Below are 137,675 nucleotides of genomic sequence, written 5' to 3' on the forward strand. Positions count from 1 at the left end.
GGTGAACCCGAGGCAGGACCCTTCTCCTCCTCCCTGGAACACACACCAGGGGCAGACTGTGCCAACAACCAGGAGACAGCTGCTTAGCCAAGGAGGCAGAGAAGTCGATTAGTCCTGGGCCTCCCTTACAAACGCTCCTTCACCACTAGGCCCTCTCCTGGGCCTCCCTTACAAACGCTCCTTCACCACTAGGCCCTCTCCTGGGCCTCCCTTACAAACGCTCCTTCACCACTAGGCCCTCTCCTGGGCCTCCCTTACAAACGCTCCTTCACCACTGTGCCCTCTCCTGGGCCTCCCTTACAAACGCTCCTTCACCACTGTGCCCTCTCCTGGGCCTCCCTTACAAACGCTCCTTCACCACTAGGCCCTCTCCTGGGACCTCCATGCCCAACGTGTTTTTTTGCACACATTGCGACGTGTAGCTCAGAGCTGCCCTTCACCATCCTGCAGAGTCTGTTCTGACTCTCTTTCCTCTTTTCACCTGAGCAATTTCACGTCAAACGTTTGGTTTAACAACTCCGTGTTCGGCACACTCGCCCCCATCCCGTCAGATTACATAAGGAAAGTGACTCACGTCTCAAAGACGAGCGTTCTTAGAAATGCCCACTTTGGCTTTACTGGGGAGTCAAGGTCGTTCACTCCGTGGGATATTCTGGGACTTTTTTGTCCCTAAGACAAAATGAGTCTCCCAGTGAATTACATAATTTCCCCGCAGTTGAAGCTCCTTTAAAAGCGGCCCGGGCCCTTCGCTAAACATCAGTACAATTGTTACTGTAATAATTACAAATTATTACAGCAAATTACCACACGGACATTCTGTAGCTACACAGCTGCAGTAAATCACACCGCACATTTTAATGTTAACATTACTCGTGGAAAGCTGTTTCTGGCTAGATCTGAAAAAGAAAGTGATTGTATTAGTGATGAATAGAGGCGCGCTAAAGCGAGAAACGGGCAGCTCGTCCCGCGGTAACGGAGCTCCGCGGCGGGATGAAACGAACGTGCTTTTCTCGGTCGGTGCCGACCATGTACGGGGGGTATTTGAGAAGCGATGAGATGAAGGCATTGTGGATCCGACAAGAGGCTTATCTCCCGGCCTCAGACCCTGCTTTGTGCTGGACTGGACTGTCAGGACGCACGCACGCTCTTCCTACCACTGCCACAGGCGACCTGATGATTTATTACAGCAGACTTTAAGCTCCAGGGTAGCTTTAGCCCAACGTGCATGACAATCACGTCACTTTTAATTGCAAAACACCCGTTTGTAATTTCATGAATAAAACGTAGTAGATAAACGAATACATTTGAATTAACAATTTTCAATTAATAACGTTTTTAAAATCTGCTTAGAAGAAACCAAATATGATAGCAAGTATGCTTCCGGTACCTCCAATCTGATATGAGAAAATACAAACACAAATATAAAACAAAATAGCCTTGCAATGTTTAGGCTAACACAAAATGTATTAAGTGATCTATCACTTATACAGACTTAGCCAAGTCTAATCCTAACCCTAGCCCTAGCGAACAAAGCACTTAAATATTCTGAGCTGAGATGACACATACTCAAGACAAAGCCCTGGACATTTTTATATGGATGTCTCGCGTTTACCGTCCTAAGATAACAGTTCTCCACTGTAGCAGGTGTCTCATCCTCCCGTCAACACTAAAAATGACTGTTGCTACGAGATGAAGATGGTGGTACTACGCCATCTAGCGTTTGTAGTACATAACTACCTATTTAAAAAATAAAATGGACATATTTGTCATTTATTTGGATAGTTGACTAAACCGATAATATAGTACATAGCAATAGCATACATGTACATACAATACAGTCAAGCCTTACTGATAAACTCCGTTTGTATGGCCATCAATTGCCTTCACTGGCCACATCAACGCAATCATCAAACAGGCTTCAAACAACGTACCGAAGGCTTAACGTCACAAAACGAGAGAAGGAAAAACTACTTTACACCACTACAGTACAAACATTCTGTCCTCTGGGATACAGGGGTGATAGTGGGAAAAATTCCTGAGCCTGAACTTTTTCTGAGCGGGGGGGGGATTCATTATTAGAATATTTAATAATTAATCTTTAAATTAATTAATAATAAATAAGTCAGGTAATCATTATAGTGAAATAAAAAACTATAAATAAAAAAGAAAATGCTGTAACCTAAAGAGGCTGTAACCTAAACAGGCATGATTAATTATTTATTCATTACTGTTAGTAAATTATAGGATACCAGACAACTCAAAGAAATTATGCAAATAAAGTTTAAATGAATTACAAGTATTATTATTATAGTTCGTTTTATATGTAGCCAGCATAGCCAAGGCGACGCTTTCTTTGTTTTGGTGCGCACATGAAGGATGACGTCCTAGAGTAGAGTAGCACCTGCATTGGGTGAGCCATTTACAGGTAGGCATATATAGGGACACCTGTGGGGTCCTAGAGGATAGCGTGGTGGCTAAAGCGCATGCAGGTGGCGGCGTCTAGAAGAAGCGTGTCTGTAACAGCGAGTCCGAAGGTAGGATTAAGTTGCATATTATACTTTTGCACAAGATGACTGATGAAGCAACTAAACATGGTTTGGTTTTAATTAGTGTGGGGACGCGAGGATAGGCGTGTTCAGGTGGAGTGGCCGCAGGTCATAGAGGTAGCAACAGCCGGTGTGTGTACAGAGTACAAGGTATGCGAGTTTGGTAATCATGCTCGAGCTTTAGTCGCACCCTTTCAGACATACGGAGTAAAGCTCCTTTGTTTATTTTAGTCTGTTGGTGACACGCCACATCCATTCTGTCTTCTACTGACTTACGAATGATCAGTTACCAGGTACAATTAGCCGCCGTGCATTCTCTAAAGCTTTATAAACACCTGAAAATGTTTAGTATGCCTAAACCAGAGGTTTCATATGGTTTTTTAATTACACTCTGTATATCCAGTGTTCTGTGACAAGCTGCTATCCTGTCCATGAGTGAAGTTGGTCAACCCTGATGAATGTGGTATGTTTCGTCTTTTTAAATCATATTCATAATGTTGAACGTAGTCAATGTTTTATTGACTGAATGTAATGTTTCTTTCTGTTTTGTGTATATGAAGGGCCACAGCTTCAGTGGGTGTCAGTTGCTGTTTTCTACCGTTTTGTTTTATTTTGTGTTCTTTTATCTAAAAGATCCTACCATAGCAAATCATAAAGTGGTCTTTTAATGATATGCTGCTCAGGGGTATTTAAGTGACCCGTTGTTTTAAAAAAACCCTTACTCTTGTGTGACTACCTGTGTGTCTAGTTATTGGTCGATGTACCTTTTTTTAACTTGAGTCTCTTGAGTATTCTGATCCAGTACTATTTAGATGTGGCTATGTTGAGACTGAGATAGAGGCAGCCATATCGGGTGCTGTGTTCACTTTAGAGTGTGATTTGGAAACATTTGCAGTGTGTGGCTGAATATTAGAGATTATTCACGAGTGGTATTGTCAATTGGCTGTCTTTACTCAGTCTCCAAACCACAAACAGGTAGTGTCAACACCTCTTAGATTGTTTTTGTTTTATTTAAATTAAACTGACAGAGTCTATTGTCTTCAATAAAGACTGTATTTTTGCATCACCGACGTTTGTCTACTTTCTTTAGAGTTCCCCTTACTCTAAGTAAAAAAGCACTAATTAAGGGGTGGCGTAGTTTGGCACTTACTAACTAGGGGGCGCTACAATCTGGCGTAGTCGGCAGGATAGAACATCAGTTAGCGCTTTTGACCTGTCAGTTTAATTTAATAAAGTGTAAGTAGATTCGAGCAGTATTAGTGATTTGTTGTGGTAGAAAACAGCAGCTGGCATTCCAACTTGTGTCAGCAAGGAGTCGTCATGGAGGGAGAGCTGCAGAGACTGCGGGAGCAAGTGGAACAGCTCCAAACTGCAAATGCGAGACTTTCTGGGGTGCAGAATGGAGGTACTGGGGGAAATGTTGGAGACGAAATCCCACCCGTACGGCGGGAACATGCTTTTTATTTGCCTAAAGAAAGAAAGTGCCCAAAGTTCTCTGGTTCGACAGCTGCAGGAGCCCTTTCGGTAGAGGAGTGGACTGAGGAGGCACAAAGTTGTATTAGATCCAGACATATGTCTGTTTTAGATAAAGCTATGTTTTTATATGATCATTTAGAGGGCGAGGCCCGTAATGAAATAAAGTATCGACCGGTAGCAAGCCGAGAAAACCCCGATGAAATTATTCGCATTTTAAAGGAAATGTATGGGTGTACTAAATCCTATGTGCATTGGCAGCAGCGTTTTTTTGATCGCAAACAACGGGAGAACGAGTCATTGTTCGAATTCTCTCATGCGCTAATGGAACTCATGGACAGAGTGAAGCAGAGTAAGGGTGATGCTATTTTTAATTCCGGGGATGTGTTAAGGGATCAGTTTTGTGAGAACGTTAGAGATCATACTTTACGTAGGGAGCTCAAAAGATTGGTACGGGACGACGAGGATCCGTCTATTTTAGATGTAAGGCGGGAGGCTATTAGGTGGTTGGAGGAGGGTCAGCCAGGTCGTGATCGGGGTCAGCGTGCTCTGCCACGTAGTCACGAAGTGCGTTTTGCGCCACAATGTGAGGCTACTATCGCTCAAACCTCCGAATTGGCAGAGTTAAAGGAGATGGTTTTGAGACAGCAAGCTCAGCTTGATATGTTAGTTAAACGCTTCTGTCAACCTAGTGGTAATGCCCCAGGTCCTTCCCATAGGAATGGTCGTTTTAGACGTACATCAGATGGCCAACCGATTTGCCTTAGGTGTGGCGAGCCAGGTCACATCGCTCGCTATTGTCGATCTGCTCCTCTTCCTTCAGCTACCAATAGTCAGGATCTCACTGTATCCCGTAGCAACTCGGTCAACCAGTCGGAAAACTAGGACTCCCCAGTGTGCAGAGCCACACGCTGGGATTGGGAAGTCCTGGCTCTAATGTTAACCGCCCTTTGTACAGTCAACTAGTTGGAAATTGTCCCGTATTAGGTGTGCATATGGGGGGGGTAACAGTCCCATGTCTAATTGATACCGGGTCAATGGTGACCACCATCACAGAGAGTTTTTTTGCTAAGCACTTTACCCATTTGCAAACGAGAGACTGTAAATGGTTGGGCCTCAAAGCAGCGAATGGGTTAGACATTCCTTATATAGGCTATCTCGAGCTTGACGTGGTAGTCCTGGGACAGTGCATTTTGGGTAGAGGGATTTTAATAGTTAAGGATCCTACAGATGTTGTGCTTCAGGGTCGTAAAGCAGAAACGCCAGGCATTTTGGGTATGAATGTGCTGGGTGATTGTTACAGAACCCTGTTCGGACAGCATGGTCCTCAACTCTTTTCCTCCCCCCCAGTGCAGTCGGCGGTCCCGGCGGTTCGGCATGCACTACGCCACTGTGAGAAGGTAGAGGCTGTTTTGAACGCTGCTAAACCCTTCAAGGTTCGCATTCATGGCCGACTTCCTGTTCGTATTGAGGCTGGTACGATGACCATGGTCCCCGCTACGTGCCCTCAGGTAGACTCAGTGGAGCTCTTGTTGGAGCCATTGGGCTGTGAAGACGGACCCCTTCCTGAAGGTTTGCTTTTATCCCCTACTCTGGTCTCTGCAAGAAAGGGTTTGCTGTATGTGCCCATAGTAAATGTCAGTAGCTCTGATGTGTGGCTCCCTCCTCGTCATGTGGTCGGCACGGTGCAAGCGGTTTCAGCCACGATAATGGGAAGTGAGTCAAAGGTCTCTGTAGAGTCTTCTTGGGAAGAGTGTTCAGTTTTTATATCCACGCACGACGTCACCTCGTCCAATAATTCTTCTGACCAGCTTGTGTTGGATCTTGAGGGGCTTACTGAACAACAGGCTGCTCAGGCTACTGCTCTTTTTTCCAAATATGGCAGTATATTTTCCAAAGGGGAGGGGGACTTGGGCTGTACATCCCTTATTACTCATGAGATTCCCTTGCTAGATGATGCTCCTGTGCGCCAGCCTTATCGTCGTATCATTCCTTCTCAATATGAAACAGTAAAAGCTCATATCCAACAGTTGCTAGATAACCAGGTCATCAGAGAAAGCAGTAGCCCTTACTCTTCCCCTATCGTGTTGGTGACCAAGAAAGACGGGACCCTCAGACTTTGTGTAGACTATAGGCAGTTGAATTCGAAGACCCGTCGTGATTCATACCCACTTCCTAGGATAGAGGAATCCCTAGATGCCTTGTCAGGAGCAAAATGGTTCTCTACACTCGATTTGGCCAGTGGGTATAACCAAGTCCCAGTAGCGGAAAAGGATAAATTTAAGACGGCTTTCTGCACTCCCTTTGGTTTATTTGAATTTAATCGAATGCCTTTTGGGTTATGCAATGCCCCTGGCACGTTCCAACGTCTCATGGAACGCATGTTTGGGGACTGTCGATATCAGTCTGTACTTCTTTATCTTGATGACGTCGTGGTCTTCTCTGCTACCGTGGAACAACATTTGGAAAGGCTGGAAGAAGTGTTCGCTCGGCTACAGAAACAGAAATTGAAAGTGAAACTGTCCAAGTGTAACTTTTTCCAACATCAGGTGAAGTACTTGGGCCATGTTGTCTCTGCTGAGGGGGTGGCGACCGACCCTGCTAAAATTGAGGTGGTCAAAGAATGGAAACGGCCACTACATCTCGCTGAACTTCGTTCGTTCCTGGGCTTCGCTAGTTATTACAGACGTTTTGTAGAAGACTTTTCTAAACTTGCAGCCCCCTTGCACCATCTTGTTGGGAAGCTTAGTGGACCCAGACGAAAAGGAAAGACTCCCAAAATCTCTCTAGCTACAGCTTGGGGTGAAGACTGCGAGCAGGCCTTCCAGTTATTAAAAGAGAAACTTACTTCTGCCCCAGTTCTGGCATATGCTGATTTTAAGAAACCATTTATTTTGGAAGTGGATGCTAGCCATGGAGGCCTTGGGGCGGTGCTATCACAGGAACAGAACGGGAAAGTGCGTCCAATTGCCTTTGCCAGTAGAGGGCTGAGGCCCACTGAGAGAAACATGAATAACTACAGTTCTATGAAGCTGGAATTGCTGGCCGTCAAGTGGGCTGTGACAGAGAAGTTCAGAGAGTACCTGCTGTGCAATCACTTCACCATTTTTTCTGACAATAACCCTTTGAGTCACTTGCAGACTGCCAAGTTGGGGGCCGTGGAGCAGCGCTGGGCTTCTCAATTGGCATCATTTAACTTTACTATCAAGTATCGTCCAGGGAAGAGCAATCAAAATGCCGATGCTTTGTCCCGACAGTACGTGGAGCGCTTTGCAGTTGGAACAAGCATGCCTCCACAAGTGGTGCTAGCCTCTTGGAACGAGCAGCCCAGTGGTTCTGGGGCCCTGTGTGGTGAAGTCGTTGCATTCCCTGGACGCTCATCTCACGATCTGGGCCTACTGCAGAAGGCTGATCCAGTTATTGAACCGGTATGGAGGTTCTATGATGAAAGACGACCTCCAACAGCAACAGAACGTGGAACTTTGTCCAGTGCCAGTAGAGCCCTCGTTCGCCAGCAAGAGCGACTGGTTGAGCGAGAGGGCGTACTATATCGAACAGTCCATCCCCCAGGTGGGGGACCAGAGTATTTCCAGCTGCTTGTTCCTCAGTGTCTACAAGAAGAGGTCTTACATAGTGTCCACAATGATCATGGGCACCAAGGGACAGAGCGAACGCTACAGTTGTTGCGGAGCAGGTGCTTTTGGCCTAATATGGCTCAGGATGTAGAGCAGTGGTGCAGTCGATGCCAAAGATGTGTGCTGGGGAAGGCAGTTCAGCCTAAAGTTCGACCCTATTGGGGTACGCTGCAAGCACCACGGCCAAATGAGATCCTGGCCTTGGACTTTACAGTCTTGGAACCGGCATCGGATGGTAGGCAAAACGTCCTGGTCTTGACCGACATCTTTACAAAATACACCCAGGCTGTTCCCACTAGAGATCAACAGGCAAGTACAGTAGCCCAGATGCTGGTACAACATTGGTTTCATCGGTTCGGTCCTCCAGCCCGTATACATTCCGACCAAGGCCGGAATTTCGAAAGCACTTTGATACAGCAGTTATGCAAGATTTATGGAGTGCAGAAGAGCAGAACCACCCCTTATCATCCCCAAGGAAACGGACAATGTGAACGTTTCAATCGCACTTTACATGACCTGCTTAGGACACTCCCTGTTGACCAAAAGAGGTATTGGCCACGGCACTTGCCCCAACTGACATTTGCATATAATACTACTCCTCATCAGACCACGGGTCGAACCCCCTATTTTCTCATGTTTGGTTGTCACCCCAGGCTACCAGTAGATTTCCTGTTGGGGTTGGAAGAACCCACGCAAAACTTGGGAACGTTGGATGAATGGATTCAGACACATCAGCAGAGTCTACGGCTTGTCCATGAACATGTAAGGCAGAGGACAGAGGAACAGGCCCTCAGGCGTAATCGAAACCATAACGACCAAATAAACGACTCTGGGTTCAAGGAAGGGCAGCTGGTTTATCTGAGGAATCACCCAGCAGGACGAAACAAGATCCAAGATCATTGGAACCCCTGTGTGTACAGAGTGGTTAGAAGTCCAGTGGGAACGGGGGTGGTTTACTCTGTGGCTCCGGTTGATGAAGAGGGGCCAATCCGACAGGTGCACCGGTCTGAGCTACGAGCTGCACTGAATGAAGAACAGGGCACAGAAGATATAGAAGATACTGTCCCCATGACAGGTGAGGAAAGTGGGCCCCACTCCCCAGTTCTGGAGGAAGATGAAGATGGGGATGTTATACTGTTAGTGGAAGAACTCCAGGAGAGACCTGGACCACATGACCCCGTTACCCCTGAAGAAGAGGGACCCTCACAAGAGCCAATGCTCTTACGCCGTTCGACAAGACTGAACGCCGGTCAACACTCTAACCCCCACCGACTCCCTCGGGCAGTTATAACTGAGAGGTATGAAGAGCTGCCTGAACAAGAAGAATGATGGGTTAACATTTTGGAGTGCCATCGTCGGGTCGCCGATGCATTTGGAGGGGGTGATTGTAGCCAGCATAGCCAAGGCGACGCTTTCTTTGTTTTGGTGCGCACATGAAGGATGACGTCCTAGAGTAGAGTAGCACCTGCATTGGGTGAGCCATTTACAGGTAGGCATATATAGGGACACCTGTGGGGTCCTAGAGGATAGCGTGGTGGCTAAAGCGCATGCAGGTGGCGGCGTCTAGAAGAAGCGTGTCTGTAACAGCGAGTCCGAAGGTAGGATTAAGTTGCATATTATACTTTTGCACAAGATGACTGATGAAGCAACTAAACATGGTTTGGTTTTAATTAGTGTGGGGACGCGAGGATAGGCGTGTTCAGGTGGAGTGGCCGCAGGTCATAGAGGTAGCAACAGCCGGTGTGTGTACAGAGTACAAGGTATGCGAGTTTGGTAATCATGCTCGAGCTTTAGTCGCACCCTTTCAGACATACGGAGTAAAGCTCCTTTGTTTATTTTAGTCTGTTGGTGACACGCCACATCCATTCTGTCTTCTACTGACTTACGAATGATCAGTTACCAGGTACAATTAGCCGCCGTGCATTCTCTAAAGCTTTATAAACACCTGAAAATGTTTAGTATGCCTAAACCAGAGGTTTCATATGGTTTTTTAATTACACTCTGTATATCCAGTGTTCTGTGACAAGCTGCTATCCTGTCCATGAGTGAAGTTGGTCAACCCTGATGAATGTGGTATGTTTCGTCTTTTTAAATCATATTCATAATGTTGAACGTAGTCAATGTTTTATTGACTGAATGTAATGTTTCTTTCTGTTTTGTGTATATGAAGGGCCACAGCTTCAGTGGGTGTCAGTTGCTGTTTTCTACCGTTTTGTTTTATTTTGTGTTCTTTTATCTAAAAGATCCTACCATAGCAAATCATAAAGTGGTCTTTTAATGATATGCTGCTCAGGGGTATTTAAGTGACCCGTTGTTTTAAAAAAACCCTTACTCTTGTGTGACTACCTGTGTGTCTAGTTATTGGTCGATGTACCTTTTTTTAACTTGAGTCTCTTGAGTATTCTGATCCAGTACTATTTAGATGTGGCTATGTTGAGACTGAGATAGAGGCAGCCATATCGGGTGCTGTGTTCACTTTAGAGTGTGATTTGGAAACATTTGCAGTGTGTGGCTGAATATTAGAGATTATTCACGAGTGGTATTGTCAATTGGCTGTCTTTACTCAGTCTCCAAACCACAAACAGGTAGTGTCAACACCTCTTAGATTGTTTTTGTTTTATTTAAATTAAACTGACAGAGTCTATTGTCTTCAATAAAGACTGTATTTTTGCATCACCGACGTTTGTCTACTTTCTTTAGAGTTCCCCTTACTCTAAGTAAAAAAGCACTAATTAAGGGGTGGCGTAGTTTGGCACTTACTAACTAGGGGGCGCTACATATATATAAAATTTAATGCATTTAATAAATATTTTGTGTTGGTTTATTAGGACATACATTTTGTGCTTTTGTTCATGTATTACACCTTACGCCGTAAGGCGGCCAGGATGAACCGGCTCAAAAGAAAACACTCTTATATTTCTGATAAAAATTTAACTTAATCAGAGTAAAGATAAAATACTGAATTTATCTTGTATCTACCTCTGAAGCTCTTCCGATGTCTGAAATACAGGTGGTCTACGGGTTACGTTGATCCGTCGTAAATCGATTTTCGGTGTAAATCGGAACATACGTACATACTGTACACAAATAACGTACTATACGCAGTTATCCTATCCTAAAGCTAGCCTTTTGGCCAATACCTTTATCCATAGCTGCGTTTAACTAATCCTGACGCCACACACACCAAACACCAAGTTCCGTTTACGACGCAGAACCACTTAGGTCCAAACGAGGCTTTATACAGTAAATGGGAGTTGTGTAGTAACCACGAAAAATCGTAACTTGGGAACCTCGTAAGGATCATAATCATATTTCGGCCTCAAAACAGATAGCATGCGCGCGCGTGTGGTTTATCATTATGATTTGACGGATTTTTCCCCCCTCAAATTTTTTTTTCTCGCGGACATGTCGGTACGCCGGAATTCTGGCGTGGCGCCTGAAATCTATCAGGCCTGGGGATATAAATGTAGTTTGACTCTTCAGAAACACCCAACAGCTACAGTTGATCCAGAACACTACTGTGCTTTAAGCAGGAACAGGTCACTAGTTCTACATCATCTACTAGACCTTAAAGCAGTTGACTGGACTCAGGACACATCTGACAGGCCTGGAGAACAGAACCCCTAGAGGGGACACGTGGACACAGGGCAAGTAGAGCCCAGAGCTCAATCATGGTAAAGGAGTGTTTAGTCTTTATGCTCCGCACAACTGGAAGCAGCTTCCAAAGTTTAGACAAGAAATGCTCATGAACTCCATTATTTCAACAGCACTCCATATTAGCTTCACAATGCTCTTAAGTAATTTGTCTTAAATTCAATTAGGTTAACAATCTCAACTGTCCTACACTTTCAAAAAGCACATTGAATAGTTGTATAAATGATGTATAAAGCTACCTTGCCTATGAATCCTATAATTTCTTCAAAGTAGACCTTGTTTGTTTATGTGTCAGAATATTTTATTCTTGTAAACGTTCAGAGCAGGTCAGTTACCTTTAGACCACCCCGCTCTGAAACCACCTTAGGGTTAAATGAGGAAGCCAGACAAAACGTTTACTTTTGTGTGAGTTTTATTAGAACTGAAAGGGCAGGATGAAAGCGGAGCCTCATTTCTTGGTCTCCTCCTCCCTGGACAGGGTCTTAATGATCTCCTCCTTCTTGGCCTGCAGACGCTCCTCACGGCGCTTGCGAGCCTCCCTGGTCTTGGAACGGCGGGCCTCTGCCTGATCACTGAGGGAGAAACACACATTTGTTAAGTGCTACGCTACGAGGACAACCAACCTGCCTGCTAGATACTTAACCCAAACATTCCAGATACTGATCCCCAACATCACACCTACCTGGGGTCACTTTCAACCATGAAAACTTGGCACAGTAGCTATGACGACTACAGTAAATCAGCTAGAAGCTCCTTTGCAACCCCTAGGCATAAAACCCCCTCCAAACATCCTGCCATGCAATTGTGAGCTCACTAACCAACACGTACAAAAAATAAATTATACATTTACGATTTATAAAATAGGCAGTCAGTAATGTCTGGGAGTGAGTACTTCACAAGAACAGGAGCCCAAATACTTCACAAAGACCCACAACAGCAGGATATCTGTTCAGAGTGGACGAGCATAGACTCAGGACAACACCAGAACCAGCTCGTCTAGGGGACTGGGCCGCTACCATGAAAATGGGGACGGAACTTACGAGAGGAGCTTCTTGCGAGCGCGGTCGGCCTTCAGCTTGTGGATGTGCTCCATCAGGATGCGCTTGTTCTTGAAGACGTTTCCCTTGGCCCGGAGGTACAGGCTGTGGTACCTGGAGAGGACCGGACTGCTGTCAGTACACAACCACGATCACGGTGCAGGCAGTGCCCGCCCCCTTAACAGCTCACCCTCTTATTTAATAGTAATAGTAAAACAAAGGCTTGTTTTTCCCGTGGCTGAGTGTCCAGCATCAGGTGAGGGGCGGGGCCTTACATGTGCCTGTCGATCTTCTTGGACTCCCTGTAGCGACGCAGCAAACGGCGCAGGATCCTCATGCGGCGCATCCAGCAGAGTTTCTGAGGCATACGGGCGTTGGCCGTACCCTTCCTCTTACCTGCAGCAGCACGGGGCGGGGCCATTAGCACAACACCACCATAAACACACCAGGACCACACACACACCAGGACACCACACACACTCTGTTACGACAAACGGGCTGACTGAGGAAACAAATCCCCACATTTAACTCTTCTTAAAAGGCACAAAGACTTTTCTCCAAGCATGTGCAGTCTCACAGGCTCTTGTGCGTCAAGCAGGGTTCAGGAACACACACACAGCTACAAATGTGAAGGGATTTAGCAACTAACTTCACAGATTCTATTTGCCCTTACAGCTTACTATGTTAAATGTGAACTCCACTGGGATCACCTTCTGGTTGCTAACTCTCACACAAACACAGACAGACAGATGCACGCACCGATGCCCATGTGACGACCCTTGCGGCGTGCCAATGTGTTCTTGCGACAGCGGGCACGAGAGTGCACAGTGACAGGCTTCTTGATGATCAGACCATCCTTCACCAGCTTGCGGATCTGTTGACCTGGAAAACATACCAGAATTTTGTAGATTAACTAAAATGATATACATACATACATATAGTGGTAACTGGTCAAATCTCATTTAATTTTGGTCAAACCACAAAAGATATCATGGTACGCGAAGATAACTTACGCGAGTTGGCGTTGGCGATTTCATTGGTTTCGTTGGGATCCAGCCAGACCTTCTTTTTGCCACAGCGCAGGACGCTGGACGCCAGGCGCTTCTGGAGCCTGAGCATGCTGACAAACGCACACGCACAAACATTTCACAGCCGCTAACCCGATAGCCGACGTGCTCGATGACTTCGAGCTGTGATCAACTCGTGGCAGTTACTGCACCGATATTAGTTACCCAATATCAACGCGTATGAAGCGGGCCTACGCAGTTCAGGTGTTCTACGGGTAGTTTTCTATTAATACTCTTAACGTTATCTGGCCAAATGTCAAAAACAGAAACTCGCCAACAGTAACACAGCTAGCTGGCTACATTTCAACAAACTTCAACAAAAAAACCGTATGGTACATAGGATAACAAAATATTAGACTGTAATGTATTGTGAACACACACAGTGCGGGTTATGGACCGTTAAGCAGGCGCGGTGAAGGCCCACAACGGGCCGCGCAGCACACTCCAGCCCCCGGCTCTGAGGCCTGCACGGCCCACGGTCATTTCAACTATTACTACATTTGAAGACAAAAGTGAGAACTGTTTTGGATGCTTTTCATTTGCCCCTACTTGTAGTTGTTATGTTGGTCAAAAAACCCATGAGTTATCGTCGCGTTTTATAGCGAGTTTTAGCTATTTCGACAGAAGCAAGGCTCACGTTCTTACCTCATGGCTGCGGATCTGAGAGAGAAAGGAAAGAGCGGAAAGGCTGGTGGACCCTACCACTTTAAGGGTTGTGCGCACTCCGTAGCGCAGACGCCTAAACACGGACTTAGAAATAAACGGTTGCAGACATTTCAAAAGTTTATAGCGATTTCATTTTTTATATATAATTTTCATATTATGAAACCTTCGCACGTTCTTATATTACATTAAATCACACTATCATTCAATTGAAAACGCCAGCAACATTAAACCCCCGCATTCAGTGAAATGGTACATTCCTAAAATAATTGCTCAAGAAATGCACCATGGGAATTACACTAATGACCATTAGAAGGCGCTGTACCACATACATACGACAATACACTGCTCCAGTGTCACTTTTCTTCAATGATCATTAAGGTGCTGTTCTTGATTCTCACAGACGTGAGTAATCAGATTTCAAGCGTAAATATCCTAATTTACCTGTTACTGCCATCACTCATCTGTACATCTGAGTTAACAAACCATAATGTCCATAAAAGCCCAAATTGTTTAACCCTCATCTAACCGCTGCATTCTATGTTTATTTTCAGAGGTCACAGTTGTGTTTCACCTGACACTAGGAAAGAAATACAAATCTAAACAAATAAGGTTATAAACGATTAGTTTATTACATCAGTATTCTGTTAACATTTACAACCCTCTCATATAAAACAGCTGAAATGAAACGATTTACAAAAAGTCCTCATGATTGCTGATGAGCTTTATTCAGCAACAAATACACATTATTGTTAAAACATTCTGACAAACCACAGGAACATTAAAAAGCAACAGAAAACGACACATTGAAATACAAGAGGAGGAAAAGTACAGGGAGATCCTCTCCCTCTGTAGTTCGGTCTGGAGTCCGTGACTGCTGTGGGTCTCTAAAAGCCCTGCCCGATGTGAGTCTGTTGATGTTTTTTAAAGTTGCTAGAGTGACTGAAGCGTTTGCCACACAGACTGCAGCCGTAGGGTCTCTCGCCCGTGTGGTACCTCTGATGGATCTTCAGGTAGCCGGACTGACTGAACCGCTTACCACACACTGTGCACAAATACGGCTTCTCTCCTGTGTGCACACGCTTGTGCTTCTTGAAGTCCCCGGCGTGGCTGAAGCCCCGGCCACAGAGAGCGCAGCAGAAGCGCTTCTCCACGCGGTGGTGGCGGGCGTGGAGCCGGGGCGGGACCATGCCGAACCCGCCTCGTCTGTAGGCCAGACCGTTGGGTAGCTCTTCGCACCCCGGGCCCCGCCCGTCCAGAGCTGCGCTGATGTGGTTCAAGTCCTCGGCTGTCAGCCTCTCCAGAGGCCCGTTCAGGTCGAACTGCAGGAGCCCACAGGCCGGCTCCGAGACCTGATCAGGTTGCTCGCCAGCGGGCCTAAACGCTCTGGAGCCATAAGCTAAACCCTGTGGTACACATAACCCGTACTCATCAGGTTCTGCTTCTGTTTTGATCTCGTTAACAGTCAAAGGGGTTTGATTCATGGTTAAGACATTAACAGCTTCTGATTCTGGATCAAAATTTGCAGTCATATGGTTGTCAGTCTGTTTGGGGGATATAGATTTCTGGGAAATGAAGTCTGATGGTTGGCAGTGTTCAGGTACCATGACATGGTGCTCTGTTTCAGCTTTGAAACCAGATGCCGACCGTTGAGCCTTTGGCTCTACGTGGCCTGGATGAGGCTGACAGAACAGAGGTGGGCTGTGGTCAGGAGGACCACAGGCCGTGGGGCTCGTACTTGGTTCACTCTCTTCATCCACAAGATTCACACACTCGACACTGAGGAATCTGTCCGCGGCCAGCACTGCGTCTCCCTTCTCATCCGTGATGTCTCTTTGAGACAAATATTCAGGTTCGGTTATATTCGTCAGGCTATGGCTTGTACCGACAGCTTGGTCTGCTCCTGTACATGATTTTAAAAAGGCAGAGTTAGCAATTTATATACCACAAGCTCTTTTTGTTGTTGTTGTTGCTGCTGCTGTGGCCATTTTCAAATGTACACGTTGAGGAGGTTTTAATCATGCCTGAATTTGCACTCGTGTAAACACACCGAGGGTGAAACGATAACTTACTTGTCTTGTTCTCGGCGTTTCTGCCGCACTGCTCCTGGAGCTCCCGGAGTCTCCGCCGCAGTCTCTCGTTCTCCCTCTGCGTCCGGGCGCTCTTCTCCTGGTACTCCGACACCGTCTCCCTCACCGCCTCCAGCACCTCCTGCACGGCCACCGTGAGGAGCTTCGTCACGCGGGCGTTCAGACGCTCCACTTTCGACATGGCGACCGATAGTTCACAAAAGAGACCGTTAACTGCCACCGGCTGTCCGCCCAACGAGCCACCCGTCCCGACGTCGTGCTCGACCGCGTACGTTAGAGTTTTCCGAACAAGGCGGCTGGCGGGTAGCGGCTAGCTAACGTCCTTCGGCTACATTCACATCAAGTTGGCTAAGCGTTGCGCTGGATGTGGTCGATGAAACCAGATAGTTGGCTTTTAGAAAACATTACGGTGCAGGCTGTTTGCTGTCCTCGATCTAAGGTTCTTTATCTTCTAACAGGTGTAGTTTTGGCCTGATTATCTAGCTACAAAGCTCGCTAGCAAGTCTGATGTGCGTAGCCGGAGTCGACGACACCATCGGGGATTTTCAGATAACTGGCGAAATCCTTCGGCTCACGCCAACACACGTAGCGCGCCGCCCAGGGTTGCCAGATACCACGAACGGAGTTCCCTCTTAGACCAGACCAACAAGAAAATCCATTAAGAGAAAGTTGTGTTTTGTTCCAGCTATTAAACAAACTTGTTTTGTATCATCAGCTGGGCGAATAGCCTCCAAGTGTAGTAACTATAATATTTGGTGTTTGTGCACTTCATAGACACGCTGGGCACAGCGCATCCTGGATTGCTTTGAACATCAGCAGAGCCCAAAAGTACCCGATACATCTTTGAGAACTCAAGAACTTGTAATTAAATCTAAACTTTTTGTCCAATATAATAAGCCTACTGTACTATGCCAATGTCTCACATGACAAGTCAAGCCCATGGCCCTGTTAGGTTATTAGGACCACCGCTGTCATTCAAAACATCAGGCTTTTGTTGTTACTGCACTGCAGATGAACGCTGGATTGCATTTGGTCTTGGTTTCTCTTAAGGTTTCTTTAAGTCCTAGGGAGTTCTTCCTTGCCACCTTTGGTTTGCTCACTGGGTAAATGGCCTCACACATCTGCTTTGTGACGAATGCACAGAGCTATATGAACATGGCCTTTAAATTTCACTGTTTTATTTTGACTAGTGCGTCAGGTCAGTGATCTACAATTTTTCAGTGACTCCTCCTTACTGTGACCAGCTTCTGGCTTGTGTAACACACGAAGCACTGAAACTGCTGTATGTTAATCATGAACATCCTTCAGCAGCAGATTAGCTTAATGTGAAGGCATAGACGTTCTTTGTGAAGTATTAGAGCAACAAATGATCAATGTGTGTAAAAATTAATTTCTTCCATAAAATCCCTTGGAAACATGGGATTCTTAGCCAATATGGCAACAACGAAGCCCAGGAAATGGGAGCATCCCTAATCCCCTAGTAATTCTAGTGACACCATTTCATCCCAACCAACCCCCTCCCCCCCACTAAAATAAATATACACACACACCAGCATAAAGGTGATTTTTAGTCCAACGATTGTACATATGTTCTATAAGACATGTAACAAACAGTTTAAAAACAACAACAGGGAATGTGTTCATTCACTCTCATATGGTGGACCATATGAGACCGCGAAACAAGGAAAGATTGTCCTGACAAGAAAAACCTCACAGCAAATTCTCTCCACCAAAACATGCTTCTAAAACCTAAAATAAAGGCACCAAAATATACAAATGGCACAGACAAAAAGCAGAAATGTTCATAACAAATTTCAACGTATATTTAAAGTAGACATTTTGCATTTGTCCTCCTGTCCTTACTCAGTCTTCTCTATAAAGTGATAAGTACACTCGCCTGGAGATCCTTCTCGTCTCTCATGGCTCGCTCTCCAACGTCTCATCAAACAGAGTGAGCAGGTTCTTTGGCTCAAAGCTGTTCTTCTGGACGGCCTCGGGCTCAGTCTGGACCCAGCTGCGGCCAGCGCTGCTGCTCCGGCTGGAGGCCGGAGAGTCTGACGGGACCGTTGGGACCAGGCAGCGGCCCGAGAGGTGGGGCTCGCGCCCAGAGCCAGTCGGGGAGCTGCAGGGAATGGGGCTCAGCCTGAGGCTGTGTGAGGGCGAGTGTGTGTGTGAGGGCGAGTGTGTGTGTGAGAGCTGGGTGGAGCGTTGGCCAGAGTAGGACCGCAAGAGGCTGTGGGGCAGTGTTTGTGTGGGGCTGTGGGGCAGTGTTTGTGTGGGGCTGGCGTTAGTCATGGCACTGGAGTTCGGCAAAGGAGTAGAGGTGGTTCCCACTGACAACCTGGCCTGGATTCTGTTTGGTAGGTACAGACATCATTTAGAGAACATGAAGAAGAAAAAAAATCAGGAAATGTCATTATATTCACATATCAAACATGATACAGACATACACATAGATATTCACACAACCTGTACAATACTGTTTGTATTTTTAAAAACTCATAAGAACAATCTAAAATGGTCAGTATTTTTGGAGTCCGCCACAGACACGAACACCCAGAGGTTGGGTGAGCGTGCGTGCTGTGTGTGTACCTCTGTGTGTACCTGTGTGTGTGTACCTGTGTGAGAAGGTGGGCGAGCGTTCGAGGCCCTGGACGTCCGGCAGTAGCAGGGCGTTGCCTGTGTGTGTGTACCTGTGTGTGTGTGTACCTGTGTGAGAAGGTGGGCGAGCGTTCGAGGCCCTGGACGTCAGGCAGTAGCAGGGCGTTGCCTGTGGGGCTGTCTGTTTCTGAGAGCACACTGCTGTGCTGCAGGGCGCTGAGGTCACCCTCTCTCTCCCAGCTCTCCCTGGGGGGCGTGCAGGGGGCAGGTGGGGGGCAGTGGGGCAGGAAGGGCAGCTTCAGGGACGACAGGAAGCTCCAGCCTGCGGCCAGGACACGCTGAGCGGACAGAGAAAGAGAACGCATCCTGAATATTACAAACACAGGCCACTACACCCCCACCCTCACCCCTACCTTCACCCCAACCTCTACAGTCCCCCACACCCTGGGCAGTGTTTACCTGGCCAAAGCCACGTATGGCGAGCCAGCTCTCGTGGAGCTGGAGTGAGAGGCGGCGTCTCCAGCGTCGTGTGCGCAGGGAGGGCAGTGCCAGCAGCTGCGCGGCTGTAGATCGGGCTGAGGGCTCTGGAGCCAGCATCAGTCTCAGCACACTCTGCAGCTCTGGGGACAAGGCTAACACACAGCAGACACACACACACACACATGTAAGGCTCCATACTCCTCCCACCGCCCCGTTCACACGTGGCAAGCCTCAACGTAGAGACAAAACATTTCATGCTTGTGTTGATGAGACAAATGTCCTCATAATAAGATGGCCGGTTATTATGTAGTGTCTGAATTTTAGCATTTAGATAGACATATTGACACTACATGGGAAGACACAGCTACCATGACTGAAACATGTGACTGAAACAGATCAGACACTTTACAGACATGGAAGCCCTCAGTGTTCCAGTCAAAACAAGAGCATGACAAGCAAGACCCAGACAGCGTGAGGAAGAAACCTTGAGAGGAGCCAAGACTCAAAGCCCGTCCTCTTCCGGATGACGAATACTGTAGATATATGATTACAGATGATTTGAGAGCAGCACTGTGATGGCCAAGTACCATTAGTGAACTCAGACGGCAGGTGACCCTGTCTGAGCTGCTGCCAGCCCTCTCCTCCTTTAGGCACTTCCATATTACACGCCAACTCCAGGATGGACACACCCAAGCTATGAGACATTGGACATTATTGGACACTACGACTCATTATGCAAATATATGACTGAATTAATTATGAGTTATTTGAGAAAGCCCCCATACAAATGGAGCTCCACCCACCTGAAGATGTCTGCAGCAGTGCCGTATTCCCCTCGGAGCAGTTCGGGAGCCATGTATCGTGGGTCGCCCTCCTGTGCCTCCTCCTTCTTTTGCCCCGCCCCTCCATCTTGCTCTGCTCCACCCGCTGCCTCGCCTCCAGGCAGCTCAAACAGCAGGCCAAAGTCGCCCAGTTTGAGGCGTCCAGAGTGTGTGAGGAAGACGTTTGCTGGTTTGAGGTCGAGATGGGCGAAGCCCTGAGAGTGGAGGTGGTGCAGAGCTGACAGCAGGTCACACAGGTAATCCCACGCACAAGGCTCACCTGAACAACGCCAAGAAGCACAACCCAATTACAGCAGCAGCAACTACACGAAAAAGAAAAACTCAATTCCAACAAAGAAATGCCAAATCTATTAAAAAAACCTGGATAAATCAGCAAGTCTTGTTAAAACAAATAAAATGCACATTGAGTAACTGCAGAAGTATTCAGGTTTACAGCCAGTATGTCCGATCCAGATTAGTGTCTTTAACTTCTAGAGGAATCTGTATGTACTGCGCGATACATGCTAGAAGTCATAACGGCGCCTACTGCAGTGTAATATTGCGCATTACAGTTCAGTGGCATATTTACTAAAGGCAAACAAAAAGAACAGCAATATTGTCAATACATTATCTGACCTGTGTTACAAGTACTGACCTACAAATATTCTGCACCTGTCTAGTAACAGTTGGGCAGGTCAGAGATCACACCTACCAAACAGGACAAAAGGGCCTAGCCTCCTTCTAGGTGGCAATTGTACCATCACACCCCTCAACTCAACCAGCACGCCCCTCAACTCAACCAGCATGCCCCTCAACTCAACCAGCACGCCCCTCAACTCAACCAGCACGCCCCTCAACTCAACCAGCACGCCCCTCAACTCAACCAGCACGCCCCTCAACTGCCACCATGCCTACTATGGGAGCAGAGAGAGCGTGTGTGTGCTTGTGTGTTCACCTCACCAGGGCTGCAGGACTGCGCCTCGGCGTGGAGCAGCAGGCTGGTACAGCAGAGCTCTGTCTGGATGTAGAGGCGCTCTCCCTCCTCCCAGGCCGCCGTAAAACCCAGGACGTGTGGGTGGGGCCGCAGGCGCTCATGGTTGCGGGCCTCCCTGATGCTCCGCCCTCGCTCCACCTCGCCACGGAAACGCTGCACCGAACACTTCACCGCATAGAGCCGGCCATCCAGCAGGCTCCGCACCTGACCAGAAACAAACAAACAAATGGGTGTTTACAGTTGTGTTTTACAGTTTCAACCAGCAGCTCACATTTTCCCTCCATCCCAGCTCCAGTCTATATCTGCACCAGGTAGTCAGGATTCCTAACTGGCTTGATTCAGGTCTGTTTGAAGCTGGTATGAAGCGAAATCATGGACCATCCAGCAAGCCCAGAGGGGCCCGTCCTTAATGAGCAGGCAAACCCCACCTTGTACACCTCCCCGAAGGACCCCCTGCCGATGAGGCCCAGGTTGACGAAGCACTGGCTGAAGAAGGACTGTGGGCGAGTAGGGTCGTAGAGGGAGCGTGTGGGCGGGGTCCGGAGCAGGCCTCGTGACAGCGGAGTCCAGGGGGCGCGGCGTGGCGGGAACACGCGGCTGAGAGGTGGGCAGCCCTTGGACGGCGGCCGCGGAGGCAGGGAGCGCGAGAGCGGCCGGGTCGGCGAGGCAGACGGTGACGATGCCGAGGAAGAGAAGGCCAGACGGCGCTTCTTCAGAGAGAAGGACTGTTCAGCGTGTGAGAAGTGCACCGGCAGGGGGCGGGGCGTGCTGAACACCCTGGTTTCCTGGGCGGACATGAAGGCGATGTTTAGCTCCTTAAGAAAATCTGATGCAAGATCTGAAAGAACAAAATAATATTTAGTTGGGGAGTGAAGACTATATGAAAGTTATCACATGTTTGTAGGTAGAAAACAAAAGAAAAATATGAATGACCGGCTCTGGAAGAGAAGATGACAGCTGCCGTCGAAAGGTTGGGGGCGGGGTCTACTCGAGGTCACCATGCCCAGACCTACAGTGTAAACAGGCCACATTCACCCGTCAATAGTATATTAGCCTCGTCAACACATTCAAACGTGTAATAAACTCTTGAGTTTCCAAGTCCAAAGTCTACTGGAGGTAATATTCTTCGCTAACTTCAGGCAACCGATCCGAAAACAGTCGCAGGAGTGGAACATTTCGCTAGACTATAACAGCCAAGTCTCTAAAGGCAGGTCAGAACCAAACGTGTCCCGCTGGACCAACCCGAGTCAGAGCAGACGTGGAGGTGGCTCGTTAGCACGGCTGCTAACAGCCTCTCTGGAGACCAGTTAGCGAACATACATAAACACTCACGACTCAAACTCTACCTGCGGACTTTAAAACGTGCACAATCCGTGTATCCGGTGAGTTACTGGCGGGCGTTACGTGGACGTCGGGTCGGTTTGACAGCCATTAAAGCAGCACGCGCCTTCCACACGCTCGCGCCGCGAAACGTTTCAAAAAGGCTCCGCCACGCGCCAATACGGACGGCGACGCGTCGACCAGTGGCCCGGTGCATTGTGGGAGTGCGGCGGTGAATGGCGCGGCGGAGCTTCAGACATGGTAACGTTCATCCGTAGCGCGTGCGCTTACATGGCTGGACGTAGTCGCTCCAGTACGGTCGGACTGTTTTCGCGCTTGAACGTGTAATTTACACTATTACTGTTTCCCCACAAGTTGTTAGTCCGTACGGTTAAATGTATAGAACGGAAACCGGTTTACTGATCACTGAATAGAGTCAGCTAGCTAGTTAGCATAGCCGGCTAGCTACTAATTAGCGATGTGGCTACCTGGCTATGCTGAGGGCTGGGTTGGGTTGGGTTAGCCAGCTAGCTAACGTATCTGATACCGGTTCTGTTCTGACACCGTACAGGTTGAGCTCGCCGTCCTGGTCCGTATGTAGTGATGTTTTATGTAGGAGTTAGACCCCAGCGCTGCTGGACTAAAGCTAGTGCCAGAGGCGGAGAGCTAACATGGGGTCTGTTTACTGGAAGTTGCCTCTTCACACTGACCTGAGGTCAGTTTCTATTTCGGGTAGAATAAATCAATCAGTCGGTCCTGTTGTGCAGTATAGCAGTGTGTTAGATCTAATAACACCACGAAATCCTTTACCGGCAGGAGTAGCTGCCTGTTCTCAGGATGGGCGGTGATGTTTTGTGTAATCTCGTTATTAACTGCTCTGAAAAGTCGTTTTGTGGGTGTTGTATCTGGCCTGAGCTGATGAAAATAGCTTGTCCAGGACTCTGCTGACCTTTCCTGCTACAGCCGCACAGTTCTGTTGGTCATGCCAACGGATCAAAGAATAACTTAGAATTTGAGCCTTGAAGCAAAAGTAAGTTAATGTGTTGATACTGTTAGGCAAAAATCAACCATAATGTAAAAAAAAAAAAAATTAAACCCCCCTTGTCTCTGCATCTAGAACTTTTTTACTACATTAAACTCTTGTGGTTAATCCACACCAATGTGGTTAATATTATTGTGTAATATCAAGCAAAATGATGTACACTTAGGTTTGTTGTATTTCAAAGACTAGCATGCTGGCAGTAAACAGCTGTATTGTCCATGTCAGTGTCTCATTACAGTGTAGAGAAATCAGCTTTACACAGCAGGGCTGTAGTCATGTACACTACACCCGGGGGTGGCGGCAGCGTCATGGTTTCCTTGTTGGTTTGTTTTTGGACTCTTCATGGTTGTTCCTGAGGTTGTGCTCAGAGTCTTGGTCTGTATTCCGCTTTCACCTGCATGAGCTGTCTGCTGTGCTGCTGCTAATGTGCTTGATTTGTTTGTTTATTTACTTTGTTTGTGTGTGGGCTTTAATCTCCAGGACGTGTTTTTAATGATTCGGCGTCACAAGACGACAATCTTCACTGACGCTAAAGAGTCCACCAGCGTGTATGAGTTGAAGCGCATCGTGGAGGGTATTCTGAAGAGACCTCCTGAACACCAGAGGCTTTATAAGGTAGGCTGCCTCTGATCAGACACGTGAACTAGTCACGAGATCCCATCACCGAGCTCTGTATATGTCACTGTCACAGTGAGTGAATTCTGCTTCAGAACTCCAACCACTCGACATCTGTGACTGTCCGGACCAACTGTGTCCCATGAGAAGACGATGGCCTTGGTGTGGTCATGGGGAAGCCATGGCTGCTGCTCCCAGGACACTCTTGGCATGTGTTGCATTTGTCCTTGTGTGACGCTCGTGCGTAAGCATGCTTATCTGTGCAGCAGTGTAAAGGGGGCCGATCTCACACACAGCACACACGTGCAGAACACGCGTATCCACTGCCTGGTCGCCTAGATACCACATGCGACTACCTTGACATTTTTTGTTGTTGTTGGAAGACACAGGCTCAGTATTCAGTGAGTGTTTTGTAACCCTGGACACAGCCGTGTGCTTCTGGTTAAATAGATTTCTGTGAAGAGATGTGTTGCAACTGACCAGCCAAACGGGCAGCATTCGCTTTTGTGACCAAGGCGACACTTGGGCCTTTGTACTTGGAAATCAGAATAAAGAAGTGAGAGTTGTACTGTTAACACTGTTAGCACTCGCGTCACTAGAGTTCACTTCCTTCCCACAGCAGATGACCGTGTGGTGTCCATTTCAATAAGATCCTCGTATTACTGGAGCAGGGTTCTGGATATTACCCGGACATTAATGGAGCCACTGTGAGATAAAACTGGATCAGCCAGGGACCTGCATGATGTCAAACTTAGAGATGGAGGAGAACGAATAACTTCTACTGCTAATAGTCATTACCTTTAAAACTGCTGAGGGATTGTTTGGTGGGTTGGTTCATGCTGATGTTATGGGATTGTCATCCCTGCCAATACCAGCCTGAACCTGTGCGCCCCATCCTTTCTGGTTTACTGTTCTGCATAGTTCAGTTCATGCCTGAGTTTCACCTCCTTCAGCCAATTGAGGGGTTTTTTTTTTTTTGCGACGTCACTGATCAGCAGGAGACAGTGTGTGAGATGGTGGGTGGAGCTAGATTCTAGGAGCAGGGTTGGTGACCGCTGGCTCGGACACCCGCAGTTTGTGTAGTGGAGTGTTCCGCCTGGCTAGGAACGTAAACACGCTAAACCCTAGCAGGTGCTTCTTATCCCCTGTAGAAAGAGCTGTGTGCTAATGGCCAGGGCTAGTCTGACGTGTGTGTGTGTGTGTGTGTGTGTGTGTGTGTGTGTGTGTGTGTGTGTGTGTGTGTGTGTGTGTGTGTGTGTGTGTGTGTGTGTGTGTGTGTGTGTGTGTGCGCGTGTGTGTGCGCGTGCGTACGTGTACACATTCAGGATGACCAGCTGCTAGAGGACAGTAAAACACTGGGTGACTGTGGCTTCACCAACCAGACGGCCAGACCGCAGGCTCCTGCTACTGTAGGACTGGCCTTGCGCACCAACGGTATGTCCAGCACAGCCCATCACCATCAGTGGAATGTGAAGTTAGTAAGAACTGAAAATTAAGAAAAACAATTAAAAAATTAAACTAAAAGTTTCTGCCCCCTTGTGACCTGTGTGACCAGTACACTCAATTGGCCCCTAGAGCCCGGAGTGTGCCGGGATCTAGCTGAGATGCGATCACCTCTGAATCAATATTATTAAAGCGCAAGCATAAAAATAAATGCATTTTGTGCATGTTGGTCAGAACACGGGGCCTACTGTTTATTTTTTTTGCACGGCCTCTCTAATGTCTGTCTCTAGGCCTGAGTACAGGTTTGTCTGGAGATTTTCACAGACCTTAAAAAATAACCAGCTGGAAAAATGGAACCAGCTACACAAATGTGCCACAGTACAAACCCTAGAGTAGAAGGTGGAGAATAAGTTATCCACTCATAGATTACAATTCTAGGTCAGTGTGATACTGACATACAGGACATAAAGACTGAAGCTAATAATGTGTTATTGGGAGTCTTGTGTAATAAATCCTGTTAAATTCTGTCAAATTCTCCCCTCCTCCTCACCCCTCCCCATCCCAGATGATGCGTTCGAGCTGTTGCACATGGAGCCTTTCTCCAACCCTCCAGAGCTCCCTGATGTCATGAAGCCCCAGGACTCTGGCAGCACAGCCAATGAGCAGTCTGTGCAGTAAGCGTGGGCGGAGAGCGTGTTGGCGGCGGTGGGGCAGCAGCAGGGTGGAGGATGGAGCACTCTGGTGGAGGAAGGGGTACGGGGTGGGGGACACACCTAGACTGGTGCTTAAGGAACCAAACTGGGCAAACTGGTGGTCACCTGCAGTTGAGCTGAACTCCCACTATGCTGCATGTCCAGAGAAACCTCCATGACCCAGTCACCCCCACCTCACTCCCAGGTTACACCGACTGTCGCTCTGCAGTCCCGCCGGCGTCCCGCTGTCCTCCTCTGGGACTGACCTCGTGCTGAACTCACCGTCGAGCTCATTTTCTTTATGTCTGTCAACTTTGTCCAGAGTGTAGCCGCATGTCTCAACGACGGCTTCTATTATTTCTGTTATTAGCTTATCGGGGGTGGGGATGACCAAGAAAGATCGGTTGACTGTAATGTTTTGTTGGGTCTCACATGGGTGTCTCACATGGGCGGAGCCTGTGGAGAGCTGTCTCCATAGACTCAGCCTCGTGTTGGTCTCCTTCATGCCTCAACCTCACCCCTAACCTGATCAGTGCTGCATTATTTCAGTTATCTTTATTAGGATTTAAGCATTTAAGAAACAACCATTTTAGCGAGTTATATTAAATAATTTTACATTATTTGTGGGTATTTTATTATTTGTAGTGTGTGTCTGGGTATAGCTGTTAACTGTACCTCATAATATGGTTTTAGACCACATACTCCCACAAAGAGTCTGTTTGGTTATTTCATCTTAATGTCATGTTACTCAACATTATTATTATATTAATATATATTATAATAGTGCCCAGTTTAACAGGTCAGACGGCTGTCCCCACCGTCCCAGGCCTGGTGTCTTAATAGGCCAGACGGCTATCCCCACCGTCCTTGGACAGGTGGGGTTCCGTTTGTCTGGTGCGTCAGGACTGAACAGCAGATCTTCAGACTCACTCAGCCATCCGAACAGCGACCACGCTGAGTGCTCGGCACCTTCAGATACAGCTTCCCACAGCTTTCCTGCCATGTACCATAGCCCCTCCCCCAGAGAACACCGGGATGGGAAGGAAGAGGCTAAATATGAATATGTATTAGATAAGCATTTGGAGGAAGAGCTTATTTAATATGCATGAGCTGAAGACAAGCATGCAAATTACACATGCACGAATCATAAGAAAGCTTTGCTCTTTTAACATATTTAAGGTTTTAAGGCTTTTTTCCCTTCCATAAAATGCATATATTACACTTCAGTCTCTCATCAGCCTTGGACTGCTCACTTTTGTAGATACATATGAAATAAAGCCTCATATATCAAATAAACATGGGGTAAGACGGTTAAAACAGGAAACTAATTTTATTAAGCTGTTTCACCTTCACTGGGGTCTTGCCTCTATACATACACAGAGTGGACACTTCATTAGAGACTTCAACCTCTTCACGAATGGAGTGTGTGTGGAAATTGAACACATGATCCTGGAGTGCAGTGTAAAAGCAGTTGAGCATGTTTTGTGTGGACCAGTTTCAGTGTGAATTCACATTTGGATGGAAAATCGAGTGATCTGATTTTGAATGAGGCATGGTCACCAATGCTAGATTAGCTGTGGCCAGTATCCAGTATTTCAAAAACTGAGAATGGTGCGATTCGGAAAAAGATCCAGCGAAGAAGGATGTTATGAATGATGGGTCAGAGGAAGATGCTGGTGCTCTGATTAATGCGTCAAAGTGCACAGATCCTCTACAGCTGGGTTGTAAACGCAGACATTAGGTTCAGCATCACTGTTGTCTAACCAATGTAATGGGCCAAAGAGCCCAAATCCTGGAGGCCATCGCCCAGCCAGACAACTGGATGGATTTGGTCTTTCCTGTTCAATGTTAGTAGTTCAGCCTGGTGGAGTTTTCCTTGCCTGTCCTTCATAGTCCCCACATCTTACAGAGCATGTCTGGGATGAGGACGGGCAGGCTGTTCAGAGCATGTCTGGGATGAGGACGGGCAGGCTGTTCAGAGCATGTCTGGGATGAGGACGGACAGGCTGTTCAGAGCATGTCTGGGATGAGGACGGGCAGGCTGTTCAGAGCATGTCTGGGATGAGGACGGGCAGGCTGTTCAGAGCATGTCTGGGATGAGGACGGACAGGCTGTTCAGAGCATGTCTGGGATGAGGACGGGCAGGCTGTTCAGAGCATGTCTGGGATGAGGACGGGCAGGCTGTTCAGAGCATGGCAGAACCTCCATCTACAGTAACTGAGGAGCTGTTCTGTCCTCATGGGCCAACATCCCCGCAAAACGATATCAACACCTAGTAGAATCCGAAAGTCAAAGTCCAGTGTGTTATTAGATGGGTGTGTCTAGTATCAGCTAACCAGCTAAATGTTGCTGTGTGCAGCCAGTTCTTTCTGAACACCAAACCTATTTTGTCGTTTAAAGCTGGAGCAGTTTATCATCAAACGGTGTGTATTTGTGTTGGCTGTAGAACAGTGGGACAAGTATTCCAGACTTCTGCTGTAGGTGACTGAGCTCTAAATATACATCAGCACAGGCCAATGTTTGAAAGAGGCTATAAAATAACCAAGTCATAAGGCTTTCAATTCTGCTTTTTCTTACTCCTTTGAGAAGAATAAGCCTTAGAGGGCTTGACCGTGGAGATGCCAAGAGAGATGGAGAGGCCAAGTAAGACTGCTGCAGTGTCTGAACAGCAGTGGCGGTCTTGTTGGGGTGGGGGGAGGGGCTAAATGAGGCGTGAGACATCATTTTTGTGAGTGGGCGATAAAGCAGAAGCAGTATTGGCAGTCACTCCCTCCCCTTCTAATCCGGTGTCCCCACCCCTTGAGTACAAGCGTCTTGAGTACAGGGATATGTATCAGTGTAAGTAGGGACACACCCCTGTCAGTGAGTGCACAGATGTGTGTCCAAGAGTAGGCAGGGAATAACCCTTGCAAATCACCATATGCCATAAGTGAACTACTAGAGGAACAGTCCTAAAAGGAAGCCCAAATAGATATACAGCAAGTTATTAGAGCAGAATGGGTCGACCCAGGGAAAAGTGTAGTTTATAAGTTTATAAATCTGCTATAAAATCAAACTACTTCTACATCTGCGTTAATATGGCTGGTGTCACGCAGTGGCGGCTCATCAGTAGGGGGCGCTGGGGCACAGCCCCCATCAAATTATCCAGAAAATAAATGCTACTTAGACATATAAACTTATGTAGATTATATATTGCAAAAGCATTATGAAACTAGTAATACTAGTTTGATCGTTTTTTAAAGAACAAGAATTATATCTGCTGAATTTCTGTGACATTACATATATAGTACTTCATACTTGTATGAGGCACCGCACTAATGCATGTCTGTGTAGGTCCAGGTTTGGCAAGCACGTGATCTGGAGACGCTCTTTAATTGGTTGCCTTAAAATTTGGTGCTGGACACACCTACTTTTATCAGTAGCCTATCTGTATAGTTATTTATTTTTGCTCTTATGTGATTGGATTATCCTCCATGATTGGCGTTAGCATTCAGACAGCCGTTAGCTGACCAAGAGGAGGGGGGAGCATTTACCTCGATGAACAGTTTGCATTTCAGGTTGGCACAGAATTTCTATCAAATTCAGTTTTGTCCTCACAAACCCTTTCAGCAGGCGGTCAGACAAAATTTCAGGGTTCGTATGGGTCCTCGAAATCCTTCAAATTGCCGAATTTTAATGTTGCATTTTCCAGATTTGAAAAGTGCTGGAATTTTGGCTAAAGTTCTAGAAAATACTTGAAATGAAATCTATTCATTTCACAATAATGACAACGTGATCAGCGAAATATATCGGTTAAAAATACATTAAAATGTTCCAGTAATTCCAGCGGGAAACTTGACAGCGCGTGAGGACGCTGAGATTGCGCGTTTTGAAAATAAACGACCGTTAAATAATATACGCTAGCTTGGTGGCTAAGTAGCTATCGGAGCAAATCCTAACCAAACTAGAATATATTTAAGTACATATTAATACGCCAATAAACTTATTCAAACACGGTACAATCTCCCTGGGATGTGTGTGGTGCATTTTGTGTACGTTTGTATGTGTTTTGATGTTTCAGTTTGTTAAAAACTTTCAGCCCCAGTAGACCTGATGTACTTCACGAAACTACACGAGAGGATAACTGTAAAATGCTCCCGATCCTGTAAATGACAAACATTGTCCAGTATATCAGTACCAAGGAGAAGAATACGCTAGTGTTTACGATGCTGCTGTGTGTTGCCGCTGGTAAACACAGAACAAATGGGCAGGTTATAAAAATCCTGAATCCTGGGATAAAGTGTAATGTACAGAGCAGATGTTCACTAGTGCCAGAGTGATGGAGGGGCGCAGGGAGAACACACACGCAGCGCCTCGCCGGTACTGCACGGCGGCGCGGGCACGCCTGGGACACCGCCGCCGGTTTGAACCTCTGGGAAGGCTGTGACCTCTCGGAGCACCCCCCGGACACAAGCACAAGCATTTCCTCGTATGCCTTAAAAAACACTGCCAGGGTGTTATGAACATCTGGGGCGCTTCTCTTTTCATCATAATTGGTAGTCGCGGATGGATCGCAATTTGGTGAGGGGTTAACAGGCTTTCCTCTCGGACTACTCCAGCCTAGTTCCAGGGTGAAGAACATCTCCCGGTCATTTGAGCTCGGTATCCCCATGACGCGACTCACCCGGTCATATAGCGGCGAGTTCTGTAGAGGCGACACGACACGCAACAGAAACGACAGAAGAAAGTGAATGAGGAACATCTCGATGTAGTTCATTTACACGCGACGGTGGAGTTGGACGTTCCTCGTGTCCGTAAGTTACCGACCCCAAATATGGACCGGGAACGCGCCCCGTGACGTCACTGACAGGGGTTGCAGCCGCAGTTATTCGGCGACGCCTCCCGCGATCCGCTGCGTTTGGAGACGTTATACAGGAAAGGGGCGGAGGAGCACACACAACGGGACGCCCTTTTGGTTTTTCCTTTGCGGCCGTACGCTGTCCGGGAATAACGGAGCACCCCGAAAAGTTATTTGCAGTCAGTAAGCATTATATCTAGCATATTCGAGACATTTACGCCCAAGAGTAAAAGAGTAAGGGACTGAACTGTGGTTATTTCTCCGGTTATTTCATTATATCTGGACAACAAACACATTACCATGGATGATTTGGGTATGTACTGATTTTTTTCCCCTGTCCGCGAGCAGCTAATTTGGGAGTTATTTGCTTCTGTGCTGATCCGCCTCAACACGAAAGCTCGCGGTGGTTGGCAGAAAAACTGGGAGAAATACGAGTGTCAGATAGCTCTGGGAAAGTCGAGAGCTAGCGCTTATCCGGGCGAAAAGAAAAAATCCTGTTAAAACACCAGTATCAGTTCTTTTTATTTATATAACCGTATAATCTATTTTTTATGTCAGATTAGCTCGATCAGCAGTCTAACCCAAGTGTGCGCTCGCCTTGTAACGGGACGCACGCACATCTTGTCCAACATGCGTGCGTGTACCCTAAACTTGTTATTTCCACGTCTGCTGAATGATTCACTGGTGCTGGACGAAAATCTCTCAATTGCGGTCCAAGTTTTTCTACCGACGCATCATACTGGAGCAGACAGCGGACACCGATTCCTGTCTCGCTGGTCGGCCGTGGCACATCTGGTAGCGTTTGAAAGCATTGAAGCCTCCAGCGCGGAGAGAATAAGATGCCACATCGCTATTGAGGGCATAAAGCCCGTTCAAAGACACTGTAAAAGTGGCATTTTTGTAGTGTGTGTGTTGCATGAAAGCCTCTACCTCTTTGGCCATGATTGTCAACATTTTGAAAAGCCAACATCATTATTCTTGTTTGTTGAACTCGGTAAACATCTCTTAACCAAAATAAATTTGCCAAAAATATGAAACACTCCTACCACATCCCTGCAGGTCGTGGGCCCATGACAAAAGTCCCTACAAAGCATGTGGATTGGACTGGCACTCCCATTAGTCATGCTGACTTTCCTTATGCTGTGTGTTTACATGTGATTGGTATAAGTGTCTATTATATGGCTATGTGTTTGCATGTACGCCATATTTTGGCCTATGCAAGTACACACTCTGAATTCAGGGCAAGTGGTGGTGTGTGGAAGTGTGTGTTACAAAGTGTGTTATTCAGAGTAGAGCATGCCAGATGAGTGGAGAGCTCTAAATATGGTCTGAATTCCTACTGATGGGAATTTTAGCTCCTTATAAGAACACTGCCTTGTATGTGTACTAGAGAGAAAGAGAGGGAGACAGAGAGAGTGCCCCAGAGACACTGTATTGCACTATGAATCACCATAAGGCCGGTCACCAAACACTCCCAAGTAAACAATGGGATACAGTTTTCTTTATTGATGCTAAATGGATCTGAACTTCAAACAGCAATGGAGGAACGCTTGGGACCTAAACACAGAGATGGCTTCTCATCTGTTTGATTCTGAACACAGAGACGGTGTCTGACCTGTTTCATTCTGAACACAGAGACAGTGTCTCACCTGTTTCATTCTGAACACAGAGACGGTGTCTCACCTGTTTCATTCTGAACACAGAGACGGTGTCTCACCTGTTTGATTCTGAACACAGAGACGGGGTCTCACCTGTTTGATTTTGAACACAGAGACGGTGTCTCACCTGTTTGATTCTGAACACAGAGACGGGGTCTCACCTGTTTGATTTTGAACACAGAGACGGTGTCTCACCTGTTTGATTTTGAACACAGAGACGGTGTCTCACCTGTTTGATTTTGAACACAGAGACGGTGTCTCACCTGTTTGATTCTGAACACAGAGACGGTGTCTCACCTGTTTGATTTTGAACACAGAGACGGTGTCTTACCTGTTTGATTTTGAACACAGAGACGGTGTCTCACCTGTTTGATTCTGAACACAGAGACGGTGTCTCACCTGTTTGATTTTGAACACAGAGACGGTGTCCTACCTGTTTCATTCTGATGCCCAAAGTACGAGGCTTGCATGATCTGTGGCCAAAGTTACAACTCAGTAAAGTTGTTCCACAAACAAACCTGTCAACACATAATTTCACACCCTGTAAGATACTCTTGGCAATGAATGCACTTGGCACTCAGATCAGAACTGGGACACGTGTAGCTACTACACAGCAGCTGGTAGGTGTTCAGACAACAGCCTCCATATAGGCGTCAGTATACACCACAGTCTGTGCACACTCCAACCTATGACTGCATTCCCTGAGATAGAAACCTATGAGTGTGGTATTGTTAACCAATAAACTACAGCTCTAACCAATAAACTACAGGCAACCTGTGTTAATGTCCTCCATAAGCCAATGTTTTGTAACTCCATTTTAGCTCTGATTTATGGAACCTCTTAATAAGAAAAACAGAAAGTCATTTTTTCTCAAAACCTCAATGTGGTCATTTAAACATCCTATTATAATTATAAACATAATTTCTTCAGATACAAATGATCGATGAAAGATGTGTGAACTGTGAGGTATCTTCATAGAGTACATCATTGTCTTTATGGGCTGTATAAAATGCTATAGTTTTCTTTTTTGTGTTACGGATGTGGTTGAACAAGATGTTTGAAATGATCTGTCTGTATGAGTGTGAGATTACCAGGGGACATGCTATCTGCAGGCCTACACTTTTCCTCTTGTGTGGCTGGCCCGTCCATCTTAAACGCTAAACGGTACTGCTTCCGTTCTGTGGCACCCTCAACGTTTTCCGCTGCCTGGACTGAATCCCTTCAGTTCCCTGGAATGCTTCAGGACCTCCTCCCTGTCCCTCGTGTATTCCCATGCCTTTATGTTTCTTGCTCTGATTGGTCGAACTTTAATTGCCCCGCCTTGTCTGTGACCTAAAAACTGTCTGTTCGGTTGGTCTGTGCTGTGCGGCTGATTTTCTGTGTATGTGGTTGTTTCTGTGTGTCTCCTCGTAGGGATGCCTGATCCAGCTAACTACCCTCTCAATCCTCGTATTGTTATGTTTGGTACGTAACTGTATGCCTGTCTCTGTATCCTGTTATCAGTCTGGTTGTTGTCTGCCCTCTGTGCCCCCCCCCCCCCCTCCACTTCAATCAGCATTTGTTGCACTAAGCAAAATCCCCAGTGCTGAACAGCGCCTGACGGTGGTCATTGCTAGAATTACACGAACACCGAAAAGGAAATAAATGAGTGATAGCGGGTGAGATTTCATCATTCAGCTCGAGAACTCCTTTCCAGCATAACAGTTATGCGCTGCACAAAGCGGGTTGAGATGAGCTCAGGGCGAGAAACCGTCCCAGACGGGCTGTGCCTGGTGAGCACGCCTGCACCACCTCACTCTGCACATGGTCGGTTGGTTTCTACGTTTCCCTCTCGGTGCTGTCCTAGTGTTCTCCATCTTCCAGCACACACTGGTTACTAATGCACATTAAGCCTATTTCCCTGCCAGAATCATTTCATATAATATCTGAAATGATCTCCTTTCTTCTTCTTCATATGTTTCATATGTTGTCCTCAGGGTTACTGTTCTTAGAAGCATATTCCACTATACATTTATTGACTTTGTTTCTAAACGTATGTTAATAGTTTTAAAGGGGATTTGAAGCACAGTAATGCAGTTCTCATGGATTTAAAGGTCTCACCAGGATCAAACCAACACATTAATTCACTAATTAAAACACAGTACCTCTCAAAGCTATGATAACCCAGCAAATTAATATAAGTGATTACAAATGATGTGGGAACTGTATAAAATTGGAACAAATGTTCCTGTCCAGAAGGGGGCGCAGTTGCTCCGAGCAAGTGAGTGTAGCAGCGCATTTTTCCACAACTGAGAGAGGAATCTGTACAGTGTTTTGTTTTCTGCTCAGCAAATGTGTCTTATGTTTAATGCAAAACGTAATGTCCTTTTGATACAGAGTGTATGTCATTAACAAGCTTATGGCCACTACTCATCTCACCTGCATGTCTCATCCATGTCTCACCCGCATGCCTCCTCCACATGTCTTACCTGCATGTCTTATTCGACTACAGGCAAATATTCTCCGCCCTGTACCTGTTATGGTAGTGAATGTGCTGTACCGCTTCTAAACCACAAACTGCTCTCTACACGAGGCATTAAGATGTGTTCAGATGAACTGAACTACACAGAAACCTCGTCCTAGGGTAGCTCATACAGTGGTGTGGGTCTCAGATCATTTACAGCCACTCACTATGTATCTGAGAGCACTCTGAAATGATGGGTGAAAAATCTCAAAGGTCTTTCCTAGTTTTGTTCCTTCATTAGCTGGCTAGCCCTTACCCCACCTCCTGTCTCAACTCTCTTTCTCTTATCTCTCTTTTGCTTTTCTCCCTTTTTATTTCTGATCCTCTTCCTTGTCTCTCTGTCTCTCTTATGGTCTCTCTTTTGTCTCTTGTTGTCTCTCTCTGTATCATAGATTAACTGTTTGTTTTCTCTTATGGTCTCTTGTCTCTGTCTCAAAGATAAACTGTTTTCTCTTATAGTCTCTTTCTTGTCTCTCTCTTTCTCGTAGATGCTCTCCTGGCCGATCTTGAGAGCTCCACCTGTCCTTTAGCCCGTGTCCCTGTTCTGCTTACCTCTGACCCTCCAGTGAACTCTGACACCTCACCCACCGGCTCCCAAGACCCTGCCCAAACTCGGCCCCCTCCACCAGCTTACACACCCCAGCAAGTGAGCTGCCAATCGGCCAATACACACAGTTAGCACACTAACATACACTCACACTTCATTCAAACTAGCCATTATTATCAGCAGTTTTACTGCATTTGAATTATGCATACATTACTGTACTGACAAGGTCAATTACACCTGCATATATTACACTTTACATTTTTTCATGTGCATATTTTTTAACAGACTGTTTCTGCTGCTATGAAGTCTAACGGCTCCCAGAACCCTAATCCAGACAAGCTGTACAGGTAGAGTAATCCTGCGGCTGGTAAAGACCTCCATCCCTCCCTCACAGCTGAAACTAGCAGGAAATGCAGCGTTCGGATTTTCAGACAGGATGGTGATGTGTAATGTGATTTCCCTTCATTTGATTTGCCTTAATTAGCTACCATTCAATAAGCTTCTGCCTGCCTGTCCTAGTTCAACATCTCTGTGGGCAGATGCCTGATATTTCATGATGGAGTACAATAAAATGGAATATTTATTTGGTGTAAACATCTTCAGTTTCTCTATTACTCTGCCCCTGATCCCTTACCCACTATGATTCACTTCTCTCTCTCTCTCTCCCTCTCTCTCTCTCTCTCTCTCTCCCTCCCCCCATCACTCTTTCCATCCTTCAGTACGGTGTGTAAGCCACGTTCTCCACGTTCCCCTGACCCTCCTCCTACTTTCTCCTCATCCTCTGTGCTGGGAGGAGGCCTCAGTGAACTGGACCACCTACTGCAGGAGCTCAACGCTACCCAGTTCAACATCACTGGTGTGTGTGTGTTCATTCTAGTGCACAGTTATGTGTTTCCTGTCTGACGGTGAGTGTGTGTGCACGTTTCCTGTCTCACTGGCGTTTTCTGTATTCCAGATGAAATTCTAGCGCAGTTCCCCACCGCTAAGAAGGACGAGAGGGACAAACCTTCCCACTCCGCCCCCTCCTCTGCCAGGTCTGTCCTCTCTCTGTTCCCACCCCCTCCTCTGCCAGGGCTGTTCTCTGCTGTGTTCCCACCCCTTCCTCTGCCAGGGCTGTTCTCTGCTGTGTTCCCACCCCCTCCTCTGCCAGGTCTGTCCTCTCTCTGTTCCCACCCCCTCCTCTGCCAGGGCTGTTCTCTGCTGTGTTCCCACCCCTTCCTCTGCCAGGGCTGTTCTCTGCTGTGTTCCCACCCCCTCCTCTGCCAGGGTTGTTCTCTGCTGTGTTCCCGCCCTTTCCTCTGCCAGGGCTGTTCTCTGCTGTGTTCCCGCCCTTTCCTCTGCCAGGGCTGTTCTCTGCTGTGTTCCCACCCCCTCCTCTGCCAGGGCTGTTCTCTGCTGTGTTCCCGCCCTTTCCTCTGCCAGGGCTGTTCTCTGCTGTGTTCCCGCCCTTTTCTCTGCCACGGCTGTTCTCTGCTGTGTTCCCACCCCCTCATCTGCCAGGGCTGTTCTCTGCTGTGTTCCCACCCCCTCCTCTGCCAGGGCTGTTCTCTGCTGTGTTCCCGCCCTTTCCTCTGTCAGGGCTGTTCTCTGCTGTGTTCCCACCCCCTCCTCTGCCAGGGCTGTTCTCTGCTGTGTTCCCACCCCCTCCTCTGTCAGGGCTGTTCTCTGCTGTGTTCCCACCCCCTCCTCTGCCAGGCTGTTCTCTGCTGTATTACTGCTGCCTCTTCTGGCTGGTCCCAGTGCCAGACCCATTACAATTATAGATTTGAGCAGATTTGAGCCGCAATTTGTAGTCTATACTGTGCCATGGAGGTATTCTTAAACATGCAAAGCTGGTAAATGAGGTAATTATGTAACTGATGCATTTACACAAACATTACTGTTTGAGTGTAGGTCATAAAGTAATTAGTTATACACATTATATGCACATAATGATGCTTTTGTCACAGTTCTCAATTCTTCACATTAGGTCTGCTATTAAGCGACAGCTGTGTGTAACTCTTGACATTTGAGTGTGTGTGTGTGTGTGTGTGTGTGTGTGTGTGTGTGTGTGTGTGTGTGTGTCTGCAGCTCAGCCAAGCCCTCTGCCACATCTGCTACACTGGAACTGGACAAGCTGATGGCTTCACTGTCTGACTTCAAAGTGCAGAGCACAGTGAGTGAAGACCCAGCCCTGCATGACACGGTGTCCATAGCTGTACATACCTGTCACATAGCTGTACATGCACTATATTGCTGAAAAGTATTCGCTCACCCATCCAAATGATCAGAATCAGGTGCTCCAATCACGGAGAGGGGACAGCGGTTGCTGAAGCGCATATTGCGAAGAGGTCGCCAAATTTCTGCAGATTCAATCACTACAGACATCCAAACTTCAAATCAAATTTTATTTATATAGCACTTTTTACAACAGTTGTTGTCACAAAGCAGCTTTACAAGTGTCCGAGTCCTAGCCCCCAGTGAGCAAGCCAAGGGCGACAGTGGCAAGGAAAAACACACCCTAAGGGCATGAGGAAGAAACCTTGAGAGGAACCAAGACTCAGGGGGGGAACCCATCCTCCTCTGGCCGACGCCGGTCACCATGACAACAATTTAAAGAGCGAGAGAGAAAAAAGGAAAAGATGTGAGGGATAAAGTCCATCTTGGTGTAGATTTATAAACATGAGTTCTCCATCATATCCGGTTAGGCAGGAGGCGGCCGGCCCAGGATGGATCTCTGGAAAGGCTCGTCTCTCCTCATCTCCGTGTTCCTCGAGTAGGCGGGCAGCCATGTGGAGAAAATAAAACAGGGAAAATTAGTTCTGTATATACAGGACATATACAGGACAGATGAGATTATAAAAATTTCTGGAGTGTGGCAGCAACCCCGGCATTAAGTTAAATTATTACAGCCTAGCTAAAAAGGCAGAACCAGAAGGTAACATAGACTTGGGAGCATTCTGAGACATTGGCATCCATCCACTACACTGTCAACAAACTTGAGTGAACACATGCAGTGACAGGATGACAGCACCAGCGCCCCAGTCTACCATAAAACCCTTCATCTATGAACCCCTGGATCTGTACCTTTATCTAAGGGGGGATATTAATTATCAAACGCTAAACTAAATAAGTGGATTTTCAACCTAGACTTAAAGATTGAGACTGTAAAGATTGAGTCCCTGACGCATTTTGGAAGGTTGTTCCAAAGCTGGGGGGCCTTACAAGAAAAGGCTCTTCCCCCTGCTGTTACCTTATTAATTGTTGGAACTAATAAAAGACCAGCACCCTGTGATCTTAGTGGACGTGGGGGTTCATAATAGGAAATAAGATCCTGGAGGGATTCAGGAGGAAGCTCGTGCAGTGCTTTGTAAGTCAATAAAATAATTTTTAAATCAATACGGAATTTAACTGGGAGCCAATGCAGGGCTGATAGGACTGGTCTGATATGATCAAATTTTCTAGTTCTGGTCAGAACTCTGGCTGCTGCATTTTGAACTATTTGAAGTTTGTTTAGATTCCTATTTGAGCAAGCAGACAGTAATGAGTTACAGTAGTCTAATCTGGAGCCACTTCATGTGGCATACCAAGACATTTTGGACAATTCCATGCTCCCAACAGTTTGGACCTGACACCTTCCTCTTCCAACATGACTGTACACCAGTGCACAAAGCAAGGTCCATAAAAACATGGATGGTAGAATCTGGTGTGGATGAATCTGACTGGCCTACAGAGAGTCCTGACCTCAACCTGATAGAACACCTTTGGAATGAATTAGAGTGGAGAATGAGAGCCAGGCCTCCTCGTCCAACATCAGTATGTGACCTCACAAATGCGCTTCTGGAAGAATGGTCAAAAATACCTATAAACACACTCCTAAACCTTGTGGACAGCCTTCCCAGAAGAGTTGAAGCTGCTCTAGCTGCAAAGGGTGGATCAACGTCATATTGAACCCTATTGATTAGTAATGGGATACCACTTAAGCTCTTATGTGGGTCAAGGAAGGCGAGCGAATACTTTTGGCAATATAGTGTATCTGTACATAGCAGCACATAGCTGTCACATAGCTGTACATAGCAGCATATAGCTGCACATACCTGTCACATAGAAGACGAAAAAGCCTTTATTGTCCCACAGTGGGGAAATGTAGGTAGCCGTCACATAGCTTTTATAAACTCACCAACTATTGTTTCTGGCTGGCTTCAGTGGCCACACCAGCCGGATGTCTGCTGCTTAAACTGCTATGTAGATTTCTGTATAATACACTTCAGTCATGTCACGGTTACATTCTAAATCTGCCTGTCTTCTGTTATTAGCCAGCAGCTCCAGCCAATCCCGTGGTTACATCACCACAGCATTCAGCTGCATCTCCCCCGGCCTCTTCTGGGGGCTCATTGGACAGTATGTTGGGTCTCCTCCAATCAGATCTGAGCAGGCAAGGAGTGCCCACCTCCTCCAAGGGAACCTGCTCTGCTTGTCAGAAGCCGGTTGTGGGACAGGTGAGGTTGGGTAGCTCGAAATCACTGAAGATCACTCTAGATTACGCTAAATCACCAACCAGCTCTAGATCATGCTAGACCATCTTATTTAGCTCTAGATCACTATAGATCAGTGTCAGCAGCTGAAGGAATAATTACATCAATAGTCACCACAGTTACCTCTTTGAGCCTTTGACATCATAACATTAATGATATCTAATTAATTCTAATATTGACATTAACTGGTCTTTCATGAGTGTTTACATGTATGCTCTGTTAATGTTGCCATGTTGCTCCCTGTAGGTGGTGACAGCCCTGGGTCGGGTGTGGCACCCCGAGCACTTTGTCTGTTCTGAGTGCGAGTGCGAGCTCGGCAACCGTAACTTCTTCGAGAAGGATGGGCGGCCGTACTGCGAACCGGACTACTTCAGCCTGTACTCGCCCCACTGTGCCCAGTGCAATAAGCCCATCCTGAATGTAAAAACAGCCTTTCACCCTGCACACGCACACTACACACGCTACGCACACTACACACGCTACGCACACTACACACGCTACGCACACTACACATGCCACACACACTACACATGCCACGCACACTACACACGCCACGCACACTACACACGCCACACACACTACAAAAGCCACACACTACACACGGCACACACACTACACACAGCATGCACACTATTCACGGCATGCACACTACACATGGCACGCACAATACAAACGGCACACACACTACACATGGCACGCACACTACACACACCACACGCAATATACATGCCACACACACTACATGCCCACCACACGGCACAGACACACTACACACACCAGACAGACCACACACAACACGCACACTACACATGCCAGACCACATACGCCACACACACTACACACACCCCACACGTCACATGCACACCACACACACACTACACATGCCACACACACACCACACATGCCACACACACCACACATGCCACATACGCTGGCCCTCTCCGAACATGGCTGCCCTGTGTGTTTGACCACCACCTCTCATGAAGTAAATGTGCTCACTTGGCATCCTGTGTGTTTGTGTTTCCTCTGTAGAAAATGGTCACGGCACTGGATAAGAACTGGCACCCCGAGTGCTTCTGCTGTGTGAAGTGCACTCGGACGTTTGGAGATGAAGGTTCTGGGCTTTTAGCTCTTTAACCTTTCATATTTGACCTGCCAATATCATGCTCTTATCAGACCCGACATAATCTGCTCACTGCCGTAGTGCCACATGTGTATACATTTGTGGATAGTTTTATCGTAAAGGTGTCAGAAAATGTGTCAATAAAAAAAAAATTACTAATACACACAATCAGTAAGTGGAGTACATGTGTGAGACACTGACACGCCCACACTGACACGCCCACTTCCCTGCCACAGGTTTCCATGATCGCGACGGCCAGCAGTACTGCCAGCAGTGCTTTTTGGCCCTTTTTGCATCTCGTTGTGAGGGCTGCTCTCAGCCAATCATGGAGAACTACATCTCCGCCCTCAACGTCCTCTGGCACCCACAGTGCTTCGTCTGCAGGGTGAGTTACCAGCTAGGATCACTCGGGAGATCACGGGAGGGTCACAGGAGGGTCACGGGGGTTCACTGCATTTGATCTTTGTAGGCAACATTGTTATTTTGTTCTCATTCACAAATGAGCAAACAAAAACACCACTCATCTCCTCCAGCCACAGCAGCTGCTGTAATGGTGATGAACTGCAGCCGTTATCTCAGTAAAAGTATGGAGTGAGATTACTGTCTTAACTATGAGAGCTCTCTCCATATAAAAGCTTTAAAAAAAAACTTCAAACATGTCACAAACACGAACGTCAGCAGCGTATGGAGTGTGTGTATTGTGTGCAGAATGTGTAGTGTTGAGAGTAGTGTGTGGAGAGTTGGAAAGTGTGTAGTGTGGAGTATGTGTACTGTGTAGTGTATGTGTACTGTGTGTGTGTACTACGTAGTGTGTGTGGAGTGTGTGTAATGTGGATACTTCTGGTTAGTCTGAACCGCTGGTAACCCATGAATAGATGTTTCTGAATATGAATGAACAGCTGGAGAATGTTAATGTTCTTCTGTTATAGTTAAACAAAATCTTTACAAATACTTGAACTCTCTGTGTGTTGTGTGTGTGTGTGTGTGTGTGTGTGTGTGTGTGTGTTCATCTGTGCCGCATACCCTCATGTGCGCCCTCTGCAGGAGTGTTTCAGCCCGTTTGTGAATGGCAGCTTCTTCGAGCATGAGGGCCAGCCGTTGTGTGAGACGCACTTCCACCAATCCCGGGGCAGTGTGTGCCAGGCCTGTCAACAGCCCATCCTGGGCCGCTGTGTTACCGCCATGGGCTCCAAGTTCCACCCGCACCACCTGGCCTGCCACTTCTGCCTGAAGCCCCTGAGCAAGGGCTGCTTCAAAGAGCAGGAGAACAGGCCCTACTGCCACCCCTGCTTCATCAAACTCTTCGGCTAATGGGATGGGAGGTGTGTGTGTGTGTGTGTGTGTGTGTGTGTGTGTGTGTGTGTGTGTGTGTGCGTGCGTGCAAACACGTGAGAGCGAGAGGAAGAAAGAAAGATGTAGGGGTGTTGATTGGAAAAACTATTGATCAAATGACATGGAATTACTGATTGAGCTAATGTTCCCTGAGTCCTACTGACTTCCAGTAGGACAGCATGGAGAGGAGCATGTTGGGAAAGAGGGGCGGGGCAATGCCTCCAGCTCCACTCATTGGCTCGCTTTCACTCCTGTTTGAATAACTCAGAAACCAAAGAAAAAGAAAAAAAATTCTCATATTTGTGATTTTATAAAGTAAAATGATATGTGAGGAACTTTCAATAAATGGAACAGACAAGAGTGTAAGATGGTCAGAATTAAGATCAAATCATTACATACACACAAAACACACACACACACACACACTCTCAAAAAAACACACATACAAAAACTCACAAAAAAAACACAAAAATACATACACAAACTCACAAAAATACATACATCTATGCATACACAAACATCCATACAAACATACTGACAAAAATACACACATACACACAATCACAAAAATACATGCACATACATTCATACAAACACACACTCACAAAAATACATGCACATACATTCATACACACACACACACACTCACAAAAATACATGCACATTCATTCATACAAACACACACTCACAAAAATACACACATCCATACACACACACTCACACAAATACACATCCATACATACACACATCCATAAAACACACTCACAAAAATACACACACAGCCACACACACAGAAGACATGACTACAGTAGAGTGTTGTTGAATAGAACGAACATTCCTTAAAGCAGAGCACATACTGCGGCCTCTGTTTGCTGTACTAATATCCAAAGAGTTCACTGGGTGAGTGGATTACAGAGATGGTGGCACGTGGTTCCAAAACAGTGGTGGTTGTTTTATGGAGTATCCTGACAATCGCTGGCTGGTTATCGGATAGTTTCTGATAATTTTTCAAATAAGTTTTTATACATCCTGTTGAAATAGAATCTGAGATCAGTGGACTGAAACAACAAATGGTCCCCTCAATATATTTGAATATAATAATAATAATAATAATTATTATTATTATTATTAATAATGATAATAATAATAATAATGAATATATATGAATATATTTGCTTTGTGCAGCATATCATTGTCATTGCTATTGCACACCTGTTAATTGTTTTATTTTGATTTGGTTTGGTATGTTTTGATCTGGTTTGTTTCGTTTCACATTGCGCAGTGAGGAACCTGATGTATTGCCAAAGATGTGTTAAGATGTTTACGCTTTGTACTACGCAAGCCACATGTTCCAGTCAGCTGTATTTATACATTTACATTGTTACTACACTGCAGAATAAACAATAAACGCTTTCCTTTGATGACCATATTTGATGAATCCATACAATATCCTAATGGAATTTGTGATTGTGCCTCTACCAACCTTGCACTGTCCTGACTCGGGGGAGGGGGGGGGGGGGGTGCGAACGTAAATTGGACACAAATTAAGTGTTATATCGCGGTCGATCGATCGCCGGTGGTTGGTGCCACAGCGAACTAGTAACTCATTGAATCATAGATATGGATCAGAGGTAAATAAACTAGATATTGTTTTTCGGCGTGAGATATCGGACGTGTGGCGTGTGAGCGTGTGAAGACACGTGTGTTCAACACTGTTTATTGGTCTATATCAGGGGTCGGCAACCGTTGGCACGCCGAGGAATAATCACTGGCACGCGCCACGCTGGACCAGCATCAGCAAAAAAATAAAATAATAAAAAATTTCAGACAGAGAGCACGATCCTCCAATCGAAATCACTGCGAAATCGAAATCCAATCGAATGCTCTGCACTCAGCCGCTGCGTGTGACGTAATCCCTGAGCCGCGTCAAGGCTGGATTATTTATTATGGATTATTATACTTTCGGGAGTGACCGTAGCGTGCGACTCCGCACACCTCGCGCGAACCTGCGGAAGCGTTTATACTTGGCGCGTCACATTCTTTGCAGTGTTCTCCGAAACATATGTGGTAGTATAAAGAAACACCCCTCAAAAACGGGAAGGAACATTTACCTGACACATTTTTATGTTGCTTTGTGTACCAGGTTTGAAAAGTGCTGGAGTTTAGGCTAAACTACGGGCAGCCCTGTTCAAAATGTAGACAGTGTGACTGTGAGTCTACGCTATCTACACGATCTTTAAATGATATTTTGCACTTCGTAAAATGTCAAATTATTTGTACTCTACATGGGTACACTCATCATATGATTGTTTTCATAATCATACGATAATAATAATTGTTCTTTGATACGTGGGCCTCAGAACGGATGACTTCATGTCAATTTTAAGAAGATGTTTATATCAATGACAGAACAGATACTTCACACACAAAATGAGCACGGCACCATATGAATCATCTGGATCTGTTGATTATTTGTTGAACAGAGAGCACCACGGAGAAGTTTAAAGTTAATTACATCGCAACATTTAAAACATTTGTCTCATTTGCATTCTCTTTTCGTAACATACCAAAAACTTTTTTTGTTTTTGTTCTAACTGTTCGTGACACTTTATTTTTACGATTTAATTTCATTTTTATTTACCTATTATAATCTTCGACTCATGACCCTTTATAGTCGTCGTCACAGTTTCCACCATCGTCCTGCCATCACTGTACGATCTTCATGTAATCATAAGGTTCTTCATACTCGGCTGTTCCGCTCTGAGTGGTCGGCGCGTGTGCGAGGCGGGAAGCGTCTTCAGGTCCGCCCCGCAGGTGCAGCTATTTAAACACCTTAATGAGCGTGTGGAAACGTCAGGTGGACATTTTGGCAGTTGACGAATTTGGCAACGTGACACCTTCACAAAGAAAAATATTTAGGCTAAATGAGTGACTCCGAACATCCCGTAAGTAGTTTGCGGTAATACCGAACTGACGCATTTTCACAAAGTATCACATAGCCTAAACATTAATGATCTATATCTAATAGTCTAAAGCAGGGGTTCTTAACCTGGGGGTCGCGAATGTGACACAAAATAAGGTGTTTTCTGAGTTAAATGTGCGACAAATCAAGTTCGGAGCTAAACTTTGTTCTTTACTCAGCCTGGACAAGCGGAGCCACAACGTGCATGCGCGAACCTGAATCAAGACTCAGAATGAGGCAGGTTGATTCAGTAAAGTTTATTGAATCAAACTGCCTCATTCTCAGTCTTGATTCATGGTCACGCATGCACGTTGTGGCTCCGCTCGTCCAGGCTGGACGGGGGGGCGAAATTTACTGGAGCCTAAGGGGGTCGCACAGTGAAAGGTTAAGAACCCCTAGTCTAAAGGAATTGTTTGTTGTCGTCGCGCGCTTCCATTTTGAGGAGTAGTAGTGCTATTTTATTTATTCGGTATGGTGTACAATATTGTTTTGCTATAACTTTGCGCCCTCCAGGCGGTAAGGGAAAACTCCGCTCCCGAATGGCCAGAGAACGGGGGCCAATGGAGCGACGGAGAAGACAATACGATGGAGGAATCCGAACTCCTCCAGGATGTGGTGGAGGAGGATGAGGAGATTGACCTGTACAACGAAGAGACATTTGGATTAGGTCAGCGACCTTTGGGTATTTTTTTTTTTAGCAGGCTAGCTAAGTTTCAGTGCTTGTATTGGTTTATTATTCAGCTGAGCCCTGTGGGGAGACTACTTGTTAAAACGGCAACAAAATGTGCACTTTTTCAGCAATCCCTCAAATGCTCAAGATCCTTGTCCATTTAAAAAGGCAGGGTCTGTGAACAGGATGTGAAATGTGTTAATTGAGCAGGGTTTTCTGTTGCTTTAAGATCTCTTGCCTCTTTGTTTTGATGCAGATCTAAGTGCTGAGGAGCTTCAAGCAGACCCTGTGGATCTTCTGTTCGTTGATGGCAAACGGCATCCAGCAGGAATGGCTTCTCCTCCTCCACCGTCCCCAGATGAGCCTTCCCCTCCCAGGACTAAAGTACAAATCCAGGCCCAGGCTACAGAAGGCCTGCGTGATGAAGCCCGGAGCTGCAGAGACCGATGCCATCGGGCACAGCTGCTGGATGACCCGGCAGTGATGAGGACGGTGGAGGGACCGCCCAGTCTTAAGGTTTGGCCCCTTTCCCTGATTGTTGCCTGTCGGGAACTGCTGGTGTTGGTGCTATAACCATGCACGTCTTCCTGGTCCTCCAGAGTCTGGACAGCGCCATCGTGGACTGCGGCCGCAGCTCCTCCTGGGGCGATCTGAACGCCAACACGGTGAGGCAGGCCACACGGGACCCGTAGCTGGACAGTTTTCCACAGGCTGCACTGAGACTGTTGATGTGAAACCATGCTGTTTTTCCCCTCTCCTAGTGGATGATGTCATCGTTGGGCTCACCCAGACCAGGATCCATCCTTCAGGTAGGACAAGTTGTTCAAGAAGTAGTTCATCTGTATAACTGAGAACCCACTTCCACCATGTGCTTCAGGCCCTGATTGCTAGCACAAAACCTCCAAGCTCTGACCGGTCTGATGAACCATGACTGATCTTTTGGAGTCTGGACTTCTCTGGTCTTTGCAGACAACAGCCAAACTCATTCTGCCTGCATTAACTAATCAGGAAATGTCTGTGCAAAAGGGGTACTTGGCATATGGAATGGGTAGCCAAATACAAATCCTGTCTCTGGTGGGAAGGGCTTGGAATGAGACTGGGGCTCGTGGGGGTGTGGCCTCACTAATTCTGGCGATTCCTTGAGCAGGACTGTGCAGGTGAAATGTCTTCCATGTCTACTGGTTGTCTGCTCCCACCATGCTGTGTGGATGTGGCCCCCAAATCCCCCCCCCCCCCCCCCCCCCCCTTTCAAACAGGACCGTGCGATCGTGGACATAATGGATAGATCGGCTCGTGGCAGGATGCGCTCACCACTGCAGATGCCAAACGAGAGAGGCCTCCCTCAGGTAGTGCCATGTTTTTGATGGGTGGGGCCTTTCTGTACGGCGGCGCATGTGCACTCAAATGGGCATTTGTTGGCAGGCGTCCGTGTGTCCTGTGGTGGCTGGTAACCTGCTCCACCCAAAAAGTCCCTTCTGTGTGAAGCAGCGCTACAGTCAGGTGACTTCAGCCGTGTGCACAAGTCCACGTGCAGATGTCTGCTTACTTACTTGCAGTGAACACTGCATCATTGTTGCACCATGATGTAGCATGCAGCTCTTGGTCTTTCGGGCTGTGTAACTGTGCGCCTCTGCTGGTTGTTTTTGTACTTGTTTTAGTCTGGGGGATTCCTATCTCCATCTCCTCCCCGGTTCCAAGCCCTCACACCCAAGATGATGCAGGTGCGGTTTGGCCCCAATTCTCTGAGACGTGAGCCCTGCTATGGCCCCTTTTCCAGTCCCTCGCAGAGTTTCAGGTGAGCTCACAATCACCTGCAAGGCTCCCAGTTGCCTCAGTGTCCCGAAGCTTCTCCGGTTATGCCTTACGAGTGCTAGAGTAGGTGATGGGTGACCCCTGACCTTTTAGGCTTCCGGTCCTGGCTACCCAGCTCCACCCTCAGCATGAACGGCTGCTGAGTCAGCGGCCCCCGGGCTCTCAAAGGTGGGTGCTGTGTTTAGGGTAGGAGGGCTGGGGTTTGTGGGGTTTGTGGTTGTGAACTGACGCTGCTTCCACTCGCAGGAGGCCAAAGAGCTGGGATCCTTATGCAGATCTCATGTCTGCTAGAGAGAAGGAGTGGATCATCAGACTGCAGATGATGCAGCTACAGAGCGAGAACCCTCTTCAGGATGACTATTACTACCAGGTGCTCCATAGCGCCACCTACCTGCCGCCCAGTTAACATTGTCCGCAGAGACCTCTGGCCTGATGCAATTGTCCTCGCAGGAATATTATCGCAGGATTGAGGCGAAGATGGCGGAGGAAGAGATGATGGGTGACCGGTCCAAGAGGGAGCCGCCCAAGCTCACCACGCCGTACGTCACCAAAACTGTGTCCTACACCCCAGGTATGGCATCCCACACAACTGTGCTGAGAAGTTTCAGTGGAGCTGCAGATGAACGCAGTGGTGGACGTGCGTGTGTGTGTAGTGGTCCACATTGAGGGCTCCCTGGGCCAAGTCACCGTGTCCACATGTCACTCCCCCCGCCGAGCCATAGACGCCGTGCACGCACACACTCTGGAGGTAAGAAGGGCTGCAGACCCACAGCCTTCTACTTGTGGGCCTCCTCTTACCTTTTCCTCCACCCAGGAGCAGAAGGACCTGAGGCAGCAGAGGCTAGAGGTGCTGAACACCATTGAGAAGGTAAGGATGCTCCTGTGTCCTGCCTTCACTGTAATGGTGTTGTGGCAAACAGGACCACCTTAACCACCTCCCTGCTCTTCTGCAGTGCTACATCACGCTGTTGAAGGTGGAGGCAGCAGAGAGGATCAAAACCGTTGAGGAAGAGGAGGGGAAGAGCCTGAAGACGGTGCAGGGAGGGGTGGAGGAGATGGAGAGCAGTCTACGGAACCTCAACTCAACGTAAGACACACAGATACGAGAAACTCATCCGTCCGTTTTCCATTCTGCTAAGCACTGTGGGATTTCTTCAGGGAGTCCATGGAAGAGTTCCTGCCCTGTCTTCTTGTCTCGAAAGGAAAGAAACTGCTGGCCAGGCTCCTCCCTTTCCTGTCACAGGACACTGGTCTCCACCTCCTGCGGGCCATCACAACGCACCTTCCAGTGCTGATGAGCAGAGATGCAGAAGAGGTTGCTCACAATTGCCCCTCTGCTGAACATGATCACATCAGCACAGCCTGTATTTTGATTCTTCCAGAGATGTATACGCTTTATCCCTCCCACCTACAGGCCCTTCCTGTTCTGTACCCACCTCTCCGCACCGTGATTGGTTCCCTCAGCTTCAGCCAGCTGGTTTCTGTCCTCCAGGATTTCACAGCAGCCCTGCCTGACTCCCAAGACTCACGTCTAACGTTGGCCTGCCAGAACAAGGTGTGGCCTTCCTCCCAACGCCCTCCTCATCCTCATACACTGAGCCTAACAAACTCTTAATATTTCAAAACTGTGCGCGCCACTAACATGCTCCACTGTTCTAGTTCGGCTTGTCTTTGCTGTATGCCCTGCTGTCTCAAGGCGAGAGGCTGCTTACCTCTGACCTCCCTATGGAGCCCAGCCTCGGTGACTTCGAGACCTGGTACTGCCATCTTGTGCTTTTTACATGTGCACCCTTGGTGGTCCTGACCCCTGGTCCCATTGTTGCCCTCCAGGACAGATACTGTCTTCCACGTGGCAAGGCAGCTGTCCCAGACGTCCCTGGCGGAGCCGCTGTTCCTGCCCTCCAACCTGCTGACGCTCTTCTGCCGCTACGTGGACAAGCGCACTGTTCAGCAGCTGAGGAACAACATGGAGTAAGTTCTCTTTCGCCTAGTGGGCTGTGCATGTGGTTGCTGAGGCAACTGCGAGGCTGTTGAGGCAATTGGTGTCTGAATCGGCTGCTCACTGGGGTCTTGTGCAGAGAGCTGATGGAGTTTTTCCATAATAACTGGAGTTTATTCCTTTTTTGCTCTGTTCTGCAGATCTTCTACCGGCTATTTGGCTATTGGCTCATGAGGGAGTTTGGGGTTTTTTTTGTTTTGGTTTTTTTCATTTGTTTTTCTCCCTCTTTTATTCTTTCAGTCCACATGTACAGTAACCCCCCCCCCCCACTCTTATTAGTGCTAACTGAGTGACCAGGCTGGCATTGCTGGCAGTACTCATAGCCACCCCCAGATGGTGATCTCAACCTGGGTCTACAGATCAAATTCTGTTGCCTTCATTATAGGTGAAGGTAGATTCTGATCTGAAGTTGGGTTCAATAACTGGATTCTGTCATGAAAGTGAAGTATTAGGACTGATTCGCACCAAACGAATTTGGGTTCCCTAAAAATGCAAATCTTCAGTGTTTTTTTTTTTTTTTTTTTTTTTTTTTTTTTGGGAGAGTTTATTTCCTCATGTAAATTTTGTATGTTTTCCAGCACTGTATACAAACTTTATTATATCTATCAATTAATGATAAATAGTTGATGCACAACTGTAGCATTTGCAAAAAGGTGAAAAATAAATAAATGCATTTCCAAAAATGTTCCTGTACCTATAGCTATCAAATCTGTTTCCTAGGTATCATGGTCACGTCTGTCTGGTACTTGCATCCTACAGCTTGGAAACACGGCGTTGGTTCTTGGCATGTAGGGAGGTTTGTGTTCACGCCCTCTGCTTCAGTTGTACAAGTGCAGAACTAAAACGAGATCTGTACAATGACCCAGACGTTGACTGACTGGTTATGGCAAGGCGGAATTATCCTCTACATGACAATTTTAGGAACTATACAGACCAGAGAGTATGACTTGAGTGACTTTTAAATACAATGAAGTCGATTTGAGAACATGAGAAATCAAATGATTTACTATTTATACAGGAAGTGTCACATCCACGTGGACTGAATCATGGGCCATCTGACCTTGTCTAAATGGTTATAAACCAGGCGTGTGGGTCCCAAGTCCTTTTGAACTCGATACAGGGGTCATTTTACAGCCAGTCGTTACTCCTTGTTTAACCGTGGACACCTCATCTGCAGCATTTCCTACAGGTTTAGCCAAAAACCCAGTACATATGCTTTCTGTAATGAACGCCATGGTAGTTTGAAAATTAGTTTTTAAATCTGGGGTGTGTCTAGTCTGGCCTTACTGGGGAGAAGGGTGGGTTCAGAAAATGGAGCCTCGGGCACAGGGAGCACTGATTTACATTCCTAAATAAATGCGCAATAGTACACTGTTCATTCAGTAAGGGGTGTTTTTTTTTTTTTTTTTTTTTTTTTTTTTTAATTGATCTTGAGTGAGTTACCTGAAGGACATGCCTTGATGTGTCTAAAGTGACTGATCAATAAATTGAAGTGTCATATTTTCTACTCCAAACCTACACAAGCATGAGACAGATTCAAATGTAATCCATTATCTTGGACAAATCATTGGGGGGGGGGGGGGGCGGGGGGGTAATTGGACACTGGCTCCCTGGTGGTGTGGGTTGTTTTGACTTGGTGGTGAATGACTAAAGTCTATTGCAGTCTCAACATTGACATGCTGTAGCTGAGAGAATGACCCCTGACCTTTGGATCAAACCTGCTGCCTTACTCAACCATACGTGCTCATTCTTCTGTTTCTCTTTTAGTCTTCCTCCTTTCTCCAGTCTCATTTTTCATTGTTTTTGTCTGGGTGCTTCTCCGAGTTGTACAGTTGACGGACAAAGCCAGAATTGTTCCATTGGCTGAGAGAGTACTGACGTGGGGGTAATGGGGTTGGTTTTGGTGGGAGCGTCTCCCAGGATGACTGGACCAAGCAGACTGGTGGAGGACGTGGTATGTGTGGAATGTTTGACTATAGGAGCCGTAAGTTCAGAAGGTAAAGTTCTGTTGTGGGTATAAAGCACAAGTTGTTCTCGTGAGGGAAGTGTAGACTCGTACTAGATCATCTGGCAGTCTGTTTTAAACAATGGGAATTTCACAAGCATCTCCATGTTAAAAGATGGAAATCAAGATGATTTCATGAAAAACCAACTCTGGTCCCATCACTGCAGTGCTGTGGGCCAACGGTGGCCACATGGCAGAGGTCGAGACTGACTGACTCCTGTTTGCAGGTTCCAAACGTGGACGGAGGGGAAGACTTTCACAACAAGGTGAAAGATGCAGAAGAAAGCAGTGTCTGTCTTGTGTTAAATCCCTTCAGCCCTTCGATGAATGAAGGTCATAATGAGGGAGAGACTGAATATTTGTCCCATTTTATAAAGATGTTTTTGGCCATTGGCTACTTGGATTGTTGTTGGAAGGTTTTCTTTCCCTTAAATATGTTTAGACCAGTTTTGCGTTATTAATGCAGATGTCTTGGTGGCTGATAAGTTGTTCCTGTTCTGTTTAACTGTCTTGAAATCCAGATTCAAACTTTTCTACAATATGCCCTGTACCTGGACTACAAAAGTATTTCTTCCATGCATATGGGCAAAAAGTCCATCTTTGATTAGTTCATGGGAAAGATGCTTAATTTTAGCTTGGCTTAGTCCTTTTAATTTGGTGCACTGTGAAAATGCTAATTATGAAACTAAAAACTACTTTTTAGATTTGCTGTGAATAATTGCTGACTAGCTGTCGGAGATGAGCTTGCTCTGGTATTGGCTAGTTGAGCAACTTCCTATGAGAGACTTTCCTCCATGACCCAGTCAGTTCTCGCCTTGTTCTGCACCGACACACAGACGGGCTCATTGAACAGATAATCTATTCAAGAAGATCTACGTGTGTTTCGAAATCCGTTATATGAGCGTGTTGCCGTTTTCAGTATGCTATATGGAGCGTTAAACTAACATCAACATCCCCTCACCCTACATGCACATCTGTGGTCTGTTGTTAACCCAGAAACTTGTCTCTCAGGTTTGCAAGGCAGTGTCTTCAGTGCTATTTATGTCTTGACTACATCCTGTATGGCCGTTTTGTTACTTTGTGTAAATAACTCAAATTATATGAAATTTATCTACATCTGTGTACAGTCATGGCCAAATGTTTTGAGAATAATACAAATATTAATTTTTACAAAGTCTACTGCTTCAGTTTTTATAATGGCAATTTGCATATACTCCAGAATGTTATAAAGAGTGATCAGCTTAACAGCAATTAATTGCAAAGTCAATATTTGCCTAGAAAATGAACTTTATCCCCCAAAACACATTGCAACTTCATTGCAGCTCTGCCTTAAAATGACCAGCTAACATAGTTTCAGTGATTGGTCTATTAACAAAGGTGTGGGTGTTGATGAGGACAGGGCTGGAGATCAATCTGTCATTATTAAGTAAGAACGACACCACTGGACACTTTAATGCCAAACTGGTGCTTGGCATCATTGTTTCGCTTCTGTTAACCATGGTTATCTCTAAAGAAACACGTGCAGTCATCATTACACTGCACAAAAATGGCCTAACAGGGAAGGGTATAGCAGCTAGAAAGATTGCACCTCAGTCAACAATCTATCGCATCATCAAGAAGTTCAAGGAGAGAGGTTCCATTGTTGCCAAAAAAGCTCCAGGGCACCCAAGAAAGACGACCAAGCACCAGGACCATCTCTTAAAAGTGTTTCAGCTGTGGGATCGGGCTACCAGCAGTGCAGAGCTTGCTCAGGAATGGCAGCAGGCAGGTCGGAGTGCATCTGCACAAGGAGGGCAGCAAAGAAGCCACTTCTCTCCAGAAAAAACATCAGGCACAGACTGATATTCTGCAGAAGGTACAGGAAGTTGACTGCTGAGGACTGGGGAAAAGTCATTTTCTCTGATGAATCCCCTTTCGGATTGTTTGGGACATCTGGAAAACAGCTTGTTCAGAGAAGACGAGGTGAGCGCTACCACCAGTCTTGTCTCATGCCAACTGTAAAGCATCCTGAAACCATTCATGTGTGGGGTTGCTTCTCAGCCAAGGGAATCGGCTCTCACAGTCTTAACTAAAAACACAGCCATGAATAAAGAATGGTACCAGAATGTCCTCCGAGAGCAACTTCTCCCAACCATCCAAGAGCAGTTTGGTGATCAACAATGCCTTTTCCAGCATGATGGAGCACCTTGCCATAAAGCAAAGGTGATAAATAAATGGCTCAGGGAACAAAACATAGAGATTTTGGGTCCATGGCCTGGAAACTCCCTAGATCTTAATCCCATTGAGAACTTGTGGTCAATCATCAAGAGACGGGTGGACAAACAAAAACCTACACATTCTGACAAAATGCAAGCATTGATGGTGCAAGAATGGACTGCTATCAGTCAGGATTTGGTTCAGAAGTTGATTGAGAGCATGACATGGAGAATTGCAGAGGTCCTGAAGAAGAATGGGCAACACTGCAAATATTGACTTGCTGCATTAACTCCTCCTAACTGTCAATAAAAGCTTTTGTTACACATAATATGATTGCAATATTTCTTTGTCAGATGTTTTTATCACATAAACGCATAAAAACCAGAGGGCAGCAGATCATGTGAAAATATATTTGTGTCATTCTCAAAACTTTTGGCCATGACTGTACAGCCAGTATTGTCCAGCTGTTGACATTTGACCACGTGGAGTTTATGGTGGCTGGTTATGTTCATAATACTAACTAAAGAAGTTAAATATTCTGGGACCCAAACCTGCCTAAACATTATTATTGTGAATGAGAGTAGGGCAGACTGGATCATGTCTGCTGGCATCTGGAAGACAGAGGAGGAAGGGATTATTTTTCTTTACCTGCCATGCTGCCATTCACTTTGTGGGTGTGTGTACGCATGCCAAGAGCAGTGGTCTGTGAGGGAGGGCTACACGTATAATAAAATTTAAATGCTTGCATGTTCTCATCTGTGTTCTTAGTTACGTATGGAAGGTGGTTGAAGTCTTAAAAGACGTTTGTGTATATAGTTTGTTTTTCCTGCATCACCCTTCTATTGGGTGGTCCTGGTTTTCCACCTTTATTTACTTATTGCCCACAAGGAGGATCTTTTCTGTCTCCATTATTTCACTGGATTACACTGCTGGACTGGGACTGATCTTTCATTCTTTAAATCGGCCGTCACCACTCCACAGGGACAGCAGGGCGGCGACAGCCTTGCTGTGTCTTCACTCAGTTTTTTCCTGAGTGAAGTTTTTCATGTTCCTTTTCTTAAGATGTTTGCCACTTCTATTACCTCTGCTGCTTTCATCACACTCTATCTGCTTCACCACTATGGTCTTTCACTGGAGGTCCAGGATCTCCACCACTTTGCTCCTCCTGTTTGGACTTTGAGGGTTTGACCTCTGTTCCTTCTGTACAAAATCTTATTTTTGAATTTTCACTGTATTAAAAATGCTGTTCAAATACGTGTGATATTGCCTTACCTGAGTCTAGGGATGGGGTGGCTATGTGGGTGTTACTGAGAGATGCCGAGTTCTGTATGAAAGCTGAGAATGTTCGAGGTCTTGGAGGAAAGTTTCAGGGGTTAAAGTTCAAGCTGTAACCTCCCCTTGACCTCCGTGCTGTCATGGCGGGGTTAGGGGCAGGATGTGGAATGTGAACCGGAGGTGAGATGGCTTTTCTGCTCCTTTCACCTTCCTCCTTTTCCATAAAGTGTCACTCCTCCGTATGCCTACCGCTCATTTGCTGAGACCAGGTGAGGTCACGCTCTCCTTGTGCTGGTGCAGTGGTCTAAAGAATGTGATTAAGAGGACCTCATGGAGCTGAAAGGACCTTTTTTGAGCTTTTCTTTCATCTCCATGCGATTTGAAACATTCTTTTGAAACCCTTTTGTTCATTGCTTGATTTCACTGTGTTCATTTTCTTAGATGGGCTTCTCTATTAAAACGTCCTGAATGACAACAGAAGAGCTGTCTTAGCATTTGTGGTTCATCGTTATGACCAGAGCCCCAACTCCTGAATCTCTCACAGAGTATTTCGGATCTTTAGGCTCTCGTGCACAGTGTTATGTAGCTTAAGAACTGGTCTGTCTCTCTCCTGCACATTAAAATGACACTGACCCAGCCTCACTGCTTTGCAGTGCTGACGTCTTGAGATGTTTAGAAAGTCGCATGTGTTTGTCTACTGTTTTCCAAAGCTATTAGCACGTGAGCGATATAGGATTATGTTTACCTAGCATCTGTCCGTGAGTTGGTTTTATAGTACTTCACTGGGTGCCTGATTTAAATGTCTAGTCTGTCTTCGACTGTCCTGAGAGCCAAGCAGTGATTGCACAATCCCAGATAGGATTCTGCCACCCCCCACGCGACCACGCTCTTATCCGTTTGCCCTCCACACAGACGGGTCTGTCCCTACCGTAACTCAACTCTCCTTACGGAGTCCGTGGGATCTTAAGAGCAGCGCTGTCTGCTATAGTCAGTAGAGGATTACTGTAGTGCAAATCTCTTACTCTGTTAATATTGTGATTGAAACTCCTTAATATGGTGATAACTGATTGTCCAAAAGGTGTGAATGTTTAATCTGATAGAAACGTAAATGTTTCATTCTTTTGTGACGTGTTTGTGTTCCTATTCCAGTGATGATGATGATAAATCTGTCAGCACAGGTTTTTAGTAATATTAAAAACATTTGGCGTAGAACTTAATTATTTCTTTGTGTTACTTTTGTAGCTTCACATGATTCAGATAATTTGTAGAAAGAATTTGATGTCTGGAATGACTGGTCTCAAAGTCCTGATGTCCTGAAGAACACAGTCATGGTGATGTCAAATCATGCATGCCTAAACTAGACTAAATAAATCCACAAATCCTGTTGTCTGTGGACTGTTGTTTATAATATGTCTACATTGTATACATGATTATTGAATAACATAACCAAACTGCAACATGTGTTTAGCTTTTATTGAGGGCACGCTGGACCGTGGGTGGAGACAACATGGTGTAGTGATGACCCCGAACCTTCCTCACTCATCCATGAAAGCTGCAGGTGTAGCCCGTCCCTCATTAACACCGCTCCCGCATCCTGGCCAGCTGTCGTCGTGTGTGTGTGCTAATGCACTGAAGAGCCCCATCATTCCACATGTGTGTGTCCAACACTGCAGGCTATCAGGATGGTTTTGTGTACAGACCCGAATTGAGAGGGAGTTAATGCCATACTCCCCCCCCCGGGTGGGTAGGAGGTGCTCCTGCAGGAGGGTTTATAAAGATGCTGAAGCATGTCCACTGTGATCCGTCCCCTACATCTGCCCTCTGTATCTGCTCTATACGTCTGCCCCGTGTGTGTCTTCCTCGCTGGTTTTCTACCCCAAGTGCCCATGATGCTGGGACGGGTGCTTCTCAGGACGCTGCTGCTACTCTGCTTGAGCAGACTGACGCTACAGAAAGGAACTGGTAATTGCATCACACACAAACACACACACACACACACACACACACACACACACACACACACATGGAACCATGTTGTATGTGGAGGCTTTTTCTTATAAGATTATTCTTATTAAACATGACAAATGTGTCCTTCAATACTATGTATAGGAATTGGATGATCACTAATGAAAATGGAAGTGTTGGTTCTGGGGACAGTTTAGTGTGACATTGTATCTTATTATAAGTGGCGTATTTGACTGGTCCTGAATCAGGTGTGGTGCCTGTTTTATCCTGGGCTACATGTTCACTGTCCTCCTCTGTTCTGTGTAGGTGGTTACAACAGTAAAAGTAACTATATTAGGCATAAGATACCCACCTGATTGTCCCATTGTACTGTCTCTAGCTGTAATATTGTGTGCAGGAGCTGGTCCTGGTGTATCAGGGCACATGTAGCCCTACAGTAATCTGAATATTTGGGGGATCTGTGATCTATTCAGTTTGAATCACTCCTTGAAATGGTTTGAACTTGTACTGAAGTTTTCAAAGTTTCATTGTAGTGCTTCGGGGTTTATTGTGTGTCTGGTGTTTTTCTAATGTCTTTTGCATTAGTGTTTGCAGTGCATGTAGACCAGCATACCTGTATGTAAAGTGCAACTCCAGTAAAATATTTAATGTTTGTCTCAGAAAATGCTGTGCAGTGCCATAATCAAATTCCAGGTTTAGCCCAGATTAGACAGAAGTCTTAACTCAGTCCTGCGCCGGTGTGTGTCTGGGTGCGCAGCTCCTTGGGAAACGCACACGTCTGCTCTTCTTTCTTTGCTCAGGCTTCTCAGTGCTGAATCAAAGCAGGTCTGACACTGGTGACACGGCCCATGTGAATGTGACACTCCACTGTGAGAATGAGCCGGGTTCCCCCACACACACTTGGCCATTGATGCCTCTGCTTGCCTGCACTTCCCTCTATCTCCTCTTTATTTTAAGGCATTTGGGCGTTGGCATGGAGACGCAGAGCACTTTCATGGGCCCTGTTTTAGCTTTTCATGGCAACCCATCAAACGTTCTTGGAAACTTCATTACCCAGAAACCACCAGGCGAGACTGGTAGCAGTGAACAAGCTTGTGTTGTGTAAACGCTCAGCCGTTTTGCACTCGCTTAGGTCAGGCTTGTGCTCTGAGGGTGCTGGTGCTTGCTGTCCCAGACTCAAAGGGCTCAGTGAGCTCACGCACCAGTAAACACACGTGCAGGCTTTATACTGACAAAAAACAATAAATGATAACAGAAAACAACAAAAAAAATCTGTTTTTGTTAGCAGGTTACGGAGCTCCGCCCTCCCATCTCACTGGTAACGGAGCAGCAGCCAATGGTGCGTTTCATGTTAGACGTTCAGTGTCCTTCAGTACTGATTCTCTGCTGAAGCACACAGCCTTTTGACTTCATTGTGTGTGTTACAGTGTATGGTGCACAAGCGGCTGGTAATGGTGGTAAACCCAACGGTAAGTCCAGTCAGTCTGCATCAACTGAATTTCCTGTAAAGTGAAACCTCTATAATCCTCTGGATTTCAAGATAGTCCAGTGTGTTTAAAACCAAAATTTTATCCACACTTGATAAGATAAGATAAAGTTTTGGATGTATGGGATTGTATTGGTTTGCTAATTGCATCTTTTATTTATAAAATGAAATTGTAATTTTAATTGGCCAGCATAAGTTATTTGTTAAGACAGCATATGGCTTATAAGGTTGTCAATAAGAATTTTGCATTATACAGTACAGGCAACCGCAATTCTGAATAATAGGGCAATTCTTCTTAACAGGATCTGGAAAACTGTTTAACAAAGGATTTAGTCCACGTGCTGTGCTGGGAAACGGAGCCAAAGCAAACGGTGAGTGCCGAGATTCACGCCAGTAAGCGTCCACCTGTAAATATACGCCTGTAAACGTCCACCTGTAAATATACACCTGCACACAGCGCTGTCATGACGCCTTTACTAGGGAGGAGCTATGAGGTAAAATTGACTAGCAGCTCTGCTGCACTACTGTCATACATACAAATAGAGGGCAGGATGGTGTGTTGTTAACCCATCACACAGGTGGTGTCTTCATGCTGCGCGTGAATGTCATCAGAGTGTTTGCTCCACAGGTAACGGCGGCCCGCCAGCCTCTGCACTTAAAGGAAACGGAGGTAAGCCTGCTGCACGATGAAAGAATAAAGTTGCCCAGGGTAACTGCTTTGAGTAGACAATACAAATAGGAAGCAGTATATAGTAGTAGGAGTAGACAATACAAATGGGTATGTGTCAATTAATTAGTTTGGTCAGTTCATTGGCTAAGTAATCGTGTATTTAATGACTTGATAAATTAAGTAATTTACCTGTGCTTTACAGGTGGATATGGGCCCAAGCCCAGCAAGCCTGTATATGGAGGATGGCCTTCATACGGTATGTGGGAAATCAGGATTGATAACTTCCCCACAATCACTCCACCATCACTTAACCTCACCTAATCACTTCACCCCCCTGACCCCCACTTCACCCCTTTTTAGGTGGAATTGGAGCAGGTTTGGGATTGCCCCAGGTCTCCGCCAAACAGAGTGGAGGTGAACACAAATCTATATTTCTATATAACTGCAGATACTGAAGCTGACCTATGAGCCGTTTCAGTAATTGTACGTTGCATCAGAGCATCACCTAACCGGTAAAAGCATTGCTTTCCTAACTACAGGCTTTGCTAATGGATATGGCTACAGACCTCCCTTCTTTGGAGGTAAGTTTAATTTCAAATGCATCCCAGGAGAACTGGGAGAAATGCTCTGATGTGACCCGGTGTGTTTGCTGTGTGTAGTTACGTTTATGTTCTGTGTCTGAAGGCTACAGGAGCGGACAGGCTGCCTATGGCCATGCGGGCACTGGTCTGGGTAAGCTGCGTCTCCCGTGACCTCGTCCAGATGGTGAGAGCACACACCCCTGCACCTTCCACCAGACTAATAGGAAACCTCCACCTGCTGTTTGATTTCATAGGTGGAAGATATGCAAATGGGGCAAAACCTTCCAAACCAGCCATACCTGGTAATATATTGCTCTGTGTACCACCTGTTTCATGTTCATAACTGTAAGCATGCTTCTAGTGCACATGTTGCCTAAATGAACTGAAAGCTTGTCTTGGCACTAAATACATCATGTGACCACTGTTTATCAGGTTATAGTGCTGGAACTGCAGCTCAGAAAGGACAAGGAGCCAAACCCAAAGGTAAAACTAGACTACAGACAGGCAAAGGACAACAAACCTTTACGTTAATATTTAAAGCATGTGCATGTGTCCATTGTTATGCAAGGTGATGATGCTTATAAATGTAATGTAAATTACATTTAAATGGATTATATTTATAATATAAATATAATCCATTACATAACTCTTGAGTTACATAAAGGTGACTTTCATATGTCCATTACCAACTCTCATTTAATGAATGTGATACATTAGTCTATTTAATGTCCATTTGAGTAAAATGAAGAAATCATCTATAGTTATATACATCACTTGTATACATCACCTGTAGTTTTTACAGTTAGAAATTCATTGAAAAATGTTGCTTAATGTCCTCTTGGGGAGAGGAAGGGGGAGGGGGAGGGAGGGAGAGGGAGAGAGAGGGAGAGAGAGGGAGAGAGAGGTGTTCTGAAGGTAGCAGGAATATTTCCCCTTGGTCCTGTATTTTCTCTTCAGGTTATGGTGCAGGAGTCAGTACACTTAACGCACAAGGAGCTAAACCTAAAGGTCAGGATGTTTGCATCTTCAAACTCTATACGTGTTAATTTACTCTAACCACCACCATAATTAACCAGGTTCTCTACTTACTCAACATATTCAGGGTTTGGGCCGTCTGCAGCAGCCACCAAAGGGTTCCAGCCAGGTAAATTACGCTTGACTACGGCCAGGTAAATTACAACCATGTGAAACATTTAATTGCAGACAAGTTAACTACCACTAGGTAAGTTACAGCCAGGTAAATTGCATTTAATTAAAGCTGGATAAATTACAACCACATACATTACAACCAGCTAAATTACAGTTAATTACAGCCAGGCAAATTACAACCAGGTAAATTAGTTATTTACTGCCAGGTAAATTGTGATTAATTACAGCCAGATTAATTAGTTAATTACAACAAGGTTAATTGCAGCTAATGATGCACATGTAAATAACACTTAAATACATCCAACTAAATGATTGTTAAATAGAGCCTTGTGTACAACGTGTGGTCAAACCCAAACCTTTCTTCAATGTGTTTGTTAACAGGACATGGTGGATATGCCAAAGCAGGTGTTCCAAGAGTGAAAGCAGGTACGCTACTTCTCTCTGGTCTCTTGAAAAGATTTTTTTTAGATAAAAAGCATCATCACTTTTTCACTGTACTTGCTGTTGAATGCCATCGTTCTGCTAGGTTATGGCGGTTTGCCCACTGGATATGGACTCAGACCCAATGGTGAATATGCCGTAATTTACATATGCAGTGATTTACATATGCACGTTGACCTACGACCTAAGGCATGAACACAGAAAACAACTGAAATTGAAGTACAGAATATGTGGCCCACCCAGGGCCGGCGCCAGAACATATACTACAGTATACAGGGGGGGGGGGGGGTGGCGAACGTAAAATAAATGGGTCTAATTTTACATTGAGGGGGCGGGACACCTCGCCTGAGGGGGCGACGCCCCCATTCGCCCCCCCGTGGCGCCGGCCCTGGGCCCACCAGACATTTCTGAAGCAGTCTTTAGCAAACGGAGATGGGGGTAGATTTTAAGCAGTGTTTTGTCCCACAGGATATGGAGCTTATCCCAGAGGGGGCGCTAAAGCCTCTAAAGCAGGTAAACAATGTCTGAGCTTGTCAATAAAGACAGCATATGTGTAGTGTTTGTGTAGAAGAATGGGTTCATCTGTGATCTCCTGCCCAGGGTTTGGGGTAGCTGCTGGTACTGGTTCAAACACAGGAGCAGGTGCCAATACCAAAGGTAGATTACCGTCACTGATGAGTGTCTAGTCATACGGCTTTACCTAACTTCAGCGTATCTGGGTTACCATATTATATATATACAACACACACACCATATGGCACTATATATAGATAGTATACTACAACAATAATTTTTGTCCAGTGAGCGGTAAAACTCCTTTGATTTCCAGGCTATGGCTACGGCTCATATGGAAATGAGAAGGGACCCAAAGGACCTAAAGGAGTGAGTCTGGGCCCTGAAAGCCAGAGGCAACCCTCTCTGACACCAAACACCAAAGGAGTTAGTCTGGGTCCTGAAACCCAGAGGCAACCCTCTCTGACACCGTACACCAAAGGAGTGAGTCTGGGTCCTGAAACCCAGAGGCAACCCTCGCTGACACCGTACACCAAAGGAGTTAGTCTGGGCCCTGAAAGCCAGAGGCAACCCTCGCTGACACCGTACACCAAAGGAATGAATCTGGGCCCTGAAACCCAGAGGCAACCCTCGCTGACACCGTACACCAAAGGAGTGAGTCTGGGCCCTGAAACCCAGAGGCAACCCTCGCTGACACCGTACACCAAAGGAGTGAGTCTGGGCCCTGAAACCCAGAGGCAACCCTCGCTGACACCGTATACCAAAGGAATTGTTTCACCTCTTGAGCCTGAGTCTACCGGGCGAGTCCCTCCAGCAGCTGGGCCTACAGCCGGTGTTGCATCGCTGCTGACCAATGGGAAGGCTCCGAAGCCTCAGACGTGGTCAGCTCCTTTGACTCAGCAGGGCAAGATGTCTGAGTTTGCGGCACGTGAGAGTGTTCCCACCATCCACCAGGGAAAGCCTGTGTTTTCCCAGGGTGAGGGTTCCAAGCCGGCCGCTCCGGTGCTGTCTAACCCACAGGGACAGGTTCCGGTACCGGTAGCACTCGACGCTGCAGGTCTTGTCCCCACCAGGCCAGTGCAACCAGCTCCATACGTTCCGTATGTTCACCAAGCAAAAGGTCCAAAGCAGCCGGCCGCAGCCCAGACGCCTGTTTTCCTGCAGGGGAACCCGTACATCCCTGCAGCAGTGGAGGTGTTGCCCCAGTCCCAGCTGCCCCAGTCCCAGCTGCCCCAGCCCACCATGCCCGTGCCGCCTGCTGGAGCTCCACCCAGCAAAAGCCTGAAGCCTGTCATGTCAGGACCAGGCCTGCCACAGACCCTGGCTCTGCCAGTACCATCAGAACCGGTCCAGACCATGGCTCAGCTGGATGGCTCAAAAGTAGCAAAACCAGGTAAATTTATCTATTTAGATGTTTCAGATTTCAGTATTTTAAGTGAAAGGTATATATATATATATATATATATATATATATATATATATATATATATATATATATAATGTGGTCGGGACAGTGACAATGGAAGTTTGTTGTCGGTAAAAAGGAGTCACAGCTTTGGTCAGCTTTACCATCAAACACACATTAACATTTGGCAGTCGTAGGTAAATCATGAAGATGATGAACGTAAATGCAAACGGACCCCTTGGTTTAGTTTATGTGCCGGTAAACCGTGGTGTGCTCACAGACTGGTGGTGGCGTGTAGCTCTGTGGCTCAGTTATCCAGACTGATCTTCAGGTCTTATAGGTGTTCACTGAGGATCACATGGTGTTGATCACATGGCTCTGCCTGTGTTGGTCTCTACAAGCTTCTGCTGTTTGTCATCTCATTATGATTTTTACCTCTGTTGTCCTCAGAGCTGGCGGAGGCTGTGCAGTTAAACAGACAGGGCACCAAATCTTCAAAATCCGGTAACTCCAAATTTCATCAACTGAACTAACATCCAGGAATTTACAACCAGAAATAGCATAAAATAACAGAAATAACCCTTAAAGAAAGGAATGCAGATTTGTAACAATACTTGAAATGGATGTTGTGCAGATTGTGCACACGGAGGAGTGTCTGGACAGTGGACTAAACTTCCGAGTCCTGGTAAATACCACCCAAAAATACCATTACCTGCTGTAAATAACATTACCTCCTGTAAACTGTTTGATTATTGGCTTGTCTTCTAATATCCCAAAGTTTTGTATTCACCTCATTCATAACACACCACTCAACATCAATCATAAAGTAAATAACCTTAGGTTTTATTCCTTTAATCATTAAATTGTCAAAATTTGAGTTTCAGCATAACTGAAACCCAGTAAATTCTGAGTTCCTGAGCATGTTCCTGTATTTGCAGTTAGTTCACTTTAACTTCTCATGAATTAACATGAGTGTGTAAGAACTTGCTTCTTTGTGATATTGTATGATCACATGTGAACTTGCATGGATTCTTAAGTTTTGAATAACAGTTTTGTTTATTCTCTCTCTATTCCACTCTGCTTTGATTTAGTTTGTTCGGTTTTGGGGGGTTGTTAAATGCTTACTGTCATTTGATTCTGTGTGAATGTTTTGTAGATGTAATTTTAACACTGAACTATTTTGCAATATTTTCTCTTTTTGATGTTGTGTGTTTTTCATTGTTAGTGCTGTAATTTGTTTTTAACAACTTCTTTTTCTCTGCTTTTATTGTGGACAATTGCCTGCTTTCATAGAGTCTGGATAAATAACCCTGTGTTTACAATGTGATGCAAGTTCATTACTTTTTTGTTGTTCTGATTTCTATTTTGAATGTCCAATATCTCAACCACTTATGAGTGAAAATGGAATTGAACTACTGTTCAAGTTCGATCACAGCTAAGATAACGATGTGTTTGACAGGATATGGTCCTGCAGTTTTCCGCCCACACAGTGCAGGAACCAAAGCCTCTAAACCAGGTGAAGCCCCACCCACTTTTACCCGTGCCTGTCATCTAGCAGGAGCGTAGCTTTCACCGCTTAGCAGGCAGATCTGTAGAGGTGCCCAGTCTGCATCTACAGGTGCGTCTGCAGTCATAGAGTATAGCCCATCTCCCTGGTAACCAGCCTCCCTCTACTGGTTCTCACAGATTAGTTTCTCAACACAGGACAACACAAAGCCAACCAGCCCACGGTGTGGCCGTGTCGTCTGAGCCCTGACGCGGAGCCTCACTGCAGCACTGTAGTCAGTGCTACAGCTGTCCATGCTAATGTCAGTGGCTGGGACAGACCACCGTAGTTGGGACAGTAGTTGGGAATCTGTCTTTTCTGACCGATTCTGCTGAAGGCTCCTACTGGCTCAGGTGCACTCCTGCAGTGTGGCTCTGTATAAGAACATCTGCCAAAATACAGTAAATGTTAATGAAGCAAAAGACCTGAGCTGCTTTAAGATATTGGGGGTTATGGGTGCTATGTGAAAAGTATGGCAACTTTGGTAGTGATTTACATTTACAGCATTCGGTAGAGGCTCTTATGGCCATATGCAGTGACTCATAACTAAAGCCAGAATGTGGCCGTCTCACGATCATCCCCGTGCAGGTCAGCTTTTTGTGGGGACCTCGTAAAATGTCTCCGCATTCCTGAAATGGCGTAACGGCAAAGAAAGTAGGCAGGGAGTACGCTGGGACCTACGGGTGCTGGACAGGCGCATTACTCGGTGCTGTGTGTGTCCGCAGGCTACGTTAATGGAGACGGACCTCTCCCAGGGCCTGGATATGGATATGGAGATGGTGAGACTGTAACTGTGTGAATCATATTAACCCTTTAAATGAAAATGAACACAAATCTCCTGTTAGTGGCTTTAAATAAAATTTAAAAATCACATTTCCTCCAGTTCAAGCTGGTGTTGCAGAGTCTTTCAAAGGTAAGCATATCTACGCATCTGTTAAGTAACACAAGTGCATTTGAAATGTGAAATGTGCCTTATTTGTCAATTGTGATTTTTCACCGCAATCAAAATTTGTCCTCCACATTTTACCCATCTGTGCAGTTAGAACACACACACACACACTAGTGATTACTAGGGGGCTGTGGATCACACGTGCCCAGAGCGGTGGGCAGCCCTAGCCCGGTGCCCGGAAAGTAGTTGGGGTTAGGGGTCTTGCTCAAGGGCACCTCAGTCATGGCCTCAGGCCTGGGAATCGAACCCATGACCCTCCATTCACAAGTACAGTTCCCTACCACCAGGCCATGACTGCCCCTATATTTGTGTATATATTGCACAACAATACTCCCAAGGGAATCGATATTGGTCTTGTGTGACCACTATTGTAGGGACTTGGACATTTTTTTCAAAATTATTTAATGCAGCACGATATAGCTAAAAAAAAGATGCCTCAATTGTCAAATTTGATCAAGCCAGTCCAAAGATATTCACATTTAAATCGACCCTATTTTTTTAATGCAATTAACCAAAATCTTGTGATCAAGAAATGTGTGCTAGTTTTAGCATGTGGCCATAGTTGCCAGGTTCGCAGTTTTCACGCCAAATTGGGCTTGTTTGAAAATCCAGCCGCGGGTAAAAATTCTGGGGTGGCGGGGTGCGGTTTTTTGGGCTACTTTTGAGTTGGGCCACCGTGGGAGTTACAAGTCAACACAAAGAATCGATTGCGATATAATACATAATGTGTCTCCATTTTAAACACTCGCCACCCCCCTCCCCCGTCAACAACTTTGGGCTTTGGGCTAGTTTAGGCTGCTGAAGGGCGGGTTTTACACCGACTTTGTGCGGGATATTTTTATAGGACCTGGCAACCCTGGCTATTTTTAGCATGTGGCTAGTCCGTGCCCGCCGTTATCATGATTCATCAGACCAACACGTTGTCTTGGGAGCCTTAAAAAACTAACTTAAACTGTACAGACTGGGATAAAACTTAAGGAAACAATAAACAAGAACATAATGTAACGGTCCACATATCTATTAATATCTTTTGAACAGTCCCACAATGTTTTTGAACGGTCCAAACGCTCCGTTAAAATTCAACCAGGCTCAAAAAGAAACGGGAGCCAGAAATGCGAATTCTTCTAACGGGATGAGAGAAAGTGGACATTCAGTTATGTCATATTACCAAAACTCTTGGAAGAACCTCATACAAACCGATGAAAACAGCGATTTTTTTTACCGCGCGCTTGCGATGACTGATTTCGCTTAGACAGCGCGACCGGAGAAAAATGGCATGCGGAAATATCCAAGTCCCTAACTCTTGTCTTGGTGTCAGTGACACAAGGCTAAAATTCGTCTCCAAATACATCCTACTTATGTGCTGGGATACATTATCAGGGATGAGACCTGTGGGGTCATTAGGTGACCTGGGGTAATTTCGTGTTTTGGACCTTTGAACGTCAGAGACCCTTGCTCAGGTGACCAAGCTAAGGTTGATCAGACCTCGTCTCATCTACAGTCGGCTGCGTCCGTGCCCAGTTGTGGATGTGTCCCCCCCCCGTGAGACCATGTAGGATCACAGCCAGCACCCAGCTACGCCTCTGTACCTTCACTGTCTCACTGGGAGCTGTCCAACCTTCTGCAGACATCCACCAGTTCCCAGCTTTGGTGCTGATGTGTGTGCTGGGAACTTTGACTGCGTGTGCCGATTGACTGAGTTGTGTCAACCAGCCTTGACTGACCGATGTCAGTCTGGGGCAGTCATGGCCTAGTGGTAGGGAACTGGTCTTGGGACCGGAGGGTCGTGAGTTCAATTCCCAGACTTCAGGCTATGACTGAGGTGTCCTTGAACAAGGCACCTAACCCCAACTGCTCCCTGGGCGCCGGGCTAGGGCTGCTCACCGCTCTGAGCATGTGTGATCCACAGCCCCCTAGTAATCACTAGTGTGTGTGTGTGTGTTCTAACTGCACAGATGGGTTAAAAGCGGAGGACAAATTTCGATTGCGGTGTAAAAATCACAATTGACAAAACATTTACATGTGCCTCAGCCCCCTCCAGGACTTCAATTCTCCATTTCCTGTCGGTCTGCAGGAATGCATGCATGTTGTGTTGTGATTATTCTTCACCGTCATGCACCCTGAGAATATCTCTTTGAAGACGCTTGATTCATTTTTGGATATATGGTGCCTTACATGTGGACTTCCACAGAAGGAGCATGCCTGTACACCAGAGTGGTTGTGGGGAGTGTCAGAGTGAAGATGTGCACTAGTGTTAGAGTAACATTCTGACCCTTGTTTTGAAACAGGAACCAGTCAGATTGAACCCCAGCCTGCTGAACTTGGGCCTTTTGGTACATTACACAGCACACCTCCATCATGTATCAAAATATTTCATGAGGATTATTTTAGGTCTGTGTTTACATTCACACCCTTGTTTACTATTTACTGAGAGGTTTGTGTTGGCTTTCTTTAATGTAGGCCCAGCTCCAGTTTACTGCTTTGCTGATTCATAATGTCTATCTCACTCTAGCAGGCATGCCATACGGTGCTCAACCAATGGGCTTAGGCTTGGAAGGAAGCCCCCAGGTCCAATACGGTGAGAAGTTGCCCTCAGATTGCCCTGCTGTAAGAGGTGTTCGTCTGTGTTGTCTTTGCCCAGGGTCACCGTTCTGTCCTTTCCCAGCAGGCATTGGTGGTCTGCCTTTTGCTGGCGCTCCTGTTGGATACAACCCTGACCCATATGGAAAATATGGTACCCTCTGTCTTCCATCTTCATGTGTTTTAAGACCACTGCGTGTGTCTGTGTGTGATAAGTATGGTGGCGTGTTTATGCTTTATGACTTGTACATGTTTATCTTTTCGTTGCAGGCAGCCCCTATGGAGCTCAGTCATATCCTTCTAAACCAGCCGGAGCCTATGGAGGCCTGTTTGGGTCAAAACCTCAAGGGCTTGGCTTGCCTTCTAAAGCGGCTGGAAAATACGGTCTGTCAGTTATATTAACCCAGATGTTACAGCTCTGCTTTGCTTTAAATCTAGGCATGTCACCATTTCCACAAATGTAGGCAGCAAAGATGACAGCAGGCAGTAGCACGCCTGTGACTGTTGACATAAGCCTTCATAAATGTAATATCTATGAGCATGTGTCTCAAATCAAAGGTGCTTTTGACATAAATAAAAATCAAAGAAATTTACAAATAAGTGTTTGTGTCTGCTGGTCGTGTGTCCTCAGGGCTCGGCGGAGTGAAATATGGAGGCGACGTTGCGCCTGCCAGCACATACGGTAACCACGTCAATAGTGTTTGTCATTCTTCATTTTTTTCAAATATTTTGTCACTTTCCAGAGTGCTAACATGATCTATCTGAACTCTCTTCCACAGGATTCGGAGGTTTGCCCTATGGTGCCAGTCTAGGGCCTGACACTGGGAAAACTGGGAAATACGGTGAGACTCAATAACAAAGTTGCACATCAAAGAGAGCCACACTGATTCTGATGTACTTCAGTCTCTCCCTCTTTTTCTCTCTCTGTGTCCTTGTCTCTGTTTCTCTCTTTCTCTGTAGGCCAACCTGCTGTGCCTTATGCTCCTGTGTCTGTTGGCCTTGGTGGTGATGCTAAATCATCTATGAAATATGGTAAATATGGTAAGACTTGAAAATGTGAAAATATTTTTTTGTAAAACATTGATATGTACAATCGCCTCTAAGGAACATGGTGTGAACTAAAAAAATCCATCCAGCTGGAAATACACAAAAACATTTTACTAGGTGTGCTGTTGAGTATTCTGCACACTGTATGCTGCAAATTGTGGATTACGTAGTTAATTTCTCTGCTGTGTATACCAGGGTAAAAATGGCCACCCACACCATCGGCGTCTTTAAATGGAAGCAGTTTAGTCACTTTGGCTGGATTTCCTAAGATAGATCTGAACTAAAATATGCTGGAATCCCTTCATAATGTTTGGAAACCAAATTTGGATCTGAACGAGCTTTGGTGGGTTGTTAAAGTGTTGGAGGCCACAGGTTGTCATCTCGATGTTTCACAACATTCTGTAATTCCTTAAATCCTCTATGACTTTGGCAGGTAATCCAGCACTAGCCTTTGATGCTCTTGGTCCGGTGACGGACGGGAAGTCCATCGATCAGCCCGGTGTGTTTCCTTCTCTCATCTCAGCCTCAGCAGGCCTGCCTCTATGATGTGCCATAATCCTTTACTCTGATGTTGTGTGTGCAGTGTTGCCGTATGAACCTTTGGCCCCTGCACCTCAGATTGACAGTGTGAAGTCTGTAGACCAGTTTGGTTAGTAGGAATTCCTCACTGTCGTACTTTTAAAACTGAAAGACAAAATGAAGCACTACGGAACAGATTAGCATACATTACTGAATACCTGGTCACATGTTTAATTTAATCAACTTATATTTGAACCGCATGTTGCATTTGGCACAGACAGTGCATTGTAAGGTGTGTGTGTGTGTGTGTGTGTGTGTGTGTGTGTGTGTGTGTGTGTGTGTGTGTGTGTGTGTGTGTGTGTGTGTGTGTGTGTGTGTGTGTGTGTGTGTGTGTGTGATTCAGGACAAGGAAAGGTCCCTCTGCCGAATAACATGGGAGTGGGAGATGGCGTTGGAGATGGCACTGTCAAATCAACAGACAAATACGGTAGGAACATTGTGTGTGAGTGATTGAAAATAGATAGGCAAAGGTTTGTGTCACAGCTCCGTTTTCAAATAAAGAAGTGTTAAATGGTATTATTATTATTAAAAGGATTATTAAAAGGTCTGATGCATTTTATTGTTAAAAGGTCTGTTTGTAGACCTTTTTATCAATGTGAAAGTGTCTTATATAACTTTGTAATATCAATGCTTGATCTGGCTTAATATATATGGCAGTCTGATGACGCACATCTCTCCCTTACTGTGAAAATAACCATCTTGCTGCTCCTCCTGTCTTCCTGTGACTGGACCAGTGTGACTTACTGCACTCTGTGTAGTTCTCACACTCAACTCAGTTTTAAATGATCAAGACTTTTTCTGTCAGTTTATAACTGTGGCTAGCATGATTTTCTAGATAGTTTGGTGAGGACTAAATTATATCGCATAGTTATTGTTGTAATGGAGTGCCCCCTCTGGTCAGAATGAAAACTAATAATGAAAATGGCCTTTATATATATAACTTATTACATTTATTACGGAAGAGGATTAGGGCCACTATAAAAAAAATGGGGCATTGGAATAAAAAGGGCAGCCAGAATTCTGACAATTCTGACTTTTTCTCGGAATTGTGGGTACTTGGAAAAAAGTCAGAATTGTAAGATTGAAGTCAGAATTCTGACTTTAATCTCAGAATTCTGGCTGCCTTTTTTTTTATAGTGGCCCTAATCCTCTTCGGTACATTTATATATAAATTAGTGGTGGGACTTTAACGCGTTAATTTCGATTAATTAATTACAGGAAAATTAACGCACTAAAAAAATTAACGCATTTTAACGCATTTAACGGACGAGACACTTTTGCACCGTGGAATGTTTCTCAGTGCACGAGTTCCAGACATACAGATTATATGGACGCACAATAAGATCATGATGGATATGACTGAAGAGGCTACGCTGGTGGATGGGAAATTTAAATATAAACTTCCAGATGGAAGTAGGCTACAAACAAAAATAGTGTTATTTACACTTTATGTAGGAAGGAGTTCGCTTATCACAGGAGCACTTCCACCCTTCGTTACCACCTCAACGCAAAACATGTTGCGGCTAAAGCTGGGCGTACACTGTGCGATATTTTAAATCGTGTACTCAGCTCCAGCTCAAACTACGACTAAATCGCAGGGAGAGTCGGCTCGTGGAGCTGCTTCAACAGTGCGATACTCTCACGAGGAGCGATTTGAATTTCAAACATGTTTGATATTCTTGCGACGCTGCGATTTCTGATCGGGAGTTGTGAATCGCTCCTCGTATACCTGTGTAAACTATACGATGCACGACACGCGATTGAGCCGAAACGAGTGAAAAATCGGCTGAAAATGGGCCAAAAATCGCACAGTGTACGCCCAGCTTAACGCGCAGGTCAGTAATGATAACTTAGCTGCTAAATGTATTCCTAGTACGATAGGGTGACCAAACGTCCGTAATTCACATCCTGTGAGGAAATGTCCTGGTTTTTAAATTACCTTCATTGGACCATTAAGACTGGATTAAACTTTCGCGAGTGGCCGTAGCGCGCGACTCCGCACGCGTTTATACATGACGCGTCACATTATTTGTGTTGTCCGCTCTCAGTGGTCGAAGATAAAGACTTACAAGAAGCGCTGCACATTGCGTCAACTGATGCAAGTTACGAACTACCGTCCAGGGGTGAGTTTCCCAAAACGTTCTTAGCGCCAAGTACTTCTTAACCTCGTACGTAAGAATGAGGTAACGAAGTACTTGGCGCTAAGAACGTTTTGGGAAACTCACCCCAGAAAGACAATGTCGAAGAAAATCCAGCAGCTGTATGATGAGGAATAGGAAGTAAAACAGGTTATTGTGAAGAGCGACACAAATGTGGCTCTGACTGGGGATCACTGGACCTCTGTTAGCAACAAGAATTATCTTGGTGTGACAGCTCATATAGATGATGAATCTATAGATGATGAAGATCCAGTCATTTGCTTTGAGCATGCAGAAGACCACTTCTAGGCACTATGGAGATGCCTGTGGCAGAAGCCTGGGAAATTAAAGAAATTGCTAAAATGCTATTAAAAAACATCTTCTGATTTACTTCAATTCTTCCAATATCCTGAGCAAAACTCCCAAAATTAAACAACATTTTTGATCAGAATTTCCAATGTTCTGAACTGTTTTCTGCACACTACACATATATTGGTCTGTGTAGTAGACTGGTGGAAAAATAAACAAGATGTTGAAGTTTATGATTATGTTCATTGATTCATTCATCATTCAAACTTAAATTAATATTTCTCATGTTAAATACTGAAATGCGATTAAAATGCGATTAATTTCGATTAATTAATTACAAAGCTTCCGATTAATTCGATTCATTTTTTTGATCGCGTCCCACCCCTAATATAAATACATTTTTTTAAATATTTGTGATTCACAAACTGATAAAACATCCTTATATAAAAGGTTTAGCTGGGAAAATTCCTTTCTGATGAATGGTGCCATTACTTTGTTTCTGTGCTGTAATTGTAAGCCAGGCAATAATTCAGTCACTGTACAAGCGCATGTGAGAATATTACTTACTGCACCTTTAACTCTCTTCATGGTTGAATGTTCTATATCAGGGCTATTCAACTATATTTTTCTGCGGAGCTCTGACCTGTGGGCCAGATTTGTTGACGGGGGGGTGGGGGCGGGGTGGCGAATGTAACACTCGTGACAGAGAAACGTGCCGTAAAGCGCCACACGGTGTCGTATGCAAATAGAATTATTTAATTATTTATGGGGAGATGGGCTGCGGGCCTGTACAAATTCATTGGTGGGCCGGATCTGGCCCACGGGCCGCCAGTTGAATAGCCCTGTTCTATATGTTGACATTTTGAAAGGCTGTGTCTGTATCACTACCCTTCTGTACGTTCCTACAGGAACAGGAGGAGTTCGGGGAATACAAGCAGAGGGTAAATGACAACACACCCCAGATCTGTATTGTGTGTGTTTACATAAGCATGTAATGAATACGGCCATAAGCATTCGTTACATGTAAAGGTGAACACACACACACACACACCTTTTGTCTCTCAGCTAAGCAGCCTCATTTTCCTGAGCTTGTTTGTGCTTTGTTTCCATGCTGGTTGTGCAGCTCCGCCTACGCGCTACACCTCTCCTACATCCTGCTCTTGTTCTCCTCCATTAATCCCTTTCTTTCGCACATCTCTTCTTTCCTTATTCACTCCTTCCTCCTCTTCTCAGTCGTCTCTTTCCCTGCTGCTCCGCTCACTGGCACCAGCGACCCAGCTGAGCCCTCGCTGGCTCCGGCCGTCTACGCCATCTCTGCCGATGGCTCCTCCCTCGCTCCAGCCACCATGCCGCCGGCCACGGCAGGCCCGCCTGAGCCCAGCCCAGAGGTGACCCGCTCTCTGGCACCCTCTCTGGAGGAAGTGCCTCCCTCTGTCACGCTGCAGCCTGCCACTCCTGAGCAGATCCACACCCAGCACCTCCAAGACCACGCCCATCCGCAGGGCCAACTGCTGGGCACCGCATGGACAGGTACCCAACTGTGGGGGAGAGAGGGAGGAGAGGAGAGAGGGATGAGAGTAGAGAGGGAGGGGGAGAGCGAAGTGGGGGGGGTTAGATTAAAGATTAAACTTTATATATATATATATATATATATATATATATATATATATATATATATATATATATATATATATATATATATATATATATAGTTCTTATTTATAGTTTTAATAAACACAGATTTTAAAGTGGATTAGTGCTGTAGTGGGTTTGGTGTGTGGGTCGGTAGTGGGTGAGGGGGTTTGGTAAGTGGGTGAGTCGAGAGTGGGTGAGTCAGTAGTGGGTGATCAGGGTAGCAGGCTTTGAACCTCCAGGTTTCGTTCACAGAGTTCATGACTGCTGATGCATTTCTGGCTTTCGGCTTGCTTCCCCCTTGCCATTGCAAATCCCTTGACATGTCTCCACATGGCATTCAAAGCCTCCTCACCAGAGCTTTAAACAGACGTCGCGCGACGGTCTTCACTCCGCTGTACTCACTTTGTTGCACTTTCACTCATTTTCTGAGTTCAGAAGGAATCGACTATACACATAGAAACATAGACAAGAAAGAAATAAAATCACTAAAAACCAGAGCATGTGACTTTCATGTAAGGGGTAATGACTACCAGTTTAGTGCATTAAATATGTGCTCTTTTTAGGTGCAAAGGAGAACAAATATAACCTGAAGGGCTTCTTTGGGACTGGACATCAAGGTAGGGGCGTGGTCAGACACTGTGGGCGTGGCTTCAGTTTCTTTTTCATTGGCTTTAAATGCATTTGTATCCCAAACTTACTTTACGCCTTTCGCTCTTCTTTTGTGCCAGGATGATGCAGAGGAAGAGGACGTGCTTGAATTGTGCGTTACTGATTAGTAATTATTGTATATTTATCGTCCCGTTTACCCTTTTTTTTTTTTTTTTGTACCAAAATGTTTCATTCAGAGTCATTTATGACACCCCGACCATGTGATTTTTATTCAGGAATAAAATATTGTATGTACCATACACTATAGACGAGGCAAAGCTGTTAACATCTTACGTGTTGCATCTGAATCTCCTTTTCTTTTGTTGTTTCCGTTTCTTTTGTTCAGATTACCTCGTCTGTTTAATTTCTGGTTGTGTCTGCATGTTTAACTTTTGTGTATACTTTTGTAACTCAGCGCAAAATAATTTATTTAGGACAAGACGATTTATTTAGATTGTTTATCTTCCTGTGGCAACTGTTTCATTTTAAGACACTGAAGTTGTTCTGTTTTTAATAAAAAGGGGTACCATTGAACTCTCCACTTCTATGATTATTTGCTTTATTTCTAACTTTTAAAACTCTTTCTGTCCTGATGTCTAGGCCGGCAAGTGATCTATAAAGATTTGCCCTACGTGTTGTATAGATAATTAACTTGAGACTGACCGTTTAATTTGGACGAGACGAAACCTGCCGCTGGAAATGTGATTAAGAGAAGTGAAGGTTTGGCGTTAGTTGAGGCCGGGGCGCGTGTGCTGATTGGACGCGGTTACATCGCCTACCGCAACCTGCGCTCAGCACGCGACAGGTGGCATTCTGCTGGAGCAAGGCGATGGTAATCTAGGGTCCATTACGTCTTAGTCAAGGTCAGCACGTAACCAGTCCCGCTCATGCAGATATAACTAGATCAATAATGGCAGTGTATAATAAGCCTAAACTTTTAGATTTCAAAAGTTCACCGCCGCATCTTCAGTTCAACAAGTACGTTTGGACTGGATACCGACCGGTTTCCACGTACATGGGATGTCTACGAAGTTTGTTTTACATGCACAACGAGTTTGGGAATATCTACACTCACGGTGAGCGCAGACATGCGGTGTGTTCTGTACGTTTCTTCTCAATAACTTAATTTGTGCACGTGGCCCTTCAACTAGCAGCGTACTGCTCCTATCGCGTAAATGCCAGATTTACGCATCAGCTACGAGGTTGCTTGGGGCTTGAAGCTAGCAGCACATTTACAGAGCGAGACCCTAATAACGTTTTAACCTTCTTGAGTTGTTTAGAGAAGTTGGTCTTAAAGAATGTACGCATACATTCCGCTGGTGTGTTTTAAATGACACTTTGCTGGATTAGCTAGCGGTAATCCGTGTAAGGGAGCCTTATTCTTGAAGTGCTCTAAAAATGCACCAAAACAGTGTAGACACATGCATATTTGAAAAACACTCCATATTTATTTATTATATTAATAGCCTTAGATATTCTACAGTCGACGTCCTAATCTACAAGAATGTATAAATAACACGAATTATGAAAATGAGCAAAACGAGCTTCAAATGAGATTCTTATTATAAAGTACCTGCATATTTTAACCAGAACAACCATTACATTTATCATTAGAATTTAGAATGCTGCCGAATCTCACGCGTGCCGGTGGCGCACGTGGGCTCTAGCCTTATCCTTAAGAACATTATCGCTATTAAGAACATTAGGCTTCCACGCTGCGGCGCGGGTCATGTCCTGCATGGGATGTGACATCAGCAAGTGGCAAGATGACCTATTTGTGCCTGATAGTTTACAGTACAGTAAATACGAGTTTGTTACTCTTGACACTCTATGTCTGCTTAAAGGCATTGGAGGTGACGTCACCCTTCTGTGTGCTGAAAGAAATCCTCACCGTCACATGTCATTCTAACCTTTGGGCAATTTAACTGCGCCAACATCTCAACCATTTCTCCCCCGTTCTCACTGGTTGTCTTGTTCTCTTTTATGTCTCATAAATGCCCCTCTCTGGTAGGCGTCCCGTTTGTGTGTTTCCTGGTGCTGCTGCCCCTGTGTCTGCCTTGGGCGGAGGTGGATGCGTGGTGGATGTGTGTGGTGCACTATCTGGCCTGCCTCTCGCCCACCGCCGGCTCCCTCCTCTACCACGTATTCATGAACCACGAGGGGGGCGTGCGCATCTACGACGTTCTGCTCTCTTTAGACGTGTTTGGTGTCTGGCTCGTCAACACGCTTGGTAAGGCTTATGTGAAAATAACTTGAAAATTACTAGTAAAACACTAACGATCACAAAGCACACTGAAACTGATTGGGCCAACTCCAGTCCTGGAGGGGAGTTTACCAATCCAAATTGGTATCCAAATCCAAATTGGTCCACCTCACACTAATATTCAGCTAGTTAAGGCCTTGCATAACTGTATGAGGCGTTACGTTAGATGTATGTGGGCAGAGGGTAGGATGGCAAATTTAACATGTTATAGACCACGAGATATAAACATACGATATGTATGATCATGCAGAATGAGCTCCAAACATTAATCAACTCAAACATGAGATACAGGAGCCCAGAACACATCTCGGAATTCATAAATGGTCTTTTACGGTCGTTTGAACAGCCGTAAGTGAGTGTTTCTGCCAGGTTGTTCCCCATAATGCCACGCTCACTAACGAGCTATGTCACTCAGTTCATCTTTAGCAGAGACAACAGCATAATCCATCAGTTCTGTTTCCTGTGGGTTGTGCAGGCAACCCTCATTCACACCACTTTGCATCCACATCTCTCTCCACAGGTGCTCTGCCGATAGTGCACATCACACTGCTGTGCCAGCCGCCACCACGGCGACGGGTTGCCATGGTAGCCTACCTGCTGCTCTCCTGCCTGGGAGTGCGCAGCGCCTTGACGGCCCGCAGCAGTGTCCACCGTCTGCTGTCCTTCGCCTTGCCGGCCCTTTTCCGCTTCTTCCTCTTCCTGCTGCGCTGGATTGGCCGCGGGACAGGAAGTCCCAGCTCACTGAGCCTCTACGTGACCATGGAGTCGCTGGCGGTGCTGGGGGGACTCGTCAACGTCTCCCGTGTCCCCGAACGCTTCGGGCCCGGCCGCTTCGACTACTGGCTAAACAGTCACCAGATCATGCACGTGATTGTGGTCATGTCCATCCTGTACCTGCACTGGGGGACGCTGGAGGACCTGGTCTGGCTGAGGGGCTTCCAGTGTCCAACGGAGTAAAGAAACTGCCTCGCCAGGACAGCTCGAGTGTGGTCATGTTTTAGGACAAACATCAACCCACAGAGCCATGGCGGAGACAACACCATTCTGACCTCAATGTGCAGTCTTGGGCCCAGCGTTTGACTGATGAACCGGGGACGCCATCTGATAGCTTATGCTGCTGCAGTAGAAGCAATAGAAGCACCTCACGATGCTACTCACAGCTCTACAGTACTACAATACAGACCCAATCCTGAAAATTTGAATTTCATTAATTTTTGGAATTCCTGTTTTTGTGGATTTTATGAGCAGGAAGCCCAAATTATGCAAAAAAAAAAAACAAATAAAAATTACTTTTTTAACTTTTCCATGATATTCAATTTTTTTGGAATGGGTCTGTACTAAAGTACTACAGTACTACACAGCTCTAGAATACAACTTTACATTGCACTCCCTGGGTGCTTGGCATTAGTATTTGTATTTAAGGCAAATTACTGTCTGGTTTCTATTAGTATTTGTATTTAAGGCAAATTACTGTCTGCACCATCAGCGACAGAGGTTTTTTTAAGGACTTGCTTTAAACAGAATTTAAAATACCACAATACTCAAGAGGGTAACCTGTCCATGTTGACAGCAGTTGTTTAAACAGCCATGCGTGTGGACTAAAGTGCAGAAGAACTTTTATTTGCCCTTCTATAGAAAACAAAAATACATCTTACTCAGGCTGCATTTTCCAAACATTCTTCTGTTTCAGACATCACTGCAAGAATCTGAACTGTCTTATTGTGCTACTATATTCAACAGTATCTAATAGTGAAACACACACGCTCTTAACACCTATAGCTTTTTAATGACCAATGTAGTTTGCAACAATATCACTCTTGCTAATATTTTTACTTGCCGCTGTTTAGAACAATGTGCTTAGTGTTATATTATCTGAAAATCTTTAAGCCCAGTCCAGCAGTGAACTGTAGCTAACCTGTAGTGGACCTTTTGTTGTTATATTACACTTGATCTACATAAAATCTAGTCAGGGTTTTAGTTTCCTTCAGTGACGGTTCTTGTGGAATTTGTTAATGTTCTGACAAGCTGTACACATCTTGGATATACTGTGTGACAGAAGCATGGTTGCTTCCTGCTATTAAAGGCCTTTCTCCAGCGTCAGTACCGCACTGAAAACGGGACTCAGAACTGCAGACGTTCCCATTGGCTGACTGACATGGGCACGAAATCGGTCACACAGACGTCAGCCCACAAAGCGTCAGGCTCAACACTGTGGATCTGAAATTCACACGGACTCTAACTTACTGACCGTACAATAAACAAAAACCTTTCATCTTTGTGTTATATGACAAGTACTACACCACACTCACACGATGTTAATATTCCTATACAACACACAAACGTCTATTATTAACACAACATAATTCTGCAGCCAATTTATTCAAAGTAACGAATTATATACATTCAAAATGAAAAGTGCTACAAAAAAATTCATGTGGTGAATATAATTACACTTTTTCAAAGTCCACATTTGGTTTTTGTTACCCACGATTCATAGCCCTCTCATTAACACATTAAGGATCCAAACATGTTGAGACTAACTTGTTAAGCTAAACAGTAATACATTTTTTCTGCCCTGATACATGGTCACAGGGCAAAATGCTGAAAACCTTTGTTTTTTTTGTTGTTCCTTGTTCATTTTGTGTGTTACATAGCCTCTCCCCACAGACCAAAGCCCCTCCCCCAGTCGATGGCAGCATGGCGTGGTGGGTTACAACACTTGGGTGATTCATGAAGTAGATGTGTGAGTGTAACACACAGAGATCTGGTCATCTGGTACCTCCCCAGGGGCTGAACCACCCTGCTACAACTGCATCTACGCATCACTCCAGCCATGGTGTCTTCAGTGGGGCTTCACTACTGTGGTTTGGTACGTGGGGAAGTGATGTTTAAGACCCTTGCTGCTATTTTAACCACCATGGGCATGTAAAAGGCACGTTACTTGGAGTTGTAATAGGAATTGAGTTGCGTATAGACCCTTTAGTGAGGTCCTGATGATGTTTCATGCGGTGGTCAGTTGCTCTCCGTGTGGTCACCGCTTGTGAGATGAGAGCGGGACAGAGTCCTGAGGTCAGGCTTCGTCGAGCGGGACAGAGTCCTGAGGTCAGGCTTCGTCAGAGCTACTGTCCTCATCCTCTACATCAGAGGGATCAGCAATGGGGAATCTTAAGATGGCTGCCACCCCACTCAGCTGAGTCAGCTCTGTCAGGTGAGATGGGGTAGAAGGAGTGAAACGGAGAGTGAGATGGAGAGAATTATACATGTCTGGGTTAGATATACATGTCTGAATAGATACTTACGTTCTCCAGACACGTGCAAGCTCGAGAATATCCTTCAACATAAGCAAGAAAGACAAGAATAACCACACTATCACCACACCATAACCACACTGGAGCAAAATGACAAGTACTCAGTGCATCAGCCTAGTATCAAAACTCATTTTGTATTCTGCATCCTGGAGTTCTACCTGACTGTCCCGCCATTGTCCCGCACGCTGTCCACCAGGCGGACATAACGGCTTCGGGTCGCTATGTCTTGATGTCTAACACGCAAAAAACAAGGACAATTCCCATCAATAAATTTTTGTTTAAGAGCCATTTTTCCACAGATATTTTGTCCAACCCAAACTGACTGGTTACGAGTGAAGGTTAAATGCATGACACCGGACGTCACGGTAACCAGCACTCACCTGAACAGTTTGTCGCTGATCAGGAGGACGTCGATGGCTAAGGCCTCACTCGCTCTTTCCACATGCGACAATCTGGAACAGACAAACATCCAGCCAGTCAGCAGCTGTACCTACTGAAGTACACAACTAGCCAACATCCCAAAGGCACACACTCTAGCCTGTTCTCCTGGACCACTGAAGGCAGGAAGCAACACTAATAATAAAAGTTCCATCTTACCCATAATTTGAACAGTTATAATTAAATAATAAAAGTCCAGGCGTACCCATAGAAGGCCTTGTCAGGCTCATGCTGTAGAATCTTATAGAAGTCTTCTAAGGCCTTGACCTCACTGGCAGCCTGCAGAAACACAGACACACACCTTTCAGTCCTGGGCTTACCAGCGTTGCTCTAGGTTGAGTATTGAGTATCCTGTACATATAAGTTATAGGTAAATGTGTTAATAAGAGCAGTTTTGTTGTGTAGGTTCAGCTGTGCCACCTTTGTGTCAGACAGACGACTGGTAACTGCTGGATCAGACAGGACCTCTGTGGAGAAAATATCCAGTGCTTAAAACTTAAATTAAACAGGCTTGGTTGCTTTGTTACTATACAATACTATATATACACACTATATATCACTATATATACACACACACACACTATATAATGAAATAAGGCCCTACATATGCAGTAGAAGAAGCATTTTACTGAGTTACATTTTTAATTTAGATTTAGGTACAACAAAGATGAAAAGAGAAGGTGAGACACGGTGAGCGTGTGACATGGTGAGCGTGTGACAGGGTGAGCGTGTGACAGGGTGAGCGTGTGACAGGGTGAGCGTGTGACAGGGTGAGCGTGTGACAGGGTGAGCGTGTGACAGGGTGAGCGTGTGACAGGGTGAGCGTGTGACACGGTGAGCGTGTGACACGGTGAGCGTGTGACAGGGTGAGCGTGTGACACGGTGAGCGTGTGACAGGGTGAGCGTGTGACAGGGTGAGCGTGTAACAGGGTGAGCGGTTGTGAGACCGACATTGTGAGTGTGACAGGGTGAGAGCGATGCAGTGAGAGTGAGACACGGTGAGAGAGAGGTCTCTCTCCACCACACCTTTGAGCGAGTACTTGTGGCCTGAAGAGGAGTGAACCAGCATGAATTTGGGCCTGTTCTCCAGCAGCACCTTGCAGTCCTGTCTCACAGCCTCTTTAAAGAGGTAAGTGATGAACTGGTCCTTCACGAAGCCTGGACTGGCCACCAGTACACACTTCACCACTGTGACAGAAAGGGAGGGATAGGAGGAGGGATGAGAGAGGGGAGGAGGGAGAGGGGGAGGGATTGGAGGGAGGGGGGGGGACAGGGTAGAGAGCAGAAAAATATGGGGACCTGTTTGCTAACCAGAGGAGAAAGACGAATGTGTGTGTGTGTGTGAGAATGGAGACCCTCACCATCGAAGTTGAAGTGGCGCAGAATGCCCTGCATGACGGCCTCGTAGAACCGCTCCAGCGCCTGGCGGAGAAACACACCGCTCCTTTACTGGCTGTGCACAACAGTTTCGTCTCTTATCGTGATCACCAGTTACTGCACAAAAACACGAGCTGGAAAAGGTCACACAAATGATGAAAGTGAACATTTGTGCAGGCTTCACTACAGAGACTAAAACGTCTGCCAGCTTCTTCTAGGTTAGAATGCTCTTCATTCGCCAATAGTCTCCAACATGGGCAGGGCTGCTACCACCAATCTGTACAGGTGAGAGGTCAGGCAGGGTCACCTTCTCATGCTGGGTGCAGCTGCCTCTCCTCTTGCGTGGAATGGTGACCTCTACTTTCGCTCGCAGCAAGGTCATGGCCGGAGTCACCAAGACGAGGTTGGCTAGGCCCTCCTGCATCACCACGGCAGCCACATCTGCTTTCTGGGCGGGGTCACAGGCCTGATCTATGGGTCATGGACAGGTCAGAGGTCAAACTTATGGTTCCAACTTACTATCGTTTGGAAATATAGCTTTCTAAGGCCATGAAACTAACACTATTAATAACAATAACCATTAAGGTATTATATACACTGAAGTAAATATAAAGCCTCCTAACTATGGAAAACCTATAAAACCCTTAACTATAGAACCTCATTTTCAAGTCATGAACACAGAATGTCCATACCTATTCGGTCCAGCACCACACTGTCCCAGACTTTTTTGGCAAGAGTGAACTTCCTGTTGAGCTCCAGCTCAATGGTGTGATAGGCGCCCATCTGATAGAGGATACGTAATGCTGTATGGTTAACACACACAGCCACTACCCCCACCCCCAAACTGTAGAGTTAACACACACACAGAGCAAACCCCCTCCCTAACTGTAGAGTTAACACACACACAGAGCAAACCCCCTCCCTAACTGTAGAGTTAACACACACACAGAGCAAACCCCCTCCCTAACTGTAGAGTTAACACACACACAGAGCAAACCCCCTCCCTAACTGTAGAGTTAACACACAGCAAACCACTTCCCCGACTAGAGTGTTAACAAACAAAACACACAGCCAACCCCCTCCCCAACTTCAGGGTTAGTCCAGGAGTTCATACCCTTAATCAGTAACACATTTCCCAAAGAGCCATAAACTTCATCCTCCCCACCAAGCCTTAGAGCAGGGGTGCCCAGTTTTCAGCTTGCGAGCTACTTATAAGATGACCAAGTCAGAAAGATCTACCGGGGTGGCGGCGAACGTAATTTGTTGAGCGGGGGGGGGGGGGGGGGGGGGGGGGTGGCGAACGTAATTTGTTGAGCGGGGGGGTGGGGGGTGGCGAACGTTATTTGTTGAGTGGATTGCAGATTGGCTACCGTGAATGTCAATCAAAATACAACCGTCAGTGCAGATGTGCGATTCATCTACTACTATTTTATGTGACGCGATCTACGCACATTCCTTCGCGATCGACCGACACGTCCTTCGCGATCGACCGGTCGATCGCGATCGACGTAATGAGCACCCCTGCCTTAGAGGGAGGAGTCTAGTCATGCAAGAATCTTAACATACTGGTCACGTACCTTAACGTACTGGTTCTCCTCGATGTTGGTGCCCTTCACTCGTAGCTGACAGGCCTGAGAGTCGAAGTCGATGGCCTCAACACTCACAGTCAGCGTGGTGCGCACACGTGAGCTTCCCACACTGCCCGTGGACGACTCGGTCTGGACCTTCCTGGCACGGGTGAGCACGTGAGGATGTCACTTGCTTGCTCGTATGTTAGGTTACAGAACAGTGTGTGTGTGTGTGTGTGTGTGTGTGTGTGTGTGTGTGTGTGTTAGTTACCTGATGGTGGAGGCGCGGAGGCTGTCGCCCACCTGTACTAGGTTGTAGGTGTGCCACATATCCTCTGCCTCCTCAGGCATCAGGGTCACCTGGCTAAGGGACAAAACACCCCTCAGTACCCTGAAAGAGTTCCATACATCTGCACAGCCACAACTTACATACCACAGTATTGTTATGTACCAACTACAATCACAGAGTACAGTAAAAATATGTGACTTAATATTTTATAACGACGAAATAAGCAAACGAGCATTCACACAAATGACAACAGCCGATATAGTTTTGGGCGTTAAAGTGTTGAGGTGGAGCGGCTGTGGGGCCGCGCGCGCTCACAGGGCCACGGTTAGCCAAGCTAGCCGGCTAGCTAGTAGCACAGCTCAAACGTTCCCAGGCTTACCCGGCATTATCCTTCTCGATGTCTTTATGAAGCAACTTCATGGTCACCCAGTTGTCCTATTACCCTAGAACAACATATGTAGTACCATTTGTGTGCGCTAATCCGTTAATTTGTTATTTGTCAAACGTTTTAGTGGACAAATCGCAGTCATTCTCCAGAATGAATCGAGTCATGGCTGAAAGGTAACCGCGTGCGCGCGAATCTCGCGAGAACAAGGCGAGCTGACATCACCATAGAAACACGCTGATATAGCTTATGAAAACGTCATACAGCTCTTTGGCGACGTGACACGTGGTCACGCCGCCACGTCGCCCAACCCCAAAACAGGGTTAATCAGGTTTTAGGATGTATCTATTATAATTCACATTACGCCACTCAGAATAAATATTTAGGGCAATTTCTTTGAACTACGTTTCAATGGATTAGAGTGGCGCGCAAATCAAACTGCACAGCATAAATTCAACATAACATTAGTTGTTAATTGTTGTAATCGTAAAACTCCCCTAATATTTAATTTAGTCCACAGGGCAAAGGTTATGAGGTCGACGTTGCTGCACCGATCTAAACAGCAAGATGCAGTGTCCTATTAATACACGCCGCATAGTCTCGGGATGTTCCTGCTCTCGCCTCCTAAAACAGGTGTTGAACTTGTAGACCAGGTATCACCAAATGGCGGACCGCGGTCCGGATCCGGACCCGAACGCCGTCCTGTCCGGACCCAATCACATTCCTGATTAACTGGATACGGACCCAAATGCCAAAAAAATTTTAACGGGAGACTATATTTTAAACCGGAGAATTTATTTTCAGACGAGTGTTACGTTCGCGCCCCCCGCGCCCCCCCCCCCCCCAAACCTCAGAACTCCCATTGCAATGTGCAAGCCTACAAGGGCTTCTATTTCATGCACTGATGCACTGCCATCTTCAGAAGTTTTCTGATGACTCTGCAATAGTTGGTTGTATCAGCAGGGGTGAAGAGGATGAGTACAGGACAACGGTGAAGGACTTTGTCACATGGTGTGAGCTGAACCATCTACAGCTCAATGTGATAAAGACAAAAGAACTAGTGGTGGATCTAAGGAGGAACAAGGCACCAGTGACCCCTGTGTCCATCAATGGGGTCAGTGTAGACACTGTTGAGGAATATACATATCTAGGGGTCCACATCGATAATAAACTGGACTGGGCTAAGAACACTGACGCCCTTTACAAAAAGGGACAAAGTCGTCTGTACTTTTTGAGGCACCTGAGGTCCTTTAACATCTGTCAGGTCATGCTAAAAGTCTTTTATGAGTCTGTGGTGGCGAGTGCTATCCTCTATGCCGTCACATGCTGGGGTAGCAGACTGAGGAGGGAGGACGCCAACAGATTCAATAAATTAATACGCAGGGCCGGTGATGTAGTGGGTGTGGAGCTGGACTCTTTGGATGCAGTCTCTGATAGAAGGACGCTGTCTAGACTGCATGCCATTATGGACAATGTCTCCCATCTACTACACAATCTAGTGATGAGACATAGGAGCACATTCACCGCTCGTCTCATCACACCAAAATGTACCACAGAGCGTCACAGGAGGTCATTCCTACCTGTGGCCATGAAGCTCTATAACTCCTCCCTCAATACATGACACAATACAGGACACTACTGTTTATTTTCAGTTTTTTTTTTATTTTATTGTTAATTTAATTTTATTTTATTACATATTATGTGCAATACCTACTTATTTTACATTTTATTTTCAATTCAATATTAGGATGTTTATTCTTTATTATTTTGTACATATTTTTATATTTTATAGAGGTGTTTTATTAAAATAATATGCAAATGGTTGCACTGTAACAAAAGCAATTTCCCCCTGGGATTAATAAAGTATTCTGATTCTGATTCTGATGCATGTTTGTAGCCCCTCACAGCAGTTTTTTCAGCATAGACATTTGTCATGGTGGTCATCAGCTCAAACATCTCTTGTGGAACATATCATTTGAAGTAAGCATATGGAGTTAATGGTTCAGTGATGTTTGTGATAGGATCTTCCCAAGTAGACGCCACTGGACGTTTGTTCTTTGTCAGGCTAGCATAAGGATCACCTTCACAATATAAAACAATCTCTTCCTAATTTTCCTGCCCTGATCCTTCCTCATCATGTAGTATCTCAAGAACAACGTCTTGTCCTATCACTGGTACTTCCTCATCTCCTGGAATAAATAATAAAAGTAGCTATATGTTCATACATTGTTTTATGGACAACAATGGGAGTGTTGGAGTACCAGTATTTAACAGATAGCTACACTTATCTACTCTTGAGAGACATGCACTCTACATCTTCACCATCATTACTATCCAAACTTTCAATTTCTGATATATTTCTGCTGTCAAATAACTGAAATATTCATGAATTTTTTTAATGGTTCTGATATTCCAAAATTTGTTTTATTTCTTATTTACAGAATGCTTTTGAAGTTTATGTATTCAACTGTAGTTTATTTGTTCATTTGTAATAAACATCAAGTGACTGAGACTGCTTGCTTATTCTAAAACTTAGTGTAATGACATTAATTCAAAGTTGTATGTGTGTATGACCTCACTGTCTCAACCAATATTTTTACATTAGCTTCCTATAGCCATATACAAAGAATTAACATGACAATCATAGATTTAATATCAATTTGTTCTGTATCACTACCCTGGTATCGTGAAATAACTTACACCATTAACAGTTTAGAACATATTTGGTAAAAGTTATACTTCATCAAGATGTGAGCTAGTAGCAGTTTAATCACAACCATGGGTATTGTCTTCTGTTTAGCAAGAATCGTTGGTTTCTTCAAGAAACAGGAGTGGGGATTTCCAAGAATGAAGTTTATTTGTATGTGCTTTTTATCCATTTATCAATCTGACAGTCTACCAACACATAGGTTACATACAGAAAAAACCACACCCCTTGAGGTGTTATTACATACAGACATACATTGTCGGGGGAGAATCCCATATGGCAGACTGTAAGATAGCCCCAGCCGGGTGGTTGTTACGTCAAAGGAGCGCACCAAGGTCAAGGGGCTTTTTATTGTCATTACATCTGAGCACAGGTTCAGAGTGTGATGAAATTTTGTTCCTCCGGAACCATGGTGCAACACAAATCGACAGTACAACAGACAACAAAGTGCGGCAGGGTAACAAAACAATGTGCAAAATGTGCAGCATAGTGCAATCTCACCACAAGACATTACAATAAATACAACAGGCCAGAGACAATTGAGACATGGTGTAAAGTGCTGGTGCAGTGCAATGTGGTATGAGAAGTGATGTACTGTGTCATATGGAACATACATGAACACAGTGGTTCTGAGGTAGTTATTAGGTCCTGTGGGAGAGCAGCAAATATTTCTGGTGGGGGGTTTCAGTGCGTGTGTGGGGACAGATCAGTGTTGGTGTGTGTCAGTTCCGTGTATGGGAGTTGAGGAGCCTGATTGCCTGGTGAACGAAGCTATTACAGAGTCTGGAGGTGGAGGCTTGGATGCTCCTGTATCTTTTGCCGGACGGCATCAGAGTGAAGAGACCGTGTGATGGGTGGGTTGGGTCTTCCACAATGCTGGTGGCTTTGCGGATGCAGCATGTGGTATAGATGTCACTGATCGAGGGGAGAGAGACACCAATGATAGATGCAATCAAGATTAACACAATAGGTAAATAGAACAAAGAGAGGTCTCGCGGGAGATCAGTATAACTGGCATATGTATCATATTTAAGAGAGGAAGTATCAGTATCAAAAATATCAGTTCCCAAACTGTCTCTTGCACTCCCCAAAGGATTTATGTTTTGCCTGAGGTGTCCCAATTGTTCTTCAGTAGGTATAAACTGATTAACAGGGACATCAATTGTTTGAGGCCAGTCAAAGGCAGGCACTCTAGCCCCGTGGTCCTCCGCTGCGGCCGCCCCTGCCCCGTGGCCCTCCGCTGCCCTCAATCCAACTGTTGCAAACGGGTTCCTGACCAGCCCCTGGCACTGTCTGTTCATCTGCATCTGTTCATCTGCAAACACACCTTGAATGCCAGTGTGATGTTGCAAATGTTGTGACAGACAACCTTGCACAAAAATCTGATACTGTGACATGTGTTGAGCAGTTCTTAACTTGTGGTGGTTCCACTGACTAACAAACAACCTGAGATCACGGTTTATCCGAGGGAGATAAACAAAGTGAAGAGCCCAGATGTGTATTTCATTACTGGATTCCAATTTTCCTTCATTCTCCAGATATACAAACAACAAATGGTAGACGTTTGTAACACCTCTCCACACATCGCCTCACAGTCTCTCAATGCGCTGGTTATGAGTGCTCCTCCCTTGTAAAGCACTTCCCCTGCTTGAGCCTCGGAAGACATCCATAAAGAGACACATCCCATTGTTTTCCCCTCCATGGTCACATCTGACCCTTGAAGGGACACCATACTGGCTGACCACTCCAATGAACAGGTCCATTACAGTGTCACTTCTGTTGTTGTTCGACGCATGAAGGAACACCACAAGTCTGCTGTCCATCAATACCTCCATGGATCACAATTCTCCACCTAAAAAATATGGAAAAAGATCAGGGAGTGACAGAAGTAGAAAAAACACATTAAATTAAAAGCTATTCACACAAATAGTTTGAATGTAGCTACAACGAGGACTACGCCCCTATGCTATGGTTGGGCTTTCATAGTGGTGAGGGGGGGGGGGGGGGGGGGGGGGATCACTGCTGCATTCAAATGAATTCACACTTAATATAATGTCATTATTATTAAATAACAGTTATTATAAAGAGTACAGCAACCATCTTTTATAGCCTTGAATTGGAGGTTGGGTGACTGCTGCCCCTACTTTTTTAATATTCCATTCTTGCAGTTTGACCTGATTAGGTCCCAAATGAGCCTCCACCTGTTACTATATGGATATAAGTGGTACGCAGTTCAGTAGTTGTTGCTTTTAAAGACTTGACACCTGTTGAATTTATGATTCAACAGTTACATTTAGAGTTGTTCCCATCCATTTCTAATACCATCTTGTTCCATTAACCCTGTTCCCATCCATTTCCTAATGTCTTAGGCAAAAACTGCATTTTCTTTGCAACAGATGTACTCTTTGTTCCTTCCTAGACACACAGTCCTGACCTGAACTAATCTAGACACAGACTTTGGACATTTCCCCATTTACATTTATATTGTTGTCATTCCCTAAGATTATACAAGATTGAACTTAACAATACCAACTTCATAATCAAAGAGTTAGCTTTACATTGGCTATTGACACAGTTGGTGCAAATAAATCAACTTAAGTAAAACAGTTTCTATTGCTACTTACTTAATGAGTTTATGGTTTCCATCTATATGCCACAGTGAATTTGGTCCTGCCACTCGGTATGTTCTTCTGTGAAGCCTGTGGGACATAGTCCGGAGAGCAGCACCTTTAGGATTAGTCCTGATTACACTTTGACGAACACGTCGTCTCTGGACTAGGACGCCTTCACCAGCAAACCGAGCCCCAACAGCTTCAGGTCCTATTTCGTCATTGGCAGAGACAATCTCCAGCACACGGTTGTCAAGTGCTTCATCTGATAGAGCTGTGTAACGGCCCCGGAAAGATAGATTGTACTGTCTAGAAACACAAAGTGTATAAGAATGCGGATTAGTTTTACGATAAGGGAAAGACATATTTTAATACTGTGCTACAGTAGTAAAATACAGTCAATACAGTCAACTGCTTTACAGTGAACAAATCATAAATCAGATACTAAAACAAACAGAACTCATTCACATATTTTAAGTGCAATTCCAAAAATGTGGCTAGTAAATTAGAATTTTCAACTGCTGTGTTATATGAATACAAAAGGACTACACTAATACACGAATCATGTATGTTTTTTTCAAAACTGATTTTATGCAAATAATTTAAATCAATCCAAGCTGCACTATACCGTATCTTGAAGTAGTTACTCCACCCCCTTACTTGATATATAAATTTAATGTGTTTCCACTTAGAAATTCCTATTTAAATGTCCAAAATACACAAAAATTTGGATGGAGGGGGCCACCACTTTTAATCACAGATCATGCTCCATCATGCACTCTACTCCAGATAAGAGCTAATTAGCACAGGTTTCTGTTAGCTAATGGATCAGAGCTAAGCAGTGTTCTACTGCGAGCATATTAGCTTCCTTGTGATGCTGCATCAGTGTTAGTTCAAGACAGTGACTGTCTTCACATATATCATGTGTTATTCTACATCCTACTGGTGTGCAATTAGATTTGCAGTTCCAAAATTTCGTGTTCATTATTCAATTTGTAGACAGAACAATTCACAAATGTTTCATATAAGTGCTAAAAAAAAGACACATCAACACATACCTTAACCGTCATTTCACTGTGCTTCTTGATACACAGTTAAATTATAACATCTGCAACTGTTGTTGTGTTACTTGACACACTGATCTCCCCACGTGTCCTGCCCTTCGTGGTACAGTGAAACCAGGAAAAGCTATAGTCCAAGAGAAAGTAGCATAGAATTAATAAAAATAACAGAAAATGGAAAAAACAAATCAACTTCAGATTTGAAATAGAAAAACCAATGAGCCCAAGTAAAATGATTTGCTTTGGAATTTCATATGTTGGTTATACAGTTTATACAGAAATATTTTTGCAAACATTCAATTGCAGTTGTTACTGCTAAGGGTGTCACAATCAGTTAATAAGCTTAAATAACCTTTTCACATTCTATACATTTTCACTACATTTTTATCTATGATAAACGTATTTATGAAATCAGCTGGAGAGCATTTGAACACAACACTGTTACAAAGCTAACTAGAACAATGCATTTCCCGAACGAAATACTATAGGGCTTGAAAAGGTGTGCCCGTTATTAAGTTAGTTACTGTTGACAATTCAACCCTAAGCTAAAATTAAGGGTTGCAGATGTCTGCTTGGTGTATGTGTGTGTTAGTGTGTGGACTGGGTATGAGATATGTATGTGTGTGTGGTGTATATCTGTGCGTGTGTGTGTTTGTGGAGTGGGAATTAAAGGTGTGTGTCTTTGTAGTGTTTATGTGTATGTGGAGTGGGTATGAGAGACCGGTCTTTATGTGTGTATGTGGAGTGGGTATGAGAGATGTATGTATGTGTGTGTGGTGTATATGTGTAGTGGGTATGAGAGATGTATGTATGTGTGTGTGGTGTGTATGTGCAGTGGGTTTGAGAGATGTATGTATGTATGGTGTATATGTGCAGTGGGTATGAGAGATGTATGTATGTATGGTGTATATGTGTAGTGGGTATGAGAGATGTATGCATGTGTGTGTCTGTGTGGTGTATATGGAGTGGCTATGAGAGATGTATGCATGTGTGTGTCTGTGTGGTGTATATGGAGTGGCTATGAGAGAGAGATGTAGTGTAATATTATTGGGTTACTGTTTCTTTAAGTTGTGTGTGTGTGTGTGTGTGTGTGAGAGAAAGAGTGCGCGAGGAGCGAGAATGAGAGAGGAAATTTACTTCTGTTGAGTGAATTCGCTTGTATTAACGTTAAAATAAAAGAGAAGAGTTGTCAACAGTGTGTGCGAGAGATGTGCGTGTGTGCACGTGCGTGTGTGGGGGGAGGGGGAGAGACATTCCTCACACTAACTAATCTCTGTTACTGTGAGTGGAGAAGGCTTGTTTAATGTGATTTGCACACTCCTGACAAACGGTCGTAGTTCGGGACATATTTAACTTATCACTTAACCGAAGAGATTGTATGAGAGAGGACCCCTTGGTGATGATTTTGGTGTAATTGTTTGACCCCAAAATGACAATTCGGATTTTGAGAAATTAACATGGGAGCTAATGGAGCAGTTTTCTGTGCCTAGTGCCAAACAAATGCTCATAACTCTAAAACGAATCGATCAAATGATTAGATATCCCGGCGTGCCAGAAAGGACAAGTTTCTCTCCCATTTAAAATTTAAATGGAGCTTCTAGGTGAAGGTGTAAGGATTGTACAGCAGTTTATCCAGGAGAGTTTTGATAATTTTTCATGCCTGCACACCCAGTCACACGGTAACTCGCAGTTGTAATTTGAAACCTCCATTCATTTCAATGGGGGGCTTAAACATTTTAAAACTTAAATTCATTCAAATCTATACATCCTATCGACTCAAAAATTACATAGCGGCTGTTTTATTTGACAAGCAAACTTACCATGTTGTTGTTGATTGCTAGCTTCCTGAATTAATTCACTGATGAGTCCAAGCATTATCAGCCACTTCGGCTTCAACCAGTCGGCCACTGGCCCAGCGAATGCTCGAGGCCATAGTCTCCAATCGGTTTCAGTCACATAAAACGTGATATAAATTCACTGTCGTAACATGACCCGTGTTCTCTACTTTCTACTACAAATATGTTGATGAACTCGGTTCAGAATGAAATACAATTCACTTTAAAATATCACGAAGCCACAACTACATTTATGTGAAGAAACCAGAGTATATCAAATAACTTTTGTACACTGTACTAATTGATAGCATACCTAGTTATAACAGGTTGTACATTATCAAGTTGCTGATCATCCGACGATAAAACTCGTGTACATTCTAAAAATGTTCTACGGCAGTCGTTCTAAAAATTCCTGGAAGCCATCGCGTTCTCTACTCGACCAAATTACCTGCGCAAATAAACCCACATGGACTATTCCAAACACACCTTCACCGCCTCATCTAAGTCACGTGATAGATACGTAGCCCCAGAACCAGCCCACGTAAGGCCCATGTGACCACAACGTAAAGCCCATGTAACCACAACGTAGAGGCCATGTCACCGCAACGTAGAGCCCATGTGACTAAAACGTAAGCCCTACGTCAACAAGGGGTGGGTATATTGGCGGCCACCAATAGTATGGAAGTCTAAACATCTAAACGTCTTAAGACGTCCAAAAGTTACGTGTTAACACGGCACATTTTGTCGTGTTAAGACGTTAAAACGTCTTAAGACGTCAAAAAGTAACGTCTTAACACGGCATTTTTGTACGTCTTAAGACGTCCAAATTTGACGTGTTAACACGGACGTCATTCTAGACGTTTTGAGCCAAATGGCGTTCCATACATTTTGTCGTGTTAAGACGTTAAAACGTCTTAAGACGTCAAAAAGTAACGTCTTAACACGGCATTTTTGTACGTCTTAAGACGTCCAAATTTGACGTGTTAACACGGACGTCATTCTAGACGTTTTGAGCCAAATGGCGTTCCATACTCCTGACCCTCGTCTTCAGAGGCCAACACTTGTCAGGGTACCCGCGGGTCCTTAAAATGTCTTAAATTTAGTTTTCCATATTCAAGGCCTAAAAATGTCTTAAAATGTCTGGAATTTTACGAGGGGAGGCATTAAATTATTATAAGTGTGTGTTGTTCAGTTGTTCTGGCGCGATGTGAACTTTGCCGAATCTAGCGCTAATGCAGAAAATAACCGCTCCAGGGTCCTAGTGCTAGATTCCTAGCGTTGGAGTATACAGCCTCAACAACGTCAACAATTTTCGTTCGCCAACACCCCCCCTCAACAATTCTCGTTCGCCACACCCCCCCCCCCCCCCCCCCCCCGTCAACGATGTGGAACACACCTGCATCCCCGGTAATAGTATTATTTTTTCTTGTGAGAGGTATTAAAAAGGTCTTAAAAGTCATTGAATTTGAGATTTTAAAATGTGCAGATACCCTGCTTGTACACTTCATCCTTAATCAAAATTAACTCAGTTATATACTTCACTTGTTGTAATTGACAGCACTACATGGCCTACGTTTTATATAAATGCATGCTGATGTTTGACTAGCCCTTGTCAGGAAATTTACATCTGATTGAGAGATTAGGTTACTTTCCATAACTCTGTACAGACTGTGGTAAATCTGTGGAAAATGCAGTGTACTTCAATAAGACACACACAAAAGCACTTTGCTTGCAAATGTTGCATGTCTATAATATGAATACACTGCTTCTCAGCTTTGAGTTTTGTGTTTGTGTACATAGCCTCCATATATTATGTATACTATGTGTATACATATACTATGTATACTAAAGATACTATTCAGCGTGTATATATCTCCTAATTCATTTGATGTCCAACACCGAAATGTAATCCTTAAATGGTTTCTGCCTCACCAAAACTGACATTTTTAAATGCTTTTTAACAATTGATGTAGCTTATTAAACCTCTCTGACATAAGTACTTGTATATGCATAAAGTGGCTTTATAGTACCAGTATAGCTCTAGCGTATTGTGATTCATTGTTAAATCAGTATAGCCTATAGTAAGTTGTTACTTTTCAGCTCTGTAGCCAACAGTTAAACAACTGCAGCTCCAGACACAGTAGATGGTGCCATAACACAAGTCAACACATGTCATCCAACAATTTCTATTAATTATAATGATTATGATGATGATGATAATTATTATTATTAAAAGAAGAAGAGGAGGAGGAGGAGGACGAAACAAGATTGATAAATTCCTCATGTATTTTTAGATAAAGATACATTTGGAATAATATGGTATAAAGTAAGAAAATAAATGCAAATGAAACAAATAATACAATGCGCAGTGCAGCAGTAACATCAATCACTAATTAAAATGTTAATTAAAGGCTATTGTATTTTTCTGCTAGTAGATCTATGAGTACTTGGACCCTGATGGACATTGTTTAAAGATGAAATTCTTTAAACCTGTTGTGGTTTTGGAGTGTGTCACAGCGGGCATAGGCAGACTAATTAATAAATAGGTCAATTAATGTAAGACACCCATTGTTTCTATTGGCGCAAAATCCAGTAGGCTCTCTGGCAGCACGGGCTGATGTCTGTATGTATCTGTCATTATGTAAGAGACCCAAAGGAAAAAAAAAGGAAAGGCACATTAGATAATGAAAATGAATTAGGCCACGAGATTTGCTGAACTTTACTGTTTCTGCTATAGCAATATAATACTATTTCCATTTAATACTATTTTATGTTTATAACTGTTTGATTAAAATGTGCTCAAAACGTGCCAGTTCTCCTAAAAAGACCAAAACACTAAAATAAGTTATATCATATATGCTAATAGTTAATATTGCGTCAGAATACAACGACCCATGACCAACTATCCAATAGATGTACAGTACGCGCGCCCTTAAGTAACCAATCGTGTAAGCCACTGTTTTTATCACCCGCCCCCCGGCCGTTTACTCAATACGTTAATAAAAAAAACACGGGGGAACTTTAACAGTACAGCGTTAGTCAAAGGAATTATTCGACTAGTGTTATTACCGGTTTCCCCGTTATTTAGATGTTCTTTAGATAAGCGCTTGAGTGTTTTGGCTGACGGTAGAAGACACATCTTGCTCGCGCAAGTGTTCGTTAGCTAGCTAGTTGTGGGGTTGCTAGCGTGCGGGCTAAGCGGCGTTAGCGGCGTTGAGTGGATCTGCTCGAACACGCAGGGCTAAACCAAAATGACGGAATCCGACAAATTAAACATCGACTCGGTTATCCAGCGTCTTCTGGAAGGTAAGCCGTTGTATTTGGCGCGCGTTAGCCAGCTAGCCGCGGTTAGCCTGGCGTTCAAGCGTCTTCCGCTAGCGGGTGGATGTGGTGACTAGCGTCTGGCGGAACCGGTTCCCTCGGTTCCGTACAACACCTGGACGAGGCGAACGACTGGGCTAAACAGCAAAATACGCGAGGAAGTTGACGTTAGCTAGCCAACCGGACACGTTCGGGTCCGGTAATGCCGGTGTATCGCGCGCCCCGGCTGGCTGGTCACCGTTTACTATAAAGTCAAGTGTATACTGGTTAACTACACCGAGATAGTGTTAACTAACCGTGTCCTCCTCTAGTCAAGTGTGTACTGGTTAACTACACCGAGATAGTTGTTAACTAACCGTGTCCTCCTCTAGTCAAGTGTGTACTGGTTAACTACACCGAGATAGTTGTTAACTAACCGTGTCCTCCTCTAGTCAAGTGTGTACTGGTTAACTACACCGAGATAGTTGTTAACTAACCGTGTCCTCCTCTAGTCAAGTGTGTACTGGTTAACTACACCGAGATGGTGTTAACTAACCGTGTCCTCCTCTAGTCAAGTGTGTACTGGTTAACTACACCGAGATGGTGTTAACTAACCGTGTCCTCCTCTAGTCAAGTGTGTACTGGTTAACTACACCGAGATAGTGTTAACTACACCGAGATAGTGTTAACTAACCGTGTCCTCCTCTAGTCAAGTGTGTACTGGTTAACTACACCGAGATGGTGTTAACTAACCGTGTCCTCCTCTAGTCAAGTGTGTACTGGTTAACTACACCGAAATAGTGTTAACTAACCGTGTCCTCCTCTAGTCAAGTGTGTACTGGTTAACTACACCGAGATGGTGTTAACTAACTGTGTCCTTCTCTAGTCAAGGGCTCCAGACCTGGTAAAAATGTTCAGCTAACAGAGAACGAGATTCGTGGCCTTTGCCTGAAATCTCGGGAGATATTCCTCAGTCAGCCGATCCTCCTCGAACTGGAGGCTCCACTGAAGATTTGTGGTAAGTTTAACACGGTATTCTTTTCGACACTATTGTGTTGAGTTAAACGTATAAAACCCGTCCTTTGTCATGTCCAGAAACTAACGCTTCTCTTCTTGTGTCTTAGGTGACGTGCATGGTCAGTACTATGACCTGTTGAGGCTGTTTGAGTATGGTGGCTACCCACCTGAAAGCAACTACCTTTTCTTGGGAGACTATGTGGACAGGGGGAAGCAGTCTTTAGAGACAATTTGCCTTCTTTTGGCGTACAAGATCAAATATCCAGAGAACTTTTTTCTTCTTAGAGGAAACCATGAGTGTGCCTCCATCAACAGGATCTATGGTTTTTACGATGAGTGTAAGTACGTAGGGGATGAATGTTCACAATTGATTCTGCTCCACAGTGCTGTTTACATCTTTCTTCAGTGATCATTCATTCACTCTCACTTCAAGACTAATGCAGTCTTGACTAATGCTTGTTTGTGTAATTGAACTGATGACAACACTTGGACTGACACTTGAGAGCTTTGTGGTTGGTGACTTTAGAAGAACACTTTCTGCTCAGCTTTGATGACACACTGGGTTTCAGGCAGTGTGATGTTAAGCTGTTTACTGACATGCGGGTATCATCACCCCAAATGCCTTCACTCCAACATCTTTCCAATTTCAGGCAAGAGGCGGTATAATATCAAACTCTGGAAGACGTTCACAGACTGTTTCAACTGCTTACCAGTGGCAGCAATCGTTGATGAGAAGATCTTCTGTTGCCATGGGGGTATGTACAAAGGGTCGGCTGTATATGTGCTCTGTGCGACTGTCCTTTTCTTTAGTCAGGTAATGCCCAGTTTTATAAACTTGAGTGTTTATTTTTGACTCGTGCTGTTGCCTAGCCCACTTTCTAGGCTGCCTAAAGCACTGGGAGCGTGTCCAAACCCTTTTTTTTTTTAGCATTGCCCCATTTCCTAGCCACCCTCTCTCTGTGGTAAGAGCTACAGCTGATGTCTGTCTGCGCTCGTCTCTAGTCCTGCTAGAAGCTGAGTGTTGGGCCATGCTATGATTGAGAGGAGGTTTTTTTTATTTTTTTTTTATTTTTATTTTTTTTACTCACTCTACTGGTTTTAACACTTTGGGGCTCTGTTACTATAGCGGCATCCCTTTAGAGTAGTAAGTGTGGTGGTGGGGTTTGCTGTGGTAGGGACTCTTGGAGGTGGGTGTGTTTGGGTGTGGAGGTGTGCTTGCGGTTCTCTGTAAGTGTCTGCATGTCTCCCCAGGCCTCTCTCCAGACCTGCAGTCCATGGAGCAGGTACGGCGTGTGATGCGGCCCACGGACGTGCCCGACCAGGGCCTGCTGTGCGACCTGCTGTGGGCCGACCCCGACAAGGACGTGCTGGGCTGGGGCGAGAACGACCGCGGCGTCTCCTTCACCTTCGGCTCAGACGTGGTGGCCAAGTTCCTCCATAAGCACGATATGGACCTTATCTGCAGGGCCCACCAGGTGTGTACACTGTTCACACATGATGGGTGTGGTAGATCTACAAGGCTCACCAGGTGGAGAGACATTAAAGAGCATTCAGTCGGACAAATGACTCCCTGAGAATCTCAAATTACTTTACTACTAAAAACCCTCATTACAAATTCTTTGCTTTGAATCCATATAACTTTATTCACCATGTTCCTTTGGCCAATGAAATACATGCAGAATGTCCATCAAGCCTGTAGAACAGGCGTACTCAACTAAATTTGTCCGCGGTCCAATTTTGGTAGATACCTGTGACCTGAGGTCCGGTGCGGCGGGGGTGGCGAACGTAAGTTGTTGAGCCGGGGGCGGGGTGGCAAACGTAACACTCGTGACGGTTTCAATAGCCCTGAAATAAATGCTCCGTTTTTTTTTTGTCCGTATCCAGTTAATCAGGAATGAGATTGGGTCCGGACAGGACTGCGTTCGGGTCCGGATCCGGACCGCGGTCCGCCAGTTGAGTACCCCTGCTGTAGAACATAACGGCATTATGGCGAGGTGACTTATTGCTTCTACCTTAGAAGTGCGGAAGGATAATATGAAGAAGCTGAAAGGGACTTTTTAAAGTAGTTTTTGTGTTTTCTGAAGGGCTCAGGAGGCCACGCTGCTGTTTTACTGAAGATTAAAGCCGCTCGTGCAATGCGATCATGGGATTGGTGAATTTGTCCAGAGCGATTTCTTGCCATGTTTATTGGCAAAGCAGTCAGTTTTGGCATTTTTTTTTATTTAAGCAGTAGGAGGCATTTCAGTAAGTAGACTGGATGTGTTGTGTGTAACTGTGTTGTGAATGGATGACTTGAAGGAGTGAAGAGATGTGCTGTTGTCCAGTGGTGAAGTGAGGTGCTCTGTGTTCTGCACAGGTCCACTGAGTGAGTGGCTGTAGAGTGAACAGTAGCAAACAGCACACCACTAAGCCCCGAATGTGCCACTTTAATTCTATTGCATGAATGTGTCTACATTGGGATTCGTTTTGGCAGATGTTGTGTGATTTAAAGCCTTAATTGTAAAAAAACATTAGAACCCAGTTGTTAGTTTTAAGAGATTTGTCTTGTATTCTCTTTTATTTTTATTATTGTTTTTTAGTAATGCAGAAGTATTTTTTTAGCCAAGTATTTGTTGAAGTCGTCAGTGACTAAACTATTCCTGCAGTCATAGACTTTGGCCATGGTTTACAATAAGATCAGGCAGGTTTGAGGTGTGCTCAGTGACCTCTGGCAAACATTTGTGTCCCACATCTGGGTCAGTGTTCAAGTGTCTCAGATCTGACTGGCCTTTATTACACTCTTCTGACTACTTGTAATGTGACTGCTACATTAAGTGATTTGCAGTGACATTTTTCCATTCATGAGAAGTCTGCAGAACTGAAGTCTGAAAAACCTTTTAAGCCCTAACAGATTCACAGCTTTGAAAATCATGTCTCGGACAATGAAATCAGCCTTTTGCAGTGAAATGCAAAAAAAATGCATGAAAAGACAAATAATCACATACACACACCTTACTGGACGCCACCTGGTGAAAGCAGTCATTTTAATTTCTGATGTTTGTTAAAATGTAAGCACTGACTTTGCTGGATTAGATGAGCTCTTTGTTCAAATTACAAAACAACGCTGTTATGTTTTGCAAGTTATGTAATGCTCTGCCATCTTGTGCGGTCTGGTGATGCAGAGTGAGTGTTTTCATCTGCATGAGAGAAGGAAACTCGACACCATCTCCTGATGTTCACAGTTAACCACTTGGGCTTCGGTATGGGAGATGTCAGCCTGCTGACACAGTGTGCTAGCTGTGAGGCCACGTGTTATTTAACGAATGCGGGAAAATGGCATTTCTCTTCTGTAATGTGTGAAAGTCTGTGACCATGCACTGTATCGGAGCAGCCTGATCTGACGCTGTTCGTCGTGTGTATGTGGTCTCCTCTGATTGCCGTGTGTGTGTGTGTGTACGCAGGTCGTGGAGGATGGCTATGAGTTCTTTGCTAAGCGGCAGCTGGTGACGCTGTTCTCGGCGCCGAACTACTGCGGCGAGTTTGACAACGCGGGCGCCATGATGAGCGTGGACGAGACGCTCATGTGCTCCTTCCAGGTGCGTGTTCCTCCAGCTCCACCTGGCGCTGCGGTGAACCTCGGCCCTCGGGCAGGCAGGTGTGAGAGGAGGGAATCGGCCAGGGCAGGTGGCTCTTCCCTCAGTAATGATCATCCTGCTTCCCTGATGCTGTCCTGTAGCAGACACTGAGAGGATTGCTCCCATTGATGTGTGTGTGTGTGTGTGTGTGTGTGTGTGTGTGTGTGTGTGTGTGTGTGTGTGTGTGTGTGTGTGTGTGTGTGTGTCCGTGTCCATTCTCAGATCCTTAAACCAGCTGATAAGAAGCTGCTGGCGTACGGAGGAGCGGCCAACTTTGGAACTGGGCGCCCTGTCACACCTCCAAGGAACGCTGCCAAGGGGGCCAAAGCCAAGAAATAGCCCCGCCTCTTCAGCACAGACACGCCCTTTCCCTCCCCCACACTACCTCTGCTCCTCCTCCTCACCATGGAACTCCCAGCAGTGCCTGTGCCCCCCTCCCTTGTTTTAAATTGACCAATTATGAGTGCTAGTCAGACAGGGTGTGTCTGTGGGTGTGTCTACACGGCAGTGTAGTCTCGCTGTATTGTGTTGGGTTTGGGGCATGGGGTGACTTTTGTATCATCCCTTCACCACTTTCTATAACTGCCTAGATTAGCTTCCTTGGTATAGATGTATAATGATACCTGTGTCCCGCAGTAGGGATGTTTTTATTGGACCTAAGTATTTCTCTTCACGCTCAATCCTCAGGGTCCAGGAGATGATTCCCCAGACAGGGGAGAGCTGAACGCACACACCTTTAGCTCCTAAAGCAATCAAAACAGATGAATGCATGTTTGTATGTCCGTCTTCATCACTGCCGGTATGTGTGTGTGTGAAGGCTTTTTCAGTCTTCATTCCTCTAGATTAGCTAGACCTTAGTGTTTTTCCTACCTGAACCACGCCTCCTGTCCTCTGCATCTTGAGATCTTTCTGATTGGAGTAGGGTGTGTGTGTGTGTGTGTGTGTGTGTGTGTGTGTGTGTGTGTGTGTGTGTGTGTGTTTGAGAGTGTGTGTGTGTTGGGTTGCTGCCTCTGCAGCACTTGTACAAACATACCAAATGTTCATAGTGTTCTCTCCACTTATTCCCCTCCCCACCGATGGTGTGAGTGACTTTAATGTGGACCTCTACTTCTTTCTTTGACATTAAAGGGTGATAGGTTTGTGTTTGTACAGCATACTACTTGAATAAGAAACTTCTGCTTTTTTTTGGTAGTCCTTCATGACCTCAGCCAATAAAATTCCCATCCAAATCTTCCATGTGTCTTTCTGATTAGAGGAAGCGTGCTGTTTGATTGGGCGGATAATGGAGGACCAAGGCCATTCTTCCTAATGAAATGGCTGCTTGCTTTGATGTGCTCTGCTTTACTGTAGAAACATGTTTGGCCAGCAGATGGCACTATAAGCTTTGCAGATGACCAGGAGCAATGAGATTCTTCCACTGGTGTCACCGTGTTACCAACCTTTAGTGTCTTGAGTTATGATTTGTTTGCGCTGAGCTGACCCGATCGAAGGTGTAGCGTTACGAAAACCAATGGATCTACACGTTTCCCTGGATGCCCAGGAGAGCAGTAAGATTATGGTGTTAGCAGCACTAAGGTCATGGGTTTTGTTCCCAGTGTACAAGCACATGCAAATGTGTGAGTTGCTTTGGCCCGGAGTGCCTGCTAAACGCCGTAAATGAAAATACAAGAGGTGTTCTCCCATGACAACACTAGGTTATTCTAAGGAAATTTGTAATTGATACTTTACCATGTGGAGTTTCATTGCAGTAGTAGTAGTATTAAGCTAACTGGTTAGGCGAGTGTGTCATCCTTGCCTGTGTCATATATGTCAATGCATCTTTAGCATATCTAAATCTGATGGTGCTGTCTCACGTGCATTTGTTGGCTGTGTGTATGCATTCTTGCTCACGCTCTAGAACAAAGCCCTCTTCATTCCAGGGCATGGGAGACTGGGTCACCACTGCCTTTCAGGTTTCATACGCACTGAAGCATCCAGAAGGGGAAGAGGAAGTGTCTACAAATCTGTCTGTCATCAGCCAGGCACAGACAAAGGCTGCCCTAGGCAGAGGTGTAGCAATACTATAAAACAATGTTGTAAAACTGATTTCATTCATTCATTTCATTTCATTATGACTAGTTTTGATGTGAGATTACAGAGTGTCCTGTGGATCAAGAGGTCTGGTGGTGAAAGATGTACTGAAGTTGAAACCCCTGTAGAGTAAACAGGATAAATTTATTTCCAACTATGCAAAGCAGGTCTGTTCAGTGGGACATGGGTGCTAATGGCATTCAACAGCTGGGAAATACGCAATGCATGTATTCATCTATTGTGTCGTTACCTGCCCCACTCACTCCTTTAATCCAGAGTTTATACTGATATTGTCCTCTGGCTGTCATAAGTGGTTCAATAGTTCGATCTTGGATACTAAGGTTCAAGTTCTTAACTATTGTAAATCAGTTTTTTCTATAAAATAAACTGCTAACTTGATTGACAAAACAATAATAATAAAGGAAATCATAACTCTGAAATTGGTCAGAAATGAAAGTTCCCATCACATGACCTCGTGATGAATGAGTTTAATGGTGCGCTGAGTCAACATTTAAAACAATGGAACCAGTCCAGGTCCTGCCCAGAGTTTGGTGGACGTTTTCCGTTGAGCATCCTGCATTACAGCTCCTCACATGGAGAAAGCTGAGCTGGATGTTGGTGATGTATGGCTATGGGTAGCTCTCCATTGAGCAGACCAGAGGGGCCTTTAGTTCTCGAGTTCTCTTTTGCACTGCTGCTGTCTGAACACAGGCTTTGAGACACAGTAGACACGTGGAGAAATGCTGGAAGATCTTTGTTGTATCTGAGGTCTTTTTCCATGTTAATGGTCACGTTCTGGGATCTGGAAGAAACAACGGAAGTGCAAATCAGTGTGTGCCACTATAAATGTCCAGGACAATAGATTGGATGCTGTGCTGCACACTAATTTAACTGAGTACAGTTGGATACCACAAAGCCCTGTAACAATGTCCTGGGCTCTGGGGATTAGACCACCAGGTTGATGGAACACAGCTGGAAACTGTTGGCACACCAGGGCAATGCTGTCCTTAGCAGTTGTCCTCCACCCACCAGCCATGGCCCTCTAAGGCCGGTCCTCCCGGTCATGGTTTCCCCTTATCCCAGTGACGAGGGACAGGATGTACCAGGTAATGAGTGCACTGGGGCCAGGAGGACAGGGGTGTGGAACACTGCTCTGCGCTTTTCTGCTGCGTGTGACTTCTGCTTAAGGAACGTACTCACGCGCAGTGTCATGTCAGCTACCAATAAATTGCCGTCTTTGTTGGCCACCTGCAGGAATTGTTGAAGTGCCAACCCACATGTGGCCGCAGGCATGTCCACGCCTGGCAGCACCGGACACGCTGGTGTTTTGCAATTGTGTTTGGACGCATTCCAAAGAAAGAAGAGTTTATGGTCACGCTGTGCGGAGGCAAACTGCCCATGCTGGGACACACTGCACACAGAGCCTGGTGAGGGTTGTTTTTCTGCTGCCCCTCCCCTTCTGGTTCACAGGAGAACACCTCCATCAGTATCACAGCCAACAGCTACCCCTTGCCCGTGTGGGAGTGTTAGTCTGGTGTCATGGAGAGGCATGAGTCTCATTACACTGCTATTCCTGCTTCTGAGAATCATTGTGGTGATCAAATCCCTCTTTAAAACGGTGGAAGATCCAAACGTGTCTGTAGGCTAAAGAAAGTGCTGGAAACGAGGGTGCCTGCTTGACAACGAAGTACAACTGTGCTTGACAACGGAAATGACAAAAACATGGCCCTCAAACAGCAAACTAAGTTAAGGCTCCATGTAGTATCTTGTTCATTTAACCTTCCTTGTAGCTTTCAGTTATTAACTTCTTTCTTAGAACTGTAGAAAGTGAAAGAAAATGAACGGTGTGAAATGACATATTGAGTCTCAGGTGTGCAGTCTCAGGTGTCAGGGGCCTTGTTTCCTTGTGCCTGGCATAACCCAGGGTTCTTAGCTGTAAGGCCTTAACTAGGTGCTCTGGTTTGGGGCTCCCCTCACATAGCTCTACTCTGCTTCTTTCCGGATGCTGTAGCTCAAGTCCCTTTAGTGCTGTGCGTAGGAGTGGATCCTGTTCCCATTGGTTTCTCCCATCCAGCAGTTCATTCACAGCTGTTCTTGCACTTTGTGCCAATATTGTGGTATTCCTCATGTAGGTCATTAGCACTGACCTTTCAAGTATTTATATGCAATAAATTAGGATTGATTTGACTGTTGTTAAAGAAATACCTGGGGTTCCCATATCATCTACTGTTCCCTTATCCTCTACTGGTCCCATATCATCTACTGTTCCCATATCATCTACTGTTCCCATGTCATCTACTGTTCCCATATCCTCTACTGTTCCCTTATCCTCTACTGGTCCCATATCATCTACTGTTCCCATATCATCTACTGTTCCCATGTCATCTACTGTTCCCATATCCTCTACTGTTCCCCTACCCTCTACTGTTCCCCTACCATCTACTGTTCCCTTATCATCTACTGTTCCCATATCCTCTACTGTTCCCATATCCTCTACTGTTCCCCTACCCTCTACTGTTCCCCTACCATCTACTGTTCCCATATCCTCTACTGTTCCCCTACCATCTACTGTTCCCATATCCTCTACTGTTCCCATATCATCTATTGTTCCCATATCCTCTACTGTTCCCATATCACCTACTGTTCCCCTACCATCTACTGTTCCCCTACCATCTACTGTTCCCATATCCTCTACTGTTCCCATATCACCTACTGTTCCCCTACCATCTACTGTTCCCATATCCTCTACTGTTCCCATATCACCTACTGTTCCCCTACCATCTACTGTTCCCATATCCTCTACTGTTCCCCTACCCTCTACTGTTCACATACCCTCTACTGTTCCCATATCATCTATTGTTCTCCTACCCTCTACTGTTCCCATATCATCTACTGTTACCATACCCTCTACTATTCCTCTACCCTGTACTGTTCTCATATCCTCTACTGTTCCCATATCATCTACTGTTCCAAATACCCTCCACTGTTCCCATATCCTCCACTATTCCTCTACCCTCTACTGTTCTCATATCCTCTATTGTTCTCATATCCTCTACTGTTCCCATATCATCTACTGTTCCAAATACCCTCCACTGTTACCATACCCTCTACTATTCCTCTACCCTGTACTGTTCTCATATCCTCTATTGTTCCCATATCCTCCACTGTTCCCGAACCCACCACTGTTCTCCTACCTTCCACCGTTCCCCCACCCTCTACCGTTCCCCTACACTCCACAGTTAATTTCTAGTCCCGCACTGGTGGTGGCATCTGAGGGAGTTCAAGATTGTAAGTGAAGATTTATGGCATGAAAAATGGTGGTCATGTCTCAAGTATCCTGAGCTTTTAAGATGTCCATTCATAACCATCCTGACAGTTAAAGACGTTTGCATAAGAGTCCATTTTAGCTCTCACAGCTGTTGCTGTAACAGTAATTCTTTGACTTCAAATTACTTTTTTGAATTACTTTAAGGTATTGTGTGATTTGTCCATTGGAATAAGCCAACATTAGGGCTGAAACTATGATGAACCCCCGCTGTTGTATATAAAGAAAAGTTGCTTAATTCACTGCAATGTGCTAAAACAAAGAGCAGATAGTCTTTAGAGCTAGAGCTTGTAACACAGTCTTCAGAGACTATAAGAGCAATTATAGGGATGAGGTGGAGATGGTAACATGGTCTTCATAAGAAGAACCTGTAATATGGTCTCCAGAAGTAGACTCTGTAACATGATCTTCAGAAGTAGGCCCTGTAACATGGTCTTCAGAAGTAGACCCTGTAACATGGTCTTCAGAAGTAGACCCTGTAACAGCGGTAGAACTGGTTTGAACACTGGGCCACCTGGGAATTGGGCCTGTGCATATGGGCACACTTTTACTAAACAATGTTGCGGTTATGCTGGAAGCTTATAAAACTCATGTAAAAAACAGGAAATCTGAACATATTCTCTGTAACTGAACTAACTACTGACATGCTTTAAGTTATTTAGTGAGAGACTGCTAAATGAATGCAGTGTCTTTTTAAGTGGTGTATTGAAGCACTGTGTATTGGAGAAGCATATTTTGGATGCGTCCCATAATTAGGTGGTGTGAATCGGTAGCGTGAAATCTACTCTCCATCGCACTGCATGTCTTAGGTTATTTTTGGCTTTGCTGCGGACACAACTGTCAGCGGCTGTCTGGGAGGGTTCTCCTGAGCCTTATGCTGGAGCTACTACAGCACCCGTTAAATGCATAATACTCCTGTCTGCCGGTGTGTAAATATGCTCGCTAAACACAGTGGGCTAAGTAGAGCTAAACTGACTTCATTCAGCTTCTTTTTTTTCTTTTAAGTAAAGTACTTTTTTACAGTACTATGTCTTAATCCACCATTAGATTTGCTGTTAACAGTGGTATAGTGTCCATATATAATTATTTCTCAGTCTTTAAGATACAAACAGAAAATACAGGAAATATATACACAGGGATGTAAATGGATCCACAGGTAAATGTCTCTTGGGAAGAGTTTGCTGAAGAAGTTACGAATTTTTACTTGTATATTATACCAGACCTCTTTCAGTTCTACATTAGAGTGATTCCTTCCCAGAGGTCATCATTACATTTTCCTGCTATTACTATTGTAGTTGTAGTCTAATAAGGAGACAGAGACATAATTATACATAGACATTACCTTTGCTAAAACAACAAATCTAAATGTAATCTAAGGTTTTTGCATGGTAGTGTATATCACAAATCACAAATGCACACAGGTTTAAAGGTTGCCATTTATTACCTTTCTCAACAGTCAACGAATCAGTAAATACTGAAAATCAGCTGTGTGAACCATGTCACTATGAGTGGCCTACTACGCCTCAGAGTGCAGGTGGGGGGGGGGGGGTCGGAGAGGGGGGTGAGGTGAAGTGGGGAGTTTGGAGTTGGGGGGGGTTGAGGACGGTGTGTTAAAGCCTTGTAAGAGTTGTAAGAGTGCCAAGCTGGTCACGGCACTCATGCACTGTAGGATAAGTACAAGAAACAGAACAGCGTTGCATAAGGAGGAAGAGAGACAACCAGCCAGCCGTGACACCAATACACTGCAGCAAAGGCCACTTGTACCGTTGAAATACCTCTCAGGGAGATACTCTGTCTGGATATCCTAATGTTAGATACACACAGTCACTTTCAGTGCAAATGGTCACTTTGTAAATCCCCCCACGATCAGTCCAAGACCAAGAAGACAGATTGGACCAAACCTGATCTTTGAGGAACTCCTTTAAATTTTTTTATGTTTTACATTTTATGCTTTATGCTGTGTTTTATATTTTTTATATTGAATAATATTTATATTGAATATTACTATATTCAATAAAAAATTTACTCATAAATTTGTATCTAGATGAACCTAATCTTTTGAGTTCTTCTATCATAGACAGGTAGGTGTGATTTTGAGGATGGTCACATGTTGCGTACAGAACTATGCACCAGGGATCTGATGAATGTGATGGCAGGGTTACACTTAAGCCGTGAGCACAGTGGTGCGGAGCAAGGCGAGCTGGGACATTCGACCCCTCTGGGATATTGAATTAAATGTCACTTGGGTGCTCAGAGAGAACCACTGACAGCCCGACCCCTACTGACCCAAAATCACAGATGGCGCGTCATCTTGACAACAACTAATGAGACAGTGTGATGAAGGTTCAAAGGTCATGGAATGTGCACTTTTAATTCTCATCATTCTAATTTGTTCCTTGTCCCACAGCTGGACCAAAAGCAGTACTGAATATGTAATAATCACTTTATTACATCCATATAATTATTTCAAAGCAGACTGAAATAATGGCATCAACTAACCAAATATTGAAACAAAAAGTGTCTGTGTGAAGAACCAGAAGTTCTGTTTGGAACTGGTTTCCAAAACTAGTGATGAAAAAATATGACAAGAAATTCTGAAATCACAATTGTCATAATGATGTTTTACACCTCCCTGTCTATTTATCTGAGTGTAGTTTGGTGAATTGTGCTTGTGATCTTCTGACCACAGTTGGCAAGTGTCTTCACTGGGATTCCCATTGGTGGGTTTGAGCTCTTCATTGGAGTTACACTACCTTAACTGGTCGAGCTGAAAAACTCCTGCCAGTACCATCGGTCAGGGTGGGGGAGGGGCGCATACTTTCTCAGAGGCATTTGCAGTGTCTAGGGAGAGAGTGTCTTAAATGACTGATCTAAGGACAGTGTCTTAACTGTCTGATCTAAGGAGAGTGACTTCACTGACTGATCTAGGCAGAGTGTCTTGACTGATCTAAGAAAAGTGTCAACTGACCGATGTAAGGACACTGTCTTAGGTGACTGATCAAAGGAGAGTGTCTTAACTGACTGATCTAGGGAGAGTGACTTCACTGACTGATCTAGGGAGAGTCTTAGCTGACTGATTTAAGGAGAGTGTCTTAACTGACCGATCTCAGGGCACTGTCTTAACTGACTGATCTAGGGCGGTGTTAACTGACTGATCTGAGGACAATGTCTAAAGTGACTGAACTAGGGAGAGTGTCAATTGACTGATCTAAGGACAGTGTCTTGACTGATTGATCTAAGGATAGTGTTTTAGCTGACTGATCTAAGGAGAATGTCTAAAATGACTGATCTAAAGAGAGTCACTTAACTGACTGATCCAAGGGCAGTGTCTTAAGTGACTGATCTAAGGAGAGTCTCTTATCTGACTGAACTATGTCAAGTGTCAGCTGACTGATCTAAGGAGAGTGTCTTAACTGAATGATCTAGGGCGGGTGTCTTAACTGATTCATCTAAGGAGAATGTCCCAGCTACACTGAAAGACACCAGGGCACTTAGACAAATGGTGTAGAACAGAAACAGTGTCAGATATCTAACTTATATTTTCACTTTTCACATAGCTCTAGCCACATTGCTATTATTACAGTAACTTGTCACTCAATATATCAATTCACTGATCAATAACTCATCATTCAATGTGCTGGATTCATTGATCAGTAAGTTATCATTCAATATGCTGGATTCATTGATCAACAAATTATCATTCGGTGTGCTGGATTCATTGATCAATAAGTTATCATTCAATATGCTGGATTAATCGATCAGTAAGTCAACATTCAGTATACTGGATTAATTGATCAGTAAGTCATCATTCAGTGTGCTGGATTCATTGATCAATAAGTCATCATTCTCTATGCTGGATTTATAGATCTGGTTTCTCATGCCTGAGGAGAATGAGTGTCTGTATTCGCATCTGTGGAGTGCTACATATGGAAATGTCTATATGTGTGAGCATGTGTGAGCACTCTCCCTGGGGCTGCACTTGCTGGTGAGATCCTGCTTTAGGTTCACCTCTAATCCTGACCATGTCATCTCTTACTCTTCTGGTCTGTCCCCTCACGGTTACAAAAAAAATAAAAAAAATAGAAATAAAACCTGATCCTCCTCTTCCTTATGTAGGCTCCCAGATCAAGTGACACCTCAGTGTGTGTGCTCTCTCTTTCTATCGCTCCTCTCTCCCTCTCTCTCTTTCGATCTCTCCTTCTCTCTACCTCTCTCTCCCTCTCTCTCTATCTCGTCACCCAGTCTTATTCCTGGCTTGCTGGCTTTTCTTTCTCTCCGGCTTGCTCCCTCCTCTGTCACCATGCCTTTCCCTCTGCCCTCTGTTCCCTCGTTTTAACTCCTGCTGCCTCCACGTTGGGCCTCAGACCCCCTCGAGCAGCTGCTCTCTGCACCTGCCCGCCCTGGGTCTCCCCACAACCTCCACAACCTTTCGTTTCCTTCCTCACCTCAGCGCTCCACATTACGGTGTGTTATATCACAGCGTACCAGGTGGGGGAGAGCGTAACCTTTTTTGCGGGATGACCCTGCATCCTGACGTGCTCACTGAAGAGTTTCTAACGCAGGCCTGTGCACTCTTGCTCTAGTCTCTGTGGACTCCTGGGCAGAGGCCTGTTGAGCCATCACTCAAACACCCCCCTTCACCCTTCTGTCTCACTCTCTCACCTTCTCCTGTCTCCTTATTCCACTGACCATGCATGTTCCAAAAACAGCTCCTCCCTGCCTTTCTCCTGCGGCCCACCCTGCAGCCCACCCCCGCCGCCCCCACCCTGCCCCGAGCCATCGTGGTTCAAGTCTAACCCAACTCCTCCAGATCTCAGTCATCGTGACCCCACCCCTCAGAACCATACCCGACATATTGGAATCCAGGGGCGTGGCCCCTGCTCCAGGCTGACCAATAGGTCAGATTGCGGCGGTATAAAATGCCGCCCTGGCGTGCGTTCGATCGCTCTTTCTGTCAGTCCGGCACTCCAACAAAGGAGGGGGTCCAAGTAAGAGGGACAGACCTCTTGGCCCAGAGAGCGACCAGAACAAAACAAACCCAGACATACGGATAGAAACATCCAACTAAGCCCGTTCCAGTTCTGAAGATCCTTCAGCCCTAACAGGATGGAGGACGCCCACACCAAGTCCTGCGAGGAAGTTGTAGCCTTCTTCGGGGTCCAAGATAACGTCGGTCTGACCCCCGACCAGGTCAAGAAGAACCTGGCCAAGTTCGGCTACAATGGTGAGACCCAGAGCATGAAGGTGTGAACGGGAGAGGGGTGAACCATGGGATGGACATGGATGCAACAAAGAGCTCATTAGCAAACAAGCTGAGGTGGAGGTGGTGATGGAGGTGGTGATGGGATTGAGACGTGCAGCCTTGACTTGCCTGCTGCGAAATCTGACAGCAGTCTTGTGGTGCTCTGCTTTAGCTCAGATGTTTGTGCGGGATGTAGCGCAGCGACAGCTTAAAGCCCCGACATCTCGGGTGAAGCTCAAAATGACATCAACAGGTTGCACATCAGAAGTTGAGAAGCAGGGCTTTAAAATAGCCCCTGGGCAGGAGGAGTGGGAGACAGGTGTGAGCCAAGGGGCCCTGTGTGGTGATCTGAGAAGGCAGAGAGACTGAGTGGCATTTCTGTCCGGGGGGAGGGAGCCTCTTAGAGGACAGACACGCGAGTGGCATCACTGTGATGTGCAAATAGGAAAGACCCTGGAGGAGATGTCCAGGGCCGACAGCTCACAGGGGTGAACGTCAGGAAAACGCATTCTGTCTTCCTCTGGTGCAAAACCATGTCAGAAAGTGGCCTTTCAGCTTTTAGTGCCATAGGTTTTTGGGTTATACTAGTCATATTTATAATAAAGCATGTGCAATTATTCACATAGTCCAACCAGTGTTTGTTGAAGCTTTCCAACAGTGCAGCAGTGAAATCCAACAATATAAACACGCTTACTGCATATACCACTGTCATACTGTCCCTCAGATGCTCAGACTTTCTTTATACCTGTACTTTCCTCTGGGGTACAGTTGATATGACACCTGCACTTGTGAATGATTTGGTCCTACTTAATAAGGGTTTGCTACTACTGAATAAGGGGTCCATACTACTGAATGAGGGTTTGATAGTGTTTGATACTACTGAATAAAGGTTTGATACTACTGAATGAGAGTTGGTACTGTTTAATGAGGGTTTGATACTACTGAATAAGGGTTTGAAACGACTGAATAAGGGTTTGATACGACTGAATAAGGGTTTGATATGACTGAATAAGGGTTTGATATGACTGAATAAGGATTTGCTACTACTTCAACCAAGTTATGTTCTTTGGTATTTTGCCAGCAGTCAGATTCAGGTCTAATAAAGCATACTGACCATTGAACTGTATCAATGCAAAAAATACATTACTACATTATAATGAATGTTAACCTACCCTGTCTCTTTCTCCTTCTCCTTCTCCTCCTCTGTCCCTGTTGTCCTTCATGATGTCTCCAGAGCTCCCAGCTGAAGAGGGTAGGCACACACAGTTCATTGTTTGTTTTTACACATTACAAATATGTCACATTATAAAGATATATCAAAGATGACTAAACAATGTCCACCTCTGAATTATTGATTAACTAAAAACTGTAACCAATGTGCAGGCTAGCTGCACACATCTCTTTGTTTTGATCTCTCTGGTATGACTTGAATGATTAGGCTGTTCTGGTTGTTCAAGTGTTCAATCTGTAATGATGGATACATATTCAACTGTTTGTTGCCTCTGATGGTTCCTGTTATCTCTTCCAGGAAAGTCCATTTGGGAACTGGTTATTGAGCAGTTTGAGGACCTGTTGGTCAGAATCCTGCTGCTGGCTGCCTGCATCAGTTTCGTAAGTCACTGCAGAAGAGATGAAAACACAACATTCTGTGCAGAAACATAGAACAGAGGTTTGAGGCCAAAACCTAAACCAGTGAGCATGAGAGTTTGTCTAGTATAAATAAAAACACAAACCAGAGAGCCTCCAGTTCATTGGGAGCATGCAGTTCAAAGGATCATCCATTGCAGATCAAATTACTGCTCACAAGCATGACAATGACATCACCAGTATCTGACTACACAGAAGAAACTTATTAAAGGATGTTCTAAATAGTGAAAGCAAGTTATAAAAGTCATAAATCTCAGGCCAAACAATCCCAGCAGTGTACGGCGGTGATCAGCTTTCTTCTTTTTCCATGATATATCTAGTGCCAATTATTAAGACTCTCATAATTGATGATGGCCCAGAAACACTTATTGTGGTGTAACTCCACACATTGTTTCCCAGGTGGTCAGTCATGGTATTGATCTCATAACCTTTCTGAAGCTACAGTATCCTGCACCTGTTTTTATTATACAAGCTGTCTGTGGTCTGCAGAGCAGTTAGTCAAAGTGACTGAGACTGTCATGTGGGATCGTTAGGGTCATTCGTTTGTGGTGTTAATTAAGCGTCGTGGTCAAAATATACATTTGACTCATGGTGGTGAACCTTGCTGCTCTTTAGAAACAAACCTTTGAACTTTGTGTCATATAACTTGTTTGTGGTGACACGGTGTAGATTACTGAGCTCCTGTTGCCAACATAACTCACGTTGTTACCATCTATGGCACGGAGCACATGCTTCTCTTGCCAATTTGCGCGTGAGCTGCACTGGTCGTGTGCGTGTGCGACGTCCTGGGTGGCACACGCTTGGTTCTCAGTAGCAGGAGAAGCAGCTGCTATGTGCCACGCGGCACAAACTACAGGATGGCAAACGTAATCCCCATAGCCTGACAACACCTGACATAGTTTATTTATGTGCCAATCAAGTCAGCTTTTGATGAGCTCATCGCCAGATACTCACAGGTCCTCCAGTGCTACTTCTAAAAAATGTTTTGAACAGGGATGCTGTGGTTGGGCTTGTGAGTAGACAGAGCAACCCAGCTAGGGGGTATTAGAAGGGGCTGTTAAGGGGTTAGGGGTAGACATGAAGGGGTATCTGTTGCTTCTGCACTACTCCCTGAGCTTTGGACAGCTGTCGCAATGGCCTTAGAAGGAGAATACTGAGGAGCTAGGAGCAAGAAGGCTGGAGGGGGGGCTTTATTTTAAGAAAGACTCAAGCTGCAGAGAGAAACTTAATCTTACAGCAAAGGTCAACACTGGGGGAAGTCAGGATAGAGTGGCTTCTGAGGGGTGGCGAGGGGTAGAGGACAAGTTTCAGACACATAAAATCTAGCAGTGTTATGCAACAATGTTGTGAAATGATGTTTTCAATATGTATTACCACCTGCGTTAGGTGTGTTTCACAACAGAAATGTGGCAACAGCCTTGTGACCACTGGGACCATTCTAGCACTCGCATATCTCCAGCTTTTAATAGTTCTAGAACCTTCATATATTTAGAATTTAATAACTCATTTAATGATGTAGAAACACCATTTTCATTAGCAGTTAATCTCAAACAGTATTTGTGGCTCTTGTGAACTAAATGCATCTCTGGGTCGTGATCCCGGGTCTGGCATCCCACAGGTGCTGGCCTGGTTTGAGGAAGGTGAGGAGACCGTCACTGCCTTCGTCGAGCCCTTCGTCATTCTCCTCATCCTCATCGCCAATGCCGTCGTAGGAGTGTGGCAGGTCAGTAGTGTGGCATACACACACTCCGACATCACACAAGGCATGTCAGTCTGTACCGCTCTGAAACACGCAAATCTGATGTGTGGTCCTGAATAGAACTTTCAATTTACCGTCAAGGGGGTGAAAGACACTTCGTCACAGTTCTATCATGTCTGAGCTGACACGTTCAGTCTGATGCATGTCCACGTATGTGTTACAGGGCCCATGCTGCGTTTGACAGGGTGTGTGGTGTGTATTATCTCCCACTGTTTTGGTTGTAGGAACGTAATGCTGAGAGCGCCATCGAGGCTCTGAAGGAGTATGAACCCGAGATGGGCAAAGTCTACCGATCTGACAGAAAGAGTGTGCAGAGGATCAAGGCCAGGGAGATCGTGCCAGGAGACCTTGTGGAGGTGTCAGGTGAGACGACACCTCCAACTTCTCCTCCCCCAACCTCGCCCTGTCTCCACTCTCTCTTTCTCTCTCTCCTTTCTTTCTCATATTCTCTGCCCCTCCATACATGCCTGAATTTTAAGTACTTGCATCCTAATAAGAAACTTCCTGCATAGGAATAAGAATATTGACTGAATTTTCACATGTGAGAGAACACTTAATGTGGTGACCATTAAGAATTTCATATATTTCAGAATTAAGAATATTTCACTCGAAAATTTCTCATTTTTTGTCAGAACATAAAAGAACAGTAAATAGAATAGAAAAAGCAGAATAGATAAGAATAGAAAGTTTTCTGAATAAAATTTGCCATCTGCTGCAGCTAGGAGGAGGCCTGTAAAATGCTAGCATGTTAGCTTGCTAACAGAGAGTTTGCCAGTGTCACTAGGAGGCCTGTATGATGTTAGCATGTCAGCTTGCTAACAGAGCGTGGTTTTGACACTAGGAGGAGGCATGTATGAATCTAGCATGTAGTGTGCTATTAGAGCTTGTGCCAGTTTCGCTAGCAGGACACCTGTATGATGTTAGTGTGTTAACAGGCGTGTGCCACTCTTGATAGCAAGACGCCTGTGTGATGATAGTGTGTTAGCAGAGCATGTGCCAGTGGTGCTATTTAAAGGCAGTGGCAAGGGCACGATAACTGTGACGTCGAGGGCTGTGAGAACATGCTGAGATAGGGAAACCTAAATCTGGAGTGTGACTACTGCTGGAACACCTGCTGCTACTGTTCGGTCCACTGAGATGGGTGTCCTAGCTGTGAAGCCCATGTGGTCCCGTTCTCTACAATAGACTCATAACATTTCCTTGAAAAAAACTCATTAACTTTACCTTTACTAAAAAACTGGTTGTACACCAAAAAATTTATTAAAATTGTCTCACTGTTGTTTTTGTTGTGGCCCCCAGTTGGTGACAAGGTTCCTGCTGACATCAGGATTATTGGTATCCGTTCCACCACCCTGCGTGTTGACCAGTCTATCCTTACTGGTTGGTATCAATTTTAACACAGTATCAAACATAACATCTAATAATGAGCTTAGACAAAAACTAGGATTAATGACCTTTAGAAAATATTTAATTGACAAATCATAGTTTAGGAGTCAACTGATCACTCTTGAAAATTATCAAGAGTTATCAGTTGACTCTTGATTATTGATCATTTATAAAAATTTTGTTGTTTTATCATGGTCTTGTGCAGGTGAGTCAGTCAGTGTGATCAAGCACACTGATGCCGTCCCTGATCCCAGAGCTGTCAACCAGGACAAGAAGAACATGCTTTTCTCTGTGAGTTTCCATATATCCGTCTATCCATCAATCCATCCAACCGTCCATACATTCATTCATCCATCCATCCATCCATCCATCCATCAATCCGTCTGTCTGTCTCTGTCCATCCATCCATCTATCTATCCATCAATCTGTCCGTCTATCTGTCCATCCATCCATCCATCCATCCATCCGACTGTCCATCCACTCATCCATCCATGCTGGGTTTTCCTCCTTCATCCCAGTTCCCCCTTCTCTCCTCGTCTCTAGGGTACCAACATCGCTGCCGGCAAAGCCGTTGGCATTTGCATTGCCACTGGCGTCTCCACAGAGATCGGAAAGATCCGTGACCAGATGGCTGCCACAGAGCAGGAGAAGACACCCCTGCAGCAGAAGCTGGATGAGTTTGGCGAGCAGCTCTCCAAGGTCATCTCACTCATCTGTGTGGCCGTGTGGATGATCAACATCGGACACTTCAACGATCCCGTCCATGGCGGCTCCTGGATCCGTGGCGCCGTCTACTACTTCAAGATCGCCGTCGCCTTGGCTGTGGCCGCCATCCCCGAGGGTGAGAGTTCACAGGAATCAGCTAGCAGCCAATCAGGCATCTGCGTGATCACATGACAAATGCTTGTTATTGTCTTCTGAGTAGTACAACAGTCCTGTATGCACTAGAATAAGTAACTTTAACACTGAGCTTTTCCATTTTGGACGAGGTGTTTGCTGAACTTCACTAGGAGACCGCTTAAAAAATGAGCGCATGTAATTTTACAAAATGAACGAAGATCAGGACAGAGTTTAGACGTGTGGTGTGGAACCGGAGGAGGATGAAGCTGTGCCAGTGCCCACGGCAGATTCAGGCGGGCGCTCTTCTCTCACCAGGTCTGCCCGCCGTCATCACCACCTGTCTGGCTCTGGGCACACGCCGTATGGCCAAGAAGAACGCCATCGTGCGTTCGCTGCCCTCCGTGGAGACGCTGGGCTGCACCTCTGTCATCTGCTCCGACAAGACTGGCACCCTCACCACCAACCAGATGTGTGTGACCAAGGCGAGTAAGACACTGGCCACTAATTAAGCACCAGTAATAAAACACCAGTCATAAAACGCCACTCATAACATGCCACGTTTAAAATACCAGTAATACAACACGAGTAATAAAACATGAGTAATAAAATACCAGTTATTAAACACCAGTTATAAAACACCAGTGATAAAATATGCACAGACATGGGAAATATTTTGTAGAGCTACTTTTGAAAAATGAGTGTGATTTTGCAGCGATATCACTGATTCTGCTTATATCTTTGTAAGGCTTGCTGTTATATAACCTTTGTATGTCAACAGATGTTCATCATTGATAAAGTAGATGGTGATAATGTCCACCTGGACTGCTTTGATATCTCTGGCTCCAAGTATACTCCTGAGGGAGAGGTGTACGTATACACACACACACACACACACACACACACACACACACACACACACACACACACACACACACACACACACACACATTCTATCCCTGACTCATACCCAAACCAACTCACACTGACCAACCACAAGTTTACCAACAATTACATGAGTGAAAGATTTATTTTTGTTTTCTCAGCACGAGGGGAGGAGCTAAGGTTGACTGCAGCCAATACGACGGCCTGGTTGAGCTGGCCACTATCTGTGCCTTGTGCAATGACTCCTCCCTGGACTACAATGAGGTGACTGACATGCATATGACTTTCTGCAGACATGCTCCATCTCTACCAGCATCCATCACTTATTTCCAGATAAACACTAGATAAACACCAGATAAACTAAGAACTCTACTTTACCTGCATAGTAAAATAAGATTTCCTTGATATAGTAACATTACAGATCACATAGCTTCCACTATGTGGTCAGCTATGAGACAGAACTGTAATGATGTTTTGACCTTCGACCCCCCCGTGCACCTTCCAGTCTAAGAAGATCTATGAGAAGGTGGGCGAGGCCACTGAGACCGCCCTGTGCTGCCTGGTCGAGAAGATGAATGTCTTCAAGACCAGCGTGAAGAACCTGAGCTGTGTTGAGAGAGCCAACGCCTGCTGCAGTGTGAGTTACCACCTCCCTCTGACCGTAGGCCCCATCAGTCCCAGGCCCCGCCCCTGCACTTTAAGACCCTCTTGAGTACCTGTGAGCAGATGGGTAGTGGCAGCTGCTGTTGGGGATCTGGGATGTGCTGCTGAAGACTCTTCTCTCTGTTCCTCAGGTGGTGAAGCAGCTCATGAAGAAGAACTTCACCCTGGAGTTCTCCCGCGACAGGAAATCCATGTCTGTTTACTGCACACCCACCAAGGGCGACAGCGGCAGCAAGATGTTTGTGAAGGTGTGCTAACCCTTTCTCTCTCTCTCTGTCTTTCTCTCTCTCTCTCTCACAGGCATTCTCTGTGTTTTAATATCTCAGTCTTCCTCTCTTAATTTTTCCTTTTCCATTGTTTTCTCTCGTCTTCTCTTTCCTTTGTCATAACATTACCATCTCCACGCTCCCTGCTATCATCTGCAACACAGCTTTGTTATCTCCCTTGCGCTAACTCTGCCTCTTTCTCTGATCTCACCAATAGGGAGCCCCTGAGGGTGTGATTGACAGGTGCGCTTATGTGCGTGTGGGCTCCACCCGTGTGCCCCTGACCGGCCCCATTAAGGATAAAATCTTGGCCATCATTAAGGAGTGGGGTACTGGCCGTGACACCCTGCGTTGTCTAGCCCTGGCCACCCGTGACACCCCACTGAAAGTTGAGGAGATGAACCTTGATGACTCCACCAAGTTTGTCGACTACGAGGTGTAGCAGCCAGGGCCTTCAGAAACACCAGATCTGTTTTAACCCCAGACACTACTGCAGCAATGCACGATTTTAAAGGTAGTTTTTTTCTGCCCCAGACTGACCTGACCTTCGTTGGCTGCGTGGGTATGCTGGACCCCCCTCGTAAAGAGGTCACTGGCTCAATTCAACTGTGCAGGGACGCTGGCATCCGTGTCATCATGATCACCGGTACACGTTCTTCCTCCTCTTCTTCTTCCTTCTCCTTCTGTGCACTGCTGCTAACGCACCCTCAGGTGCATTGTAAACTCCACCCACTAAAAGCCTCAAACCGTCACCCGCAGGTGACAACAAAGGCACCGCCGTCGCCATCTGCCGTCGCATCGGCATCTTCGGCGAGGATGAGGATGTGACAGGCAGGGCCTTCACCGGCCGAGAGTTCGACGACCTGTCCCGCGCTGAGCAGAGCGAGGCTGTGACCCGGGCTTGCTGCTTCGCCCGTGTAGAGCCATCCCACAAGTCCAAGATCGTGGAGTACCTGCAGGGCTACGATGAGATCACTGCCATGGTGAGACACACACAGAGTTTCCCAGCCTTAGAGGAACCTGCACTCACATTTTAAACCCATAAAACGTTTATTGGAAGGATTGAATCAAGTGTGTTAGGAGCAACAAACCACATCTATTATTCTAATATATAGACTTTATATTTTTGTTATGCACTCTTGCCCTCTCCTCCAATCAGACTGGTGATGGTGTAAACGATGCCCCCGCCCTGAAGAAGGCGGAGATTGGCATCGCCATGGGCTCTGGCACTGCTGTTGCCAAGTCAGCCTCTGAGATGGTCCTGGCAGACGACAACTTCTCCTCCATCGTGGCGGCTGTGGAAGAGGGCCGCGCCATCTACAACAACATGAAGCAGTTCATCCGCTACCTCATCTCCTCCAACGTGGGCGAGGTGGTGTGGTGAGGATCTGCGCTCTGATGCCGCCCACGGGGCTCATGTGCTGTTGGCTGGATGGTTTGGGTGGTGTGACTAACACGGTGTCCCTTGCTGTTTCCTTCTCTTCTCCTGGCTGATCCCACAGTATCTTCCTGACCGCTGCTCTCGGCCTGCCCGAGGCTCTGATCCCAGTACAGCTCCTGTGGGTGAACCTGGTCACTGATGGTCTTCCTGCCACTGCCCTGGGCTTCAACCCCCCCGACCTGGACATCATGGGCAAGCACCCCCGATCCCCGAAGGAGCCCCTCATCTCTGGCTGGCTCTTCTTCAGATACCTGGCTATTGGAGGTGAGTGTTGATTGATGAATGTATCAGCTGCTACAGAGGAAGGGCTATGGCTAACTGAACCCCAGACTAAACCCTTGACTGGACCCCAATCTAAACCCTAGATGGAACCCCAGACTAAACCCTACACTGGACCCCAATCTAAACCCTAGACTAAAACCCAATTTAAACCCTACACCGAAGCCCAATCTAAACCCTAGACTGAACCCCACACTAAATCACAGCCTGAATCCCAGATTTCCCCAGATGATACGGCCGTCCGTGGTTAGTAGTCCACAAGAGGTCCACTGGTCTTCCGGTGAGCAGGACATTTCTCTCTTGGTTTGTGGCTGAGTCGCTCTCTGCCAGCCTAGAAGGCTCCATGCCAAACCCAGATCTCCCCTCTGGACAGGATATGTGGGCGCTGCCACTGTGGGTGCTGCTGCCTACTGGTTCCTGTATGACGAGGAAGGTCCCGGGGTCACCTACTACCAGCTGGTGAGTGCTCGTCTCTGCCGCCGTGCCATGGTGGACGTCCCCAGTAGCCCAAGAGCTGCCGGGACATGTCCTGCGTGACCGGTCTTCACTTCTGTGTCCTCCGTTGCCTGGCAGTCCCACTTCATGCAGTGCCATGGTGAGAATGAGGACTTCACCGGCATCGACTGTGAGGTGTTCGAGGCTGCCCCTCCCATGACCATGGCCCTGTCCGTGCTGGTCACCATTGAGATGTGTAACGCCCTCAACAGGTCAGGGCCCCTCCCACACTCGCCCTTGGGCTGCCACTCAGGGGGCACCACCCCCTTTCGTTGTTTGCCATCTCACACTAAACTATGGGCCCTTTGTTTGTGTCCTCTCCAGCTTGTCTGAGAACCAGTCCCTGGTGCGCATGCCCCCATGGAGTAACGGCTGGCTCCTGGCCGCCATGACCCTCTCCATGTCTCTTCACTTCATGATTATCTACGTGGACCCCTTGCCCGTAAGCCACACCACTGACTCCACCTTTCCACTTTTTCCTCTCCAAGTCTTGAGTCAGGACACCAACATGCTCTTGTGCAGTGACACTCTGTGTACCTACCGCCCTGCAGATGGTCTTCAAGCTGACTCACCTGAACGTTGAACAGTGGTTGGTGGTGTTGAAGCTCTCTTTCCCCGTCATCCTCATTGACGAGGTGTTGAAGTTTGTTGCCCGCAACTACTTGGAGGGTAAGGCCAGCGAGATTGGTGTAAACAAAACAAAACAGACTGAATGGTAGTACCTGGATTAATAGATTAATCTAAGTTAAACTTAGATTAATTTTGATTAATAGATTAATTAGTAGATTAATCCATTGATTGTTAAACTGATGATTTGTGTAACTGAATAATATTATCTCGAAACTAATTTGGTTTAATAATTCCCTGTTGACTCACTGACTAAAGACTGTCTATCTGTCTTCCTCATTGACAACATTCACTCACCTCTTCATGCCACATTTCATCCTTCACTAACGTCTTCTATTCACTTCCAGCCTAAACCAGTTCCCTCCCCCAGTTACCACGTAACAAAAGAAAGGTACCCACCACAACCATTTTACTCAACCTCCATGTGTATGTGTGTGTGTGTGTTTGTGTGTGTGTGTGTGTGTGTGTGTGTGTGTGTGTGTGTGTGTGTGTGTGTGTGTGTATGAGAGAGAGATAATGAGGTGGTTGGGAATGTTGATTGTCCATATTGTAGCCACTCAAATTTTTTATTCATTCATGTTGCTCTTTGCTGAACACATATTTGCCTCAGTTACAGTTCTGTTATTCATATGTGCAATGCTTTGCATTTTATTTTAGACCAAAACTATCACTGAAATATAAGAACAGCTAGCACAGAAATGTCAGTTCTTGCTTGTAGATGCTGCCTGGACTAAGTAATCACATTCCACTCCCACAGTGTCTGAGTACTTTTTCTTACCTGATCCCTTTTTCCTTACCTACACATGCTGCTCTTTGGTAGAGGCTGCCTTTGTTTCTCTGGGTTCTTTATTTTATTGAAGTAGCAGTATTTTACTTCTCCAGGGTTTAGTCTGCTAGAGCCATCTCTGCTCACCTGTCTGAGGCTGTCTGAGAGCCTTCCTGTAGTGTGCTTGCATTCCGAATGAACCCTGCTGTAGGCTGAATGAAACCTGCTGTAGGCTGAATGAAACCTGCTGTATACTGAATGAACACTGCTGTAGGCTGAATGACCACTGCTGTAGGCTGAATAAACACTACTGTAATTTCTCTCCATTCAGGTAAACAGTGAAAGCTAGAGGCAATGGATAAAGACGTGAGAGAAGGAGAGACAATGATGAGCAAAAAAAAAGCCAGATAGAGAAGACGCATGGGATCACACTGAGAAACAGAGGAGACCCTCTGAGTTCATCAAGAGAGAGGAGAAAAAGCAGGAAAATCACCAAAAAAATCTATAAAACTGACTGAAAGAACAAAACAACAAAAAACAACAACAACAACAACATCTCTGTTTGTGGAACGTGATTAAATTAATATAGATACAAAGGTTCCAAATTAGTGTTCTAATGCTAAATAATTTTATTCTTAAAGCTAATTATAAATGTATTAAAGCTACATTTTTTGTTAAACTTGTAAACTCTCCTGGCTTGTCTTTTCTTGTATTTGTGCATCAGCTTTCTCCTCGTGGTAAATAAGTGGTTTTAGTTAAAGCAGTCCTAATGCTAGCCCTGTTAGCGTTATCTTGGGTGTTAGCTGTGCACTTTCCCACGGGTTACACCACCAGCTCGTCTGATTCTCTGTGTAGTTATTTATCTCTTTTGGAACGCTTCCTCTACTTCTTTGTAACTAATCTGTGACTATAATCTGTGACAATAATGTTGCCTTAGATGGTTTTGTGGCCTGCTCCAACCACACGTGGAGCATAGCCATTTCACTATGGGCTTGTTTTTTATTAAAATAATAAGACAAAGCATTTATGGAGCAAATGTTTGGTCTCAGCTCAGGCACATTACCTGTATGTGTGTAGGTGTATATACACCACAACTGAACTACCACACTAGACTCTGGATCTCTGTGTCACTGGGATCAGGGGTCATGTGCACTACACCATCCCCATGTTGGGTGTTATTTCTGTTCCTTCCCCACTAATTGTCTGAAGACAGATACATAGTGCAAAGCGCCTCCCGTGTCGTTCATGCTGTTTTGATCAAAAACAACAGGGGGCGATCTGCCGTTCAATGTCCACGTGTGGTATTGTCTTCTCTGAGTTTATGAAGCAACTGAATTACCAGCAGTCACCAGCAACTTTTGCACAACTAATGATGCAGGAATGTCATGTTCATGATTTTATGAAGGATTCTATATAAACTGCTTTGGGGTGTGTGTGTGTGTGTGTGTGTGTGTGTGTGTGTGTGTGTGTGTGCGTACGCAATAGGCTGGGAAATGGGGCAGGTGTGTGTGTGTGTGTGTGTGTGTGCGCGCGCGCGTGCATGCAATAGGCTGGGAGACGTTTTAGTCAAGGTACAACTATGTCATCCCATCATGACACATGCACACGATTCACTGAAATCAAATGTGGACATTCCAGATTCAGAAAGTAAAACTCCTTCCCAGGATTTTATTCAAGCTTGCTGGATTTTCTAATTCGTGCAAGCCAGGTAGAATTAGTGGAATCAACACAATCCACGAAAAATTTTGGTGAGGACTTTTACTTTCTGAACCTGGAATGTCCACCTTTGGTAATAAAGAACCTCCAGGACCGTGGTGTCAGAGTTCTCTGTGTTTACGTTAGTCTGCACATCTACTGATGTTACTGATTCTCTCTCCTTTTATCTTCTATAACAGAGGTGTCATAGTGGCATGGCAAAAGAAAACCTAGACAGAATTTCAGTATGAAAAATAAACCCTTAATCATCTTACTGTTCCCTGGGGTTCTTACAGTTCCATTCTGTCCATTCCATTTCCTTAGTTAGCCATTTGGTTTTGTTTTTGCTTCGGTTTCTCTCTAATCTGCTAATCCTGCTCTCTGCTATCTTCGCTACATTGTGTAAATTTTCAAATTTGATCACATGCAACAAACTCCATCAACATAGTCTTATGAGAATATAACTATATGTTAGCATATAATTGCAATTTGCAGTGTTGGGACAAGGAATCAATGCAGTCAATAATCTAACATTTATATTGTTGCACATACATATATAGATTTATCCTAATATGATAGAGTATGCAGCTATGCATAAATGTTTTTCGCAGAAAAATGAACAAAAGAAAGACAAGAAAAAACAGAAGAAACAAGAAAAAACAGACTTTTACATGTATGCAGAATGAAGTGCTCTGTTCAGGATAATTCAAATATGTCCAAGAAAACTGTATAGCATTAAGTAAATCCTTCGTGTACCATATAATTAAATAATAATAAAGAAAAATTATATTTACCAAAAATCATGGAGCACATGACTAAATTGAAAGGGCCCAGTGTCAAGCTTGGTTCCACCCCTACTGTCCGTCACAACAAGATTGTTTTCCTTCCCTTTTTTGTTTCAGCTGTTTCTAGTTTGTTTTGGATTATCGTTTGGTATGTAGTTTCTGGTTTCCTGTGTTTCTGTGTGGGTCATTGTGGCTATGTGAGTGTTGCTGATGTGTTTATCCACTCTTCTGGAACTCTGTGTTCTTTGGCGCGGTTCTGTTAGTATTCCGTAATTCATGGTTTGTACTTGTATGTTTGGTTTCGTGTTAAAGGTCTCTAGTTAAGTTTGCTTTTTAGCGCTAGTTCCCTGTCTCTGTATTGAATTTATTTGTGTGATTACATCGGGTTGTTTATTTGTACTTACTATTTAGTAGTCTGAGTTGTTTGATTGGTCTGTTCTGTTTGTGTACCTCTTGTTTGTATGGTTAGCATAGAGGAGACTAGCCAAGCTGATGATACTTCCAGCTCTCTATTGCGTGCGTGTCCATCTCTGACTACTGCGGTGTCATACCCAGAGATATCGGTGATGACGGGAGATGGTGCACCGTGGGTATTATCACAGAGGATCCCTGACTCCCCTGGTCCCCCCAGTTACCAGCATCATTTAAGAATGAATCTATAATTAATGCTTCTTGCAGGAGTCCCACTCAAAAAGATAATGACACTTTTACTGTACAGTATGGTTTACTGTGATATCAAAGTCAGATATGTCCTGTGGTTGGCCAAGGAGCTGTTTTGGTACAAGTCTTTATATGGTGGTGCGAAAGGGAATGTCCACATCTGCCATTTGCTTGGCGTAGTCCTCATCAAACATTTGGGATTGAGCTGCTGTGAAATGATTGGCCCAATCTCCAACCTCTCCTGTGTGAGACACAGACAGTAATCATGAACAACATTCTGTTCTGGTAAAGCATGGACTTTAACTCTGCTCTGATAGAACAGTGTAACATGCACCAGAAGACTAGCACTGAAGATAGCTATAACATCTCAGGTAGGCTACCATTAAAGACACCAACCAAAGACCTCAGGATAAAGACACTAACCATCACGTCAAGATCACTTTAGGACATTTAGGTGTTCAGGAATTTAATACACATTGGTCGTTACTGTAGGATGGTTAGCACAAACGTGTGTCCAGTGGTCAGGGTGACTTGAATCATTTAGTCTCTTTCCCTGAACAGAGTACTGGTGGACATGATAAAGTTTTGCCAGAGTTAAAATGAGCAGGTGTGAATGTTTGAAGGGTTTATTATTATTGTCAAGGATACTGAATCTGGCTTTGGTGGAATGTTAACTATGTGTCAACTGAATGAGTAACAGGCTGTTTGCACTGTCACTGCTCTTCTGTGGTAAGTGGCACTTTACAATTGTGATTAGTAACTTGTCCACTTTTGTGCTAGTACTGGCTCACAGCCCTCATCATATACTGTAAAATGATTGGTACACCCTTTATCACTCTTTAACACACTTTGTCACCCTTTTATAGATGTTGTCTGGAAGACTGACTTAACATGTCTCATAATGAGTTTTCTATGAGAAAGCTAATTTAATTATAACATGCTACATGCTATATAGAATGACTGTCATAATGCTTTCAAACCTTTTCTCATGAAAGATGAGACAGATTGGTCCAAAATTGATGGGGGGATAAATGTGTAGTTGGTCATGGGATTATCCTTCATGACCCTGAAGGATGTGAACTGCACAATCTTGTCGATGACATCATCAGCTAGCGACAAGTCCAGATAGCACATGATCCGCTCCACCTCCCGCCGCGGGTTCTGTAGGGAAGGGTTCAAACAATGAGACTGAGTCCAGCTCTGATAGTTCTGAATATCAGTATGGTTATATTACTCTGATATTCAACATGGTTATGTAACTCCTGTGATAACTGCAGCACCCATGTCGCACCTCCTTCATGTCCTCAAAGAACAGGTAGAGGATGTTTCGCTCCTCTCTGTACTTCCAGTAACCTTTCACATGGTCGTACCACGAGCCCCATCCCACTGAAGACACATCAGAACCAACAAACAGCTGTATTAAAAGGTTAAGCACAGCAAATGTCATATGTAAAAGAGGGACTAGACTGTCTGATGATGGAACAGGCTGTCTGATAAAGGGAGCAGACTGTCTGATGAAGGGAACAGGCTGTCTGTTAGATTACCTGAAGCTGCAGAGAGAGAGAGAAAGAGAGATAGAGAGAGAGTGTGTGGTTTGGATGAATTGGTTGTTCCAGATGCAGCTTTATGGGTGTGGTCTAACAACTTATCATTAACACAAGGCTGAGTTTCATATGTAAGTGGTATTGCATGTGTAGTTCATCAGATGGAGAGATTTTAATTGGTTTTTAGTTTTGATTAATGTTTTTTATTAAAGAGACTTCAAGATTTCTTCTTTTTGGTGTATGAGTATGGGATGCTGATGATTGAGAGTTGTTAACCTTGCAGGTATAGATTGTTAAACTTTATTAAATTGCCATTTTGGTGTGATGGTTTTATGAGGGTTTGATGGTTTTCCTTTTCCTTGCAGGGAGTGTGGTAGTCTAGCCCTAGCCAGTGGAGCAGGGGTGTGGTAGTCTAGCCCTAGCCACTGGATTTATGGTTGATTTTTATGTTGTCCTCCTTCAGGGTTTTAGGTGTTTTTTTTTTTTTTGAGAACTTGTAGTGATCAGAATAACATTGATATAATATGGAGTACACCTGGATAGTGGGAAATCATGTTGCTCTCCATGCAAAATGGATCCATAAACACTTCAGGAGTCAGGAATGTTATGTCCTGCCAAGTAGAAATTTATCATGTGGGAACTGCTATTAACCAGCCATTACAGCTGTCGTGACTACACACACACATCGTCATTCATCTGGCTGAGCTGAGAGACACTTCGTGTAGATTAAAAATAGAAGCCACCTTACAAACGCAACTCCAAAGAGACACTGTGCCAGACCAGTAAAGGTTCAGACTGGAATCAGCCCACTCACTCACTCAGAATGAGCTTCTAAGGACCCACGACCTCACAAGCGCTTCATAGGAGCCTCCCTGACCGTGTTAATGTGTTCAGTGTTAGTGTTAGCAACACAAGATGAATGGCTATACATAAACCCCTGGAGTGAGTACTTGATGTAAAAGTTTAACTTGGACACTGAATCTTCAACCAGGTGGATCGTGAGGCTGAGAGTTCCATGCCAGCAGAGTTCGTCCTCTGGCTAAAAGGGCAAATGTAAACATGCCTGTCTCACCAGAACTGATGGAATCCCCAATTTTTATTTTGATTCGAATCTTACAATTTCCCGTCATGAACTTGTGGATGTATTCCTCCCAGGACCCTGTCTGTGGCTGAAGTCGATTCATGCAGTCAAAGTGGTAGTAGCTGACCAGATTGTCCTTTGCATTTCGAGCTACATAAATAACCTAAGAAAAGAACAGTTGCTTCCTGAAGGCAACACTTTTTTAGACCTGTCTAAATGTTTCATTATTAGGTTAGAGGTTTAAGGGAACCTCAATAATAACTAATATTAATATAACTAATATAATATAACTAATATTTCAAATATATATACTTTGATTCACTACTTTACAAATAAATAAGATAATCATGACGATTGCTTACCTTGCATTTATTTTCCCAGAATCCTTTGGGCACCAGTTGTATGGGTAAGTGAGTCTTGATGACTCTAGGCGGTTTCATGGACTTTAGCAACTCAAGTCCTGGGGGGTGGATGTATTAAAGATGGCAACAGGTGTTTAAACACACTCTGCTTCTTCAGGAAAATTAACAGAGCGGTAAAAGTACTAATGGCCTTTATTTAGATACCATTTTAAGTATGTAAAAGAAAGAAGAACTTGAACTTAAGAACATTTCTGAATTATGATGAACACAAAAGCCAAACTGAAGTACCCCATTTAGGCTTATTCAGATAACCATATAATCGAATAGAAGCCACACAACTTGGTCTACATTAACTTTTTTCAAAAGAGGTAATTACAGCTGTTTTAAGCAGTAAATATCTTGTTGAATCATAAACACTGATGAGTAACTGAACACTGTAATGAGTAACACTGAACACTGTGATGAGAAACACTGAACAGTTTTGATTTTGAGTTTGGACTTCTGAAGATCCAGGCACAGATGTGTTTAAGACTGCTGTAAATAGAAAACCCACTATTAGGACTACTGTAAATAAAACACACTGGATTGGGCTCAAGAACTTTAGTAAACTTTAGTAGAAAAAATACTTCCGTTCCCATATGCTGGAGGAAATATTTATTCATACAGAGAGAGAGAGAAAGAGAGATAGAGAGAGAGTGTGTGGTTATGGTAAGTGATGAGAAAAAAGACAGGTGCCATGTGTCTTTACCTGAAGGTAAGTTTGGATATGGCTGGATCTCCAGGAAAGGCATGCGTTTGTTAGTAGGGGCTCTCTTACAGACATCTGTGTCTCCGTTATGCAGTAATAGATCCACTATCTCTTGGGCCCAAGTAGTACCTAAAGCACAGGACAGCCAATTGATTGCACTGTGGTAAGAGGTACATGTCTGGGGTTATATGAAGATACACACCTGTGAAGCTGTGATGCATGAACGACTAACAGAACAGTCTGACAAACAAATGTAATTTACACAATTTTACACTCCCCCACAGTGTTTAAGGTTTAAGGTATCACTGTAGGTAACAAACAAACTGCATGCCTAAAGGCAAATATGATTTCCTCAACAGAGTCTGATGCTGGAGTGATAATGTCCAAAAATCCATGGCAAATTAATTTACTTTATTCAAATAAATAAAAATAACAATCTTGTAAAGCTGCAATAATAACTCCAGTACAGTCGGGCCCAGTCAGGCTGCACTGTGATGGGCTGCTACGTGCAGACACTCTACCTGCTTTAGGATAGGTGCATATGAGCAGATCAGTTGGATCTGGGCAGAAAGCTGAGATGGAGCTCCAGTTCTCAACGATGTAGCTCCTGAGGCGAACGCCCTGCATGTCCAGCAGGGGGAAAGAATGGAAAGTCTCCTCACAACTGAGTCCCTCCTCCATCTTACATGCAGAGTCAGTTGTAGACCGTCAGGCAGCCCTTTCTCCAGCCTCGTCTTCTGTCTTCTCCCTTCTTGCCAAGTCCTTTCGTCCTCCTGGATGTGCTTTGTCTCTGTGCTTCTGTCTAAAGGACAGTGTACGGTGCCCCTGCCACCTCCTCAGTGGCTGTTTGGAGCTGACACGCTGCCCTGGAGAGTCACATGGTAAAATCAAAGTGCACTCGATTAGCTGTTTTTTAAATGGACTTTGTCTTATATCTGAATGGCCATTGTGCAAACTGAGCAACAAGTTTGAATTCTCCAGTGAAAGGTGTGAACTTGGGTGTTAATTGGTATTCAGTTAAAGGAATCAAAAACATTATTTTTACTTCATCATTGATCATCTCTGATGTACGTGTGATAGTAATGCATAAATTCATCATTTGTTGATTTAGGCTTTGTATAAATCTAATTAGTGTCATATGGCACTTGTGCTCTTTTAAAGCACTTGCTGTCAGTCTCTCTGCAGCTCTGCAGCATTCAACAGTCATATTAGACTTAGCTTTGAGTTCTTGTGTTCATATGTTTTGAGTGTTACATGTTTAAGCACAGTTTCTTGTTAAGGGTGTTTTGTCTAGGAGTTCATGTTTGTATTCTATTTTTCTAAGATTAATGAGCCTGTGTTTAGTGTCTTTGTGTAGTCCTATTCCATTGTATAATCAATGTATGTGAGAATTGTATATGATTCCTGAGGGTTTGTGTGTAGGCTTGGTTTGTGAATGTCTTAGTGTATAATAAGTGTAGTCTTGTGTTTGGTTTAGTCTTTGTTGTATTTGTCATTGCCTTTGTGTTTATTAGTTTGTGTTACGTGTTTGTTTACCCTTCACCATGCCTTGTTGTTTGTGTTCTGTCTGTGTTTTGTCTGTCAAGTTGTGAGTCTAGTCTTAATAATAATATACGCTCTTCTCAGCAATTGTGTCCGCCTCCTGTTTACACCACACTCCGTCCGTTACAGAAGAGTGTATTTAAACCAAGAGGGCTGATTGTACACTGAAAGGGCAAAGCGTAAGGCTGCAGGAAGAGGCCCTCGCCGGACACATCAAAGCACTCTCCTCGGACTTTGACTTCTTCCACAGAAACACATTTCAGAGACAGGCCTAAGCATGAAAGCTGTAAGAAAATTTGTATTCAACCAGGCAAACTCAAAACAAAGGTAGAGGATCTGGGATATACATTCATGAATAAAAATATCTATAGTACATGTATATCCTCACATGAATAAAAAATGCCTCGGATGTATGGAAAAAACTATTGCCAACAATAATGTTATTATTAACAAACAATTTTTAATAAATTCTGCAGTCACTGAACATTTATATGGTGGTGCGAAAGGGAATGTCGACATCTGCCATTTGCTTGGCGTAGTCCTCATCAAACATTTGGGATTGAGCTGCTGTGAAATGATTGGCCCAATCTCCAACCTCTCCTGTGTGAGACACAGACAGTAATCAGAACTTAATCGGTTGTTGATAATCATTTGATTGGATAGTACACTTGACATGACCAGGTAAACACCCAGTAAATGATTGACTTGCCTTTAATTCTTAAGCCATCTACATCAGACATAACTTTACAACATAGTTCCTAAATCCTGCTCCTGGAATTGCCTAATCTCCACATCTTTTTTGGTGTAGTAAAAACACTATAATTTGCAGTGGGATTAAATTTAAGGACGAAGGCTGCTAAATACTGGACTGGAATATATGATCAGGCCGAAGGAACTATTACTGCACATACAGACCTTTCCTCATGAAGGCAGAGATGGAGTGGTCAAACACCACCTTTGGGATGAATGTGTAGTTGGCCATGGGATTATCCTTCATAACTTTGAAAGAGGTCAGCTGCACAATCTTGTCAATGACATCATCAGCTAGCGACAGGTCCAGATAGCGCATGATCCGCTCCACCTCCCGCCGCGGGTTCTTGGGGACAAATGAGTTTCAACAGAGCTGCTGTGTAATATTTGAGACTTGTAAAAGAATGAAGCCCCCATGTCGCACCTCCTTCATGTCCTCAAAGAACAGGTAGAGGATGTTTCGCTCCTCTCTGTACTTCCAGTAACCTTTCACATGGTCATACCACGAGCCCCATCCCACTGAAGACACATCACAGAAGGATCCAGAGTTTATGGATCAGATGGATTACCAGCAACTCTAGCACTAATCACACATAAAGGTTTGAGGAAGGGCAGATGTGTCAGTCGTACCGTTCCCCTTTATGAACTTGTGGACGTATTCCTCCCAGGGCCCTGGCTCTGGCTGACTCTGATTCATGCGATCGAAGTGGTAGTAGCTGACTAGGTTGTCCTTTGCATTTCGAGCTACATAAATAACCTGAGAAAACATGAGATTGCAGAAGAAATGGCTGAAATAAAGAAAAATGTTTGTGTCGTATTTGTGTTTGTGTTGGGTTTGTGAAGCAGTGCAGCACATTTCACATCCTACAAAATTACAATCTGAGGCCGCACATGACCTACACAGTGCAACACGTTTGTATAAAGTAATATTAATACTTATTCATACTTACCTTGCATTTATGTTCCCAGAATCCTTTGGGCACTAGCTGTATGGGTAAGTGAGTCTTGATGACTCTAGGAGGTTTCATTGACTTGAGAAGATCAAGCCCTAGCAACCAAAAACGTCATGTACCAGACGTGAGACCTGGATGTTACTAATGTGGATCATGCACTCATTATGCACATAGAAACACAGCACACAGGGACATCTTGTAGGTGAACGCTTATTACACCATACTAAAAGTCTATACACATCTACTGCTGTACACCCAATCCATGGGTCAGTAGAAGCTCTGTGGTCAGAACAGCTACTGTGTGTCAGGAGCAGCAGGAAGCTTGTGTACTTGTATAAATGTATCAAAAAGACGTAATAAAATGTCTGTGTCCATATGTTTCTAATAAAGTGGGTTGTAGGTATTGAGTTATTGTCTCTCTGTGTGTGTGTGTGTGTGTGTGTGTGTGTGTGTGTGTGTGTGTGTGTGTGTGTATCTTTCTTGGAGAGATCCCCTAGTCCTCTCACCTGATGGGATAGGTGGAGGAGACTGGATCTCCAGGAATGGGATCCGTATGGCAGTAGGGGCTCTCTTACACACCTCGGCATTGCCATCATGCAGGAGCAGGTCCACTATCTCTTGGGTCCATGTGGTGCCTAAACCATACCAGAACACATGAGTGCAGCCTAACTCCAGACTACCCAACAGAGGATGAGGTAAAGGGTTTTATTAAAGAGTTGTCTTTTCCTTGGGTAACTGTTTCTGAAATTCTGTCAATTTAATATCCAATCATAATGCTCCCAGGAAACTACAAAATACAGGTAAGCTCCCAGGAAACTACAAAATACAGGTTTCTGAAGATATGTGCTGATTGTGTTTACACCACTAAAGGCCATGCCAGAACAACCCGTCCTATTTCAAAGTCATGTTCTTATCAACCTGGCAATCAAACATAATGGGCTGAGCTGTCTTCACCTTGAACAAACATATGAGCAGAAAATACATGTGACTGTCTCAGTTATTAATCCACCATAGTGCTCATAACCTGAGGAACACCCTTGTTACTATATTCCAGTGAAGTTGAGAATTTACAATATTATGTAAAACATTTAGAATATTGTTACATATACTCTTATTACATCAAAAGAAAAGTGTGTGAAACTTATGTACCCCTATGGTAATAAATAAGTGATTTCCTGAATTAAATAACCTATGGTTATTTTAAAAGCTAATGGCTTGTTGATATCAGGTACATGGTTGATAACCATGTACTAATCATATAATTGAAATGATTCCAGAACTCACAATTCCTGATAAATAAAACATTGAGCACATTTATTAAACTGATTAAAGCAATGCTGTGAATGTTCGATTGACTGGGTCCTAGTTTCGTTCATGTATTTCAATACATAGAGCTTCATGGTCTCTCTGACCTTCATGGAAGGGGCCTCTTGTTTATCAATGCATTAAACATTAATTTACCATTTTCAATTAATCAAATATGTGCTAAACTACTGCTACATTACTCTTTGTTGTTAGTATTTCACAATTGAATCAATGATTAATAATTATCATAATTTAATAAACGAATGCATATACATTTGACATTTACTGATATTATAACAGACTCACTGGTTGATAGAAGGGCACATTCATCCACTAAAATCACACACTAGCATATCAAAGTCCTCCAGCCCAGCTCAAAAAAATCAGTAGGTCATTTTCTACATTAAAATACATTGTGTAATGCAACATGGTAATAGTCATGTTTTTATTGTGAGGACAATTTTGCCTTAAACTCATTTTCTCCTTCTGTGTCTGTCTTCAGAAACACTGGCTGTACGATAAAATACCCCCCCCCCCCATCCTAATTAGGTTTAGGTTTTTGTTTAGGTTTAGGATTTCATTTCAAGTCATCTTGCTCTCCCTGCAGTGTAGGGGGGTACTTACTGATCTCTGCCTCTCCTGTGGTGGTTTAGTCATTGGGGGGCTCTTTACCTGCTTTGGGGTAGGTGGCAATGAGCAGGTCTGAGGCGTCGGGGCAGAAGGCCCAGATGGATCTCCAGTTCTGGGCGATGGGGGTCATGATGGGCACACCCTGCACCTCCGACAGGGTGAAGCGATAGATGGACCCCGCTGCCCTGGTTATGGCCTCCTCATAGCTCAGGGACTTGTCCTCCATCTTAGACACATACACACGTGTGGCCAGCAGTTGCCTTGTCAGGAATCCTCCCAATGGTCCTTTGGCTCTTTTTGTCTCAGGTCTTTGTCGTGTCCAGTTGAGATGGTCTGTGCTCTGTCTACTTGTTAAGCTCGTAGCTTTCTCTCCAAGTGTGCCACACCTTCCTAGCCTCTTAGCAAGCACCTTGGGATTTCTGTGACAGCGTCTGGGCTTTAAGTCCTGTGCATGAGAATCAGCAATCTCCTCCACCCACCTCTACCTACCTAGAGCCTTGTCATACTCCACATGTTTCAGTTTCTTCACTCACCAAGCCACGTCCTGTGGAGAGTCTCTTTCGTAACTCAATTTGAATAATAACAATACATTTCAGTCTCAGGTTTGAGGAGAGGAAAGTGAGGGATTGTCTAAAATGTGCCACAGATTATAGAAAAGTGAAGAAACCGGATTTGCTGTTAATATACAGAAACTGACAAACGAAAAGAAAAGTCATGTGTTTATTGGACCCCAGCTGACTTACTTCCAGAAAAATACACTAATTCATTCTGTCATTTTAGGTGATGAGAAGAACCTTCCCTGCATGGATGTTTAAATCAGTTTTGGCTTTTTCATATGTCAGTGCAGTAGCACAGTCATATAAAGTAACAACTAATGGCTCGCTCCTTTTAACACACCCTTAAAACATGTATGAGAAGCTTCTTCAGAAAAATCATGTGCCATGAATACGTATTATCATTTAATGTCTGTATCAGTCTTAAAATGAACTTTAATGCAAATGGAGAATGAGCCCCAAGGCAGCATTGTGTGGGACACACACACACACACACACACACACACACTGTTGTGAGATGAGGGAAGCAGGAAACAGGCCTTGTATTGTGTTTTGTTGTGCGGGGTGGATGGGCTGTCCCCAGTGCTTCAATTGTAAATCAAACAATGCCGGAACGCAAACAGCGGACAACATAAAATGTTACCGGATCGAGGCAGACAGTTACCGGAACGCACGCTTCAAAATTAAAGAGTTTCCGGATCCTGTTCCGGCAGGATCCGGCTCAAATTAAACCCTGGTTGTCCCCCAGGGTCAGCGCTGCAGTGTGGTCTCTTACGGAGACACTTGTCTTTCACACATGTCTACTTGCAGACTCTCCCTGGAGCGAGTTAAAGTTTAAACTGCCGTTCTGAACTCATCACCTGATAACACCAATCACAGAAGAGACATGACTGAGAGACGTGGCAAAAGGTGAAAAATACTCCCCCACCAACTCACCCTCCAAACAAACAGACACACACACACACACACACACACACAGAAGGTGGGGCGGACAGCCCAGCACAAACCTCCTGGAGTTAGGGGGACCCCCATCATCCCCACAATGACCAATGACAATAGAACCATACTGGAACCATACTAGAACCACAGTAGAACCACACTGGAACCATACTAGAACCACAATAGAACCATACTAAAACCACACTAGAACCATACTGGAACCATACTAGAGCCACAGTGTAACCATACTGGAACCATACTAGAACCACAGTAGAACCACACTGGAACCATACTAGAACCACAATAGAACCATACTAGAACCACACTAGAACCATACTGGAACCATACTGGAACCACACTGGAACCATACTGCTCACTGCACTGTGTGCACCTTTCAGTGCACCTTTCATCCAGCTCAGTGCCACACTGGCCCGTGTGAGGCACATCATGTCCTGGACATCCTGAACACATCATATCTTGCAATTCTAGTACAATTCTGGTGAGGGCAAGTCCATGTTTGGCTCTGTGGCAAAGCGTCAGGGTTGCAGCTGTGGGGGGTGCAGCAGGACAGCATCTGTGTGAGAGGGATGAATATGAAAACTGCATTTTCACTCTGAACCCGCTAGGAGGGTCTAGTGGCGTGTGCAGGGGAAGAGAGAGTGAAAGAGTGAATGAGAGTGAAAGAGTGAACAAGAGAGTGAAAGAGTGAATGAGAGACTGAGCTGCAGTGGTCTGGTCTCGAGATGACGAGGGACTGGACAAGCAGAATGTAAGTCATCCCTCTGTTTGACCTCAAAGAGTTTATGCTAACATGTAAACAAACTGAGAGTCTCAATAAAAGAAGGTGAAGGTGAAACTCTGCTAAAAGTAATAAACTTCTAGGACAAAGTCTTATGTGCTGATAAGCCAAACGTTAACCTGTTGCTGGGTGATAAAAAGGGGAAAATCTGAAAACCTAACAGAACAGCTCATGATCCAGAGCACATCAGAGTGTAAGACGCTGGCCTGCATGTTAGTGCCTGCTAAGAGGACGGGCTCACTAATCCTTACTGATGTGCCTGTCAGGGAGATGCCCTGCATGCTCTTTACCTGTCAAAAGCAGCAGTGTGAGGAATTACAAAGTGCTCAGAAACATTTTAATTGCTCAGATGCAGCCAAATCCTTCAAAGCAAACATGGGTGGAGTAGTTTCAGGAGTTTCACGGCGTGTGGCCTTCCACTGAGGCTCCTCACTTCAGCAGAACGAGAAGTGTATGAAAACATTTATGATTCCTTTCTCTTTCCCTCATATGGGGGCAGATGCTCCGTGACTGATCAGCTGGACTGGCAGACCAAAGCCCACACAAGCAGCTATGTGACTGAAGGATCTATAGACTACAGTGTTCATGAGGTTAACCAGACTCTACAATTCTGCCATTGAAA

General features: G+C 45.0%; 13 protein-coding genes and 1 long non-coding RNA gene across 35 annotated transcripts; 7 read left to right on the forward strand and 7 right to left on the reverse strand.

Annotated features, from left to right (window-relative positions):
• Window positions 1–11,702: 11,702 nt before the first annotated feature.
• On the reverse strand, window positions 11,703–14,160 carry rpl19 (ribosomal protein L19). Its single transcript, XM_077000926.1, has 6 exons — window positions 14,058–14,160; window positions 13,359–13,465; window positions 13,105–13,227; window positions 12,621–12,741; window positions 12,349–12,459; window positions 11,703–11,880 (listed from the first exon to the last, which is right to left on the reverse strand). The coding sequence occupies exons 1-6, from the start codon at window positions 14,060–14,062 to the stop codon at window positions 11,757–11,759; spliced, it is 591 nt and encodes a 196-aa protein (XP_076857041.1). The 5' UTR covers window positions 14,063–14,160; the 3' UTR covers window positions 11,703–11,756.
• A 523-nt stretch (window positions 14,161–14,683) lies between these two features.
• LOC143510988 (uncharacterized) lies at window positions 14,684–17,590 on the reverse strand. Its single transcript, XM_077000936.1, has 2 exons — window positions 16,148–17,590; window positions 14,684–15,978 (listed from the first exon to the last, which is right to left on the reverse strand). The coding sequence occupies exons 1-2, from the start codon at window positions 16,344–16,346 to the stop codon at window positions 14,963–14,965; spliced, it is 1,215 nt and encodes a 404-aa protein (XP_076857051.1). The 5' UTR covers window positions 16,347–17,590; the 3' UTR covers window positions 14,684–14,962.
• Window positions 17,591–17,715: 125 nt separating this feature from the next.
• Window positions 17,716–23,080, reverse strand: pkmyt1 (protein kinase, membrane associated tyrosine/threonine 1). 3 transcript variants are annotated; one of them, XM_077000928.1, is made up of 9 exons: window positions 22,870–23,080; window positions 21,995–22,070; window positions 21,490–21,899; window positions 21,023–21,265; window positions 20,050–20,342; window positions 19,834–19,940; window positions 19,226–19,398; window positions 18,875–19,104; window positions 17,716–18,518 (listed from the first exon to the last, which is right to left on the reverse strand). In XM_077000928.1, exons 3-9 carry the CDS (start codon window positions 21,856–21,858, stop codon window positions 18,083–18,085), a joined length of 1,851 nt encoding a protein of 616 aa, XP_076857043.1. In that variant the 5' UTR covers window positions 21,859–21,899; window positions 21,995–22,070; window positions 22,870–23,080; the 3' UTR covers window positions 17,716–18,082. The 3 variants fall into 3 exon arrangements, with proteins under 3 accessions (XP_076857043.1, XP_076857042.1, XP_076857044.1); XM_077000927.1 differs by lacking the exon at window positions 22,870–23,080 and adding an exon at window positions 22,408–22,546; XM_077000929.1 differs by lacking the exons at window positions 21,995–22,070; window positions 22,870–23,080 and having other exon boundaries at window positions 19,731–19,940; window positions 21,490–21,626.
• LOC143510989 (elongin-B-like) lies at window positions 22,540–26,793 on the forward strand. Of its 2 annotated transcripts, none has more exons than XM_077000937.1 (4): window positions 22,540–22,642; window positions 23,904–24,038; window positions 25,364–25,472; window positions 26,047–26,793. In XM_077000937.1, the coding sequence occupies exons 1-4, from the start codon at window positions 22,640–22,642 to the stop codon at window positions 26,157–26,159; spliced, it is 360 nt and encodes a 119-aa protein (XP_076857052.1). In that variant the 5' UTR covers window positions 22,540–22,639; the 3' UTR covers window positions 26,160–26,793. The 2 variants fall into 2 exon arrangements, with proteins under 2 accessions (XP_076857052.1, XP_076857053.1); XM_077000938.1 differs by lacking the exon at window positions 22,540–22,642 and adding an exon at window positions 22,703–22,725.
• Window positions 26,794–29,408: 2,615 nt separating this feature from the next.
• LOC143510987 (transforming growth factor beta-1-induced transcript 1 protein-like) lies at window positions 29,409–44,116 on the forward strand. Of its 5 annotated transcripts, XM_077000930.1 has the most exons (12): window positions 31,060–31,323; window positions 34,082–34,132; window positions 35,660–35,817; window positions 36,004–36,065; window positions 36,438–36,574; window positions 36,674–36,752; window positions 37,789–37,873; window positions 40,014–40,196; window positions 40,479–40,652; window positions 41,265–41,346; window positions 41,592–41,740; window positions 42,400–44,116. In XM_077000930.1, the coding sequence occupies exons 1-12, from the start codon at window positions 31,311–31,313 to the stop codon at window positions 42,664–42,666; spliced, it is 1,440 nt and encodes a 479-aa protein (XP_076857045.1). In that variant the 5' UTR covers window positions 31,060–31,310; the 3' UTR covers window positions 42,667–44,116. The 5 variants fall into 5 exon arrangements, with proteins under 5 accessions (XP_076857047.1, XP_076857048.1, XP_076857050.1 ...); XM_077000932.1 differs by lacking the exons at window positions 31,060–31,323; window positions 34,082–34,132 and adding an exon at window positions 29,409–29,730; XM_077000933.1 differs by lacking the exons at window positions 31,060–31,323; window positions 34,082–34,132 and adding an exon at window positions 30,802–30,966.
• Window positions 44,117–45,442: 1,326 nt separating this feature from the next.
• On the forward strand, window positions 45,443–53,201 carry patl2 (PAT1 homolog 2). Of its 6 annotated transcripts, XM_077000946.1 has the most exons (20): window positions 45,443–45,632; window positions 46,163–46,316; window positions 46,576–46,835; window positions 46,919–46,984; window positions 47,081–47,128; window positions 47,576–47,665; window positions 47,742–47,819; window positions 47,978–48,114; window positions 48,225–48,299; window positions 48,378–48,501; window positions 48,582–48,702; window positions 48,785–48,879; window positions 48,946–48,999; window positions 49,085–49,218; window positions 49,290–49,446; window positions 49,546–49,686; window positions 49,791–49,888; window positions 49,962–50,102; window positions 50,851–50,926; window positions 52,363–53,201. In XM_077000946.1, exons 1-20 carry the CDS (start codon window positions 45,612–45,614, stop codon window positions 52,594–52,596), a joined length of 2,304 nt encoding a protein of 767 aa, XP_076857061.1. In that variant the 5' UTR covers window positions 45,443–45,611; the 3' UTR covers window positions 52,597–53,201. The 6 variants fall into 6 exon arrangements, with proteins under 6 accessions (XP_076857061.1, XP_076857067.1, XP_076857062.1 ...); XM_077000947.1 differs by lacking the exon at window positions 52,363–53,201 and having other exon boundaries at window positions 45,444–45,632; window positions 50,851–51,436; XM_077000950.1 differs by lacking the exon at window positions 50,851–50,926 and having other exon boundaries at window positions 45,446–45,632; window positions 52,363–52,503.
• A 3,927-nt stretch (window positions 53,202–57,128) lies between these two features.
• cmn (calymmin) lies at window positions 57,129–75,750 on the forward strand. 7 transcript variants are annotated; one of them, XM_077000939.1, is made up of 37 exons: window positions 57,129–57,568; window positions 58,860–58,910; window positions 58,999–59,040; window positions 59,360–59,428; window positions 59,686–59,727; window positions 59,930–59,983; window positions 60,088–60,141; window positions 60,267–60,308; window positions 60,412–60,459; window positions 60,563–60,610; window positions 60,741–60,791; window positions 61,266–61,316; window positions 61,411–61,452; window positions 61,839–61,883; window positions 61,984–62,025; window positions 62,367–62,411; window positions 62,499–62,555; window positions 62,728–63,804; window positions 64,267–64,320; window positions 64,451–64,501; window positions 65,276–65,332; window positions 66,088–66,141; window positions 66,246–66,275; window positions 68,600–68,644; window positions 68,824–68,889; window positions 68,977–69,045; window positions 69,162–69,275; window positions 69,523–69,573; window positions 69,671–69,733; window positions 69,852–69,932; window positions 70,372–70,437; window positions 70,522–70,587; window positions 70,861–70,944; window positions 73,873–73,905; window positions 74,198–74,494; window positions 75,163–75,216; window positions 75,328–75,750. In XM_077000939.1, exons 1-37 carry the CDS (start codon window positions 57,394–57,396, stop codon window positions 75,330–75,332), a joined length of 3,375 nt encoding a protein of 1,124 aa, XP_076857054.1. In that variant the 5' UTR covers window positions 57,129–57,393; the 3' UTR covers window positions 75,333–75,750. The 7 variants fall into 7 exon arrangements, with proteins under 7 accessions (XP_076857054.1, XP_076857058.1, XP_076857055.1 ...); XM_077000943.1 differs by having other exon boundaries at window positions 69,852–69,923; XM_077000940.1 differs by having other exon boundaries at window positions 68,980–69,045.
• Window positions 75,751–76,090: 340 nt separating this feature from the next.
• paqr4b (progestin and adipoQ receptor family member IVb) lies at window positions 76,091–78,794 on the forward strand. Its single transcript, XM_076998619.1, has 3 exons — window positions 76,091–76,323; window positions 77,259–77,477; window positions 78,031–78,794. Exons 1-3 carry the CDS (start codon window positions 76,158–76,160, stop codon window positions 78,465–78,467), a joined length of 822 nt encoding a protein of 273 aa, XP_076854734.1. The 5' UTR covers window positions 76,091–76,157; the 3' UTR covers window positions 78,468–78,794.
• Window positions 78,795–79,870: 1,076 nt separating this feature from the next.
• pelo (pelota mRNA surveillance and ribosome rescue factor) lies at window positions 79,871–85,071 on the reverse strand. 2 transcript variants are annotated; one of them, XM_077000953.1, is made up of 13 exons: window positions 84,870–85,071; window positions 84,473–84,565; window positions 84,211–84,361; window positions 83,326–83,416; window positions 82,941–83,104; window positions 82,618–82,678; window positions 82,283–82,444; window positions 81,677–81,723; window positions 81,462–81,535; window positions 81,199–81,270; window positions 80,977–81,051; window positions 80,810–80,841; window positions 79,871–80,711 (listed from the first exon to the last, which is right to left on the reverse strand). In XM_077000953.1, the coding sequence occupies exons 1-13, from the start codon at window positions 84,908–84,910 to the stop codon at window positions 80,614–80,616; spliced, it is 1,161 nt and encodes a 386-aa protein (XP_076857068.1). In that variant the 5' UTR covers window positions 84,911–85,071; the 3' UTR covers window positions 79,871–80,613. The 2 variants fall into 2 exon arrangements, with proteins under 2 accessions (XP_076857068.1, XP_076857069.1); XM_077000954.1 differs by lacking the exon at window positions 82,283–82,444.
• Window positions 85,072–89,678: 4,607 nt separating this feature from the next.
• Window positions 89,679–93,953, reverse strand: LOC143510994 (uncharacterized). Of its 2 annotated transcripts, XR_013130129.1 has the most exons (4): window positions 93,401–93,470; window positions 93,073–93,188; window positions 91,250–91,379; window positions 89,679–90,500 (listed from the first exon to the last, which is right to left on the reverse strand). It is a non-coding gene; the product is annotated as an uncharacterized LOC143510994 (long non-coding RNA). The 2 variants fall into 2 exon arrangements; XR_013130128.1 differs by having other exon boundaries at window positions 93,073–93,953.
• A 2,085-nt stretch (window positions 93,954–96,038) lies between these two features.
• Window positions 96,039–102,251, forward strand: ppp1cab (protein phosphatase 1, catalytic subunit, alpha isozyme b). The gene is made up of 7 exons (XM_077000964.1): window positions 96,039–96,393; window positions 97,274–97,405; window positions 97,512–97,742; window positions 98,055–98,159; window positions 98,656–98,879; window positions 100,845–100,979; window positions 101,241–102,251. Exons 1-7 carry the CDS (start codon window positions 96,339–96,341, stop codon window positions 101,355–101,357), a joined length of 999 nt encoding a protein of 332 aa, XP_076857079.1. The 5' UTR covers window positions 96,039–96,338; the 3' UTR covers window positions 101,358–102,251.
• A 9,087-nt stretch (window positions 102,252–111,338) lies between these two features.
• atp2a1l (ATPase sarcoplasmic/endoplasmic reticulum Ca2+ transporting 1, like) lies at window positions 111,339–123,729 on the forward strand. 2 transcript variants are annotated; one of them, XM_077000959.1, is made up of 24 exons: window positions 111,339–111,637; window positions 112,890–112,907; window positions 113,184–113,266; window positions 114,921–115,025; window positions 115,286–115,424; window positions 116,361–116,441; window positions 116,653–116,738; window positions 116,991–117,288; window positions 117,603–117,769; window positions 118,066–118,154; window positions 118,331–118,433; window positions 118,675–118,806; window positions 118,964–119,080; window positions 119,316–119,534; window positions 119,633–119,744; window positions 119,858–120,081; window positions 120,258–120,478; window positions 120,601–120,803; window positions 121,192–121,277; window positions 121,392–121,525; window positions 121,638–121,755; window positions 121,865–121,982; window positions 122,288–122,331; window positions 123,038–123,729. In XM_077000959.1, the coding sequence occupies exons 1-23, from the start codon at window positions 111,520–111,522 to the stop codon at window positions 122,290–122,292; spliced, it is 2,976 nt and encodes a 991-aa protein (XP_076857074.1). In that variant the 5' UTR covers window positions 111,339–111,519; the 3' UTR covers window positions 122,293–122,331; window positions 123,038–123,729. The 2 variants fall into 2 exon arrangements, with proteins under 2 accessions (XP_076857074.1, XP_076857073.1); XM_077000958.1 differs by lacking the exon at window positions 122,288–122,331.
• Window positions 123,730–124,920: 1,191 nt separating this feature from the next.
• Window positions 124,921–130,398, reverse strand: LOC143511003 (sulfotransferase 1B1-like). The gene is made up of 7 exons (XM_077000966.1): window positions 130,103–130,398; window positions 129,582–129,710; window positions 128,834–128,931; window positions 128,508–128,634; window positions 127,138–127,232; window positions 126,827–127,007; window positions 124,921–126,087 (listed from the first exon to the last, which is right to left on the reverse strand). The coding sequence occupies exons 1-7, from the start codon at window positions 130,260–130,262 to the stop codon at window positions 125,975–125,977; spliced, it is 903 nt and encodes a 300-aa protein (XP_076857081.1). The 5' UTR covers window positions 130,263–130,398; the 3' UTR covers window positions 124,921–125,974.
• A 158-nt stretch (window positions 130,399–130,556) lies between these two features.
• LOC143511002 (sulfotransferase 1B1-like) lies at window positions 130,557–135,639 on the reverse strand. The gene is made up of 7 exons (XM_077000965.1): window positions 134,804–135,639; window positions 133,333–133,461; window positions 132,824–132,921; window positions 132,504–132,630; window positions 132,298–132,392; window positions 132,039–132,219; window positions 130,557–131,723 (listed from the first exon to the last, which is right to left on the reverse strand). Exons 1-7 carry the CDS (start codon window positions 134,985–134,987, stop codon window positions 131,611–131,613), a joined length of 927 nt encoding a protein of 308 aa, XP_076857080.1. The 5' UTR covers window positions 134,988–135,639; the 3' UTR covers window positions 130,557–131,610.
• Window positions 135,640–137,675: the final 2,036 nt, after the last annotated feature.

The sequence above is a fragment of the Brachyhypopomus gauderio genome, chromosome 3 (genome assembly GCF_052324685.1).
Source record: "Brachyhypopomus gauderio isolate BG-103 chromosome 3, BGAUD_0.2, whole genome shotgun sequence".
NCBI classification, from domain to species: domain Eukaryota; kingdom Metazoa; phylum Chordata; class Actinopteri; order Gymnotiformes; family Hypopomidae; genus Brachyhypopomus; species Brachyhypopomus gauderio.

Coding starts and splice junctions, on each gene's coding strand:
- rpl19 (XM_077000926.1), bottom strand. Junction 12,460..12,620: donor AAGAAGATCGACAGGCACAT/GTAAGGCCCCGC, acceptor GGTCCTCTCCAG/GTACCACAGCCTGTACCTCC. Junction 11,881..12,348: donor GCTCGCAAGAAGCTCCTCTC/GTAAGTTCCGTC, acceptor TTTCTCCCTCAG/TGATCAGGCAGAGGCCCGCC.
- LOC143510988 (XM_077000936.1), bottom strand. CDS start 16,346: ATGTCGAAAGTGGAGCGTCTGAACGCCCGCGTGACGAAGCTCCTCACG. Junction 15,979..16,147: donor AAACGCCGAGAACAAGACAA/GTAAGTTATCGT, acceptor AATCATGTACAG/GAGCAGACCAAGCTGTCGGT.
- pkmyt1 (XM_077000928.1), bottom strand. CDS start 21,858: ATGTCCGCCCAGGAAACCAGGGTGTTCAGCACGCCCCGCCCCCTGCCG. Junction 19,941..20,049: donor ACTGCTGCAGACATCTTCAG/GTGGGTGGAGCT, acceptor AATGTCTCATAG/CTTGGGTGTGTCCATCCTGG. Junction 18,519..18,874: donor TCGCCCACCTTCTCACACAG/GTACACACACAC, acceptor CCTACCAAACAG/AATCCAGGCCAGGTTGTCAG.
- LOC143510989 (XM_077000937.1), top strand. Junction 24,039..25,363: donor AACACCAGAGGCTTTATAAG/GTAGGCTGCCTC, acceptor GTACACATTCAG/GATGACCAGCTGCTAGAGGA. Junction 25,473..26,046: donor ACTGGCCTTGCGCACCAACG/GTATGTCCAGCA, acceptor TCCCCATCCCAG/ATGATGCGTTCGAGCTGTTG.
- LOC143510987 (XM_077000930.1), top strand. Junction 40,197..40,478: donor AGAAGCCGGTTGTGGGACAG/GTGAGGTTGGGT, acceptor TGCTCCCTGTAG/GTGGTGACAGCCCTGGGTCG. Junction 41,741..42,399: donor CACAGTGCTTCGTCTGCAGG/GTGAGTTACCAG, acceptor CGCCCTCTGCAG/GAGTGTTTCAGCCCGTTTGT.
- patl2 (XM_077000946.1), top strand. CDS start 45,612: ATGAGTGACTCCGAACATCCC. Junction 46,985..47,080: donor GCGATCTGAACGCCAACACG/GTGAGGCAGGCC, acceptor CCCCTCTCCTAG/TGGATGATGTCATCGTTGGG. Junction 50,103..50,850: donor CAGCTGAGGAACAACATGGA/GTAAGTTCTCTT, acceptor TCTGTTTCCTAG/GTATCATGGTCACGTCTGTC.
- cmn (XM_077000939.1), top strand. CDS start 57,394: ATGTCCACTGTGATCCGTCCCCTACATCTGCCCTCTGTATCTGCTCTA. Junction 68,890..68,976: donor AAGCCCCCAGGTCCAATACG/GTGAGAAGTTGC, acceptor GTCCTTTCCCAG/CAGGCATTGGTGGTCTGCCT. Junction 69,933..70,371: donor TATGAAATATGGTAAATATG/GTAAGACTTGAA, acceptor TGACTTTGGCAG/GTAATCCAGCACTAGCCTTT.
- paqr4b (XM_076998619.1), top strand. CDS start 76,158: ATGGCAGTGTATAATAAGCCTAAACTTTTAGATTTCAAAAGTTCACCG. Junction 76,324..77,258: donor TGGGAATATCTACACTCACG/GTGAGCGCAGAC, acceptor CCTCTCTGGTAG/GCGTCCCGTTTGTGTGTTTC. Junction 77,478..78,030: donor CTGGCTCGTCAACACGCTTG/GTAAGGCTTATG, acceptor CTCTCTCCACAG/GTGCTCTGCCGATAGTGCAC.
- pelo (XM_077000953.1), bottom strand. CDS start 84,910: ATGAAGTTGCTTCATAAAGACATCGAGAAGGATAATGCCGG. Junction 81,724..82,282: donor CCACAAGTACTCGCTCAAAG/GTGTGGTGGAGA, acceptor TTTTCTCCACAG/AGGTCCTGTCTGATCCAGCA. Junction 81,536..81,676: donor GTCGTCTGTCTGACACAAAG/GTGGCACAGCTG, acceptor GTGTTTCTGCAG/GCTGCCAGTGAGGTCAAGGC.
- ppp1cab (XM_077000964.1), top strand. CDS start 96,339: ATGACGGAATCCGACAAATTAAACATCGACTCGGTTATCCAGCGTCTT. Junction 96,394..97,273: donor TATCCAGCGTCTTCTGGAAG/GTAAGCCGTTGT, acceptor GTCCTTCTCTAG/TCAAGGGCTCCAGACCTGGT. Junction 98,880..100,844: donor TTATCTGCAGGGCCCACCAG/GTGTGTACACTG, acceptor GTGTGTACGCAG/GTCGTGGAGGATGGCTATGA.
- atp2a1l (XM_077000958.1), top strand. CDS start 111,520: ATGGAGGACGCCCACACCAAGTCCTGCGAGGAAGTTGTAGCCTTCTTC. Junction 118,434..118,674: donor CCTCCCTGGACTACAATGAG/GTGACTGACATG, acceptor TGCACCTTCCAG/TCTAAGAAGATCTATGAGAA. Junction 120,082..120,257: donor ACGATGAGATCACTGCCATG/GTGAGACACACA, acceptor TCCTCCAATCAG/ACTGGTGATGGTGTAAACGA.
- LOC143511003 (XM_077000966.1), bottom strand. CDS start 130,262: ATGGAGGAGGGACTCAGTTGTGAGGAGACTTTCCATTCTTTCCCCCTG. Junction 128,635..128,833: donor TCTGGGAAAATAAATGCAAG/GTAAGCAATCGT, acceptor TTCTTTTCTTAG/GTTATTTATGTAGCTCGAAA. Junction 127,233..128,507: donor CAAGTTCATGACGGGAAATT/GTAAGATTCGAA, acceptor ATGTGTCTTCAG/TGGGATGGGGCTCGTGGTAC.
- LOC143511002 (XM_077000965.1), bottom strand. CDS start 134,987: ATGGAGGACAAGTCCCTGAGCTATGAGGAGGCCATAACCAGGGCAGCG. Junction 132,393..132,503: donor CAAGTTCATAAAGGGGAACG/GTACGACTGACA, acceptor ATGTGTCTTCAG/TGGGATGGGGCTCGTGGTAT. Junction 131,724..132,038: donor CTCTGCCTTCATGAGGAAAG/GTCTGTATGTGC, acceptor TGTCTCACACAG/GAGAGGTTGGAGATTGGGCC.